The following is a 144,179-nucleotide window of genomic DNA, read 5'->3' as shown; positions in this document are numbered from 1 at the left end:
CTACGTGCGCCTACAGACAGGGAGGTGGACTACAAAGATCAACGAAGCTATATAGTACAGGCTATATAGAACTTATGTCACTCACGTGATCTACCACCTTCCCGAATGCAGGGTGCGTCCACGATTAACCTAAGTCTAAGCACCATGCTTACACTTACGATTAATACTTTACTCCCCCTATGTAGAGAATAAAGCACTCAAAAGAGTCGTGAACCTGATGAACAATATAAACAAGATGCTTACTTGAATCAAAAGTTGATTACTTGAGAAATCTCAGAGACAAGCTTAGATAGAACTTGGATCCACCAAGGTACAAGCCGTAGAGAGAGCACCGACATGCCGACACCTCCTCCATACTCTTCCCTCACTCTCCATCTCACTATTTCTATTTATAAGACTAGATCCTATGAGGGACTAATCTTCTCTTGATAGCTGGTTCTGATCCTGACGAGGAGAATATGAATTAGGGTTTTAGGATGGCTCCAGAGAGTAGGGGCTGCTATATATAGGCAAAGGTGGAGTAGGGAGCAAGGAATTAAGGTGGAGTAGGGGCAAGGAATCAGCCACATCATCAATCCGCGTGAATTCCTCTCGATCATCCATTGGATGCACCGACTATAAACCATCTTAAATTAATGGTGTAGATCTTGGAAACAGCATACGAGGCAGCGAAGGGCAAATGGACTCCGTAGCAGGCTGGCCAGGCTGGCCCACTTTCATGGCCGTTTGGTCCCAAGCTTCGGCGTGGTGTCTTCTAGAACCTTCTAGAGTTGTCTTTCGCAGTTTTCGCAGGGTTGAATCACTTGTTATCGTCGGTTTGCTTGTTTGGAGTGTATGGTAAGTGGTCCCTGTGAGCTATTTTCTAGATAAATCTCCTTGCATACAAATATTTACCAAAGCTCGTGGAATTCATTAGTTTAAACCCCTATACCTATGTTTGGTGATAGAATTAAGTATAAATATAGGTTATGTTGATAGTTTATAATTGATGTTAGTGACCATCAACGGTGCCCTTACCCTCTCCCCTATATAAAGAGAGGTACAGTGCACCCCCTTATAACCCTAACAATCATACCATTCAATCCAACGCAAAAGGCTACACGCCGACTGGACGTAAAGGCTATTACTCGACAAGAGGGCCCAAATCAGTATAAATTGTTCGTCTCTTTGCGTTTACTGTCGAGTTCTGCGTACGTCGAAGCCCTTCGAACATCGTCTCGGGTAACCCCGTGATGAGTTGCCGGTCGTCAAACACCGACACCAACTTCATTCCATGTCCTCTTTCTCTTCATGTGATTTGATGTGGGTCACCATGGCCTCACTCATAGTTACTTGATCCATTGAGACTAAGGTTCCTTTCTCTCTATGCACCACCCCTTAGGCATTATCATCAACAATGATAATATGATTAGCATCAAGTAAGGTTCGAATGTATCAAGCCTAAGCGTCGGGCTAGAGATGGATATGACAATGTTATATGTTGCCTAGGCACCTGCATCACCCACCCCATTCCTCACCACAAGGGATGGTCGTCAACATGTCCAAGCAATGAATTATAGGTCAATATTGCTTATTGGGTGGCTCTGATTGTAGGAGATCATTAGATTACGTGTAGCTAACGATGGTGGTTGCTTATAAATGGGTCGGTATGGCGATGGCGCATTGTTGGACTAAGGTGGTCCTAGAACACTAGGGGTGGTGATGGTAGATCTGATAGTGGAGAGCCACTAGAGATGGAGGAAAGGGCGAGCGGGGGTGAGAGGGTGTATGTCACGATTTCCTAAGTAACATATAATGTGCCCCGAAGGACAATGGATTTCAAAGAGGATGACATATGGGCCCTTAGCTAATGGTTGAATGTGATGAAATGGTCAACTGATATTGCAATGGTTAGATGTAGAGTATAGTGGAGACGATGTAGTTTGAGTTGGCAAGTCTTCTCTAGTGCCACTAGGAGCATCTTTGAGTGGGAGGAAATTGGCATTGAGATAGTGTAGATAAGACATGTATCTATTAGGAAAACAGAGTTGCAATTGAGGTTGGTAGGTAATTGGAGAAGCCCCTATTTGTTGCTCGTGATTGGTCCTAATTCACTTTTTTTGGAAAGGTGGGGTGAAAAACATATTTTGCTTATTCTACTTATTTAGTTTATTATACGATTTAACATTGATATTTTTTCAGCGGTAAGCGACATTGCCCATTGATTATGAGACAGATGTGGTGACTTTCGAAATCTGCCGACTCAGTGTTTCGGAGGTTCTCATAGATCAGGTGTGTGTGTGTGTGTGCACGCCTAACTTTCATACAATTGAGTGTGTATGCATGTATGTGAGCATTTGCATATATGATTCCAAAAAAAAATCATTCCTTGAATTTGCTTATTGACAAGAGATTGCAAAATCCTACCATTTGGCACAACGTTTGCTTCATACTATATGAACAAGTTGAGGAAGAATATTCAGACCTTCATCTAATGGTGCATAACAAAGTAAACAACAAGATGGAGCTGTGTTTCTCAGGTGCTAAATTATAAGTGTGCTAATGACGTGCAACATGCACATTTCATTATCGAGTACTAGTGCAACCGCTTCTGTTGCTACACTTGAATGTGGGCCATCAATAGAACAGACTAGAAGTACATTGAATGTGGACGCAATACATTCTGCATTAGCATCCATCGGACCATCCCCATGACCATAACAAGGCAAATCATAAGCTACCGCACCTAATAAAGCCAGGATAACGTCATCGCCACGGGCATCCATCTGAACGACAGATCAAAAAACGGGCGCAGCATATTACTTGAGCCCCCTTTATTTACGTGTCTGTTGTTTACTCGATCGATCGATCGTGTCTTCTCTTTCTCTTATCATGACGCTCCAACTTCATCAGCTAATTAAGTTAATTTACAGAATACAGAGAGGTCGCTCCATCAGCGCCTCAGCCACTACATGCAATCGAATACCCCTATTTTCTTCATTTGGCTTGTGCTGCCCATGGCGTCGCTGCGTAGACAATTAACTGACGCACACACACAGACGCACGCCTCGATCAGCCACCGAGACGTCGAAGGCGACAACAGCTGGTTTACTCAGCGCGCGTCTTTCTTTTGCTTTTTTCCTCATAGCCATGATAAAGACGCACTAGCGTGACCTCTCTGCGGAGCTCCTCCAAGAAAAGAATACATATGTGCTTGTCGAGTATGACAGATGATGGAGCCAGGTTTGGCCATTTGGCACTAGTATATTATAGATCTGCGTGATGGCGTGTGTATGTTTACTAGGGTTCTTCGTCACTGATTGGCGCGCTTGTTGTTGGCAGGATGATTATTGATCGGTGCTGACGACGGGCAGGAGGGAGGTTTGGTATGTGTGGTGCACTCGTAGATGGAGTAGTGCTCTTCGCTTTCTTTGGCGCTGATAGATGAAGTGATGATGAGTAGGTGAAGGAAGGAGACATATTATGGACTCATAAGGTTAGGCCAGGATGGGATCACTAAACAAATGGAATTGAAGCACCGCGTAGGGGCTCCTGATGAGGATTTCCACATATGTACTAAATACTAATGAAACGCTAATTGGATGAGGCATCGTGCAAACTGAAATAATTTCGATCCAAATGTTTGCCTTTGTTAATTTTGCAATATCAACTTTTCGGAGACGCAGCGCGCCAGCGCCACCCGGATGGTCTGTTGTGCAGGCTGCAGAATACAAGTAAGTTGACCGTAGTTCACGTCTTTTATAGATTATATGGAACTTATAAGGAAAACCGCATCTGGTGTAGTGGTATCATAGTACCCTCCCACTGTACTGATTCCCTGGATGCGCATATCCATTGCCAGTTTTTTTTTATAAAAGTTTTCCATTATTTTTTCCTTTTTTTTCACTTCAGCATTGACGTCTTTTTTTTCAATTCTGTTTTCCTTTTTTTCCCTTCCTCTTCATTTTCTATTCAGCATTGACGTATTTTTCAATAATTATTCTTATGAACTGTTGTGGGAACTCGAGAAAAATGAAGCTACCCATAAGCAGCCCAAAACGTCTCCTGGCATGCATGCTCAACGTTTTAAGGCTTCGTATATATCTAACTCAATCTATATATACAAGAACCTAATTTACTCTAATATATATGAATTGAGGTGGATATAAATGTACCTAAACAAGTTCATAGATGTGATTCTTTCTCTTGATCCCAACCTTACTATGTACAGTACTGTAATTTTTCTTTGACAAAATGTACTGTAATATTTAAATGTGTAACATGTAGACCTAACAATTATATATGAGTTGCATTATACATGCGTAACAATTTGTGATGACACGTGATAGGTCTAATTTGTTTATGCCACTAATAATAATTAGTGTGCATATGTTAATGGCCAAACTGAAGCAGTATTTTTTTGGTGATAGTACATTTACAATTGAATGTGTCACGTACTCACGTGCACGCGCTCTTTGGTAGCCTAGTCACCAAAGTACACCACACAACGACCAGGCTCACAACAGGAAAACAACATTCAACCTCACCCTCCGATCCAACTGTTTCTTCCAACCACACGAAGGCTTGAGGGCTACTGTTGGTATATTGTTGCCATGTGTACCCTCGTCGCATGGAAAAATAGTCCAACTAGGATGGCGCAAGCCAAGTATGCAGAATGAGACCCAAATCGAAAATGCCACGTCATCTACTTAGTGGACAAGACATATGCATAGCAAGATGTACTTAGAAACAAACTCTATCCAACTATATTCCTTGTAACAAACTAGTAAACCAATGTGTAAACCTTTTTTTGAGCAAACTACCGTGTAAACCTATGAGGACTTTATTTTGCAACCCTACTCTCAGACTATATAAGGAGGGGTAGGGAGCCCATATCCAGGCCCGTACATTGACGGGAACAAGTGGGGCAACTGTTCAAGCCCCCCCCCCCCCCCCACCCCCCCCCCCCCCCAAATTACTGGGCCTCCAAATTTAAACTAAGTAGGAGTAATTAGCAATAGTTAATCGTGTGTCAAACGAAATGATAGAAGGACAACCTACCTGGGCCAACAGAACTGAAGGCGCAGGCCCAATTGTTATAAAAAAACACGAATCTCAATAAAGATCCGAACCACACAAAAGTGAAAGAGAACAAGACAAGAAATCTGGATTTTTTTTTAAAATTTAACACTTTTTAAAAACTAATTTTAAATCTAACACTGCCGGTTTTTTTTTAAAAAACTAACACTTTTGGCCGCGCCTATTGCCCTAGCGCGGCCAAATGTCTGTGTCGCGCCATGCATGGTGGCGCGGCAGCGCGCTGACGTAGCGACCGGATTCGCTGACGGTTGACGTGGCGGGGCTTGCCACACCACCGATCTTGACGCGGCAGTGCCGCGCCCTGATCCATGGCACGGCAGAGCCGAATATAATCCCCGCGGCCAGTCCCGCCTGCACGAGCAGCAAACCCCGCGCCTGGCCGCCGCGCCCGCGTTCGCCCGCGCCAGCCCGCCGCCCAGCACGCCGGCCGCCCGGTGCTGCCGCCGCGCCCACACTTCGACGTGCGACCCCCTCTAGCCACGCACGGCGGCTGCCCGTCGAGGCCTGCGTCTGCTCCCCCCGGCCCGATCTAGCGCGCCACCACCGCGAGGACGAGCGCCGCTGCCGCGAGGTACTTCCCTAATGTAGTTAGTATAGTTAATAAAGTTAGTAAAATTAGTAAAGTATAGTTAGTATAGTTACTAAAGTTAGTTAGTTTAGTTAGTAAAGTTAGTTTAGTAAGTTAGTATAGATAGTAAAGTTAGGTAGTTTAGTTAGTACAGTTATTGACTCTAGTTATACATTGGATTTAGTCTAATTAGTTGTTGTAGTTAGCCTTGTATAGATGTTAATATTAGATTATTTAGTATAGTTATAATTAGAACAGGTATTAATATTACTATGGACATTACGTATGATGATTTCGACGATTTGATGAAGTTTTTTAAAATGCTTTTGCAGATGGATTGTTGTGTTAGAGTTTTATACGGAGGAAGTGTTAGGAAAGAAGATGATATGTTTGAGGATATGGAAGAAGAATCAGAATGGTTTGATGAACCTCCTAGCTTCAACGACCTTTGTGTCCGTTTGAATGCAAAGTTTGGCACTGATTTCACACTGAAGGGGAGGTTTGATACTGGAAAGACAAGGACATACTATGTCCTCATGCTCTTGCGCGACCCTGCTCACTAGTCCCGCTACACTAGGGTTCTCCAAGGTTCTAATGTGCCCATGGCTAAGGTAGTGGTGGAGAATGGGTACAAGATGTAGGGTGTTCAGGAAGGCCCGTCCATTGATGGTTTTGGAGGCAATGAACAAGAAATAGGGGTCGAAGGGGAAGCAACTCAGGATAACATGGATTTGGATGGTCAGTTGATGCAGGAGCAGTTTCATTCAACTACAGTAGGCTGTATAAGCAATGACTTTGATGTGAATGAGTTCAAACGGGAAGAGGAGGAGTAGGAGGAGGAGGACAGGATCGGTGATGTAGTTAGCAGTGATTCAGACGATTCTGATGATAACCAAGGAGGTACAGATACTATGCCAACACCGGCTGATGCCATGCCAGTACCGGTTGATACTATACCATTACCAGTACCAACTGAGGTTTTGCATGGTGTCCATGCTCAGGGTAGACTAGTCACAGATTTGGCTGCAGATGATACCCCCTATGATTCATGGGCCAGAATTAGCGAAGTGCAGCAGTATGTTCCACCACCACCTTACACAGCGACTGAGCTTGAGCAACTAAGGTCCAAGAACGTACCTTTCAGGGGCGTTCCAAACTATAGGGATGCCAGCATGACAGATATGGTAGCTTGTGACATCGGTCTCCAGATGTGTAGGAATTCATTGTATGATCATGAGAAAGAAACCCTTAGGAAGGGGATGATATTCAAAGCAATGTCAGAGATAAAACTCTTCCTTCAGGACTATGCTGTGTACCACCATAGGCCATACACCATCACTCATTCGGACCAGGAGTTGAGGTACCATGTGATATGCAAAAACGGTTGTATGTGGAGGTTAAATGCACGAAAGAGACAGAGTGATGGCAAGTGGAGGATAACTAAAGTTGTCGAACCCCACACTTTCCTAGACAATAGGGGGAAGGAAAATCATCAGCAGCTCACTGCACGTTACCTTGCTCATCGTATATTGGGGCTCGTTGATGACAATAATGACATTTCGGTGTCTTCTTTACAATAGTCCATATCTAGATTCGTCAAGTATGATGTGACGTACGAAAAGGCTTGGCGTGCTAAGCAAATTGCTCTGGTGATTTGATGGGGTAGTTGGGAGGAAGCGTACAACAGGGTGCCCCGCATCTTATGTGCAATGCATTACTACAACCCTGACTTGAAATGGTTTGTGGACACCGGAGGTATGTGTTTTTGGGACCCATTGAGGCATGTCCTCTATCGTGTGTTCTGGTTGTTCGTGCAAACGGAACATGCATTCCAGTTTTGTTAGCCAGTCGTACTTGTTGATGGCACTTTCCTGATAGGAAAGTATAGGGGCACCTTGATGATGGATGCTGCTGTTGATCCTGAGGACTAGATAGTACCCATGGCTTTTGCTTTGGTAGAGGGAGAGAATAATGAATCATGGTCATGGTTCATGCGGCTTCTACGTGTACAAGTGCTTGGCCCAACTCGCACTATATGTTTGATCTCAGACCATCACGCAGGGCTTCTTAATGCTGCAGCTGAGCATATAGATGGGTTCCCACCTCTAGTACATAGATGGCGCATGAGACACTTTGCCGCTAATTTCTGGCAGCGTCAGCGGAAGCAGGAGGTATGTGACAAGGTAAAGGCTCTATGTTGTGTACGTACAGAGCACCAGTTCAAGGAGACAAAGAGAGAACTAGACAAGATGATAAATGCAGCGGGAAAGGCCTGGTTAGAGGTGCAGATGGAATAGAAGGCTCATTGGGCTTTAGCATATGACGAGGGGGGTTTCAAGTATGTCATCATGACCACTATCTCCTTGGAGTCCTTCAACCATGTATTCATCGGAGTTCGATCATTGCCTATGTCTGGAATTGTTGAGTTCGCCTTTCATAAGTGCAACGAATATTTTGTGAACAGGTGAAAACTTGCGTAGAGGAATATAGCTGTCGACAGAATATCGTCGGCAGTCCACCGAGGGGTATCCCACAATGGTAGATTTGTTGGTGGGGTTGTCGATGTTTCACCACCGATAGCCTACCACGAGGGTACCCGGGGCAGTTTGTTCGGGCTTCAACGTATGTAGAACTCGATGGTAAACACAAGAGACACTCGATTTATCCTGATTCAGGCCCTCGACCATGATCGAGTAATAGCCCTATGTCCAGTCGGCATTAGCCTTTGTGTTGGATTGATTGTAAAGTGTTGTGTTATCCGTTGTCTCCTCTCCAGGAACTCCGCCCTCCTTTATATAGTTAGAAGGCCAGAGTCTTAGTTGGTTTACAATGTAGAGTCCAAGTAGGATTACAGGGTAATATTACTACTAGGAATACATGGGAGGAATCTTAATCAAACTAGATCTTCTCTCTTCCTTGCGGTTTATCCCGTGGGTCCCGCATCGACAAGCCCTCGAGCACTTCATGGTTGAACTCCGGAAGCCTTGTCTTGTTCCTCTAGGTCTTGCCGAGCAGGAATAAGCGTCGCCCGAGTGCTTTCTTGAGTGAAACCATGTAGCATTTCTTGGGATCTTCGAGTGTTGTGTGCCTTTTTGAAGAAAAAAATACTCCCATCTTGGTGTAGCCCCCGAGCCTCTTGCTATTTGGAACAAGGAGCTGGAGGGTCTTGTCTTGAAATTGCTCTGATTCTTCATCGAAGGGCTCCCGAGCATATACCCGGGTTCTTTATCAAAAAGAACTCAGATATAGCTCGGTCCGGGTTCTTTTTATCGTGAGGCCTTGAAGTGGTCTATTTTGAAGAAGTCTTCTTGGTGACGTGCGCTTTTTCGAAGAAAAAAGTGCACTCACTGAGTGTAGTCCCCGAGCCTCTTGCTATTTGGAACAAAAAGTTGGAGGGTCTTGAATCTTATGTTGTTTGAAAACTCCTGTCTTGAAGAAGTCTTCTGAGTGATGTGCACTTTTTGGAAGAAAAAGTGCACTCACTGAGTGTAGCCCCCGAGCCTCTTGCTATTTGGAACAAAAAAGTTGGAGGGTCTTGAATCTTATGGTGTTTGAAAACTCCTGTCTTGAAGAAGTCTTCTGAGTGATGTGCGTTTTTTGGAAGAAAAAGTGCACTCACTGAGTGTAGCCCCCGAGCCTCTTGCTATTTCGAACAAAAAGTTGGAGGGTCTTGAATCTGAGTTGTTCAAAGAACTGAAAACCTCTTCTGATGATATGTAGGATCTTGTAGACATTCTCAAGGGTGTATCCAAGTAACCCGCGAACTACAGTAGGCTATCCATATACCATTGCAAGTCAACACAGTTGTGCCACCGAGTACTTTCCATAATTAGCTTGCATGCTTGATGTCTTCTTGCATGCTGCTGTATGTCATGCCTCTTCCTTTGTTTCGCTTGAGTAATGAAAGTATATATAAATATGCACGTGCATCCTCATATTCGTGCTCATCTTGCTGACGCAAAATCTTCTCGTTCGATCATGATCCAATCCAAGTAAGACAACCTAGATAATCCATCAAAAGGCTTCAGGTGGGCAGTCCCCTCACTGGAGACCCCGTATCACCCCCACCTTAGAATTTCCAAATCACCGCAACAAGGTTGACCTTAGCTATCGAGTAGTTGATCACCCCAACTGAGTAGTCGATCATCACGGCCGAGTAGTCGGACGTCCTGGCGACTTGTAGAGCAGCAACTGAGTAAGACAGCACGGGGCATGTGTCTCACCCAATGAAGTAGTGGCCAAGTAAGGCAGCCAGCGGTGGGCGAGCTCCTTATTTGATGACGTGGTCCAGAAAATGGTTTCCTTTCCGGTGAGTAGGCTTCACGGATTAAGGCCTCAGCAACCTAGGTAAATCAACTATAGTAGAGCCACGGAGGCATATGGATAATATCCAGAGATATATGATGATTAAGGAATATTTGAAAACATATTAAACCATGACTTAGCTTGATTGACGGCCGCGTGGTAGAATCAGCGCGCGATCCTAGCATTTTGCGCTCAGGAGACCCTAGTGGTTGTAGCCCCCGAGCATAAGCTTGCGAGTACTTGGACATGAGCTGTCGAGTAGTTGGTCACTGCAGCCAAAGTAGTCAGAAACTGTGACGAGTAGTCAGACAACTGGCTTGTTTCAGCCATTTTGCTTTTTGGTTCGGGTGTTAGCTTATTAGCTACCCTCATCGGCGGGCTCAAGCATCTTTTCAGCTCTTTTGCTCTCGGCCGGTATGCTCAGGCATAATTTCAGCCATTTTGCTTTTTGGTTCGGGTGTTAGCTTATTAGCTACCCTCATCGACGGGCTCAAGCATCTTTTCAGCTCTTTTGCTCTCGGCCGGTATGCTCAGGCATAATTTCAGCCATTTTGCTTTTTGGTTTGGGTGTTAGCTTATTAGCTACCCTCATCAGTGGGCTCAAGCATCTTTTTAGCTCTTTTGCTCTCAGCCGGTATGCTCAGGCATGATTTCAGCCATTTTGCTTTTTGGATTGGGTGTTAGCTTATTAGCTACCCTCATCGGTGGGCTCAAGCATCTTTTCAGCTCTTTTGCTCTCAGTCGGTATGCTCAGGCATGATTTCAGCCATTTTGCTTTTTGGATCGGGTGTCAGCTTATTAGCTACCCTCATTAGCGGGCTCAAGCATCTTTTCAGCTCTTTTGCTCTCAGCCGGTATTCTTAGTGAAAACAACTCGGGAAGATTCATAATAAGACATCTGTTGTCGAGGAGAACCATCTTTATTGATCATGATTGTTTACATGGTTATTGAGAACAACTGGGGGAAATCCATAATAATACACGTATTATCGCAGAACACCATCTTTATTGATGTTGATCTCTTGTGGCTTGTACGTGTATTCTTCCTTGATTTGTTTTTCACGCGTAGAATCTTCTTAGTTGGCTGATGTGCCATGTATTGTTGACTTCTTTTCCATCTTCAATTTTTAACTTGTACGTGCCTGGTCCGGTGACTTCTGTGACAATGAAAGGACCTTCCCATGGACTGAGTAGTTTATGGCGTCCGTTAGTTTTTTGTATTCTTCTTAGTACCAGATCTCTGATTTGGAGTGATCGAGGCTGGGTATTCTTGTTGTAGTGGCGTCTTAAACCTTGGAGGTATCTTGCTGATTGAAGGGTAGTATTTACTCTAACTTCTTCTGTACTGTTGAGTTCTAATCTTCGGGTGTGTTCTGCTTCTCCTTCGTCGTATTGTTCTATCCTTGGTGATGTCCAGATTAAGTCGGACGGTAGTACTGCTTCTGATCCATAAACTAGGAAGAAAGGTGAGTATCCGGTGGCTCTGCTTATTTGAGTCCGTAGCCCCCATACTACTTTGGGCAATTCTTCAATCCATTTGGATCCATAGTCCACTAATTCTTTATATAATCTTGGTTTTAATCTGGCAAGTATAAGTCCATTAGCCCTTTCCACCTGTCCGTTGGCTTCTGGATGTGCGACCGATGTGTAATCTATGCCAAAACCGCAATCATGTGCCCAACTTTGGAATTCTATAGCTGTAAAGGGAGAACCCAAATCTATTATGATTCGATTGGGCATGCCGAAGTGGTGCATAATGTCTTGGATGAACTCGACTACTTTGGATGCGCTGTATTTGGCGAGTGGTTTGTATTCAATCCACTTGGTGAACTTATCGATTGCTACGAAGATGTACTCGAAACTGCCTTTTGCTTTCTTGAGAGGTCCTACTTGATCTAGTCCCCAGCAGGAGAAAGACCAAGCAGGAGGGATGCAGATGAGATTGTGAGCTGGTACATGAGTTTGTCTTGTGAACATTTGACAACCTTTGCATTTTCTGACTAGTTCTTCTGCGTCTTTCAAAGCAGATGGCCAGTAGAATCTGGTGCGGAACGCTTTGCCGACTAGTGTTCTTGAAGCAGCATGATTCCCACAACACCCTGAGTGTATTTTGACTAAGATCTCTTTGCCTTCTTCAAATGAGACACGTTTTAGGAGTACTCCTGATGATGCGGCTCTTCTGTATAGCTTGTCCCCTACTAGGACATAGTTCTTGCTTCTATAAACAACTCGGGTAGCTTCTGCTTTATCTACTGGCAACTTATTCTCTTTGATATAATCGATGAAAACCTAGGTCCATGAGGTGGTGATTACCAAAATCTAGGTGCCTTTTGCTGGGAGATCAGGGGTTATCTCATCAGGTTGTTTGATAGAGGGAGCTGATAACTCCTCTATGAATACGCCAGGTGGGACCTTTGCCCTGTCCGATCCAAGCTTGGCGAGGACATCTGTCGCAATATTAGAATGGTGTAGGACATGTAGAATTTCCAATCCTTGAAAATGTTATTCGAGTTTTCGTATCTCAGCGCAGTAAGCGCTCATATTTTCTTTAGCGTAGTCCCAATCTTTGTTGACTTCATTGATGACTACTGTCGAATTGTCATATACGAGTAATCGCTTGATTCCAAGGGTAATTGCTATTCATAGTCTGTGGATGAGGGCTTCGTATTCTGCTTCATTGTTTGTAGCTTGCCATAGTATCTGAAGGACATACTTGAGTTGTTTTCCGTCTGGAGAAATGAAGAGAACGCCTGCACCGGCTCCACCTAGCTTGAGCGATCCATCAAAGTACATCTTCCAATGGTCAAGGATGGTATTTGGCATGGGTTGTTGAATCTCTGTCCACTCGGCCACAAAATCGGTAAGGGCTTGAGATTTAATTACCTTCCATGGGGTGAAATTGATATTGAGAGCACCAAGTTCAACTACCCACTTAGATATGCGCCCTGCTGTGTCTTTATTGTGTAGGATATCTCCGAGTGGGAAATCTGTCACCACGGTAATCTTGTTGCTTTCAAAATAGTGGCGAAGCTTGCGTGAAGTGATCAGGAGGGCGTAGAGTAGTTTTTGCACATGCGGGTATCGGATTTTTGATTCTGACAGTACCTCGCTAATGTAGTATACGGGTCATTGTACTTTATATATGCGCCCTTCTTCTTCTCTTTCTACGGCTATCGCTGTGCTGATCACAGTAGAAGTTGCCGCAATGTACAGCATCATGTCCTCGTATTTCTTTGGAGGTGTGAGAACGGGTGAGGTTGTGAGGTACATCTTGAGTCTTTTGAAAGCTTCGTTGGCTTCATCTGTCCACTCGAACTTATCTGTCTTCTTTAGTAGTTTAAAGAAAGGTAACCCTTTTTTGCCAAGTCTTGATATGAAGTGATTGAGGGCTGCCATGCAGCCTATTAGTTTCTGCACATCCTTGACACTTCGAGGAGGGCCCATCTCTGTTATGGCTCAAATTTGCTTGGCGCTGGCTTCGATTCCACGATGGCTGACCAAGAATCCTAGTAGTTGTCCTAAAGGAACTCCGAATACACACTTGCTTGGGTTCAATTTCCACCTCCACCTCTTCAGGTTTTCAAAGGTTTGCCTTAAGTCTTCAATTAGTGTGTCCGGGTTCTTTGTTTTTACTACTACGTCATCCACATATGCTTCTACGTTTTTGCCAATCTGATCACCAAGGCACATTTGGATAGCTCTTTGGTATGTAGCACCAGCATTCTTGAGTCCAAACGACATGGTCTTGTAGCAGTAGGCGCCGAACGGAGTGATGAAAGATGTCTTGCTCTGGTCTTGTTCTTTTAATGCAATCTGGTGATATCTTGAATAGCAATCAAGAAAGGATAATAGGGCAGATTCTGCTGTCGAATCAACTATCTGGTCAATGCGTGGTAGCCCGAATGGATCTTTCGGGCAGTGTTTGTTGAGATCCGTGTAGTCGACGCACATGCGCCACTCATCCGTGTTCTTCTTTTGTACTAGAACTGGGTTTGCTAGCCAATCTGGATGAAGGATTTCTTTGATGAATCTGGCTACCATTAGCTTTGTGATTTCCCTTTTAATTGCTGCCTTCTTGTCGGGTGAGAATCATCGTAGCCGTTGCTTTATAGGCTTTGATCCTTCATTGATATCGATTCTATGCTCAGCCAACTCTCTTGGGACACCTGGCATGTCGGTCGGCTTCCAAGCGAAGATATCATTGTTGGCCCAAAGAAACTTGGTGAGTGCGAGTTTCTATTTTGCCGAGAGGTGGGCGCTGATGGTTGCCATTTTGGAGGGATCACCAGTGCCCAGGTCGATTTGCTTGACGTCGGCTTCTTTTGGTGGTGCAATGATGCTGGGTTTTTTAGCCGATATCTCTAGTTCTTCTGAGCTCATTTCTGCGGCAATAGTGGCTATTTCTTTTCTACCATCGGCGGCTTGTGCCTTGGCTGCAATTTGAATTGCCTGAACATCATAGTAAAAAGTGCGCTTCAAATCACTTTGAAGGGAAAGGACACTGTTAGGCCCTGGCATCTTAAGCAATAGGTACGGTAATACGGTATTGCCATGAATTTTGCTAGTACTGGGCGCCCGAGGATTGCATGATGTGATGAATCGAAGTCTGCAACTTCAAACTTGATGAACTCTGTTTGGTAGTTTGAGGGAGTGCCAAAAGTAACCGGTGGAGTGACTTGTCCAAGTGGCATAGCTGCCTTGCTGGGTACTATTTCATAAAAAGGGGTGCTTGTTGGTGTAATCATCCCGTTGAGTTGTAGTCCCATCTTCCTTAGCGTCTTTGAAAAGATAATGTTAAGTCCGGCTCCCCCATCGATTAGTACTTTAGTGACAGTCATGCCAGCGATAGTTGGATCTAGAATCAGTGGATAATGGCCCGCGTTCCCTACGCTAGTCCATTGGTCTTCTCTTGAAAATTGGATTAGATACTGTGACCAATTGAGATATCTTGGAGTAGCCAGTTCTGCTACCATGATGGTTCGTAGAGCTAGCTTTTCTTGATGTTTACTTCTGGAATCTAGAGCTCCAGCGAAGATTACTGCTACTGTCCCCCTGGATTTTTGGAATCCCTTTCCTTCGTGGTTGTCTTCATCTTTTTTTTGATCGTCTTCCTTAGTGTTTACCTTATTATCCTTTCTCGTGTATCGCTCGTTGAATGTGTAGCAGTTTCCAGTGGTGTGATTTCCTTTAGGATGCAAAATGCAACGCATATTTTCAATGTCGTCATATCCTCTGGGTTTGGAATACTTTCTTGATTTATAAGCCATCGCCACGGTGTTGTCTGGTCCACGTTTTCTTTCCTGATGTCTGATGTTTCGATGATTTCGCTTGTCTGAGTTATCTTGATTGTTTTTATCCAGGAAACTTTCTCGTGCCTTCTCCTCTGCAGTAATCATCTTTTGTACTGTGCGTCTGAATTCTTCATTGCTTCTCAAGTTTTCTTTGTAGAAGTCTTGAAATTGCCATTTAGCCATAATTCCATGAGAGAAGGCTTCGATTACTTCTCGTTCGGTGATGTCATGTACTTGGGCACGTAGTTCACCAAATCATCGATAGTAATTTCTAAGAGTTTTGCCTCCTTTCTGCTTGAGTCCTTTTAATTCTGCGTGGGTGATGGGGTGCGTGATGATACCCATGAAATTTCCATAGAAAACTCTTTGCAAGTCTTCCCAATTTCTGATTGACCCTAGATTTAATTTGTCGAACCATTGGAGGGGCATGGTTTCCAGTGCCATGGGGAAAATAAGGTCTTGATATCGTCGTCTCCTCCGGCTAGTTCAATTGACTGTGAGTAAATTCTGAGCCACTACCTTGGTTTGGTCTTGCCATCATATTTAGAGTGGTTGGATGGCTTGAACTTGTGAGGCAGTCGTATTGAAGCAAGTCTGTTTGCAAAACAGGGGAATCTATCATGCGTTCCGCCTTCTTTGTATTTTGATTTGGCACCTCCTTCCTGCCAACTGTCATCTTAGCGAGAGTAGTCCTGCGGGGAAGTCTGAATAGGTGCTTCGCTTCTGATCTTCCTTGGTTGTTTGATTCGGTAATTTTGACTATGGTCCCTTCTACTTTCTCTGTTGTGACTTCTGCCTGGCCCAAGCCTCTTGAAAGCAAACTTCTTTTGGTTTTGATCTTCCTTCCTATGAGATGTTAACCTGGCAGGTAGTCTTGAGCGGGTTCTTCCGTCGTGCGTCCTTAGGGCTGCTGACTGGAGGAGGTCTCGGAGCTGTTCTTATTTTTCACTAGGAAGTGAGGTCGCCCCAAGTTCTTCTAGTGCTTCTCGGATTCTACTGTAGGGTGTATTCACCGTGCGTCTTTCTTCGACTTCTTGTTCTGATTTTCTTCTGTCATACTCAGTCAGGTCTGACTCATATTTAATCCAAGCTTCCTCGCATTGCCTAGCACGGCGTTGGCGTCCTTGTTTCAATTTGTTTCTTCTTTCTCTGGCTTGCTTCTGACTCTCGGTCTCACCATCGTGCCCCTACATAAAGGGTGATATGTTGGACTCAGATTCATCCGATGATCTGATGTCGGGTGCTTCTAGGGGGACCAATGGTGATCGAGGACAGCGAACCATGAATACTTCTCGTGCATGAATTGTTCTGTTATCGGTGTTGGTTTCCATACTGTCGGAGTTGTTGATGACTTTAGTAGAGGCTTTAGGGTCGCAGATCGAGTCTCCTTCTTGGTAGGGTAGAATTGTTGTCATTGTCGTGCTAACTAGTTGGGTACCGCTGTCCTTAGGAACAGAACCTAGCTAGTGGATGATGCAGTCTTGAGATGTTATAGTCAGTATGAGACCTTCTTGAGCTCCTCTTAGTGGTATTCTAAGCACCGAATCGAGGGATCCTTCGGGCCATGCTTGATAAGATTTTGCCATGTTGTGGAGTCCGAATGAAAAAGGACCTGACTTCTTCAAAAGACTCTGAGTGTATTTGTTTTCTTGATAGGCTGAGGCCACGTTCTGGAGCCCTATTAGAAAAGAACTCAGTTTCTCGAAAGAACTTGGTAGAGATTCCATCTCAGATGCAGCGCTTGAGTTTGAGTCAGATGTGGAAATCCGTGAAATCTGAGTTGGATCGGATATCACGAGCTGCGTGAATCTTTCGGCGAGTTGATATGTCATAGTCGCTGAAATAGAAAGGTTTTCATGGTGATCCGAATCTTTGAGGAGATGGCTTTGGAGCTTGCCATCATCGCCTACCTCGCAGATCCATGAACCGAAGATGAAGGTTGATTCCGTCGAGAAGATCATGTTATCGAGGTCCGTCAAGCTCTCGGATGCAAATTCGCTGAAAGCCTCTACCTGGCGCACCAGCTGTCGATGTTTCACCACTAATAGCCTGCCACAGGGGTACCCGAGGCAGTTTGTTCGGGCTTCAACGTATGCAGAACTCGATGGTAAACGCAAGAGATAATTGATTTATCCTAGTTCGGGCCCTCGACCGTGATCGAGTAATAGCCCTATGTCTAGTCAGCGTTAGCCTTTGCATTGGATTGATTGTAAAGTGTTGTGTTATCCGTTGTCTCCTCTCTAGGAACTCTGCCCTCCTTTATATAGTCAGGAGGCTAGAGTCCTAGTCGGTTTACAATATATAGTCCTAGTAGGATTATAGGGTAATATTACTACTAGGATTACATGGGAGAAATCCTAATCAAACTATTACTACTAGGATTACATGGGAGGAATCCTAATCAAACTAGATCTTCTCTCTTCCTTGCGGTGTATCCCGTGGGTCCCGCATCAACAGGGGTGCGCATAATCAGGAATCGGATGGTGACATAAGGCGCAGAGACAACGATTTAGACAGGTTTGAGCCATCTGATCGATGTAATACCCTACGTCCTATATCTTTGGTGTATTGTATTGATCTAGATGACCAAGTAGCTTGTCCGCTAAGGGACCCTTGCCTCTCCTTATATAGTCTAGAGGGATAGGGTTACAAGTAAAGTAGCCTATTTGGTACTATACAATGTCTTGCGGCGCACGCCGAGCAGCGCCATGCATGCCTTGATCTTATGGGCCAGGCCACCTCTGATGGTGTGGCTCTTGTCTTATCATGAGGATACAGGGGGCATACCCCATAGCTAGTCCCTGAGCCTGATAGTAGGTGACATAGTCACATGGTGCCAGGGTCAGAAAGTAGAAGACCAGCCGAGCAGGCAGCTAGTCCCCGGGCGTAGCCTTGAGATGAGAACAAGCACATTCACCGCAAGGTGAAGTGTGCCCACTTAGTCCCCAAGACTGTTGGAAGATGAAGAATGAATCTTGTAGCAGGGTCAAAGGAAAAGAAGTCTGAAAGCTTGCTGACGTCGTCTGACATGCGCGTATCAAGTCCCCAGACATGTAGCCCAAGATCAGCACCATGATCCGAACAACATGGAGTAGCTTGATAGCACACTGACGAGACATAGCAAGATCCGACCACCAAGGGAGCACCAAGGAGTCCCCAATGTCGCTAGCGATGACCGAGCACCGAGGAGCGAGGAGTCCCCAGCGTTGCTAATGATGTTTGAGCACCAAGGAGCGATGAGTCCCCGACATCGCTGGCGATGTCCGAGCACCAAGGAGCGAGGAGTCCCTGGCATCACTGGCGATAACTGAGCACCGAGGAGCGAGGAGTCCCTAGCATCGCTGGCGATGACCGAGCACCGAGGAGTGAGGAGTCCCTAGTGTCGTTGGTGATGATCGGGCACCGAGGAGCAAAGAGTCTTGGGCGTCACTGGCAATGACCAAGTACCGAGGAGCGAGGAGTCCCTGGCATCACTGGCGATGTCCGAGCACCGAGGAGTGAGGAGTCCCCGGTGTCGTTGGCAATGACCGAGCACCGAGGAGCGAGGAGTCCCTGGTGTCGCTGGCGATGTTCGAGCACCGAGGAGAGAGGAGTCCCGGGCGATGACCGAGCACCGAGGAGCAAGGAGTCCCCGGCATCGTTGGCGATGATCGAGCACCGAGGAGCGAGGAGTCCCCGGCGTCGCTGGCGATGACCAAGCACCGAGGAGCAAAGAGTCCTCGACATCACTGGCGATGACCGAGCACCGAGGAGCAAGGAGTCCCTGGCATCGCTGGCGATGTCTAAGCACCGAGGAGCGAGGAGTCCCTAGCGTCGCTGGCGATGACCGAACACCGAGGAGCAAGGAGTCCCCTGTGTCGCTGGTGATGTCCGAGCACAGAGGAGCGAGGAGTCCCCGGTGTCGCTGGCGATGACCGAGCACCGAGGAGCGAGGAGTCCCTGACATCACTGGCGATGTCTGAGCACCAAGGAGCAAGGAGTCCCCAGCATCGCTGGTGATGACCGAGCACCGAGGAGCAAGGAGTCCCCAGCATCGCTGGCGATGTCCAAGCACCAAGGGGCAAGGAGTCCTTGACGTCGCTGGCGATGACCGAGCACCGAGGAGCGAGGAGTCCCTGATGTTGCTGGTGATGACCGAGCACCAAGGAGCGAGGAGTCCCCAGTGTTGCTAGCGATGTCCGAGCACTGAGGAGCGAGGAGTCCCCGGTGTCGCTGGTGATGACCAAGCACCGAGGAGCGAGGAGTCCCCAGCATCGCTGGCGATGCCGAGCATTGAGGAGCGAGGAGTCCCTAGCGTCGCTGGCGATGACCGAGCACCAATGAGCGAGGAGTCCCCGGCATCGCTGGCAATGACCGAGCACCGAGGAGCGAGGAGTCCCCGGTGTCATTGGTGATTCCAAGCATCGAGGAGCAAGGAGTCCCCGGCATCGCTGGTGATGACCGAGCACCGAGGAGCGAGGAGTCCCCGGCGTAGGCGGCGATGTTCGAGCACCTTCTGAGCACCGAGGAGCAAGGAGTCCATGGTGTCACTGGCGATGACCGAGCACCGAGGAGTCCCCGGCATAGGCGGTGATGTTTGAGCACCGAGGAGTCCCCGGCGTAGCTGGCGACGTCCGTGCGATGAAGTGTGCCCACTTAGTCCTCAAGCATGAAGAATCCGAGCGCTGAGGAGTAACCGGCGTAGCTGGTGATGAAGCATGAGCGGCGAACAATCCGATCAACTAGTCAGCGATGGAGTCCATGAACCTAGCAGTCCGACCAGTTGATCGGTGGGGAAGCCCGAGCACTAGGTGATTCGATCACCTGGACGATGATCCTGCAATACAAACATGTAGAACAGGTAGTACATGACGCACAAATAAATAAACTTCGAAGAAAAATCAGCAATGGTGATAAAACGACGTATGCAGTTCGGCGATCAGTTGGCATGAAAATATATTTATGTTTAATATAAACTGCCTGAACAGTCAGTGTGTAGCTGAGTCTCCAGCCCTAGCTAGCCCATAGTCCATAACATCGAGCGCGGAGCCTGTGCACGTGTAGGAGGAACAGGCGTGACCAAGGAGCCGCTGCCAACCACCCATAACGCAGAGCGTGGAGCCCGTAGCACGTGTAGGGAGGAGCCAGAGATAGGGCCGTCTCAGGAGGCGTCCGAGCATCAACGTAACTGTTCGGGGGTTCAGAAAATCGTTTGGAGAGCAAACATGGAGAAAACAGTTCGGAGAAACATTATGGCGATATACGGATAGTAGAGAATATTTAGAAGAATATTAAAGCATGACTTAGCTTTGGATGGAGCGTCTGGTCGGCGACGTATGGTGTTATCTGGTCAGCATTGACAGCGAGCACCTGGCGGGCGGTGGGTTGTTGGTGAAGGCGACCTCGGAGGTGGATTCCAAGATCAGATCTACTATCGCGAGGGCTAGTGTAGCCAACGATGAATCATCGTCATGGTCTGGCATGGATCTCCATGAGATTGATGATGAGAACGCATTGTTGATTTGAGGTCCATCTGGCTCGCCTTGGGATCAAGCGCACACCCCTACCTAGCGCGCCAACTGTGTAACACCCCGGGTGTTTAAATATTAAAAATAGGACATGTCATCATATGCATTGCAAGGCATTTGATCATATTGCAAACTTTGATATGCATTCACTAAAACAAGTTTACATTTATGTTATGAGTGTTGAATTGAATTGTTTGAATCAAGTTCAAAATTTGGTTTGGATTTGGAATTTTCGAGAAAACCCTGATTTTCTGCATTTAAATTCCACCCTGAAAACTCATTTCAAAATCTAAGCATATTTTGGGGTTGAGCCCAAAAGCAAAGGTGTAGAGTTTGTCAAGTTATACAAAGTTTGTTTTTGGAGTTTTCAAAGTTGTTATGAAAAATTTGAAGTAATTCGAAAAGGCGTAATTCGTTAAATATCCCCTATTTGAATTCAAAAGTTCATTTCAAAATGTAGGCTGAATTAGGGGTTGGTTATAAAAGCAAAGTTGTAGAACTTTGAATTTTGAACAACTTTTATTTTTGGAGATTTTTGAGTTGTTATACAAATTTGGGAGTAATTTGGAATTTAAAATGAATGGCAAATTTGTAATTAAGGTGAACAGTGGCCGCCGCTCTGGCTACACTGCCGGCGACCTTCGGCTTGCTTCCAGTCACACACGTGGCCATCTAGGCATTGCACTGGCGAGGGAAATGGAGTTGTCGTGGCTTCCTTGAGCTTCCTGGCCATCCTTTATAACCTGAGCCGTCGTCGTCCTTGCCGTTTCCTCCTCCTCTATTTTCCCGTCGCCTTGCTCATCTCCGGCGAGCTCCCACCATCGAACCAGCGCCTGTGCTATCGTAGCGTAGCACTCAATAGTTCTGCCTGCTCCTTGCGCACCTAACCGACCCGCTTTTGTTGCTTGACTTCACCGGAAAACTGCTCTGCGCGCTCTTCTTCCTCATGGCCGGCAACGTCCCCGTCGCATGCACTTTGCTATGGCCAGAGCTCCACGGTGCGCCTCTGCCCTTGCTGAGTCTTGCTTTAGCTTCACCACGATACCATGGTACTTTATGACCCATTGATTTCTCATTTTGACCACCACAGCTATCAGAGCATCGCCACCGACGACGGTCTGCTCCACCGTGCCTGCTCAGAACGTCGACCAGCATCTTTGTTGCTCCTCTAACCCTGCTCGTTGCTCAGTCGTGTTTGGGGTGAGGTGCTCAACCCTTCTGTGCTAAGTGTTTAACCTCTACCGCACTTGTGTCGCTGGTGTAGCGCGGCTGTGCCATCATGCCCGCCATGGTCATTGCTGTGCTCGGTCCAGTCAGTGTTTGGTCTTGTTTTTGCCACCAGTCGAAGCGTAGTAGTGTAGGGGACGTGTTGGTGCTTTCACCGTCGTCGTTGGTCTCACCGGCGGTGAGAATTCGCTGGTCAGCGCGCGTGCCGCCGCGGTCAAGCCGGAGGTTGGGGATGACAAGTGGGGTCCGTTTGTCAGTGACTCAGCGTTCAAATGGAATTTTTCTATTTTCAGATTTGAAGGAATAGTGATGTAATATGTTATTTTTGTGTAGATTTATTTAGAGCTCCAAAAATTATGAAATTTTTTTTGTGACCTCTCTATGATGTATATTATTTAAGAAAAATATGAAATGTTATTTTTCAGCAATTTTGAATGTGATGAAAATTGCTCAATTTATTAATAAATGGATTTTCATAATTTTTCTAGGCTTATTTAATTGTCCAAAAATTATGAAAATTGTTTTGCCACTTAGTTATCATGTGATGAACATTTACAAAAATTTTGAGGTCAATTGGAATAAGTTGATTTATTTCATAATTCTTAATTAATTAATTAATTCATAGAAGTAAATAGTAACCTTTAGTGATTTAGGTTTTGTTTGAATTTTTGATTGAGTGATGTCCTTGGGTCGTTAGTTGGTAATGATCTTTGGCAATTGATGTTAGTATTCTGGAAAGGTTTAGTTAGTTTGAATTGTAACTGTACCGCGAAGGAAAGTTGTATTCCAGTTGTTAATTTTTGCATCCATCATCAAGCATCATGTTTCGTATTCCGCATCATGTTAAACATAGCATTGTTACTACGTGTAGTGAACGAAGGTGAACATGTGATAGTTAATCAAGTTGCTGAGGAGGTTAGTCCGTCTATTGAGGTCGGATCGAATACTTGTGGAACGTCGCAGGAATCGGACTTTTCCGTCAACGAAGGCAAGCTCCGGATGCATACAACCCTACCTTGTGTTTTACAAATTAATTTCGCTTTTGCTTTTCTATATTGCATTAAGTGATTAAGAGTTAAGTAAAAGCCTAATTGGTGCATTACCAACATTGTTTTTCCATATCTACCTTGATTACCTGTTTTATTCGTAAATGTCTAGATATGCTAAGTCATGCTTAGTCGGGTGATTACCTGTCATCTAAGAATTTTAAATGGATCTTTGGTTACTTATGTGATCATAAAATATGAGCATGTGGAGTAATAAATCTAGACCAGGTGGACTAGGTGTGTGTGAGCCACAAGACATGGAGGTCTTATGAGCGGGTCCTTTTCGCCTGTGTCGGTTAAGGTCCGTCCATTGTTGAACTGTGTGCGGTGAGACTTTGTAGTACTAACCACATACTCCGGTAAGCCTTAACTTAGCGATTCTATTACGAGAATGGCTACTCGCGCACTGGGAGTGGAGAGATGGCGAGAATAGCATGTACCCATGTGGTAATGGGCTGGATTAGTGGAGTACTGTATTCTCGGGTGGCGTGGACCCATTCTTATTTTAGAGGATCCGAGAGTAGGTTGATATATGTAGGTCGGGGACCTGCATATGTCGTGTGGTCTAGAATCCCTAGCTGGGTTTATAATCAGTTCGAATCGTCGTTGCTCCTCGGTTATGGAGACTCACTTCTCTATTCATCATCGTAGTTTAATAACTGGAACTTAAGGATGGTTTGAGAAGATGTTGGATATGAAGTTCATGATCTCATTACAGATTATGGCAGATTCATATGTGGTTCTTATAAAGTTTTATATGTTGAAATAAAGAATTTTGTTAAAGAGCTTTTACACAAAAGAAATAACTTTGATTATTGCTAAAGCTATACCTTGAATCCCTGAGCCTGCATTCCTGAGTTTATCAGTTCTTATTTCGGTTAAGTCTTGTTGAGTACTATTGTACTCAGGGTTCGTTGACCCTTGTTGCAGGTGAGCCTCATGAGCAGATCTGTTTTAGATTGTGCTACATGACTATTGTTTGATCTGATAATGAGAAGTAAATGTGTGGCCCTTGGGCAGGGCAGTTCTATTGTGTGTTTTGTATTATGTATAATGTCACTCCACTACTACGTTTTGTATTAATTACCGAACTTAGTTGTATGGTTTGAAACAAATGGTTTGTAAACTATGTTATTATAAGACTTCCACTGTTTTACTCTGGTGTATATGTTTGAATAAATGTTGTTTTACTGCAATGACTCTGTAATGTGATCCTGCTTGGAAATCGTAGATGATTCGGGGTTCCCCGAGGACACCCGATAGACTTCTTAAGTTACTAGGAACATATGCATAGTTGTTAAAGGTCGTCGAACAGTGACAAGTGCATGTGGGTCCTATAATTTAGGAGGTTCTGCCATAAACTGTCGATAGAATATCATCGGTAGTCCACCAAGGGGTATCCCGCGATGGTAGATTTGTCAGTGGGGATGCGTGTAATCAGGAACCAAATGGTGACACAAGGCGCAGAGACAACAATTTAGATAGGTTCGGGCCGTCTGATCGACGTAATACCCTACATCCTGTGTCTTTGGTGTATTGTATTGATCTAGACGACCAAGTAGCTTGTCCGCTAAGGGACCCTTGCCTCTCCTTATATAGTCTGGAGGGACAGGGTTACAAGTAAAGTAGCCTATTTGGTACTATATAATGTCTTGCGGTGCATGCCGAGCAACGCCGTGCACGCCTTGATCTTGTGGGCCGGGCCACCTTCGATGGTGCGGCCCATGTCTTGTCATAAGGATACCGGGGGGCATACCCCCACAATAGCTAAGCAAGGGCGTTTTGGAAAGGTCAGAGCTGAACATTTGAAGGAGGCCAAGGAATTAGCCAAGCAGCACACCGCCGAGCCATATGGACCCTACCACCATATCTTTAGTGTACGGGGCAAGGGTGGCACAAGCTTGGGCGGCGAACGTTATGGTGGATGAAACTATCGAGTTGATCTTGAAAAGGTAGAGTGTAGTTGCAACGTCCCTCAGATCATGCATGCCCCTTGCTCTCATATGATCATGGCCTACAGGGTTCATAGGTACAACTATGAGGATCTGCCATATATGTCACCCTTGTATCTCTGTTCATACACCGTTAGTATTTGGGAGATGAGCTTCAAGCCATACCTTAACTCAACACAGTGGCCATCTTATAATGGTTATGACTACATGCCACATCCGGATCTAATGAAGGTAGGGAAGGGTAGGAGAAAGAAGAAGTGACTCAAGGGGGACATGGACGCTATGAGAGGGTATGACGAAGACATGTATGGTGGGGGAGACTTCAATGAGACCCATGGCAGGAATCTTTGCTCCATTTGCAAACAATCTGGTCAGAAGGCTAGCAGGCATAGAAGACGAGGGCAGCGGGTGATTTCATATTGTGTTCGTATTGCATAATAAGTAGTTCAAATTTTGCAATGCTACATAATATTAATATGAATATTGTTAATTTGAATACTCTAACCCTTTGCTTATCAATTTATAACAGGATGGCCCCTCCCATGCCACACTAGCTGTACCCTCTTCTTGAGGTGGAGTACGACGACCCCCTTCTTCCACCAGATGATGAGGTTTCCAAGAGGCGTTCGAGGGATTCTTACATTCCTAGGACTTAGTTCATTACGTCGAACATATGTCGAACGAATATTGTCCTTGAAAACTTGCAGACTCATAAACCAATGAAAATGTTATGTGACAACTTGTCGTCTATTTATTTGCTTCATATTCGTTTCAACTTGCGCACGGTCGCAGCAGCACTTGTAGTTTTTTACAGCACCGTCAACAACTCAATTGAGGCTGGCCGTTGTCTATCCACGTCACTGCCACACCATGGTCTATGGCATGTCACTAACGCGCCATGGACTATGGCGTGGCAGAACCTGGGCTATGGCGCGGCAGAACCTGTATTCGAGATAATTTCACTCGATTACGTTCGTTTTAGAAATTCTCAACGCATGATACAAACAGATGTGATCACTTAAGATCGACCATGGATAATCCGAGTACATGATATATGGGTACAATACATCAGTAGCTCAAATGGAATATAAGACAACACAATGGAATTTCTACTACATAGCTACATTGATTATTAATAAAGCATGGAACTAACAGACGGCGCAATCAAAAACCCTAAGTCAGAAACATACTGAGTAAGCAACTCATCATCCGAGTACCAATCCTCAACCACAACCCTATAGCTGTGTCTAGCCTCACTTGTATTGCCCTGATCTACCTTTCACCTATAGTAAGCGGCCTCCGCTTCATCTGTGGCATCTACGGCCTGAGTGAAGAACGCATCGTCATCCTCCTCCACCTGCAAGCCTGCCTCTGCTATAGCGACGAGCTCGCTCAGTCTATCAGTGTCGTCTTTAGCCTCCTCTGCCTGCAAGCCCACCTCTGCTAGAGCGATGAGCTCACTGAGTTTGGCAGTGTTGTCCTTATCCTCGTCCACCTCATCAGACAACACAATCGGTGATTCAATGGTGACACAAGCTCGCTTTCTGTGTTTCATCAAACTTCTTTTCCTCGTACCTTGCACGAGCCACCTCTACAGCATGGTCCTTGCTGCATCTAATCCCTTCATGTATAAAATGCAATCAGTTAGCAACGTGATTATATTACATTTAAAATCATGCAACGAAAAAGGCTTTCAAGCACTCACTGGCACATAATGCAACAATATGCTCGTTCAAAACCTGCATTTGTACTCTTGTCTCCTCCCTTGCCTCCTTCCTTGCCCTCTCCTCCTCTAATGTCATCCATCTCTTCAATCCCCATTTCTCAAGCCCAACGTCGATCGGGTTACAAATACCGCATTGTCTAGTAAACTCACGCATCTTGTCTTTGTGATGTTTAACAAAAAGGTTGACGTAGTTAGGTTCATATCCCCTCTTCCATGCAATTACTTGCCTCCCCTTCAGTTCATCCAAGAACTTAGCTTGACCATCATAATATTCCCACCTGCATTTCCTAGTGCTCTGTTCAAATGAAAAATTATATCATATATGTCTTAGCAAAAGAAACAAAATACGATTTTATGGTTACCACAAAAATAACCAACCTCATCATAGTCAATTATATGGCCGCAATAATGGTCTATTCCAAGCTCCGAAGGGACTAGACCGTAGTTGGATTTAACACCACATTCGCACTTGACTGGCGGCGCTTTGTAAATTAACCTTTCTTTCTTCTTTTACTTTGCCTTTGGATGTTCTTCGGGCCATTTGTTCTTAGAACCATACAACCACTCCTTGAAACGACACTTCGCCATTGAATACACCTAAATAACGTGATATTAGTACATGAACACATATAGCTGAATATTTCAACACATACACTTTGCACTTACTTCATGCTTGTTTAGACACACAAACTCCAACGTATTGTCAGGGTTTATCACAGCTCAGTCTCTGCAATCGTACAGAGGAGGTTCCTCGAGTCGTCTAACTACGGCTAAGTGCTTCTCCTTAGCCGTCATTAGAGGGGGGTTAGGGGGAGGTGGAACCCACCTCTCGAAGTGCTCTTGTGGATGTCGTCCTCTCAACCAATCGTCGAAAAGGAGGTACTTGGGGTCAAACTTGTCTGCACCGTCGATCTACTGAAAGAAAAAGCACCTCTCATGGGCCTACACAACAAAAATTCAATAAAATATTATTAACCTAATAATACAAATGAAGAAGAAAAACATACAGACACAATTACTTACATTAAAACGACTGCACGTGTAGAAGCAACGAGCCGCTGTGTCCGGATGTCTTGATTGAAACACGTCGGCCGGGCGTCCATAGTCACAGTTAGGGACAGGGAGTTTAGGAGGGACGGGGGCATCTTTGCTAAACTCGTCGGGGTACAATTCTTTAGGACAACCCTGTTTTCACCATAACTGCTCCCGAAACATGTCTTCAATCTAATAAAATGGCTCAAATTAAATATTAATCAAAACAACGCAAATTAATGTAAAATATAATTATTTGCATTGCAACTAAAATAATGTAACCAACACTTATAGCAACAAAAATATACATGGTAAATATACTTCTAACTAAATACTTAACCTTAATATTGATAAAATCAAACTAATATCTTCCTTCAAACCGTAGCCCATAGTTCCCAAACATAATTTTCCTCCTAACCTTAACTCCCATTCATAAAATCCTATCCACCATTCAAACGAAAATAAAATGTGTGTCATTACCTTGAATGAGGACGAGAAGGGAGGGAGGCGGCCGGGGAATGGAAGGGAATGGAGGGAGGTGGCAACAGAGGGCCGGGCGGGGGGCGGGCGCGGCGGCCAGGTGTGGGCAGGCGGGGTTTGCTGCTCGGGCAGGCGGGACTAGCCGTGGAGGTTATATTCGGCTCTGTCGCACCACGGATCAGGGCGCGGCACTGCCACACCAAGATCGGTGGCGCGGCATGCCCCGCCACGTCAGCAGTCAGCAAATCCGGTCGTCGCCACGTCAGCCCGCTGTCACGCCACCATGCATGGCGCGGCATAGGCATTTGGCCACGCTAGGACAATAGGCGCGGCCAAAAGTGTTAGTTTAAAAAAAATCCGACAGTTTTAGATTTAAAATTAGTTGTCAAAAAGTGTTAAAATTAAAAAAAATCAAAATATGCTAGAAGATATTTAGAAATACTGAAAAAAATAAGATGCTGCTAGGCCTGCAATAAGTTTTTTTTTGGAACAGGCATGCAATAAGTGGTTTGTGAAGTATCAGTCCAAAGGTAAGGGCCATGGCCATCACCCACGCTGACTCCTCGACTTCGCATGGATATACTGTTCGGTTGGCTGGTTACGGTTAGCTAATTTGTTTGAGAGAAAAATACTGTTCTCGCTAGAAATTTACGATAGTTTACGACAAGTCATAGCCAAACAAATAGGCTTATATGTGATAAAATATACACAAATGTATGTCTCAATAATTTTTTAAAATATTTTTATACTATTTATAATCAAAATCACAATATTTCTACTTTCGACGGGTATATAGCTAGTACGACTACGACGGCGGCGAGGGCCACGTGCACGCGCGTATACGTACACAAGATGCGTTGGCAAAGATACTGTTCGAGAGCGAGGCTTGTTTATCAGGTAGCTAGCAGGGCCTACCTAGCTAGACACCTTATATATATATATATATATATATATATATATATATATAGAGAGAGAGAGAGAGAGAGAGTATTTAGTAGCCAGCTAAAAAATAAGTTATTCTGTAGTCACCTCATTTACGATAATTTTATATACTAATTTACGATAATGCTAATACATATTTATAATAGTTGGGTTACTATAATACATGGGGTATTTACCATAACGTTATAGTAAACCACTTAGTAAGGAGTTACTATAATCTCGTAAATTAACATAGTAATTATCGTAACTCAAAGTGGCTATAGAATAAGTTATTTTGTAGCCAGCTACAGGATAGTAGTTATATATATATATATATATATATATATATATATATAACACATCAATTACTCAAGGAGACAAGGACGTACTACGACGGCCTCGTTTTTGTATTTTGTATGTATACGTACGTATGTACGTCCACCTACGTAGTATATATATATATATATATATATATATATATATATATATATATATATATATATATATATATATATATATATATATATATATATACACACACACACACGTGTACGTCGCGCATTTGTTTCCATCTCGACTGGTACATGCATGTACATGTATCTCATTTCCTGGATTTAATTTTCTTGATACATACCATATACTAGTCACTTCATTCTAAATTATAAAACGTTTTTCAGACAACTTTTCAGATACAATGTTTTTGTTATATATCTGGACATAGTGTATCTAATTAAGTGCATAGCAAAAACTATGCATCAAGAAAGCCAAAACGTTAAAGTTTGAAATGGAGGGAGTAGAATGTATTCTAGTTTCCAGGTTTCGCCTAGCTAAGCCAAAATGTGTTACGTTGACTAAGTTTATAGAAAATATTATTAGTATTATCATATTATGACTCCAAATAGACATATTATATAAAAATATTACATGATGAATCTAATAATACTATTTAGTACGTTCAACATAAATACTTTTTATATAAATTTAGTTAAACTTAAGGTGCTTTTGACTTAGCACCATGCTAGAAATTCACACTTTCTGGACTGAGGGAGGGAGTATATCAATATCATCAGTTGCTTTTACAGGGAATAGGGAGAGAGAATCCCCCACCTGATTAGGGCAAGCCAAAAACATTGCTTAGTGATGCATTGCATATATGAAAAAGCTAGGCACCTAGTGATTGATTTTTTTGGTTCGTTAGCTAATTATGGTGAAATGTCACTCTAATTACAAGAAGTGCTACTCTAGTTCATTAGAGATTTAGAACAAGTTTCTAGATCGATCCGATACCCAAAGTAATTAGAACTTGCATCCCTATGTGCAAGCCATCAGGAGACGCCGCAGCAGGGATGGTACATTCTAAGTTAAACACCAGATCATTCCTATATGCTTCGGGCAGATCTAGCACCAGGTCAGCTAGGGCTCGAGCCCCGCTACCGCTGCCGGATATAGGGAGCGCCTCCTAACCCCCCACCCCCCCACCCGCTACAAGTTTATAGTCACTGAATTTTAGAAAGAGAGACTAAATGTAGAAAATAAGGAAGAGCAGACCCTCCTATTATATGTTTCTAGATCCACCATCCACAAACGTTGGAGGTGCAGGACTTTAGCTGGCCGTCTCATGCATAGAATTGCGCTGAGAGTGACCATTTTCGAACATGATGAGATGGTTGGCAGTTTATTTCTCGGTGGCATGGCAAAGATCGCAAGTTGCATCATCCACAATGTTCTTGAGGACCAACAGTGTACTCCATCCCTTTCAAAATACAGTTCATTCTGAATTTATAGAAGTTAAATCTCTCTTAACAAGTTTTTTAGAAAAATATATTAGCATATACAATTTACCAAAACATATTTTGTGAAGAATTTAATAAAACTAGTTTGATGGTGTGTAAATGTACATGTCGGTGTATTTTCCTATATATTTAGTTAAAATTAAAGAAGTTTGACTCTGACAAAGCCAAAGTAAATGATGGACTAGTCAACAAACTTCATGTAGCGTTTGCGCCAGGCCACAATAACCCCCTTGTTCTGATCCATCTATGCATAAAAAAGGTGTCACATGTGTGCGATCATGAAAATTTAAAACTAGAGCCAAGTCGTCATGAACAACCATTCTAGCTAAAAGTTTCATGGGTTGCTAGGTGCCACAGTGGATGTGTTCATTAAAATTAAAATTAGTAGCCCTCTTGAAGAACAATTATTCTACTTCATGCCACATAAAAATAGAGAAACTAATTACATAATTAAAAACTAGAGCCATCGAGAATAACCATCCTATAGCTAAAAAATTTAATGGGTTTCTAGGTGTCACATGGATATGTTCATCAAAATTAAAATTGGTAGCCGTCTTGAAGAACAATTCTACTTCATGTCCATAAAAATAGGGAGAATAATTATAGAATTAAAAACTAGAACCGTCGAGAACAATCATCCTAGCTAAAAATTTAATGGGTTCCTAGGTGTCACATGGATGTATTCATCAAAATTAAAATTGATAGCCCTCTTGAAGAACAATTCTACTTCATGCCACAAAAATGAGAAGACTAATTATAGAAAAATAAAAATTAGAGCCTTCATGAACAATAATTGTAGGTAAAAACAATGGATTTCTAGGTGTCACATGGATCCATGTGTTCATCAAAAATAAAATTGGTAGCCGTATTGAAAAAATTCTACTCTATGCAAGAACTAAAGCATCACATACTAACAATCATCAAAACCACCACATCTTGCTAGAAATTAAATCGGTTCATAGACACCAACCTTTTGTAAGATGAATTCATCATAATCTGAATGCATTCCTCAAGATCTAATTAAAAAGTGCTCTCTAAAATGGAGAATAACTAGCATAAGAATCAAGCAATCTAGCCATCAAAATAATTGAACAAGCTACAAATTCAAAGGAGTGGATTCTTGTTCCTTAAAACAAGAACATTATGCCCCATCTTTCAAAATCCAAGACCTTCCATGGTCATTATGGTGAAAAATGGCCGCAACAATGGAGGGAGAGATAAGGAAATAAAGGATGCCTCCTTGGATGAGTGTGCTCGGGATGGAAGGGAGGAGGAAGGAGGGAGGATGGAGGTTGTGTACTTAACAAATATCACTGTCGGCTCAAACCAACAACCGATAGTGATAGGCTCCATATCTCACTGTCAGCCCAAGCCACTAGCCGGTAGAGACATATCACTGCCGGCTTGTGGCTTGAGCTGGTAGTGACATGGACCTTCACTGTCGCATCATTAGAACCTCAATCTTTTTTCAAATTTTTAGCTAATGACCCGGTAGCGAAGAGTTATCACTGTCGGCTTGTTAGAAATCGACAGTGATGGAATGTCAGCTCTGTGATCATTTGCTCGAGATAATTAATTAATAAACATCGGTCCAAGCTCCGTCCGGTGAATCATATCAAGTATGTGTGAAAGGTAAACTGCAAAATTTATTTTGTCCAGAAAAGGAAGATTTATAAAATTTAATGAAAGTATATACTATTGAACGTGATATATATGTCGTTCTATATTCAGAGTTGTTCAGAGACTCAATGCAAGACATGCAATAGCTGGGCAATATTAATTTGTTGACAACTGAAGCAGTAACACGCATTCGGACAGAGCACACAATTCAATTGTTTTCCTGCAAGTTGCATTTTGTCATTATCTCTGTACATGCGTTGTTTATGTATGGTGTTTTGAATTATTGCTGTCCTGCGGTTATTTACTGCACTAGTACAGAACCGAGCTTTACTCCCGGTGGGGAACCCCCTCTAGTCCCGGTTCCCCACCCGGGAGCAAGCATCCGGGACTAAAGGGGGGGTCCTTTAGTCCCGGGTCAGGAACCGGGACTAAAGGAGGACCTTTAGTCCCGGTGGGTAACACCAACCGGGACTAAAGGTGCCTCCTGACATGCCACGATGGCCGGCACCTTTAGTCCCGGTTGGTAATACGAACCGGGACTAAAGGTTTTTTTCTTTTTTCTTTTCTTTCATTTTTTTGTTTTCTTTTCAAAATAGGTTTTCGAAGTCGTATTGTACGCTGCTAATTATACATTTATACGCGCATATAGTATGTTTCGGTTCAAGCACAATGAACGTATTAAATCACACAATTCAATCATAGAAATATATATATATATATATATATATGCATGCATGCATCATATATATATTTACATGCATGCATGCATATGTGTATTTTACATTATATTATTTCATGTGCATATATTACAAAAGATTGCATTATAGTTGTTGTGACATAACAAGTTTCTTCTCATCCTCTAGCTTGGCTTCAATGGCAGTGTTGGGTCGAAGTAGAACTCGCCCTTGGAATCGATGACCTGCTCATTAAAAAATCCGGCTATAGACTCTTGAATTGCTTTGATTTGGTCTTGCCGTATGACCTTTTCCTCCAACCATCGAGTCTACAGGTTTGAATTAAAGGAAAATAAATTAATATATGTACATATATATATATAAAGACATAGTAACACAATCAATAATAATAATTAAATGAATATATAGTGTATTTTTAACGTACTTTGAGTCTCTCTGTAGGAGTTCTTTGGGAGACCACCTTGATAAACTTGCAAACATAGTAACCACAGTAGTTGTTCCCCTGTTTCTGCCTCAGACACCACTTTACGAGAAAAAGATTTGTCATCCAATCTGGTGATCCGGTGAAAGCTATATGTTTAATTAATAAAGATGATGCGATTCAGGGGACTTACTTTCAATGGGATTACATTCAGTGGCGCTTTGCATTTTTCCATGTGTTGCTTCTCAATAAAGGTTTTCCAAACACTGCCCAATAAAAAATTTGCCACGTCATCAGATATAGTTAATCATCATGTTTGTGTGTATATATAGTTGCTAGAGATCTCGAAATTACCTCTGGATAATATCTATCATATCTTGGTAGTCTTGTTGTGGTTTTCTCATCGAGTCATAGATTATCAAGTGACTTTTCACCAGATCGATGTCCATCAATATCCAGTGATTGCTGCATGTGTTTATAGGATATAACGCATAACACTCATTAATTAACTAGAATCAACATATGAGCCATTAAGGCTATGATCGACATGATTAACACTCACTTGAAGTTATAGGGAAAGAGTATATCCTTCTTGTGGCGTTGGTTCACTAAGAAGTTCATGAGGTTACTCTCTGACTCAGACTTCCAATTAGTCATTGGAGTAATTGGGTCTTTGAATACTATATGGGGATCAACAAAACCAATTTCATTGCAGCCTTCCTTTCTGAGCTCTGTCATTGTAAATCTGCATATATATAGTACTTGTTAGGATAATTTATATGCATATACACACATATGATGAGTTTAATAATAGATCGAAAGAATTATTACTTACAGGCAATAGCAGCTAATGATAACTTTGTCCAGAGAGGTCAGGTGGCATAGTTGATGAAATTCTGCAAAGTCAACATACATAACATCATCGCCACGGAACCAATGTTCGTCTCTAATTCTGACACCAACGCAGAAGTCTCCACTAGTAGACGCCTGCATGTACCACTTGTTTAGCAGGTACATTTGCGTCCCCAGATCAGATAAGGCTTGAGGGTTGTATAGACTCTGGCCTAGTACAAATTTTTTCTTCCAAATATCAACCTCCGCCGCACTCTCAATGTTTCCATCACCAAACATCTGGTAAAGGTCGAGACCAGTCTCATCAAGAAATTCACCAAGGTGATCCAAATCGACATCCGGAGGTATGTTTGCCTGATGCATTAATCCTAAATTCGAACCATATTCATTACCAACAACTAGCGGGGGGATTGATTGGTGCGCTTGTTGTCCGAGTTGGGCAACTCCTTTCCCTGCCCGCTTCTTTTTCTGTGCCGCCTCAATTGACTTGGTGAGAGTGCGGTCATAGTCTGATAACGTTGATTTGGACGGCTTACGAGATTCCCGCTGTTGATGCTGGTAAGAAATCACCTTTTTTCTTAAAATATCCGGAGCTACGAAGAAGTACGGTTTCTCTGGGTTTCTCCTTGCTTCTTGATTCATTTTAAGTTTGTCATAGAATCTAGACATGTCTTTTTTATATGCATCAGTTCCTTCTTCCTTCTCTTCAGATATTATTTTGGGAATAACCCTTGGTTTCACGGTGGCTTTCTTTGCAGGCGGGGACTGGTTCTTCGTTTGAGGGGCTGGCCTCTTGCTAGGCTTCTTGGTAGGCGGGGGCGGGGGAGGCGTTGGAGACCTCCTTGGAGGTGTTGGCAGCGGCGTTGGAGACCTCCTTGGAGGTGTTGGCAGCGGCGTTGGAGACCTCCTTGGAGGTGGCGGCTGCGGCGTTGGAGACCTCCTTGGAGAGGGTGTGGATGCAGCCTCGTCTTCCAACACAATGTCATCGTACAGAGCACTATGATGATCTGGCGATTGAACAATTGGATTTAGATTGGGGAGGATCTGCTACAAAAAAGGAATGACATATTATTATGAGCAGATTGTTAATTATTTAAGCCAATACAAATTAATGATGTAGTGTTTTCATCCGCACATACCTATGGTGAGGTAGTTCAGGAGGAGGTGGAGCCGACATCCCTGGAATGATGATGTAGCGCTTGCGCCATAGAATGAATGTCTTCTCCGCTTCTCCTAGAGTCTTCTCGCCATCACCTCCAGGAATGTCAAGAGGCAAATCACTAAAACCTTTTTCAGCTTTATCTACCGAGATGGTGGCATATCCTTCTTGGATTATATTCCCATGAATCCTTGGTGTCTTGGTTCGGTCGATAGGATTAACAAGACCGATAGCCACCTTGATTGTGGAATTCTCCTTCGGAATGTGTAGCTCACACGTTGTACAAGGTTCAGTGACGTCATCCACAGGGAAGCGCAGTCCTGTGTCCCCTTGATTTGGTATCTCCGTGGAAGCGCAGCTGCTTTTCAACTGAACAGATTGGCTAATGTTGATTCCTGGCTCTGATGCCTGCTTGCTTGCACTCACTGCTATTTGCACTTGCCTTTTGATTTCCTCCTGCATTCTCGCTTCAAGGTTTTTTTTCCCGCTCCTGTGCTTCACGCACCGCTTCCTCCAACCTCTGGAGCCGGTGTGCCTCTTCTTCCTTCTTTCTCTGGCGACTTCTGTAGGAAGGTCTGTCCTGAGGGAATCCATGCTCCCACGAGACACTTCCTTTGCCTCTAGTTCGGCCACCATGTTCAATAGTCCCGATGGCGTATGTCAGCTCATCCTTCTCTCTGTTGGGCCTGAACGCACCACTAGCAGTAGCTCTCTGAGCATAAAACAATCTTTCTGCTGCTTCTTGCAGTCTTGCGCCATAAACGCACTTCCCTGTCTCCTGGTCTAGTGTTCCCCCATGAGCGAAAAACCAATTCTTTGCACGTTCTCCCCACTCGAGTGATTCTGGTCTGATACCCTTGGCAAGAAGGTCTGCTTCCATTTTGTTCCACTTCTTAATGGCAGTCGGGTAGCCACCTGATCCCAAGGTATGGTGGTATGTCTTCTGTTGGGCATTACGTTGGTTCTTATATATATATATATATATATATAGAGAGAGAGAGAGAGAGAGAGAGTATTTAGTAGCCAGCTAAAAAATAAGTTATTCTGTAGTCACCTCATTTACGATAATTTTATATACTAATTTACGATAATGCTAATACATATTTATAATAGTTGGGTTACTATAATACATGGGGTATTTACCATAACGTTATAGTAAACCACTTAGTAAGGAGTTACTATAATCTCGTAAATTAACATAGTAATTATCGTAACTCAAAGTGGCTATAGAATAAGTTATTTTGTAGCCAGCTACAGGATAGTAGTTATATATATATATATATATATATATATATATATATATAACACATCAATTACTCAAGGAGACAAGGACGTACTACGACGGCCTCGTTTTTGTATTTTGTATGTATACGTACGTATGTACGTCCACCTACGTAGTATATATATATATATATATATATATATATATATATATATATATATATATATATATATATATATATATATATATATATATATATACACACACACACACGTGTACGTCGCGCATTTGTTTCCATCTCGACTGGTACATGCATGTACATGTATCTCATTTCCTGGATTTAATTTTCTTGATACATACCATATACTAGTCACTTCATTCTAAATTATAAAACGTTTTTCAGACAACTTTTCAGATACAATGTTTTTGTTATATATCTGGACATAGTGTATCTAATTAAGTGCATAGCAAAAACTATGCATCAAGAAAGCCAAAACGTTAAAGTTTGAAATGGAGGGAGTAGAATGTATTCTAGTTTCCAGGTTTCGCCTAGCTAAGCCAAAATGTGTTACGTTGACTAAGTTTATAGAAAATATTATTAGTATTATCATATTATGACTCCAAATAGACATATTATATAAAAATATTACATGATGAATCTAATAATACTATTTAGTACGTTCAACATAAATACTTTTTATATAAATTTAGTTAAACTTAAGGTGCTTTTGACTTAGCACCATGCTAGAAATTCACACTTTCTGGACTGAGGGAGGGAGTATATCAATATCATCAGTTGCTTTTACAGGGAATAGGGAGAGAGAATCCCCCACCTGATTAGGGCAAGCCAAAAACATTGCTTAGTGATGCATTGCATATATGAAAAAGCTAGGCACCTAGTGATTGATTTTTTTGGTTCGTTAGCTAATTATGGTGAAATGTCACTCTAATTACAAGAAGTGCTACTCTAGTTCATTAGAGATTTAGAACAAGTTTCTAGATCGATCCGATACCCAAAGTAATTAGAACTTGCATCCCTATGTGCAAGCCATCAGGAGACGCAGCAGGGATGGTACATTCTAAGTTAAACACCAGATCATTCCTATATGCTTCGGGCAGATCTAGCACCAGGTCAGCTAGGGCTCGAGCCCCGCTACCGCTGCCGGATATAGGGAGCGCCTCCTAACCCCCGCTACAAGTTTATAGTCACTGAATTTTAGAAAGAGAGACTAAATGTAGAAAATAAGGAAGAGCAGACCCTCTTATTATATGTTTCTAGATCCACCATCCACAAACGTTGGAGGTGCAGGACTTTAGCTGGCCGTCTCATGCATAGAATTGCGCTGAGAGTGACCATTTTCGAACATGATGAGATGGTTGGCAGTTTATTTCTCGGTGGCATGGCAAAGATCGCAAGTTGCATCATCCACAATGTTCTTGAGGACCAACTGTGTACTCCATCCCTTTCAAAATACAGTTCATTCTGAATTTATAGAAGTTAAATTTCTCTTAACAAGTTTTTTAGAAAAATATATTAGCATATACAATTTACCAAAACATATTTTGTGAAGAATTTAATAAAACTAGTTTGATGGTGTGTAAATGTACATGTCGGTGTATTTTCCTATATATTTAGTTAAAATTAAAGAAGTTTAACTCTGACAAAGCCAAAGTAAATGATGGACTAGTCAACAAACTTCATGTAGCGTTTGCGCCAGGCCACAATAACCCCCTTGTTCTGATCCATCTATGCATAAAAAAGGTGTCACATGTGTGCGATCATGAAAATTTAAAACTAGAGCCAAGTCGTCATGAACAACCATTCTAGCTAAAAGTTTCATGGGTTGCTAGGTGCCACATGGATGTGTTCATTAAAATTAAAATTAGTAGCCCTCTTGAAGAACAATTATTCTACTTCATGCCACGTAAAAATAGAGAAACTAATTACATAATTAAAAACTAGAGCCATCGAGAATAACCATCCTATAGCTAAAAATTTAATGGGTTTCTAGGTGTCACATGGATATGTTCATCAAAATTAAAATTGGTAGCCGTCTTGAAGAACAATTCTACTTCATGTCCATAAAAATAGGGAGAATAATTATAGAATTAAAAACTAGAACCGTCGAGAACAATCATCCTAGCTAAAAATTTAATGGGTTCCTAGGTGTCACATGGATGTATTCATCAAAATTAAAATTGATAGCCCTCTTGAAGAACAATTCTACTTCATGCCACAAAAATGAGAAGACTAATTATAGAAAAATAAAAATTAGAGCCTTCATGAACAATAATTGTAGGTAAAAATAATGGATTTCTAGGTGTCACATGGATCCATGTGTTCATCAAAAATAAAATTGGTAGCCGTATTGAAAAAATTCTACTCTATGCAAGAACTAAAGCATCACATACTAACAATCATCAAAACCACCACATCTTGCTAGAAATTAAATCGGTTCATAGACACCAACCTTTTGTAAGATGAATTCACCATAATCTGAATGCATTCCTCAAGATCTAATTAAAAAGTGCTCTCTAAAATGGAGAATAACTAGCATAAGAATCAAGCAATCTAGCCATCAAAACATTGAACAAGCTACAAATTCAAAGGAGTGGATTCTTGTTCCTTAAAACAAGAACATTATGCCCCATGTTTCAAAATCCAAGACCTTCCATGGTCATTATGGTGAAAAATGGCCGCAACAATGGAGGGAGAGATAGGGAAATAAAGATGCCTCCTTGGATGAGTGTGCTCGGGATGGAAGGGAGGAGGAAGGAGGGAGGATGGAGGTTGTGTACTTAACAAATATCACTGTCGGCTCAAACCAACAACCGATAGTGATAGGCTCCATATCTCACTGTCAGCCCAAGCCACTAGCCGGTAGAGACATATCACTGCCGGCTTGTGGCTTGAGCTGGTAGTGACATGGACCTTCACTGTCGCATCATTAGAACCTCAATCTTTTTTCAAATTTTTAGCTAATGACCCGGTAGCGAAGAGTTATCACTGTCGGCTTGTTAGAAATCGACAGTGATGGAATGTCAGCTCTGTGATCATTTGCTCGAGATAATTAATTAATAAACATCGGTCCAAGCTCCGTCCGGTGAATCATATCAAGTATGTGTGAAAGGTAAAACTGCAAAATTTATTTTGTCCAGAAAAGGAAGATTTATAAAATTTAATGAAAGTATATACTATTGAACGTGATATATATGTCGTTCTATATTCAGAGTTGTTCAGAGACTCAATGCAAGACATGCAAGCTGGGCAATATTAATTTGTTGACAACTGAAGCAGTAACACGCATTCGGACAGAGCACACAATTCAATTGTTTTCCTGCAAGTTGCATTTTGTCATTATCTCTGTACATGCGTTGTTTATGTATGGTGTTTTGAATTATTGCTGTCCTGCGGTTATTTACTGCACTAGTACAGAACCGAGCTTTACTCCCGGTGGGGAACCCCCTCTAGTCCCGGTTCCCCACCCGGGAGCAAGCATCCGGGACTAAAGGGGGGGTCCTTTAGTCCCGGGTCAGGAACCGGGACTAAAGGAGGACCTTTAGTCCCGGTGGGTAACACCAACCGGGACTAAAGGTGCCTCCTGACATGCCACGATGGCCGGCACCTTTAGTCCCGGTTGGTAATACGAACCGGGACTAAAGGTTTTTTTCTTTTTTCTTTTCTTTTCATTTTTTTGTTTTCTTTTCAAAATAGGTTTTCGAAGTCGTATTGTACGCTGCTAATTATACATTTATACGCGCATATAGTATGTTTCGGTTCAAGCACAATGAACGTATTAAATCACACAATTCAATCATAGAAATATATATATATATATATATATATATGCATGCATGCATCATATATATATTTACATGCATGCATGCATATGTGTATTTTACATTATATTATTTCATGTGCATATATTACAAAAGATTGCATTATAGTTGTTGTGACATAACAAGTTTCTTCTCATCCTCTAGCTTGGCTTCAATGGCAGTGTTGGGTCGAAGTAGAACTCGCCCTTGGAATCGATGACCTGCTCATTAAAAAATCCGGCTATAGACTCTTGAATTGCTTTGATTTGGTCTTGCCGTATGACCTTTTCCTCCAACCATCGAGTCTACAGGTTTGAATTAAAGGAAAATAAATTAATATATGTACATATATATATATAAAGACATAGTAACACAATCAATAATAATAATTAAATGAATATATAGTGTATTTTTAACGTACTTTGAGTCTCTCTGTAGGAGTTCTTTGGGAGACCACCTTGATAAACTTGCAAACATAGTAACCACAGTAGTTGTTCCCCTGTTTCCTGCCTCAGACACCACTTTACGAGAAAAAGATTTGTCATCCAATCTGGTGATCCGGTGAAAGCTATATGTTTAATTAATAAAGATGATGCGATTCAGGGGACTTACTTTCAATGGGATTACATTCAGTGGCGCTTTGCATTTTTCCATGTGTTGCTTCTCAATAAAGGTTTTCCAAACACTGCCCAATAAAAAATTTGCCACGTCATCAGATATAGTTAATCATCATGTTTGTGTGTATATATAGTTGCTAGAGATCTCGAAATTACCTCTGGATAATATCTATCATATCTTGGTAGTCTTGTTGTGGTTTTCTCATCGAGTCATAGATTATCAAGTGACTTTTCACCAGATCGATGTCCATCAATATCCAGTGATTGCTGCATGTGTTTATAGGATATAACGCATAACACTCATTAATTAACTAGAATCAACATATGAGCCATTAAGGCTATGATCGACATGATTAACACTCACTTGAAGTTATAGGGAAAGAGTATATCCTTCTTGTGGCGTTGGTTCACTAAGAAGTTCATGAGGTTACTCTCTGACTCAGACTTCCAATTAGTCATTGGAGTAATTGGGTCTTTGAATACTATATGGGGATCAACAAAACCAATTTCATTGCAGCCTTCCTTTCTGAGCTCTGTCATTGTAAATCTGCATATATATAGTACTTGTTAGGATAATTTATATGCATATACACACATATGATGAGTTTAATAATAGATCGAAAGAATTATTACTTACAGGCAATAGCAGCTAATGATAACTTTGTCCAGAGAGGTCAGGTGGCATAGTTGATGAAATTCTGCAAAGTCAACATACATAACATCATCGCCACGGAACCAATGTTCGTCTCTAATTCTGACACCAACGCAGAAGTCTCCACTAGTAGACGCCTGCATGTACCACTTGTTTAGCAGGTACATTTGCGTCCCCAGATCAGATAAGGCTTGAGGGTTGTATAGACTCTGGCCTAGTACAAATTTTTTCTTCCAAATATCAACCTCCGCCGCACTCTCAATGTTTCCATCACCAAACATCTGGTAAAGGTCGAGACCAGTCTCATCAAGAAATTCACCAAGGTGATCCAAATCGACATCCGGAGGTATGTTTGCCTGATGCATTAATCCTAAATTCGAACCATATTCATTACCAACAACTAGCGGGGGGATTGATTGGTGCGCTTGTTGTCCGAGTTGGGCAACTCCTTTCCCTGCCCGCTTCTTTTTCTGTGCCGCCTCAATTGACTTGGTGAGAGTGCGGTCATAGTCTGATAACGTTGATTTGGACGGCTTACGAGATTCCCGCTGTTGATGCTGGTAAGAAATCACCTTTTTTCTTAAAATATCCGGAGCTACGAAGAAGTACGGTTTCTCTGGGTTTCTCCTTGCTTCTTGATTCATTTTAAGTTTGTCATAGAATCTAGACATGTCTTTTTTATATGCATCAGTTCCTTCTTCCTTCTCTTCAGATATTATTTTGGGAATAACCCTTGGTTTCACGGTGGCTTTCTTTGCAGGCGGGGACTGGTTCTTCGTTTGAGGGGCTGGCCTCTTGCTAGGCTTCTTGGTAGGCTGGGGGCGGGGGAGGCGTTGGAGACCTCCTTGGAGGTGTTGGCAGCGGCGTTGGAGACCTCCTTGGAGGTGTTGGCAGCGGCGTTGGAGACCTCCTTGGAGGTGGCGGCTGCGGCGTTGGAGACCTCCTTGGAGAGGGTGTGGATGCAGCCTCGTCTTCCAACACAATGTCATCGTACAGAGCACTATGATGATCTGGCGATTGAACAATTGGATTTAGATTGGGGGAGGATCTGCTACAAAAAAAGGAATGACATATTATTATGAGCAGATTGTTAATTATTTAAGCCAATACAAATTAATGATGTAGTGTTTTCATCCGCACATACCTATGGTGAGGTAGTTCAGGAGGAGGTGGAGCCGACATCCCTGGAATGATGATGTAGCGCTTGCGCCATAGAATGAATGTCTTCTCCGCTTCTCCTAGAGTCTTCTCGCCATCACCTCCAGGAATGTCAAGAGGCAAATCACTAAAACCTTTTTCAGCTTTATCTACCGAGATGGTGGCATATCCTTCTTGGATTATATTCCCATGAATCCTTGGTGTCTTGGTTCGGTCGATAGGATTAACAAGACCGATAGCCACCTTGATTGTGGAATTCTCCTTCGGAATGTGTAGCTCACACGTTGTACAAGGTTCAGTGACGTCATCCACAGGGAAGCGCAGTCCTGTGTCCCCTTGATTTGGTATCTCCGTGGAAGCGCAGCTGCTTTTCAACTGAACAGATTGGCTAATGTTGATTCCTGGCTCTGATGCCTGCTTGCTTGCACTCACTGCTATTTGCACTTGCCTTTTGATTTCCTCCTGCATTCTCGCTTCAAGGTTTTTTTCCCGCTCCTGTGCTTCACGCACCGCTTCCTCCAACCTCTGGAGCCGGTGTGCCTCTTCTTCCTTCTTTCTCTGGCGACTTCTGTAGGAAGGTCTGTCCTGAGGGAATCCATGCTCCCACGAGACACTTCCTTTGCCTCTAGTTCGGCCACCATGTTCAATAGTCCCGATGGCGTATGTCAGCTCATCCTTCTCTCTGTTGGGCCTGAACGCACCACTAGCAGTAGCTCTCTGAGCATAAAACAATCTTTCTGCTGCTTCTTGCAGTCTTGCGCCATAAACGCACTTCCCTGTCTCCTGGTCTAGTGTTCCCCCATGAGCGAAAAACCAATTCTTTGCACGTTCTCCCCACTCGAGTGATTCTGGTCTGATACCCTTGGCAAGAAGGTCTGCTTCCATTTTGTTCCACTTCTTAATGGCAGTCGGGTAGCCACCTGATCCCAAGGTATGGTGGTATGTCTTCTGTTGGGCATTATGTTGGTTCTTTATCACCCGACTCACACCCTCTTCCGAAGTCTTGTACTGTACAAACTCATCCCAATAGGGCCTCTGCTTTGAGATCGGGCCTGGGACAGTAAAATCTGGTGCTATGTTCTTCTTGACATACGTCGTGTATAGGTGTTTCTTCCAAGTCTGAAACTGGGTGGCCATCTTCTTCATTGCCCAATCCCTAACTCGCTCCTTCAATTCATCACCATCTATTATATCATCATAATCATCTGTTTGGAGCGTGAAATGTACCAAGACATCATTCCAAATTAACGCCTTGTCACGATCGGAGACAAAACTGATATGAGGAGCATTGGTCTTCTTCTTCCATTCACGGGTACTAATCGGGAGTCGGTCCCGTACAAGGTAACCACAGTGGTGCACAAATTTCATTTTATTCGGCCCCCCCGGTTCTCCTGTATCCACATTGAACTCTGAGATGATGAAGCGACCCTCCAATGGCTTTTTGGGACCTCGAACATTTTTACTCTTCGTTGTAGTTGTTGATGTCGATCCAGAGGGCTACAAAACATAAACATTATTTTTAATGTCATGAGCACACATAGGACATATGATAATATATATATATAGCTAATAATAAAAAATATATACTTGGCCAATATGTTGTTGCTCATTTTGTTCAAGAGCTAAGTACTGACTCCCGTCATCTACATCCTCTTGCATGTTATTTTTAGCACCATCATCGCCGGCAACTTGAGTGCCAGTGTTGATCAAATTCATCATCAACTCCTCCTCATCCATATTTCTCGGGTCGGCCATCTAGCTTCAAAAAACAAAACCAATATATAGTACGTCAAATCTTTGCTTATTACATGCGTAAAATCTACAAACAATATGCATTATTAAATCTTGCCCCTCGATCACGGACGCAATTCGCCACACTAGGACGAACTACGTCGGTACTAGGGCGAATTAGGGCACGAGAAAGGGCGGTGTGACAAGAGTGGCGGTGCTCCACTCCGCCGTATATATGTCTGTACACATGGGTGAACGAGGGCGGCGGTGCTCCGCCGTATACATAGAAACGCATGGACGAAATGCATATGAATACAAATGACGTATATATACGTGTCGGCGCGGTGGCCGGTGTGCTGACGACGATGACGTGAGGCGGGCCGGCGTGCTGACGACGACGACGACGACGTGAGGCGGGCCGGGGCGGTGTCGGTGCGTGATGTTGTGATCCTATGTACCATGTGATCAACCATGTAGTCATTCATCATATGAGAAAATTCTATGTTAATAATATAAGTATAAGTCATTATGAAATGTAAGTATATGTGTCTTATTGCTCATATAACCATTACTATTTCCGAAATGATAAGAATTTATTTTCTTCTTTTACAGGCGATCTCTGATGCTATGATATAAAGTTTGAAGATAGTCTTCCCGGAAAAAATATGTAATGCTCATATTACTTTAGCAACATTAATATATTATATCTGTATATTCAAAGTTCACAAATGAAGAAACATGTGATATTTTTGATAAACTAAAAAACGCTTAGTTTACAAACTGGGTATCAAAATTGAGTTCCTATTTGACCATTATATATCCTACAACAAATCCTTCAAAAAAAAAGACCCTACATGAATATATTTGGATAAAATTTCGTTAACAAACATTGATCTATGAAGATAGAAAAAATTCTTCTATTAATGTAGCGTTGTTTCCGAATAATATATAGCGTGTTTATTAACAAACATATCTTAACAGCAAGCGGATGGTTCGTAGCGTTGTTTCCGAATAATATATAGCGTGTTTATTATACAAGCCATGGATTTATATCGATCCAATTAATTTCTAAAGTAATTTTATTGGTGATCCTTAATTATACTTGTCATTTAGAGTTCCAAATATTCAAAACTTGCCTTAAGATATGTTTTTATTTAAAATCATTTAGAGTTCCAAATATCGGCAGTGTACCTACTGGAGGGCCTCGGGCCGGCGCGGTGGGGCAACGCGCGGTGGAGGGCGTGTCGGGCGCGGAGGAGGGCGCGGTGGAGGGCCACGGGCAAGCGCGGAGGAGGGGCACGGGCGCGCGCGGTGGAGGCCGCACGAGGAAGAAGACGGCGACGCCGGTGTCACGGAAGGCGAACAGACGCGGCGCGAGGAAGAAGAGGGCGGCGGTGTTCGACGAGGAAGAAGACGAGCGGATCGATCTGCCAGGCGCTGGAGGTTATATAGCAGAGGAGAATTACTCCCGGTGCCATCCACCAACCGGGAGTAAAAACCCTTTACTCCCGGTGCGTGTTACCAACCGGGAGTAAAGGTACCTTTACTCCCGGTGCGTGTTACCAACCGGGAGTAAAGGTATACCTTTACTCCCGGTTGGTAACACGCACCGGGAGTAAAGGATTTTTTTTGGCGGGCCGCGAAACTGCAGCCCACCTTTACTCCCGGGTGGGCTTCCCACCCGGGAGTAAAGGTGGCCTGCAGTTTCGTTTCCCGCCTGTTTTAAGCAATAGTCTTGTTACATACAATAGAAATGCAATAGTTTTTATTAAATACATAGTAAATTAAATAAAAGGCATAAAATTATTTTGTTAAAAATATGAATTTTATTTTTGTTTATTGCACATAGGAAAAATCGATAACCTAACTTTTTTTATTTTTTGTTAGAATTATAAAACATAATGTAACTAATATTTATTATTTCGTTAATGCAAAAATGTAGTGTTTAATTAAAATTATTAAAATTATTGGTTTTGGACAGGAAATTTGTTTTCATATCATTTTAACGTTAATATTTTAATTTTTCATCACTCAGTATCCTAATAATTTACCTTTTTGAGAGAGAAATCCCACCAAATCAAACATTGATTTAATTTAAAACATGACATAATAAACATCTGAATTCACAATTATTACATAATATCTCAAACACACACTATATTAAATCACTATATCATCAAGTGGGCACAGCAGTGAACTTCTTCTTTATGTATGTCCCTTGGTTATGATCGCTTCGTAACCATGGAGTGTCCTCATCATTTACCAAGATGCTAGGGTCTTTGTTCACTTTGAAGGGCGGAATTCGGTCATCCTTTTCATATTCTTCTGACATGTCCGACTTGTCCTCAATTCCCACGATGACTCTTTTCCCTGAAAGAACTATGTGGCGCTTTGGCTCTTTGGTTGAGTCATTATCATTTTTCCCTCTTTTTGGTTTGGTAGACATATCATTGACATAGAACACCTGATTCACATCCTTGGCAAGGACGAATGGTTCGTCTTTGTACCCAATATTACTAAGGTCTACTGTTGTCATTCCATACTCGTTGTCTACTGTTACTCCGCCTCCGGTCACCTTGACCCATTGGCACTTGAACAATGGGATCTTCAAAGTAGGTGCATATTCTAGTTCCCATATTTCATCTATGCGTCCATAATATGTCTGCTTATTCCCATTCGGGTCTGTGGCATCTATGCGGACACCACTGTTTTGGTTGGTACTCCTTTTATCTTGGGCTACTGTGTAGAATATGTTCCCATTTATCTCGTACCCTTTGTATGTGACGATATGCCATGATGGTTGCATAGCCAATAAATACAGTTGCTCATGGATGCTCTCATCACCTTGACATTTTTTTCGCAACCAACCGCCGAAAGTTTCCATGTGCTTATGCGTAATCCAAGCTTCAGTCTTCCCAGGAAACTCGGATCGTAAGAGATCCTTGTGTGTCTCAATATACGGATCTACCAAAGAGGAGTTCTGTAGAACTGTGTAGTGCGCTTTATTGAAATAATCATCATCCGTACCAATATATGTTTTCCTCCCTAGTGTCCCCTTTCCGCTTAGTCTCCCCTCATGTCTCGATTCAGGAACACCAATCGAGTCAAGGTCGGGAATAAAGTCAACACAGAACTCAATGACCTCTTCTGTTCCATAGCCCTTGGCGATGCTTCCTTCTGGGCGAGCACGGTTGTGAACATATTTCTTTAGGACTCCCATGAATCTCTCTAAGGGGAACATGTTGTGTAGGAACACAGGACCGAGAGTGAAAATCTCCTTGACTAGGTGAACTAGGAGGTGTGTCATAATATCAAAGAAGGAAGGAGGGAACACTAACTCAAAGCTGACGAGACATTGAACCACATCATTCTGTAGTTTAGCTAGATCAGTTGGATCAATTGCCTTCTGAGAAATTGCATTGAGGAATGCACATAGCTTTACGGTGGCTAGACGTACATTTGGAGGTAGAATTCCTCTTAATGCAACTGGAAGTAATTGCGTCATGAGAACGTGACAGTCATGGGACTTTAAGTTACAGAATTTCTTCTCTGGCACATTTATAATACCCTTTATATTCGAGGAGAATCCAGATGGTACCTTGATGTTGTTTAAGCATTCAAACATGATTTCCTTCTCCTCTTTGCTTAGAGTGTAGCTAGCAGGACGTAAGTAATGGCGTCCATCATCTGTCTTCTCTGGATGTAGGTTGTCTCTTTCTCTCAAACAACGCAGGTCCTGTCGTGCTTCAAATGTGTCCTTAGGCTTTCCATACACACCCATAAAGCCTAGCAGGTTCACACAAAGATTCTTCGTCAGGTGCATCACGTCGATCGAGCTACGGACCTCCAGGACTTGCCAATAGGGTAGGTCCCAAAATATGGACTTTTTCTTCCACATGGGTGCGTGACCGGTAGCGTCTTTCGGAATAGGTTGGCTTCCATGTCCTTTTCCAAAGACGACTTTCACATCATTGACCATATCGAGTACATCCTCACCGGTTCGGTTGCGAGGCTTGGTCAGGTGGTCTGATTTCCCTTTAAAATGCTTACCTTTCTTTCTTACGGGGTGATTTGCAGGAAGAAATCGACGATGGCCAAGGTACACGACCTTTCGACATTTTTTCAAGAATACACCTCTAATATCACCGAAGCAGTGTGTGCATGCATTATATCCCTTGTTTGACTGTCCTGAAAGATTACTTAGAGCAGGCCAATCATTGATTGTTACGAACAACAATGCTCGCAGATCAAAGTGTTCCTGTTTGTACTCATCCCACACACGTACACCTTCTTTATTCCACAAAATGAGAAGTTCATCAATAAGTGGTCTCAGGTACACATCGATGTCATTGCCAGGTTGCTTCGGGCCTTGGATGAGCACAGGCATCATAATGAACTTCCGCTTCATGCATAACCAAGGAGGAATGTTGTAGATACTTAGAGTAACAGGCCAAGTGCTATGACTACTGTTCTGCTCTCCAAAAGGATTGATACCATCTGTACTTAAAGCAAACCTTAAGTTTCTTGCGTCATTTGCAAACTCCGGGAATTCTCTGTCGATTGCTCTCCACTGGGACCCATCAGCAGGGTGTCTCAACATATTGTCTACCTTACGGTCTTCTTTGTGCCATCGTAACAATTTTGCATGTTCTTTGTTTCTGAACAGACGTTTCAAGCGTGGTATTATAGGAGCATACCACATAACCTTGGCAGGGATTTTCTTACGTGGACGTTCGCCCTCAACATCACCAGGGTCATCTCGCCTGATCTTATACCGCGACGCATGGCATACCGGGCATGCATCCAATTTCTCGTACTCTTTGCCACGGTATAGGATGCAGTCATTAGGACATGCATGTATCTTCTCTATTTCTAGCCCCATAGGACAGACAACTTGTTTTGCTTCGTAGGTAGTGGCGGGCAATTCATTGTACTTCGGAAGCATCTTCTTTTGGATTTTTAGTAACTCTCCAAATCCCTTGTCAGATACACCATTCTTTGCCTTCCATTGCAGCAATTCTAGTGTGGTTCCCAACTTTTTCTGCCCTGCATCACAAGTTGGGTACAACAATTTCTTGTGATCTTCTAGCATCCGCTCGAACTTGATCTTCTCCTTTTCACTTTCACATTCTCTTTGTGCATCACGAATGACCTGACAAAGATCATCAGCCAGCTCATCTTCTGCGACTACCTCTTCTTCAGCTTCTCCCATTGCAGTATCATTGAAGCACGCACCATCAGGAATAATATCATTGTCGTCCCATTGTTCTTCTTCATCTTCTTCCATTACAACACCGGTTTCTCCGTGCTTTGTCCAACAAATATAGTTTGGCATGAAACCCGACTTGAACAAGTGTGAATGAAGAGTCCTTGAGCAAGGATATTCCACCGTATTCTTACATATGGCACATGGGCAGCACATGAAACCGTCGCGTTTGTTTGTCTCGGCTGCACGTAATAAAGAATGCACGCCGTCAATGAACTCTTGTGAGCGGCGATCAGCATTATACATCCAATGACGGCTCATCTGCATTACATGACATAAATATCATATTAAAACCTAGATCATAATTAATTATTTATACAACATGCGTGCCACCACAAAAGATACAAATTTATGAAAGCATCGCTACAATGTAGACAATCCCAACTACCACTAAAAGAACTAAAGCTAAAATACATTTCAGGAGCACAAGGATTTCGCGACCAATCTCAACTAAAACAGACAGATCCCCCGATTGTGCAACATCTTTGGGCTTCTTCGGCTGGATCACTGCCTCATTAGCCGCCGTATCTGCCTGTTGTGCAAGATATTTTTGCACGAGTTCAACATACTCTTCCTCCCAGTAGAAGCCTGAACATCGTCCACTGCCATCCCACTGAAATTAAAACAAAAAATTAGAACTTTAATCACAACCATCATGAAAATAGGTATAAACTAACCATAATCATTAAATACGATAAAATAACTCACATTGCGATCCGGACACTTGTAGAAGATACGATCCTTGTTGGGACCCTCCTTCTTCACTCGGTACTCCATCACAATCTTCATCTCATCACGACACTTGCCGCATGGAATGAGAGGAAGGCCCGGCCTAAGTCGCTTTGGAAACCCATGAGAGGCCGAGGACCCGGAAGCAGTTGCCATCTACTCTCTATACTCATTTTTTAATACACTATAAATTTCTTCTTTTATAAACAAATAAAATTAACAAACTATAAAATTATCTAGATCTCTAAACAATGATATTTTTAATGGTCATTGTGTTCTCGTCTTTTACTGCGGCAGGTAAGTAATTCATATGATATTTCCGCAAATTAACAGAAGAATGGGAATGTACACACATAACAGACTACTACGACGATATCGGGACGTGTGAATAAATAACCATCCGTACTAGTTGACCTTGCTTACGTGATCATCTCGGCGAGCATTTCTCCACCGGACAGCACCGTACTTGGTCAAGGAAGAGCTCCGATTCTATGAGGAAGGGAACACGGTCTCCCACGACCGTTGTCGCTCTCCCTCGTAGAATCAAAGCTCCTCCTTGATGTCCGTTACCGCTCGACAGAGAACATGCTTGCCGAGCTGAACACGGTCCGCAAGTTCAACTAATACGGATTTTCTATAATTTTCTAACTATTTTCTAAGTTTTTATTTATATATACTACGTTTAGGTACGGTGATTGACAGACTACTACGACGATATCGGGACATGTGAATAAATAACCATCCGTACTAGTTGACCTTGCTTACGTGATCAGCTTGGCGAGGATTTCTCCACCGGACGGCACCGTACTTGGTCAAGGAAGAGCTCCGATTCTACGAGGAAGGGAACACGGTCTTCCACGACCGTTATCGCTCTCCCTCGTAGAATCAAAGCTCCTCCTTGACGTCCGTTACCGCTCGGCAGAGAACATCCTCGCCGACCTGAACACGGTCCGCAAGTTCAACTAGTAAGGATTTGCTATAATTTTCTAACTATTTTCTAACTTTATATTTATATATACTTTAACCTTCTTTCATGTAAATATGCAAGCTTAAAGTGATTTTGAGCTCAAATTGCTTACAAATGAAAAAAAACCATAATAAAGAACCATAAATATATATAGTGAATAAAATGGCATAAGAAAATGGTAAAAAATGAGAGTATGAGATTGGTAACCTTTACAACTGAAGAATCGACGGAGGAATCGAAGAATGGATGGAGGAACAATGGAGGGAGGGAGGAAGCAAGAACACTACTGCAGTGAGCTTCAAAATGTGCTGAGCTCGGGCTCGGGGAGGAAGGAGGAGACGGCCGATTTATAAAGGGAGAACATTTAGTCCCGGTTGATAGATCCAACCGGGACTAAAGGTAACTTTCCAACCCCGGGCGCAGCCACGGCCCGGGAGTAGACCTTTACTCCCGGTTGGAGCCACCAACCGGGAGTAGAAGTCTACCTTTAGTCCCGGTTGGTGGCTCCAACCGGGACTAAAGGTCCCTGCCACCTCTGTCTGGCGCAGTAGCCGTTGGGCAGGGGCCTTTAGTCCCGGTTGGATCCACCAACCGGGACTAAAGGTATTTCTAGTCCCGGGGGCAAAAAATTCCGGGACTAGAGCCCATTTTGACCGAGGATCAAAGGTCTGTTCTCTACTAGTGCTGGTGAGGATAAGCATCAGAAAGAACTTCTGCTAGCTTTTGTGCCTCAATAACGGCATGCAGCAATGATGGAGCATAACTGTACATGTGGTAATTAATAACGAAGAAAAAATAATCATGCATGTCAATTAGTAGTAACTTTTGTCGAATAGGAAAAAAAATATCAACTTATCAATAGTTCCACACAGCTGCCTCACAAGAAAATAAAGAATATACACATATAAGAACAAGACAAGTCCATTTCATGCAAGGCAGTGCAAGACAAAGGGTCAGGCTTGCAAGGATATGGGCCAAATGCGAGTACTTGCCGCCAATCTGTGCATACACAACAAAACCTCAACAACAGTCCGAGTTCACGAGATGTTTGTCAAAATTCCATGCAGCCAAACATCGCCTCAGAACCCTGCTTCTGTGCCACAGCCTGACCCTGCCGCAACTGTCCACACACAGGGTATTGTATTGCCACAGTTTGAACACTGTAACCGAATGAATTGGATATATCGCCAATGGATTTTCATGGTATAGGCTATATATGCAACACATGGCTACCAGTTGATGTTTGATCCAAACTCTTGCTCAAGCATCTGAAAAGGAAACTTTGAAACAGAGAGTGTTCCAATATGATGAAAAGGCCATGCATCCATTCTAAATTGTTGGCCACTTTATCTTCAATTTATCCTAAGTCAGACTTCTTCAGCTTTAACCAACCTTATAGAAAAATATGCACCAATATCTATAATATAATAGTATCAAATTAGTTTCATTAATTTCTCTAGAAAATATGTATTATTGATAGTGCATTCATTTAAGCTTACTTAAATTAATTTTTTGAGAAATTTAACTTATTAGGACAAATCTAAAGTTTGAGAAATTTAGAACAATATAGTAGCTTTTACTATTGATGCTTATCTAGATGCACGTTCAAGACCTTACTACTTATAATTGTGCACATAAAATTTATTAGAAAATGATCAATAATAAATAATGGAGGTTCATCTCATATGAGTGTGTTAATAAACTTCGGTTGATTCAGAGCCGATCGAAGATGCTCAAGATAACAAAATCAAGTTGGAAACTCACGACACTGCGGATGGTTCCAACCTTGACATCTGTCATGGTCCATATCTGAACACATATATATCGTTGGTATTGAAACTTGTATATTCGTAAGAGATATGGTTTATTAATCAAGAATGTTATTTTGTGCTTGATTATATAACTACTACCTGCAATGACCACAGCTCCAATTTGAAGTACGTGATGAGACTAGGAGGCTTATAATCGAGCTAGCCTAGCTAATAGGGCTTGTCCAGCTCACAGCAACGTACATATTCCCTGCAGTAGCAAGAGGGAATGACGTCTGTCCAATAAACTAAGGCAATGTGTGGAATGTTGCTAACACCACAGACAGAGATCGACCGATGTGAAAATTGCAATGCTGTGTGGAGGAGAGACACGGAAGGAGCTATATCACATTCTCCCTTCTTTCTCCCCTCTACGCTACTCTCCAGCGAGTAGGACACCTCTCCTCATTGTCCACTTATGCGACGAGGGCAGCAGTCAAATCAGGAATGGAATCTTCTTCTTTAAGCCCACATTATGGATAAGCTAAGGCTAGTTATTAGACCAGACTAAAAATAGCTCAAATTAGTTAAGTTTAGCTAGGTAGTTGGCTAATAACTAGTTAAAGGCTTTGGCCAATAAATGAGCCCCTGTTTGGCACTACTACACAAAACTTAACTGAGGCGGACGTTTTTGGTTTACCGAGGCAGGCATCACAACCGCCTCGGCCCAAAGGTCACGGTAAATCAATCTTTACTGAGGCGGTTGAAATGTCCAAGTCGGTAAATCAAATAAAAAACAAAAAAGGAAAAACCCATGAACAAATCCCAACAAGCCCACCCACGGGCCCGCTGAGCCCATCCACGTGCCGCCGCTCCGCTCGCCGGATCAAGGCGCCGTCTACATCGTCGTCGGATCCACCGCCAGGAGGCACTTCTGCTGGAGGGGCCGCACCGGATCCGCGCAAAGCCGCTACCGCTCGGGGTCGCGCCGCCACTCGCGAAGTCGCCGCCTTGCGCGGAAAAGGTTGAATCGGGAGGAGGGGGCCGGATTTGGGCCCCGGCCATCGGATCTGCCCACCACCGTCGTGGATCTTAGCACCAGTGAGGGAGAGAGGCCGCGAGCACCGGCCGCTCCCATAGCAGGCGCCGGCGATGTCGGTGTACCCCGACGTCCCCGATTCGGCGAAGGAGTGGCCCGAGCGCATTGATCGTCGAAGCCGACGACGAGCTGGTTGAGGCCGTCGGCACACACGCCTGCCGCGTCCAGCACCCGCACCATTGGCATGCACCCGACCAGCCCCACATCCAGCATCCGCACCGCACCGCCGTCCCGTGCCCAGCCCGCGAAGCTACGCCGCGCCCGCAAGGCAGGGCAACCGCCCCGCCGCGCCTGTGCGGGAGAGGTGAGGGAGAGGAAAGAGGGGAGGGAGGGAGTCATGGCCGCGCGCCTAGGAGACGTGACGGCGTGAGTGCGCGACGGGGAGAGAAGTGAGGGATTGCGCGAGGGGGAGAGAAGTGAGGGACGAAACCCTAAGTGCTGGTTTTATATGTGACTAAGGTACAAAAAATAACCGCATCCGTAAATCGATTTACGGGAGCAGGCATCTTAAAACAACCGCCTCCGTTAATATAGATTAACCGAGGCGCTTGCTTTTATCCAACCGCCTCGGTTAATTACCATGAACCGAGGCGAACGTGTTAGGTTACCTGCCTCGGTTAAGGATTAACCAAGGCGGTTGCTGGGCCGATTGCCCTGCCACGAATAACTGAGGCGGGCAACCGGCCCAACCGCCTCGGAGCCCAAAATACAAACGTCTCGGTTAAGTTTTTGTGTAGTAGCGTGGATATAATCAACATTTGTGGAGAGTCATTTGCATAAAAATCACTTTCTATATCTTTTCAATCTCCGATAATTTTTCTATATCTCATGTACACTCTAGAGAGCCATTTTCATTTTTTTTTGGCTAGCAAAAAATCCAGAATAGAAGATATATAGCTATATTTGGATAACCATTTATAGAGAAATTGTTGGAGCATAGTTTTTCAGCAAAATCTCTATTTCTAGCATTTAGAAATGATATAAAGTGTCTCTTAGAGATGCTTTACTATCCAAAATAGGCCCAAAGGTCCTCAATACTTCTAACTAACTTACTAACTAACTATATATATATATATATATATATATATATATATATATATATATATATATATATATATATATATATATATATATATATATATATATATATATATATATACACACACACACACACACACACACACACACACACACATACATAGTTATTTGGGTGTGATTCTAGTGAATAATTTCACTCAAACACAATTAACACATGATTAAATAGAAGAATATGTCTACTTCATTATACCCTATCCTTTTTTGCGTTATTAGTAGTAGCAACAATATACTATACATTTAGCTAGCTTTGCGTGTGTATGGGTGCACGTATTAGTCAGTGAGCATACGGCATATATGAATCAAACATACTGCACTTACCTGCGGTACGTGGATACCTATTGATCGATCGTTCTGATTGGGTGCTTGCCAGAATTCGACCAATCGGGAGGGTCATGCACGTACATACACTTGAACACCCATGCATGACTAGTAGACTGAAGCGCGCGCATGTGAATACATGCATGGGCTGTACTACGAAAGGTCGTCCAGCTAGCGGTACGTGACGCTAGCTCCCGTGGCATGGGGGTGACGACAAGGCCCCGGCACGCTGATCAGTCATCGCACGTACGCCATGCCGTGCCACGCCGGGACGTCCACGGACAGCGCGGGACGGATCAGGAGGCCGGCCAGTCGCTACTTGAGAACATCTTAGTGTCCTGTAGATTCGTTCAAAGAATAATTTTGGTCCTTGTAAAGAGAGAGCATGTGTGGAAGATATATATGTTAGATGAGTTACATCTCTATCAATATCATGTCTTTATTTCTTATCTCTACTGTTACTAAATCTAGGAGTGTTTCTTTTTCCTTCTGTTGTCTCTGCTATGTATCCCTCGACATCATATCTCACCATGCCTCGTTATGTAGTAGCATCCTATAACCTAGATACATGGACACCCCTGTAAGGATCATGGGCCCTTGGCCACGTCCTATTGTGGTATTAATGATAATGATGATAACCCAATCAATAAAACCAACATGTATCTTAAGATGTGTTCATAACTTTTATAGGGTTCTATAGGGATGTAAGAAACTAAAAGAAAAGAAGATATTAGAGCCAGGACAAATAGAGGATTGAGTTGTACTTGTCTCATTACTTTATAGTCCAAATTGGTATGACATTAAGTTCAAGTTATAAATATTTTCACAAGCTTTCCAATAAGTCAAAGATCATCAAAATCAGAGTTTTTGGAGCAAAAAGATATGGCCAAAATACTGAAGCATTAGTATATATGTAGCTTAATGATGTTCACTAGGTGATCTTCTAGGGTTTCAACTGATGTAGTGCAGTATATTAGCAGAATCTTGTATATCATTTTACAAGCTTTTCAACAAGTATAAGATCATCAAAGTTTGAGTTCGAAGCTAGGAGAAATGTTGAAAATACCGAAGTATCAACACATGCAATATGTTAATGATGTTCACCAAATGATCCACTGGGGATTTCTCAATTGATCTAGTGTAGTATTTATGCAGAATCTTGTAGATCATTTTGAGCATTTCACAAGTTTTCCAACAAGTATATATAAGGGTGTGTGTTCTGTGGCTTCTAAAAAAAATTGTTGTGAGATGTGGGTTGTGGGCTATGAGAAAGTTGAATATCGATTGATTGAATAGTTGTGGCTTCTAGAAAAACTGCTATCAGCAGGTCCCACATGTCAACCACCCAATACATATTTAATTTCTCTATTTTTTGGTCGACAAAGCAGAGGAGGCCATGGAGGACGACAAGGACGCGCTCACTGTTGGGGCTGAGGCCGTGCCCGTCGCTGGAGCCGGTGTTGCGCCCACCACTGGGGCAGGGGTCGCACGGGAGGCAGGGTCGCGTGCGGAGGTAGGGGCTGCACGCGAAAGCAGTGCTGCACCCATCACCTGAGCTGGTGCCGCGCTCGCCACCAGTACCGTCGGCTTGGAGCGTAGGCCATGGGGGCGCGGGATCTAGGATCGCCAGGCTCTGTTCTTAATGAACTATCGACGCGATGGGGAAAGGAAGAGAAAGAACAAAGTGGTATGTTCATAACCAGTGGCAGGTGGGTAAATTTCACGGAAGTTATGATCCTATGGGCTATAGCTGGTAGAAGCAGGTCTGGAGGTGTTTTTAAAAATGAATTAGGAAGAAATTGCTTTCATTCAAGAACTTAGGTGGAAGCTAACCCCTTTGGTTGGATTTTGGCTTTTTTGGAAGCCAAAGCAGGTTGGGAAGTCCAACTAAAGGCACCCAAGATAATCAAAATCATAGTTCAAAATTATAAGTCATTCCAACTTTTTTTAGAGTCAAAACATCTCAAGTTTGACGAAAATTATAAAGACAATTACAAAGATTTATGACATTAAATAGGTATACTATGAAAATATAATTAATGAAGAATTTAATGATATTTATTTGATATCATAAATATTATTATTTTATTATATAAATTTGGTCAAATTTAAAATGCTTTGACTCTCCAAAAAAGTTAGAATGACTTATAATTTGGAATGGAGGGAGTACTTAATTATTCCATTGCAATCACATAAATTGACCCTAAGACCAATTGAAGCCTCTAATTAGTAACAGTAGTAAGATATATACATGGTTACAGTACATGTTAATAGTTTCGGTGACAATGCAAGTAGCATCGTCTACAAACTAAGCAAAGTAGCATCTACAAACTAAGCAAAGAATTAACCATGTAATATTGCTGCTGATATAAAAAAAAGTAATACCACCGCCGATAAGCTCTTATAGCTAGTAATAATACTATATCGATCCATTGCCACACAGAGACATTCTTTTTGAAAGAAAATCAGTGTCCACAGACATACAATCCGATTAGACTGCCAGTTCAATTAATCGGCTGTCCCCGCATCATCGCAACACAACAAACGAGCGCTAACTCATGATGAACACTACAATTTTTTGTTTTTGTTTTTTTGGTTGTGCCAGCCATTTGTAGCGATCGGCACGTGTGGGCCGGCGCCAACACGAGGGGAAGCAGACAAGGCGCGGCGGCAAAATCTCCTCCCGTGAAAGCATTTCCTTTGGAGCCTTGTGTGCTAGCTGCGGCATGCACATCTCATCGCTTATTAACTTCCAAAAACAAACAAAGTTCCCGTGTAGTATTAACATATATCGTGCTATATATATATATATATATATATATATATATATATATATATATATATATATATATATATAATATTTGTGTGTGTGTGTGTGTTGAACTCCCATGCTGTTCTATGAGAACGACAAAAAATCCAGCTAGCCAAAAGCAAGAGTGAAATTCTCTAGAAATGGACCATGATGACTATCCACGGAAATAAAGTACGCGCGCGCGTGTGTGTATAATGCACTAAGATTCTATGAAAGAAGAACACTTGAAGCATCAAACAGTATAATTTGAACAATCATGTTAATTTGATATTGTACACTTGTAATAATGTTCCGCTAACATAATAGCCGTTGGAACTGCAAAATCTCATTAGTCATATGAAGAAGTGACTAGCAATAATGTTTTCTTTACTAGGGAAAAATATTTTGCACTGTGAACTTAGGGGCAGCATCGAGATTGAAATACTTTGGGTCAAGACCATCATTTGATAGTATTTCTAGTGCTGAAACAGTTTTTTACACTGCTTTTGTATGAGAACGGGAGGTACACAAGTAGAGGTACATGCAAGAGTTCTATGCAATAATGCAACAAGCTATAGGGACGATCAGTACTGAAAATCACTATTTCTTCACTTCCAAACTTTAAGTGGTTTTATAGTTTTATCCTAAATCACTATTAACACACGGGCATTTATATGGTGTTGCTGATATTAATATACTTTTATACAAACTTGGTCAAAATCAGATAGATTCGAAATATAATAAAATTAAAACAATGTACAACTTCAAACAGACGAAGTAGTATTTGAAATTCCAACAGCTAGTGCGCACGGCCGAGGTACAATTAGCAATGAGGGGCTCATTTCACTTGAAGCCTTGTTTGTTTGATCCTAAAATCAAAGGGATTGGCTAGCTCCAAACCCCTTGGTTTTGGTATCAAACGAACAAGCCCTCAAAGAGAGTGGTGTCATTGGTCCGTATAGGCTGAGGTGGCCTGTGTAGCAGATCCCTGATAGGCCTCGGGGAATGCTTTGGTGGAGCGATGGCCTGGCACCGTGATCGATATATAGGTTAAATTATATTAGTTATATATAAGTTGCACCTTGCACGTAATAATAATATAATGTTAGTGGAACACAGATAAAATAGACGCATGCTCATAATACGTACTAATCATGCATGACTATATATGAGTTAGCCGGTTGAGTTGAAAGTCATCTCTCAGCAGTGCATGCACATTGCAGGACGGCTCTGCTATATATATCCCGGTCCCGGCCCACCACTGTTGGTCTCGTTGCCTGCTTACATGGCGTGCGCGAATTGTCTGGTTCGCTCGCCCGCCAGCCGCGCGGCCCCCGGTCATCTCGATCTGCCTTTGTCGCGCTCGCTGCTCCTCCTCGCTCTCCATGCATTATTCCAACACCTGCCGCTGCCACTCCGCAGCAAGGCGCGTCGTCGTCGTCCCTGCGCGCAGGTGCGTGACCGTGAGGTGCTGCATGCGCGTCCCCCCCGTGTTCACGAGCAGATTCCCGCCGGCCGGCCCGGCCCCTAGCTTCCACGTTGCCCCCGGCCCGGCCACCCTCTCTCTCTCTCTCGTCTCGTGCGCGCGCGGCGACGTCACAACTACTCATGCGCGGAATCAAAAGCGCTCTCGGGCACCGGCGGCCGGGAAAACGTCTCGACGCAGATGATGAAAAATAATTCTATAAGGTTATCTCCTCGCCTCCTGCCCGTCGCTCTGCCACTGCAAGCGCAGTGCAGGGGGCAGGCTCCAAGTTGCAAGGGCGCGCGGCGGGCTCGATGCAGTGCATCATCATCTGCATGCAAACGTGCAGAAGGGAGGACGGGTCTGTTCGGCTGATATTAAAGTCGACTGAAACTGATTTATTGTAAGAAAAAAAATACGGTAGATTATAGCTGATAAGTTGATGAGCCGCCGCGCCAAGAGGGGGACGTAAACTATATAAAGTAATGGTACGTACGTACACTCGATCGCCAACCTAGCTGGCTAGCAAGCTAGCTACACAGTATAGTATCTAGTGATAAATGCCGTGGGGCTTCCATTCCTTTTTTGTTCGATCGCTACTAGCTGCGGCCTGCGGGGAATGTTTGGTGAATGGTATGCGCTGCGTCCGTGCAAGCATATATGCGGCATGCGTGCTTGCTGGTGGTGAATATACAACACCGATCGAGAGCTACCTATAGGAAAATAATAAGTTTGGGCTTATTTGCATTGTAGCAAGCTACGCTTGGACCACCCATGATACTAGTCCGAGGTATATATGTTTGTGCGCTGGGCTTGAAAGCTACACTCCCTTTCGGTTCTAGATCGTAGGTCGTTTTAGTTTTGCACTAAATTAAACTAGTCCAAATTTGATTCGGTTGCGCCTCATCTTCACCGGCTTGGCCCAACCTTGACGGTGGTAATAGGCTCTTATTCGAAGAGTGAGGTACTCTGGGTCTATATTACAGATATGTTTTCTAGTCGATTATAAGGAAATCTAAATAGAATAACTACCGTGTTTTGTAGAAGTTGGCATCTAAGCTTTATACAATAGGTTACTTGTCCAACACATCTAATAATGTACACTTACCAGACAGAGTATCTTTGCCGAGGGACCTGAGGATTTGCCAAGGAAAAATGCTCGGGCACTCGGCAAAGAGTCTTTGCCGAGGGCCTGGCTCTCGGCAAAGAATAGCCCTCGGCAAAGACTCTTTGTCGAGGGTCAGACTCTCGGCAAAGACAAGCACACGGACAACAATAATTCTTTGCCGAGGGGTAAGCCCTCGGCAAAGGGCCGGCCCTCGGCAAAGGGCCGGCCTCGGCAACACCGCCTGACACGACGTCCATCCCCTGCCGTCAATCTTTGCCGAGGGCATCACCGTTAGGTCCCTCGGCAAAGACTTTTTAACCGTTTTTGAAAATTTTCTTTTAAAAAATTCTTTGCCGAGTATCCCTGGCCCAGCACTCGGCAAAGACAGTCTTTGTCGAGTGCCAAGCTTGACACTCGGCAAATTTTCAAATTTTTTTGTTTTTTTTACCCCAAATTTTTTGTTGGGCCCGCCTACATTGTTTACAACTTCATGTTCAAATTTGGTGCTTTTTCTAGTTTTTTTGTTATATTTGGTTGATTAATTTGATTATATTGAATTTTTATATATAATTCAAATTTGAACTGTAAGTGCATGGAATATTGTAATCTAGTGCTTCGAAAAATGTTATTCATGGTATTTGGTGTATGCTGAGTCTCTATCCACGAACTCGCATCAAATTTCACGCATCTTCTTCACGTAACATGACTGAGCCACTTGCCGGAAAAGTGTTTTAAAATTATATAAAGTCCATACGAAGTCCGAAAATCACGAAACTTTGTCGAGGTGTCATGTTATCGCATGTGTAGGCTGTGGTAAAAAATTGAGAATATTTCGAGCAAGTTGCGACGTCAGATGCATAAAACCCAGACATCTCCACACGTTAGGGTGCAGTCATTTACCGGTGATGACGTGAACGGATATCGCTTTCCACACAATAAGATATGAGCAGACTCAGCCCAAACAGAAAACCACAAATAGTGAAGTTTGTACGCCCGGCACTGATGGCCTCGACTATTATGGTAGAGTTGAGGAAATCTATGAACTCTCATTTCATGGTCACAAACTTAAACTTGTCGTGTTCAAATGCCACTGGTTTAATCCTTGAGAAACGAGACGGGCCCCTCATCTTGGGCTAGTCGAGATTCGAGAAGATTCCGTCTATCCAGGAAAAGATGTCTACATTGTGGCTCAACAGACCGTGCAGGTGTGCTATACGCGATATGTCCAACCAAGACAAAGCGGATCTTAAGGGTTGGGCTATTGTGCACCAGGTGTCTTGTAGCACCCGGTTTTAAAGACAAAACCAGATACACACTATATGTGAGCCCAGAAAGTCAAATCTCACATATAGGCACAAATCAGGGTAATATCAAGAGACAATACTTATTACAAAACGTAATAGTAAAAGAAAAGTACCCTTAGAGTAAAGACAACAGAAAGTTGACTCCAATCTTCTAGGCGAAGACTCCAAATTCCATAGGGACGACTGACTGGTTGACCACAAGCCTAACTTCACCAAACCAGCAATCTGGTACCCATCCGGGATTTTTATCCAAGTATAGAAAAATAAAGGCAAGCGTAAGTACATGTCGTACTTAACAATTATATCATAGGGTTCATGAGGCTCAAAAGGGCTGACATTGGTTTAACTGCGATTAGCTTTAATAGATCATCTTTTTAAGCAGTTGGGTGGCAAAGAATTTATCATTCCCATAAACACATGATTAGGTAAACATGATAATGTATAGCATAAACAATCAATTATTAGCATCATCATTATCCATTAGTGATCATCTCTATTCTGTAAGGGTCCAAGGCCGCTTGTGTCTGTGAGCACGGCTGTTATAACAGTTTTACACTCTGCAGAGGTTGTACACGTTCACTGTGAGTCGTGATTTACCCTTTCGTCCGAGGTGATCAGCCTCTTGACCCACTACCAAGGAAGGTCGGCAGGGATTCACTATGAAACCTTTCAAAGGTTCATCTAACAAGTTGGGGCCGCTAAGGTTTACCATCAATAAGCATGAACCCCCCTCCAAGTAGTGACTAGCAAGTGCACCTACTTGGCAGACCGAGATCATACCCGTTGGAGCCCCTCTTGCGCCGTAAAGGTAACCACTAACGAGCTAGAAAAGGTCCTCATACTGAGCTAAAGCCAGAGCCATATAGCCCTCACAGCTATACTGTAAGTCCCGGATAATCACTTACAGATAAGTCCTTAGGGAGAGGAATCTGAAGCATTTAGAAAAGTAGCTAAACACTCCAGCCCCCTGTTTCATGTTGCTAAAAAGTCATGTTTTAATGTTTATTGCATATACCATTAATCAAGTTACAAGATCATGGTTTTGATTAAGCACTAGCAAAAACTACCAATGCAATATCCTAAAGGTTTCAAGGAATCCAGGATATCAATTAGCTAGGGAATTTACTATAGTTGCCAAGGTAGACACATGCATCATGAATGAAATGATTAATGGTGAATAGGTATCAAGGATGGTCCCATGCTATACTTGCCTTAACTTGCTTTTCCCCCAAAGCAATACGTTCAAAAGCCTTTAGTATTCCACTTCCAATCTTCTGCTTTCAACTCTCAGCTTCTAGTCTTCAGAGAACTGCTTCTTAATCACCACGTAAACCTCACCGATTGACTGAACCATATATCACCACACAAACATCCATACATGACATACAAATAAAAATATATGAGAACAGTACATCAATAAGTAAAAGAGATTGAAATACGATTCTACGCATCGCTACGAACACGCAGTCACGAGAGGCACGCTAATCGGAGATACAGTTGAAAAGTTACAACTACCGAGAGATTTGCCTAATACGTGGAAAAGAAAACTATAGGCTTCATTTATGTTATCCATATGAATTCATATATATATATAATATATTTTATAAATAATGTAGATTAAATTAAGTCAATTCTTAGATTTGATTTATAAAGCAAAAGTAAAACAATTCATATTTCATTCATAAAATCCAGTTGCATAATCATTAATCAATATATGATTTAAACTATGATATTTCAGAAATAACTATATAGTAAACACTATTACTAATGCATAGATCTTGTCACCACGAATCTAACGCAACTTGAACGGACTATTTCGAAGTTAAAATAAATAAGTTATGATTTAAACAAGTTTTACTTAAGTTAAATAATAGATTAAATCTACTCATGAATTTCAAGTGTTGAAAACATATCTAACAGTTGTATAAACATGTAGATAACGTAAATATGGTCCTAACGCAATTCGAACGGGTCAAATCGGACTTAAAATGCAAAAGTTACGCATGAAATAAGGTGCAGTGGCATTCCTGTAAATAACTCGAACTCATTTTTGAATTAAAAAAATTAAAATCTGAGTTTAAACGGATTTTGGACTGCGCTCACTAATTCTGTAAACTACAGGGTCCTAAATGAATAACAACTAGGGTTGAATTGTAATTGATTTGAACTAGAACGGACTGCGGGTTGATTCTCGAAAACCATAAGGGCTTGTCTGCAAAAATGGTGTGGCTTGACTTGGGGTTTGACCGCGTCGGCTGACCGTGCGCCACGCGGCAGCACGCGATTGGTGCGGTGCACCACGCGGGTGTGGACTAGTGCTGACGCAGGCACGGTGCACCGGTTCCATGGGTCCTGGTGGACCGGTTATGATCCCCGAAGGGGTACCTAATCCTGACCCTTCATCGCGAAACCGACGGCGTAGGTGTGTGCGCGGGTGATTCTGGCGGCTGCATAGTCTCGCCGGTGACCCTGCCATTGTCGGTGGCAAACCGAGCTCGGTGGCGGGCATCGGGGCGGTGTTCTAGACCTCCTAGATCGAGACAACATGCACGGGGATGATCTACACGAGCACGCGAACACGTTGGGGGCGCTACCGAGGCGAGGAAGATGCCGGGGCGCTGGTTCTGCGGCGGTGCCATTGTTGCCGACGGTCCGAGTTCGTCGGATGCGGCGTTCTAGAGTGCCAAACGTCACATGAAGGGGTCGATCAGGTACAGGAGCTCACCGTGATTTGATTGTAACGGAGTGCGGCGTCCGGGGAGGTCTCCGAGGCACGGTTCGTCGGCGGCGGCGGCTAGAGAGAGAAAGAGAGGGCGGGTGAGGAGAAATCCGGGAAAATCAAGGCCAAAATGATGAGCCGATAGTACCTATGGTCATGGGGGAGTACGGCGGAGCTGCAGGTGGTGTTGGAGGCGGCGATTGAGCTCGGGACCGGTGGATTGTCGTGCGGCGGTGGCGACTGGAGCGGCGAACAGAGAAAGGAGAAAGGGAGGCGCTCGGTTGGGGGCTTTATAGGCCTGGGGTGCTGCGTGGATGGAAGGGGAGCGGGGGGCGCGTCGATTACCTACCATATGGGCGCTTTCCATGTGGCACGGTGGACCGGCGACTTGCCATTCAGGGGCGCCATCGGCGGTGAGGAAGGAAGGAATGCGTCAGGAAAGAAAGGAAAGGAAGAGGATGCGCTGACACGCGGGGCCAAGTTGCCAGAGAAAGGGAGGGAGCAGACGCATACGGCCGTGGGCGCTGAAGGCCGAGCGCGTGCGGGTGAAGGCCAAGCGGGCCGCAGCCTTACGCGTGCGAGCGGTGCATAGGAAGGGCGCCGAGCAGGCTGAGCAGAGTGGGCCACCAAGTGGTGGGCCGGTGACTTGCGCGCGAGGGAGGAAGTGGGAAAGAAAACAGCGGGCTGGAGCCAGCAGCGCAGTGAGAGGGAAAGACGGCTTGTGGGCGGATGGCTGGTGTGGGTGCGCGAGGCAGGCCGAGTGGTTGCAGCACCGAGCTGAGCGGGCCAGCGCGGGACGCAACAGGCGTGCATGGAGCAGTGGGCCGCCGAGCAGGCCAGATTGGGCCGCGCACAGGAAACGGGAAAGAGGGGAAGGGAGGAGCGGCTGGGCTGCCGAGCAACGGGCTGAGGCCGGGAAAGGAAGTGAAGGGCCGGGCTTGTGCTGGGCTGAAAGGAGGAAAGGGATATTTTTTCCAATTCAAATTCTTTTTCCTATTTAGTTTCCAATTCCAAGCCAATTTCAAAACAAATTCAAGTATGTTTTCAATATACTTTTCATCTCAAATATAAATGAGAAATTTTGGTAAGTTTCCAAAAATAAATTTTACAACTTTTGAAATACTTTTATTTTCTAATTTTCTTTTCTTTCTTTTCTTTTATTTCAAAGCCATTTTCAAACTCTTTTCAAAAGCATTTTAACCATTTTGACTTTTAAACTAAAACCACTCAACCAATAAAATGAAATGCAATAGCATGTATGCATCAAACATATTGCTACCTTATAATGTATTTTAATTTAATGAAAATTTTTATTTTGCTATATTTCATGTGCACAAAAAATTCATAAATAAATCATTTTAGCTCTATTTTAAAAGAGGTAAATTTTATGGTGTTACAATTCTACCCCCTTAAGATGAATCTCGTCTCAAGATTTGAGAAAACTAGGGACAAGGAAAGGAGACAGAACTAGGAATAGAACTCAGAGAAACATTCCAACATTTCAACTTGCATTGTAAACCAGCTTAACAAGTTACATCTGTCTCATCTGCAAAGCTTAAGAACAAAAGATTTGGCTGCACGGACTACCCCTATAAGTCAAGGGATACAACTGTCTTGAATACAGAAATCTTAAACTCAAGGGCATAACTAACTTCATATGACACCCCCATCTTGACTTCTAATGTAGTTGTGTTACACCTCAAAGAGATGAGGAAAATCCATCTTCAATTGATTCTCATTTTCCCAAGTTGCATCTTCCTCTGATTGGTTATTCCATTGAACTTTACACACATTAAGCACTTCTCCCTTAAGAGTTCCCTAGGCTCTTTCTAAGATTCTAACTGGATAATCACCATCTATCGGATGGAGCTCCTCCAAGGGTGTTTTTTCCTCTACACCATCATCTGGAAACTCATAGTCCACTTTACTATCCTCAGTGTTCACACCTTCTATTAGATCATTTCCATTGTCATATTCCTCAGGTGCAGGTTGAAAACCCTCATACTCAATTCTTTCTCCTGACGGTGTGGTTAGAAGCACCGAACGCTGGGCATACTTGATAACTCCTTTACATGCAGACATCCATCCCATTCCAAGAATAACATCAATGTCCACTAACTTTAATACAATAAGGTTTGCTTCAAATTTTATCCCCTTTATGTCAAGACTAACTCTTGGGCATATGCGGTTTGCCTTCATTTCTCCTCCTAGGGACTTAACTATCACTGGTTTCCTCATTGGTAGCATAGTTATCTTATGTTCTTTTATGTATGCACTAGAGATAAACGAATGTGACGCACTAGGGTCAAACATCACCATAGCATTGGCTGAACCTACTACAATCCATCCATAAACGACCTCCTTAGCTCCATGAATGGTAGTCATATTCACATTATTCAATCTTCCAAGGATGTAATTCCGTTTTAACTTATTTCCATGCACCTGCTTCCCATGGACATTCTGTTCTGGCTCTTGAGAGCTCACCTGTTGCACTTCACCATCGGGTTGCTGATACTAATTCTGATCTGTACTCACAAGTAGATTCATAGGATGTGACTGGTATTCTGGTTGCGTAGCAAATCGAGGTTGAGTGTTCTTTAGCTGGCATTGAAGATCATGTTTTCTCTTTTTCTCTTCCATCAGCTGAGTCTATGTCATCAAAGCTTGCTCTTTAGTTGGGGGACTTGTCGGCGATGGGTTAGAAGTGGGAACATTCCTTCCAACATCTTATGAAGCACTTCTCCTAGTAGAGGCCATCTGTTTCCAACATATATGCATTAGGATTCAGTCATTCATAGCATTCTTTATTGTAGTTTTAAGAGATGACAAGAAAGGATTGATAATATAAAAGACTAGAGAAAACCCCAACCATCGAGATATCCAATTCTTCCACATGAAACACTAGAATGCAAGAAAACTTCATCTTGCAAACCCTTCAACTTGGCTACCCCCCTTAAGAAAAGATAAACTAAGGGACACTAAAGTATAGCTTGCATCTTCTTGTGATTGAAGTCTACTATTGTCTAAAATTTTTCTCATGACTTCTTTTTATCGTCCAAAATCAGAGAAATGAACCGATAAAGACAGGCTGCTCCAAAGACAGGATAGGAAAAACAAAAGAAAACCATAACCCAACTATTTATTTCATTAATCCTTATACCTTAGGCCTATAAACTAAATGAAATTGTGAGAACATCCAACAAGATCATTGCAATCATTACAAAGATGCAAAACAAGCATAATCATAATGACAATTCAACAAGCAATAAAGATGCATAGTTCAATCATTGACTCAACTTGCGATACTATCGTTTTTATTACATAAGGGGCACAAACTCCTATTCCCTAACTAAGGATCTTGAGTAGTCCAACATAACTTCTTCATTCGTCAATTTCACCAAATGCTTCTTTTGGGTTGGGTACCACTGACACTTTTTGGTAATAGTCTAGTAGTGATCTGACTCTGGCTACTTCCTTGGTGTAATTGTTGATTCTTCTATGGGCAAGATTTAACATAATGTTCTTCCTGCTGGCAATGATAACACTTTCTCTTAGCTGGATCTTTAGTGATGTCATACTCCACAGAATTGTTGCTTAGAGTATTATTAGCTTGCTGACTCTGTAAGTTCATCTTTGTTTGACTAGACCGCTTTCTAGATTGCTTGGTCTTTCGAGGTTGAAACTCCTTATAGGTGATAGTCCACCCATCTATGCATACCTCATGTGAAGTAGTTTTAGCTTGAGAAGCTTCTAACTCTTTACAGTTTAGATTCATTTGACTAGGGATTAGAGCTAGATGTGACGAATCCAAATGTTGATTGCTTCCCAATACTTTCTCTGTTGAGACCAGCCTTTCTCTTCTTATCCATATTAGCTTCACAACTCGGGTTCACCTTAACTTCCTTCTTATTAGACTTGTCCTAAAAATAGGGAAAACCAAAATGTTTACAACACTGACTTGGATCCTAACCTCTAAGAGACTTGCTATGAACACCCTCATTATTTAATACTTTGAGTTCTCTCTTACATCCCTGAGTACCGCCACGCTTCCGCTGCGCAAACTAGAATGTAGGACACTTCATCTTTTTCCAAGCTTCTGCGACTTGTCTCTTCACTGGTCTCTTTGGTATGTTGGTTTGACCTTGTAACAAGCACTGTTGAAACTCCTATGTTGAGTTATTCCTTCTAGCACTTGTTGTTGCATAGCTACAGGCTTCTCCTTGTCGAATGCAGTCACGGCTAATGTAGCTTGATCCTCCTGATCTCTAATGTTGGCAGTTAACTCGTTACGTTCCATCTAATAGACCAAGAGAGAAGATTCAGAATAAAGACAAAATTTTCATAACAGACACAGGCTGAAGTAAGCATAACTTTTTGCAAATAATAAGGTTAGAGAGAGAGCAAGAAGTAAGCAGAGATGAAGGCATGCTAATGCGTCCAGTTCTAACTAGGCTTGCGTCCTACAGTCAGCATTACTCTGATACCACTTTGTAGCACCCCGTTTTAAAGACAAAACTAGATACACACTATATATGAGCTCAGGAAGTCAAATCTCACATATAGGCACAAATCAGGGTAATATCAAGAGACAATACTTATTACATAATGTATTAGTAAAAGAAAAGTACCCTCAGAGTAAAGACAGTAGAAAGTTGACTCCAATCTCCTGGCGAAGACTCCAAATCCATAGGGATGACTGACTGGTTGACCATAAGTCTAACTCCACCAAACCAGCAATCTGGTACCCATCCGGGATTTTTATCCAAGTATAAAAAAATAAAGCAAGCGTAAGTACATGTCATACTTAACAATTATATCATGGGGTTCATGAGGCTCAAAAGGGTTGACACTGGTTTAACTGCGATTAGCTTTAATAGATCATCTTTTTAAGCAGTTGGGTGGCAAAGAATTTATCATTCCCATAAACACACGATCAGGTAAACATGATAATGTATAGCATAAACAATCAATTATTAGCATCATCATTATCCATTAGTGATCATCTCTATTCCATAAGGGTCCAAGGCCGCTCGTGTTCGTGAGCACGGCTGTTATAACAGTTTTACACTCTGCAGAGGTTGTACACGTTCACTGTGAGTCATGATTTACCCTTTTGCCTGAGGTGATCAGCCTCTTGACCCACTACCAACGAAGATCGGTAGGGTTCACTATGAAGCCTTTCAAAGGTTCGTCTAACAAGTTGGAGCCGCTAAGGTTTACCCATCAATAAGCATGAACCCCCCTCCAAGTAGTGACTAGCAAGTGCACCTACTTGGCAGACCGAGATCATACCCATTGGAGCCCCTCTTGCACCGTAAAGGTAACCACTAATAAGCTAGAAAAGGTCCTCATACTGAGCTAAAGCCAGAGCCATATAGCCCTCATAGCTGTACTGTAAGTCCCAGATGATCACTTATAGATAAGTCCTTAGGGAGAGGAATCTGAAGCATTTAGAAAAGTAGCTAAACACTCCAGCCCCCTGTTTCCATGTTGCTAAAAAATCATGTTTTAATGTTTATTGCATATACCATTAATCAAGTTACAAGATCATGGTTTTGATTAAGCACTAGCAAAAACTACCAATGCAATATCCCAAAGGTTTCAAGGAATCCAGGATATCAATTAGCTAGGGAATTTACTATAGTTGCCAAGGTAGACACATGCATCATGAATGAAATGATTAATGGTGAATAGGTATCAAGGATGGTCCCATGCTATACTTGCCTTAACTTGCTTTTCCCCCAAAGCAATACGCTCAAAAGCCTTTAGTATTCCACTTCCAATCTTCTGCTTTCAACTCTCAGCTTCTAGTATTCAGAGAACTGCTTCTTAATCACCACGTAAACCTCACCGATTGACTGAACCATATATCACCACACAAACATCCATACATGACATACAAATAAAAATATATGAGAACAGTACATCAATAAGTAAAAGAGATTGAAATACGATTCTATGCATCGCTACGAACACGCAGTCACGAGAGGCATGCTAATCGGAGATACAGTTGAAAAGTTACAACTACCGAGAGATTTGTCTAATACGTGGAAAAGAAAACTATAGGCTTCATTTATGTTACCCATATGAATTCATATATATATAATATATTTTATAAATAATGTAGATTAAATTAAGTCAATTCTTAGATTTGATTTATAAAGCAAAAGTAAAACAATTCATATTTCATTCATAAAATCCAGTTGCATAATCATTAATCAATATATGATTTAAACTATGATATTTCAGAAATAACTATATAGTAAACACTACTACTAATGCATAGATCTCGTCGCCACGAATCTAACGCAACTTGAACGGACTATTTCGGAGTTAAAATAAATAAGTTATGATTTAAACAAGTTTTACTTAAGTTAAATATTAGATTAAATCTACTCATGAATTTCAAGTGTTGAAAACATGTCTAACAGTTGTATAAACATGTAGATAACGTAAATACGGTCCTAACGCAATTCGAACGGGTCAAATCGAACTTAAAACGCAAAAGTTACGCATGAAATAAGGTGCAGTGGCATTCCTGTAAATAACTCGAACTCATTTTTGAATTAAAACAATTAAAATCTGAGTTTAAACGGATTTTGGACTGCGCTCACTAATTTTGTAAACTACAGGGTCCTAAACGAATAAAAACAGGGCTGAATTGTAATTGATTTGAACTAGAACGGACTGCGGGTTGATTCTCGAAAACCATAAGGGCTTGTCTGCAAAAATGGTGCGGCTTGACTCGGGGTTTGACCACGTCGGCTGACCGTGGGCCACGCGGCAGCACGCGATTAGTGCGGTGCACCACGCGGGTGTGGACTAGTGCTGACGCAGGCACGGTGCACCGGTTCCATGGGTCCTGGTGGACCGGTTATGATCCCCGAAGGGGTACCTAATCATGACCCTTCATCACGAAACCGACGGCGCAGGTGTGTGCGCGGGCGATTCTGGCGGCTGCACAGTCTCGCCGGTGACCCTGCCATTGTCGGCGGCAAACCGAGCTCGGTGGCGGGTGTCGGGGGGGCGTTCTGGACCTCCTAGATCGAGACAACATGCACGGGGATGATCTACACGAGCGCGCCATTGTTGCTACCGAGGCGAGGAAGACGCCGGGGCGCTGGTTCCACGGCTGCGCCATTGTTGCTGATGGTCCGAGTTCGTCGGATGCGGCGTTCTAGAGCGCCAAACGTGACATGAAGGGGTCGAGCAGGTACAGGAGCTCACCGTGATTCGATTGTAACGGAGCGCGGCATCCAGGGAGGTCTCCGAGGCACGGTTCGTCATCGTCGGCGGCTAGAGAGAGAAAGAGAGGGCGGGTGAGGAGAAATCTAGGAAAATCGAGGCCAAAACGATGAACCGATAGTACCTACGGTCGCGGGGGAGTACGGCAGAGCTGCAGGTGGCATCGGAGACGGTGATTGAGCTCGGGACCGGTGGATTGTCGTGCGGCGGTGGCGACTGGAGCGGCAAATGGAGAAAGGAGAAAGGGAGGTGCTCGGTTGGGGGCTTTATTGGCCTGGGGTGCTGCGTGGATGGAAGGGGAGCTGGGGGAGCGGCGATTACCTGCCATACGGACGCTTTCCATGTGGCGCGGTGGACCGGTGACTTGCCATTCGGGGGGCGCCATCGGCGGTGAGGAAGGAAGGAATGCGTCGGTGAAGAAAGGAAAGGAAGAGGAGGCGCTAACACGCGGGGCCAGGTTGCCAGAGAAAGGGAGGGAGCAGACGCATGCGGCCGTGGGCGTTGAAGGCCGAGCGCGTGCGGGTGAAGGCCAAGCGGGCCGCAGCCTTGCGCGTGCGAGCGGTGCGGAGGAAGGGCACCGAGCAGGCTGAGCAAAGCGAGCCGCCAAGCGGTGGGCCGGTGACTTGCGCGTGAGGGAGGAAGCGGGAAAGAAAACAGCGGGCCGGAGCCAGCAGCGCAGTGAGAGGGAAAGACGGCTTGTGGGCGGATGGCTGGCATGGGCGCGCGGGGCAGGCCTAGTGGTTGCAGCGCCGAGCTAAGCGGGCCAGCGCGGGACGCAACAGGCACGCGTGGAGCAGTGGGCCACCGAGCAGGCCGGAATGGGCCGCGCGCAGGAAACGGGAAAGAGGGGAAGGGAGGAGCGGCTGGGCTGCCGAGCAGCGGGCTGAGGCCGGGAAAGGAAGTGAAGGGCCGGGCTTGTGCTGGGCTGAAAGGAGGAAAGAAGGGATATTTTTTCCAATTCAAATTCTTTTTCCTATTTAGTTTCCAATTCCAAGCCAATTTCAAAATAAATTCAAGTATGTTTTCAATATACTTTTCATCTCAAATATAAATGAGAAATTTTGGTAAGTTTCCAAAAATAAATTTTACAACTTTTGAAATACTTTTATTTTCTAATTTTCTTTTCTTTCTTTTCTTTTATTTCAAAGCCATTTTCAAACTCTTTTCAAAAGCATTTTAACCATTTTGACTTTTAAACTAAAACCACTCAACCAATAAAATTAAATGCAATAGCATGTATGCATCAAACATATTGGTACCTTATAATGTATTTTAATTTAATGAAAATTTTTATTTTGCTATATTTCATGTGCACAAAAAATTCATAAATAAATCATTTTAGCTCTATTTTAAAAGAGGTAAATTTTATGGTGTTACATGTCTCCACACGGTAAACTACCTGCCCCAAACGATGACGATTACAACTTCAACGCGAGCACATATGATGGACAGTTCTATCAAGAAGATGGGCTACCAGGCACGTTTGAGATAGTCTTACCCGAAGCGATCGAAATGGAAGTAGACAATGAAACAGAGGATGACGAGGTTGATGGAGATGTGGTGCAAAATGCCAAAGACATAGAAATGCTTGACCGATTAAGGCTAGGCAATGACGACGAAGACAACATAGAACCTTTAGATAGTGTTGCCCATTTGGACAATTTTGACAGTGATGACGACACCTATGATCCTAATCATGAAGATTATTCCTAATACATGTAATACTATGTTTGTTTTAGTTTGTGTTTTCTTTATTTATTTTGAATCTATTTCTAATATATATACTAATAAGTCTTGTTCATTCTTTATGATTGCAGGTGATGGCGAGTAGCCATCCACGACATGAGACGGCCTCCCTTTACGGGAGACCATGCCCTCCTGTTTCAGACGAGGGGTCGGGGTCAGGGGTAGCGTCCATAGGAGGTCAGAGGAGGAGGACCAGGGTTAGCAGGAGGAAGCAGACTCCTTCCCCGCCATTTTTAGACGAGGTGATGGAGGAGGAGCACGTGACAGGCCACTGCCCAAGGATGAGGTCGAGGACGAGGATGTCCGATAGACCGAGGACGAGGCAGCCGAGGATGAAGCGGCCGAGGACGAGGCCACCGAGGGCGACAGTTCCGCTACCCCGACTTTCTACCAGCGAGGTCTCGCGAGCCTCCCTCAGCCTCCGCTTCCTCGCAACCGGGCACTAATTTGCCCTATGACAAAGAGGTAAGTAACTATAGATGTTATCATAACTACTTCATATGATAATGTTGGAAATCAAAAGAGGAACTGATAAATTTTCTTAATCACTTGTGTAGGGCTTGGTTGGTTTTATCGGGTACTCCTGCACGCTCCGCCATAAGCATCCTTGGTGTTTTGTGCAGGAAATAGGTACCCCGACCTTGTGAACGTGTCCGAGGACGTGCGGGAGCCGGCCTACACGTGGGACAGGTACCAGTTGGCCCCTGATGACAGGTACCGCAACAAGCAGGAGCGGATACTGGCGAAGTTTTGGGTAAGTCTCTCTCGCACAACATTTTCATTGGACAAGTCTTTTATTGAAATAATGAATGGATATATTGGTTTTGTATGCAGAGGTATTTCAAGCCGGAAGAAGGACTTGAGGCCAGGGTGGATCAGGCGGCTGCCGCCGCCTGTAGGAAGCACGTCACCGACATGCACCATGAGGCGCGCGTGCAGGCCCACAGAGACTACTACGCCGTGGTGTTGAAGCAGTCCATCAGCAAGCCTGATGCAAGACAGGTGGAGCTGTCCTAGGGCCCAGTACCTTGAGGTAGACGAAAAACATTAATAATGATTCATTTTGAGATTAAGTCGATTTAATTTTATCTTTTTCTATGTCAAATAATCGATGACTTGTAGGTGATTCCCTGGTGGTGCCGATCCAACTCCGTGTGCTGGGAGATGATCGTGGACAGGTGGTTGTCCAACGACTTCGCTGAGAACCACGCGAGGCAGCGGGACCAGCGTCTGCTGAGGCGAGGTGCTACTCACCATCAAGGCAGCCGTAGCCTCCCCGCCTACAAACAAGCATATGTAAGTGATTTCTTTTATCTTATTTGACACTGAGTTCTGCCTTATTTCTCACCATCTTGCCGTCTTACTCGTAGGAGAATGCACACCCGGGCGTGGAGGTCTCGGAGTTCTCTGCGTGGGCTATGTCCCACATGGGCAGAGCGTCTTCCTCTGTCTCCTTCGACCCGTCTGCCCCGCGCGAGGTGTACTCCGACCTGACCGTGCACACTAAGGTCCAAGAGTACACCTCAAAGGTGAGGGAGGTCCATGGGGAAGATTACGATGTGCGCACTGAGCCCATTGATACAGAGACCATCATGAGGCTAGGAGGAGGCAAGAAGCATGGGTGGCTGTGGATTGCAGACGGCGCCATCGACTCCACCACTGTTCCCTCTCTCGACGTGCTCCGAGCACGGAGCACGAGCTCCAGCCAGCCCATACGCCCACGGCCTACTCCGTCACTGCAGCGGGTCGACGCTCTCGAGATACGTCCTGTTTTACTCATCGTATGTTCATCTTTGCACACCTAAGTTATATTTGCATTACTAAAACATTGAAGTTTGTATTGCAGGCCGAGCTGCAGGCCCAGAAGCTCATGGTCGAGGCTCAGAGCGCGCAGCTGTAGGCCCAGAGGGAAGCGTTCGCGGCCCAAGAGAGGAGGATGCAAGAAATGGAGGCCTTCATGCGGAGTGTCCAGCAAGGGGGTGTACCTTTGCCGTTGGCAGCTCCTCCACCGCCTACTCCTACAGCCACTCCTATAAGTATGAAAGTTCAGTCTTACTAGATGCTTCCTTGACATACAACCATGGTTGACATACAAACTTACTAGATGCTTGACATAGAAACTTACTAGATGCTTGACATAGAAACTTACTAGATGCTTGACATAGAAACTTACTACATGCTTGCACTAGCTATGACATACAACCATGCTTGACATTCTCAATTTACTAGATGCTTGACATAGAAACTTACTAGATGCTTGCACTAGCTATGACATACACCAATGCTTCACATAGAAACTTACTAGATGAATCTCATACATGCAACCTCTTATCCTTTTTGCAGCTTTCGTCGGTGGGTTCGAATAACTCCGCTCATGCGTCACCGAATGATGGAGCCTTTGCTTCACCATCGTGTCATAGGCCGCCTTTTTGAGGAGTTGTGCTTCGTCATGTGCTTGAACTTGAGCTTCACTTGTGGTTGTGACTTGTGCTTGGACTTGATGGACTGTGGTTGTGAATTTGTGACTTGTGGTTGCGATATGTTGTTATTTGAGTTTGTGGTTGTGATATAATGTGTGAAAATGGTTTCGTTGTGATATATATGTGATTATTGTGATGTTTGTGATATATATGTGACATGTGATATATATATTTGAACTGTTTGTGTCAGTGGAATGCAAAAAAACAAAAAAAATTGCAATTTCGGTTGATTTGCCGAGTGCAATGGTCATGGCACTCGGCAAAGTTGGGAAACTTTGCCGAGTGCTAGGACATTGCACTCGGCAAAGATTTTTTTTTAAAGCAAAAAAATCTTTGCCGAGTGCCAAGCTGGGGAGGCACTCAGCAAAGAGCTTTTTAAAAAAATTAAAAAATAGCTTTGCCGAGTGCGCGCCGCCGTGGCACTCGGGAAAGAGTTTATTTTTAAAAAATAATAAAAAATGTTTTTGCCGAGTGCCTTGCCGCCGCGGCACTCGGCAAAGAGTTTTTGAAAAAAAATAAAAAATGTCTTTGCCGAGTGCCCTAACTGTCGGCACTCGGCAAAGGCGCCGTCAACGGAGCAGCTCCGTTGACTGGCTGCTTTTCTTTGCCGAGTGCCGCCGTTGGCACTTGAAAAGGCTTTGCCGAGTGCCCGACAAATGGCTCTCGGCAAAGAGCCTCTTTGCCGTTAAATTTTTTTCCGGTGGCTCTTTGCCGAGGGCTGTACTCGGCAAAGCCTTTGCCAAGGGCTTTTGGGCCTTTGCCGAGTGTCCTGGGCCCTCGACAAAAAGGGCGCCTCCGGTAGTGGTACCCCATTTTGGTTGGGCCTCATCTTCACCAGCTTCGGCCCACCTAGTGGTAATGAGCTCTTATTGGGACGGTGAGGTGCCCTGGGTCCATATCACCGACATTAACATATTTGTTTACTACCGAGAGCATATTATACATTTTATAGATGCCCTGTTTCTGTTTGAAAAGCGTTGTTTTGATTTGAACCTCGGTTCTTTTCAATGGTTGTTGTGAGTACCCTACGTGTGTGTTTGTGTCAATCTATGTATACCATCACCTCAAGTTGTTCATATAGCGGCCAGAGGATAATGATATCGCTTCTTTTATATGCACTGCGGAACGTACGTAATCTTGTCGTGCATGCAGGTTCCTTTAACCCAGGCAAACTCGACATATGACGCAGACGGAATGCACTGGCCGAATTATATCCATGTCTGTCTTCTAGCTAGCTACACGATAACACGAATGACCTTATTAGCTTGTCTCGCCAAACTCTTCTTGCCTTATCTCTCTAGTAATGCGTTTGAGCACTGCAGAGCCCACAACTTGCCTTGCCGATCACGAGCTGTGCAGTATAAAATTGTACTTATTGCACGTACACGAACACATAAACCTTTTACTGATTATTAAGCCATTGGCTCTCCCGCGGCCGTAAAATAATCATGGGGAGAATATACATACGTCCATACAAGAAATATATATATGCACTGTCATCTTTAATTTAGAGTAAATTGGATAGCCGATCCTTAAAGTGTTATGCGATTCTTATCTAGATCCCCAAACTATTGAATCATCTATTTGACTCCCTAATGTATCTAAGTGATCTCATCCAGGTCCAAAATACTTTAGGGGCCATTCCATGCATGTCATCTACTTATCTGTAGCTACGTTTTAGTAGAAAACAGAGAAAAAACTTAACAGTTAACACACGAAAAAAATATGAAGATCTTTCATGGAAAGCCGTATTTTGTTGCACTAGGCTCCAACATTTCATAGGTATTTACTGAGTTGCAAGTACCGACTAGTCCAACCTGAAAGCCTAAGCTAATTTAATAGGGAATTCACTTCTTAGGGCAGTTCCAATCTAAAAACTATGAAATGCTTTCTTTACTTGCGAAGTCGTGTGGACACTACACATAGAAATTATACTTTTAATGGATGGTTTCTTCAAAAAAAAAAATTATCCAATCACATCTCTTCTCTCTCCTATCATCTACTTATCGCATCTATTTATATCTTGGTTCTCATGTATACATAGTTTCTTTTCTTTGTTAATTTCATTGTCACATCGCCATTTTACTTAGTTAGCACCTTATTAATTAATGAATAATGAATATAGAAAGCATCATAGTTTCTGGGTTGGGACTACCTTTAACTTTACCACTTGCTCATGAGGAGGCTACTTTTCATGCCTTGAACGTGAAAGTAGGAGTCAACAAGAATTAATTATTTTTATTTAATTCTGTTTGCTTGGATTTGAAGTTCAGACTTGTGGCCCGACCTAAATACTGAGTAGTTGCATGCACCGGCTTGCTAGTTCAACCCAAAAGCCGCCCTCGGTATATGAAGAGATTTGACGTGTCCTGTGTTAAGTTTCAAATGTTTTTCTTCCCGGTTCCTTTTTCACTATTGTGTTTTTCTAAAGAAAAAGAAATAATATATGCATATTCTACCCATGAAGCAGCAGGATAGCAACAGAAGAACAATAAGGTCACGTGAGTGCCCACTGCCCACAGGGCCACGGGGACCGGGAGACCACGACTATATAGATATGGGGATCGAGTCCTTCGTTCTTGGTCCTCCATTCAAGCTCCACACCTATACTTCTCTCTCTCTCTCTCTCTCTCTCTCTCTCTCTCTCTCTCTCTCTTGCTTCCATATTGGGCAAGCTGTGCAGGCGGCCGTCGTGTGACTTTGTAGAGTGAGAGACTAGCTCGGAGAGAGAGATGATGTCAAGGGAGCGCAAGAAGCAGGCGGCTGCTCTTCAGGAGAAACTGAAGATCCTCCGCTCCATCACCCATTCCCACGCTGTATAACACAATCTCCTTACTCAACCTTTATTTGCTTCCTCTTCTTCCTTCTTGATATTTTCCCCAATTCTTTTCACTGCTCTTTAGAATTCAACAACGTTTGAATGATATATGCATGAGAAATGCATCCATCGTCACTTGTGCAACCTTCTCGTTAGTTGTTGCATTAGCTACAATTAATACCTCTCCTGCTCTCTGAATCGATCCATATATACGCAGTTGAGCAACACATCAATAATCATGGACGCGTCAGCCTACATCAAGGAGTTGAAGCAGAAGGTGGTGAGGCTGAACCAGGAGATTGCCTGCGCGCAAGACGCGCTGAGACACAAGTCGTCCTATCCGACGGTATATATTATCTCAATCACATCGCATATATTTATCATGTAGACGTACGGTACTAGCTAGATATACATGGAAAGAAATCACCATGCACATATAAGAGGTATACACAATAGATATATGGTGATATATCCCATCTTATTAACAGTAATACTACATATAGAACCAGTAAAAGAAGCAGCAGTGTATATATAGTAGTACTGCTGCATACTGCATGCCCCAGCAGTTCACATGCTAACCAATCGATGAAGTTTGGGTTCAGCCACCAGTAGGATCAGCATAGGAGTCGTAGGAGTAGTTCACATGCGTCGACGGCGAGGGCGTCTGCTTCATTCCATGCATGTCGTCTGCATTATTCAGTCAGTTGATCAGCAGCTAGCTAGCGTTGATTGCTCAATGATGATCGAAACGGGCCGGCCGGGTGGACCGCCGGATCGGATGCAAATCATGCAATGCAGGTGACCGTGGAAACCCTAGGAGTGCAGGGGTCGTTCCTCGTCAACGTGTTCTCCGACAAGAGCTGCCCGGGGCTGCTCGTCTCCGTCCTGGAAGCCTTCGACGAGCTGGGGCTCAGCGTCCTCCAGGCCACCGCCTCCTGCGCCGACTCCTTCCGCCTCGAGGCTGTGGGCGGAGAGGTACGAAATTAAGCACAAATCGTCGTCGTCGGATGTTGATATGGTTAATTATCGTCGTGTCATGTTGGCCTGAGGATTCTCTCTCTCTCACTGGTGGCCTGCCTGTGTGCACGCAGAACGTGGCGGACAACAGTGGACGAGCACGTCGTGAAGCAGGCCGTCCTGAAGGCCGTCAGGAACTGCTCCGAGAGCGGCAGCGAGCAGGACGAGGAGTAGCAGGCAGGCTGATGAGCGCGTAAGCACACACAAGCCTCTACTTGCATTGGTCGTCCTCATGTCCTGGCTGTGGCTGGACCGCATGTGTAGTGTGGTCTCAAGGATACATGAAGCCGAGACCCCTTGTATGCTAGTAGCTCCGTTTCTCAGCTCCCTAGCTCGCTTTAATTTGATTTTTTATTTTTTATTTATGCTTCTATTTCCTCGATCTATCTATCTATCGGTGGCAAGATGAAATAGCTGGTCCTCCCTAGCGAGTGTTGTCTGTCGTGCTGATGATCCGGTGATTGAATTCGTTCGTAGCAGCACCATTTCCTGTGTAATAGTATTATTAGGGGGGAACTCCGTAATTTACATATATATAATATATGTCTATGATGACAATAAGATCGATCAAGCATGCATGATTAATATATATATATATATATGATGACAATAAGATCGATCAAGCATGCATGATGTAAGAATGTTCATATATACCCTCGATCTGCTAACAGATCAATCCATCATGAGATGAAATCAAGATGAAATATGAACTTCTGGAAAAGACTGAACATGAACAAAAGTAGATAGCAGTTAGTTGTAACACATGCCGATACGCATTTTGGTTCCCTTCCCTAACTAATAATTGTTCCTGTGTTTATGGAATCTCATGAACGTACGCGGTGGTTAATTGCTCCTGGTAAGTCGGCAGCTCGATCGACCTATCTAGCTGCTAGTCCCTGAAATATATACAGTGGCTGAAGAAGAGCATCGACTGAGATATACTCCGTGCTACTAGTAGTACAGTACTACGTCGGATTAGATATTTTATTAATTATACAAAGTTGATTGATCTGCCCAAACAAAAAATTGTACAGGGTGCACACCGTGGCGGAGCTTATTTAAAAAAGGCAGTAGTCACGGGTTCCAAAAACACAGGAAGGCAGCCAATGGGACGACGATGGCCTGGAGGCCCCAGCAGATGGATCGGAGGCTTGGTAGTCATTCGGGTCTCTCAGCTCCCTCCCAACAAACAAACACCTGCGCGACGAGATGGACATGGAGGTAGCAGCGCTAGCGTCGCTCTCGCCGTGACCGTGAGATCTATCGACGATATGATGCCCAAAGCAAGGGAAGCAGTTATTTTAAAAGCTGCGGTTGCGGTGCCATTTCTGTTAAGGCGTAAATGTAAATGAACAAGATTTTAGGAGAACTATTATTTTCATTGATCTCTGAAATATATTTATACAAGTGAAGGGGTGTCACGAAGAGTCACGACTGTTTCCAAAAGACATGCCCTTTGGGACTACAACTAACTGTCTAATCCTCTGTTTGATGGATGAGATCACTCGTGAAGAGACGTCTGTTCGTCTGTAGATGTCCGTTCACGTATAGGTGTCGTTTCACAACACTCCCCCTTGATCGAATCTTCCTTGAGATCAATGCAGCTGTAAGCTGAAATTTCTCGAAAAACCCTATGGGAAAAATCTGAGGAATATATGATATGCCATAAAAACTCCTTTAAACCTTATTGGAATATAAGGAGAAAATAGCATATTTATTTGTGATTTAAATAAACCACTATGTCATTGGTATCCCATTAAAAACCCCAATGGGGAAAAATATTGGAGATACGACATAAAGATAATCTCCCCTAAAAACCTTTCAGAAAAAATATGAGGAGCAATATAAAATGATATGTCGCTAAAACTCCTGTAAAAACCCAGTGGAAAAATTAGGAGAAAATATGACGACATATTATTGGTATTGCCTCTTGGATAACTCACATGAAAAACCTATTTCAGGGAAAAACCATGGATGAGTTGTGAGGGCAATATGTGTCTTTGATATTTTCCACAAAAACCCCGGTGGGGAAAATAGGAAATATGACACATGCTTATGTTAATATTACCTCATTAAAAACTTTAACAAGAAACCTTGTAAGTAAAACTTGTGAAAGAAAAGAGTATAATATGATGCTGGTACAGGTCAACATTTAGGAGATGTCTCCCCTGATTCTGGAACAATATGCTTAGTGATATTGCTCTTTATGTAACTATGTTTACATCTGTGTAACACAAGCGGAATTATCTTCATAGATAATTATAGGTGATTCAATTGAACCAATACCACATGACTGTTGTATGTGGTTAATCATTCTGCGAAGCCATACACATTCTCGTGATGCCTCGTATAGAGCAATAATTTCAGAATGATTAGTAGAGGTCGCCGTCAGAGTCTATTTAGAAGACTTCATGAAATAGCTGTACCTCCATGTAAGAATACAAATCCAGTTTGGGATGGAGGACCAGATAAGTAACCAGCATCCGTGTATCCAATCATATTGGGATCATGATTTCTCTTAAAGAATAAACCAAGATCCTTTGTGTCACTAAGATATCTGAGGATATGCTTCGCTCCCATCTAATGACGGTGAGTTAGATTTGCACTATGTCTAACTAGTATGTTCACTGCAAATGCGATATCAGGCCTGGTGCAATTTGCAAGATACATAAGTGCTCCAATGACACTAAGATATGGAACCTTGGTCCCAATATCTTTTCTCCAATATCTCGTGGTATAAATGGATCTTTCTCTATTTCTAAAGAACGAACAACCATCGATGTTTTGTTATGATATGATTTGTCTATATTGAATTTCTCCAATATTTTCTGGATATAGGCTGATTGATGCACTAAAATCCTTGAAGGACGGTGCTCAAGTTGTAAGCCTAGGCAATATTTGATCTTACCCAAATCCTCCATCTCGAATCCACATGATGAAATTGTATCTCAAATGATTGCATAATTATTTCTATATCATGATGATATCAAAATAACCAATATACGCAATCATGCTTAATTATACACAATGTATGTTGCGATTTGTATTTGGATTCAGAATATGAAGTCCATTGGGACTTATATGTCCGAATCTATCAAATTCATTTGATATGCCAATTATTGAATTTGGAAAACTTCATTTTCACACATACCATGGGGTATGTTATGCTGGGTCTCTGCGTGAAACCATATGCTACAAGCTCTCATTGTTCACCACCTTGCTTCTGAAAAGAAACTCTATGAGGGAAGATATTACTGTGGTAATACTTCTCATCATTGAACAAGAGCAATCTCCTTAATTGCCACCTTTTAGTTTGACCAAATTTGAGTGTGAAGACACTCTGCCTAGGACTTCTGGTCTGGATCCAGTAAGGTAAAAAAGCAATCTTTGAGGAGTATATGCCGCGACAATTTGTAGTCTTTAAATGATTGATTTGGTTCTTGAAATCAATATAGCATGTGAAAATATTAACCCTTTTGGACTCCGAGTCATTTCCCATATGGAGTCAGGGTGTTCCAATGTCCTAGGATCAGAATTTGGGTGCACCATTGATCCGGTGGATTTTGATCCGGGTTTTGAATGCTCATCCATTTTGGGTGTCTACCAACTTGACGTTGGCTTGGATTTACTGATTTGGAGGATATTGTCCTCGGTATCCTCGGACGCTTACTTGGAGCATTATCCTTAGGAGCGGCCGTACTTCTCCCCCTCTTCTTTGGAAGTGGGAGTTGAATGGTTTTAATTGGTACCTCTATTCTTTCGGACGCATTATAAGTAGGATAAGAGGATTTTGTGACACCCTTATTATCAGTAAATGTTTCTGGCAGATTCTTTGCAATATGATGCAAATATAAGATATTCTAAACGATTAGGTTTAGAATTTTTGGTACGTGGATGTGAGGATTGCTCTTTTGATTCCTGGCATTCTTAATGTGGTATAAATCTCCCCCTAATGCCTAGAATTATCCTCAAATATGATCAACATACGGGCAATTTATAAATCCCCTATAGAGTTACCTCTTGGGATCCCTAATACCCATTGGTATGTTGGGGTGGTGATATGGGTATGTGAAAACATACTCGATGCGCAGATGGGAAATATTTGGCTGCGGCCAAAGTTTCACGTACATACTGCAACGGAGGGAGTTTTATAAGTGCAGCTTGATGAATTTGAATTAACGATACGGTGTGTAAGGCCGCATGAAAACAACTTAGTTCTGGTAAATTACAATTCTATTTTAATATGTCATGCAATTTGATTCTCAATAAGAAACTCAATAAAAACCATTATTGGTATGGACATAAGGTACTTGATATATAGTACCCAAAAACCAAACTGTTCCATATAAAATGGATTTGATCCCACATCTAGGATAATTTGCTCTAAATTGAAGATTTCGAGCAATGAGTTTGGTATAGTGATGGTTCTCATGACTAAGAGACACACCTGGGACTATATGATGGATGCATAAATGTGCATTACATAGTATCTTTATGGTCCATAAAATGGTAAATAGAGTCACATGTATGTTCTTGAATTTCTTCAAGAAATGTAGTGGCTCATATTGATGCTATGACCAATAGAATTGACAATAATTCTCAAGTTATCTCTATAGTTGAATAACTAAGGCAAATGTGCCAAGTCATGTTGACATCAAGAGAGAGAATTATTTGTACGCAACATTGGATACAGGTTATGTATATGTAGTCAAATCCAACTGAGGATGTTTTGTTTAAGTATTGCCATATCCTGTTGTTAAGAGAAAAATACTCCTCTTAGTTGTCATCTTGGGGTTTCCATATGAAAACCACATTGACGGATATCTCTATAATTTTAATTGGGTACATTTTGGAATCAGAATACAAGAATGAATTCATGATTATTATTTGAGTACCAATAGGGAGTATGATAGTAGCACGATCAAAGCCCACTATCATGACATCACGTCAAGCGATTAACAAAATATTTCCTTGTCTCTATGTAAGAGTTTAGGAATATTTTGCTTCCCTATATATAGAGTTTGTGGTTGAACTATCCACTAGGCAAAATTCCTCTTTGCATTTGGATTGACTCCTCGTATAAGTCTATATATAGCATGAAGAATATAATGACATTCTTTGCAGATATATAGATTACATACAAGTTAATTAATGGAATATCAAATGTGATGGCACATTATTGTGATATTCAATTGAAATTGATGACAACATTTTATATTACAACACCAAAATGGGACGTAGATACTAGGTATCTTTGTAAATGGAAGATAAATTTGGTCTCCAAAATGGATCAAGCGAAGTAAATTCGATGATCGTGCTCTCCATGCTCATAAGACCCACTTACTAATTAAAGTGTTTGGTTGCTACTTGGTTTTTTCATAAAACTTGTTGTGAACAACTGGCCTTCCTGGTGGTGTCAGGTTGAAGATAGAAGTGTGCTTCATATCTTTATTACTGAGCCGGATATTTATGTCCAATGGATTTGTAATACCGATCAATTAAATGTTTCAAGGCATGACATTTCCAAGTTGTGTGGCTGTAACATACATAATTGGGACAAAATATGGTTCTATCATATTTGGGAAATGCCTTGACCCTAAAGAATGCACGGGGCTGCTACTTCTTTTTGCGTTAAATCTTACCATTAAAGTTCTATGGATGGCATTATTACATGGCATCGAACTTGTTATGATTCTGAAAATTCAATGTACTTCAGATGATAGAGCATCACTATAATGCTAATGATGATTCCTCGATAAGAGTTTATCATACACTTAGACCTGAAGTAATGTAGAATTAATCTAGAATACATATGGTAAGTCGCGGGAATCGCAAAACGCAATATAGAGGATATTTGGGAACAACATAATTCTATTCTCAAGTGGACTTAAGATCCTAGAGATAAAGTTGTGGCCAAACTTAGTCGGCATTGGGCTAGAATGACTGCCTTGTGTTGTTCATATCACCCATTAAGAGCTAGCCATATAGTGCTTTGATTTGCACCCATTGAGATACACATACGTGTGATCTGGATGTATATGGTGCTTTATTTCAATAAAACTCCATATTTAAATTGATCATAAGTGGTGATGCTCTCTTATGAGGAGCATCAAATATTGATATGAATCCATAGAACATCAGGTTTAACATTACGTCCATTTAGCCATGCTAGATAATAGTGACCATCAAGAGCAAGAGATCAAACTCTTTGCTGGCTATTATTCTAACAAGGTTTAAACCATAGATTTTCTGAATTTACGCTAAGGATAAATTTAAAATTGCTATGGTGATGCTTGTATTAATTAATGCAAAATAAATAGGAGACAAGATCTATCTCACTAATAGTGTAAACCTCATTTATGCTAACACATTAGAGGCTAGTCATCATAAAGATGTAGACCTCTAATAATATGGACATAGTCTGTTGAACAGTAGATGCCAAGTGGTGTATGCAATTTGTATAAACACATTTTAAGGTAATCATCAAAAGATTGATGTAGACCTTAGTTAATCCGCAAACGAATTGGGTACGCACGTTGAGGATAGTCACTAAGTTGTGGACTTAGTATAGATCCCGCAGTAGCAACTATGGTGCTACCTTGTGTATGGCCAATAGGAATGCTGATTAATGGTAGTCATCTTGTGAAAAGATGTAGACCATATGTTCTAATTTGTGATGTTGGGTATGCAAGTTGAGGAAAGTCACTAAGAACTTAGTGTAGATCCCACAGTAGCAACTATGACGCTACCTTGTGTATGGCCAACATATAATGTGAAACATTTGTGTTATATACAAATAATGAGGTAATACACTTAATGGATTTTGCATTAAAAATGTAAGCACTATAAGCTTTAAATAATAAAGCATAAAAGGGCTTAACATGAAATGAAAATTGCAAATAACAAAGTAATTGCAATATTAAGGTCATGATAGTAATACTACATGTTTATTGGGTTTGCCATTTTGGACAAACACTTTGAACAATGTAATAATTATACTACATGTTTATTAGGTTTGCCAATTTGGACAAACACTTTGAACATGCAATGTTAATAGCACATGTTTATTGGGTTTGCTAATTTGGACAAACTGCTTTGAACAGTACTAACAACAATTTTATTTGCTTATAAATTTAAAAATTTACGTTGAACCGATGGCTCAGAAGCAAACAAAACTTATCACTTATGCAATTTTTTTGAAGATCTGAGGATCCAGAATATATATTTGCATGCGGCAAATAAAGCATAGTGAAATATATTGTAGCCGAAAGACTACATTGTAAAGTACAGATAATAAGATCTGCGATTAACGTTTTAACCTGTGGGCTAAAACATTAAAAATGTATAGTACATAATTATCTAGAAGGATAATTATTTATATTACAGAAAATGCAAGATCTTTTCTGCAAAAGTGCATAACCATATCTCCTCCTCACGCACGGACGGTTTCATCGGAAACCATCGCTCGGCCTCCGGATGGATGGTTCCGTCGTTAGGATTGGAGAGTCCCACGGACGGTTGGCTCGCTCGGACCTCACAGTCGGACGGGCGGCGCCGTCGCCGATGCTATTTCTGGTCTGGAGGCCTGGCACGCGGATGTCGTGCACGGGGCTGTAGGCTAGGCACGCAGAACCGCCGTCATTGTGCACGACCGCGTGCCGCGCAAGAGCAACAGCCGAGCCAAGGCCGCTGGCCGCCAGCGCGAGGCCGCGCGGGGCCGCGGTCGCGGAGACCGTCGACCGCAAGGGCTGGGCGCGGGGTCTCCAGCCGCCGCCAGATGCAGGCTACAACCGCCTTGAAGCAGCCTGCCGCGAGTCCGGTCGTGTGGGCGCGCGAGCACGGCTGCCTGTGCTATCGAGCGCCGCTGCCGGCGGCCTTCGTGCCGATAGGAGCGCAAGGCCTGGTGCCGACCACCGCCGACACCGCACAGCCTGCAGTGGGCCATGCGTACATCCATGGGGTCGTGCTCGCCGACCTGTGGCCGCTCAATCGAAATCATCACATCTTCTGTCTTCACCATGAACTTGAGAGAACGGGATGCCACGACAGTAAACCGCCGCTCGCCGGTGAGGCCATGGTGCCTCCTGTTCTTCTCAGGAAAGAATATGAGTTGCAAAAAGCAACAGCCAGTCGACGGAGATCACAGCCTCCATCTTGGATACTTCTCCGTTCTCGACGTAGGCCTCTTCTATTATCCCGATCTTCTTTATCGACTTCTACCTCTCCCTTTCAGCGAGTGCAGAGAGAGCAAAACAGTGCTGATAACGTGTTAAGGCATAAATATAAATGAACAAGATTTTGAGAGAACTATCCCTTTCATTGATCTCTGAAATATATTTATACAAGTGAAGGGGTGTCACGAAGAGTCACGACTGTTCCCAAAAGACATGCCCTTTGGGACTACAACTAACTGTCTAATCATGTGTTTTGATGGATGAGATCACTTGTGAAAGAGACGCATGTTTGTCTGTAGACGTCCGTTCACGTATAGGTGTCGTTTCACAACAATTTCTTTTTCTTTAGGGAACACACACGGCTGGGCAGGCTACTACCCGGGTCGGCGGCGGAGCGAGATATGAGCAGAGCAGAGCAGGCATCCATCCATCAACCACCCTGAATGATCTGATCCTGGGGCGCCGCAAGGTGGCAGCCGCATCGATCGCTACAACGCTCTCGTGACAGACGGCTCCGCGTCGCCTGTGACCCGTGCTGCATGCGCCCGCCCGGGGACGAGGGCGATACATACGGATGCCATCAGCATCAGCTCGCTCTCGCACAGAACAAGCCAGCTAGGGACGACACAGCAAGCTGACGAAGCCACGGACAGACGGATGGATGGATCCCCGGCGCGGCAGACGTCGCGGCGCGCGGAGGCGGCAGGCAGGGCGTACGTCGTGCCATCACCCATGCATATGCATGCATGCTCCGCGCGCGGCCTAGCTAGCTAGCTAGTTCATTCACGCCCTTCACGGTTGCATTGCATGCCCCCAGCCCCGCGCGTCCGGCCAGGCGTGTCGTACGACCGTGGCAGGGCCAGCGCTTGTCGCCTCCCCGCACGGGAGCGCGGGTGCCTTGTTTTTCACCTGGCACCGTCGAGCCATCGGACGAACCCGGGAGGCCGGGAGCATGCACGGCGCTAGGCCAGCCGGTTCGTTTGGTCGTATTCGGTTTATAAGCCATAGCTTATCAACCAACAAACAATATTTTCTCACACCAAACTAATCAACAGTACTTTCAGTCATGACTTATAAGCCAACCAGCCCAAACGAATAAGACTATAGGGGGAGGACCCCTGACAGGTCGCCGCTTCCCCCCTGCCATGCGCCTCACGAGAGGGATTTGCGCGCGGCGCGAGGCTTGCTCACGTCCGTCGTCGTCGTCGGGGTCCGTCCTCGTCCTCGATCTCCCCCTGGCGTCGCGTCCGGCGTCCGGTCCTCGATCAGATCAGACGTGTAGTGCGGCCTCCAGACGCCAGCCGGCGGGCTTGGCCGCACGCAGGCAGCTGCTGCTCGTGAGGCGACAATTAGGGAGGCACTGCCGTGCCGGGGCTAGTCATTGCCCCCGCATGCATGCTGACCGACGAGACGTTCGGTTGAAACAGCTAGCTAGGCAGCAGCAGCAGCAGTGACAGCGCGCATCATCGTCCACGTGAAACCAACACGGGGTGCATCCGTGCATGTGCCTTGCAATCCAACGGCTCCATGTGGATACAGAACATATACTCCTATAGTAGCATCAATTGAGCAACAATGCACGCACGCACGCTGCTTGCTTGACGGACTGCATATTCAATTGTTCATTCGAAAACAAAACGGAGCGAATTACAACGGTGCCATACGAGTGTATATATTAGAGGAGGCTTTTTTTGCCTGATTGACTTTAATCATCAAATCTGTAATGCAATGAATGAAAGCAAAATCTGCTACCTGCGAATTGTCCTGCAGTGGTCGGCCAACACCTTTTGTGGCTCCAACATTGTACCCCTTGGCAGAGCAGAAACCATTGCAACACCCGGGGCCTCAACACAGATCCAAATCTTAGGAATCATTTCAGGTTTGAAACTAAATCCCCTAATCCAGAAACACCACACAGGTGGCAACATGGCAACCCTACAGGTCCACTACAAGGAAGCGGCTGAAAGTGAAAAAAACGCTCTCTTCAGTGAACAGTTCAGTTCAGTTGCCCATCCACCTTGCGAGACTGCTGAGTAGCGTTGTGATGAAATTAGACATGCTAGCACTCTTTCTGTTGGAGGTAACGGAGAAATAATCAGCCAGGGCAACTCTCCCAGGCGACTGCATTGCAATATATAGAGGATAAGTACTGCATTGATTACATACAGCTCACTAGAGCTTTAACTAGACAGAATAGCTGCCTGGGTACCCGCACAACTCTTGGGCTACCCAAGGACTTAATGACATAGATTTGCTACCTGAGGCGAGGAAGACGCCGGGGCGCTGGTTCCACGGCTGCGCCATTGTTGATGAGGTCCGAGTTCGTCGGATGCGGCGTTCTAGAGCGCCAAACGTGACATGAAGGGGTCGAGCAGGTACAGGAGCTCACCGTGATTCGATTGTAACGGAGCACGGCATCCAGGGAGGTCTCCGAGGCACGGTTCGTTCGTCGGCGGCTAGAGAGAGAAAGAGAGGGCGGGTGAGGAGAAATCTGGGAAAATCAAGGCCAAAACGATGAACCGATAGTACCTACGGTCGCGGGGGAGTACGATAGAGCTGCAGGTGGCATCGGAGACGGCGATTGAGCTCGGGACCGGGGATTGTCGTGCGGCGGTGGCGACTGGAGCGGCAAAGGAGAAAGGAGAAAGGGAGGTGCTCGGTTGGGGGCTTTATTAGGCCTAGGGTGCTGCGTGGATGGAAGGGGAGCTGGGGGAGCGGCGATTACCTGCCATACGGACGCTTTCCATGTGGCGCGGTGGACCGGTGACTTGCCATTCGGGGGGCGCCATCGGCGGTGAGGAAGGAAGGAATGCGTTGGTGAAGAAAGGAAAGGAAGAGGAGGCGCTAACACGCGGGGCCAGGTTGCCAGAGAAAGGGAGGGAGCAGACGCATGGCCGTGGGCGTTGAAGGCCGAGCGTCGTGCGGGTGAAGGCCAAGCGGGCCGTAGCCTTGTGCGTGCGAGCGGTGCGGAGGAAGGGCACCGAGCAGGCTGAGCAGAGCGAGCCGCCAAGCGGTGGGCCGGTGACTTGCGCGGAGGGAGGAAGCGGGAAAGAAAACAGCGGGCCGGAGCTAGCAGCGCAGTGAGAGGGAAAGACGGCTTGTGGGCGGATGGCTGGCGTGGGCGCGCGGGGCAGGCCTAGTGGTTGCAGCGCCGAGCTAAGGGGCCAGCGGGGACGCAACAGGCACGCGTGGAGAGTGGGCCACCGAGCAGGCCGGAATGGGCCGCGCGCAGGAACGGGAAAGAGGGGAAGGGAGGAGCGGCTGGGCTGCCGAGCAGCGGGCTGAGGCCGGGAAAGGAAGTGAAGGGCCGGGCTTGTGCTGGGCTGAAAGGAGGAAAGAAGGATATTTTTTCCAATTCAAATTCTTTTTCCTATTTAGTTTCCAATTCCAAGCCAATTTCAAAATAAATTCAAGTATGTTTTCAATATACTTTTCATCTCAAATATAAATGAGAAATTTTGGTAAGTTTCCAAAAATAAATTTTACAACTTTTGAAATACTTTTATTTTCTAATTTTCTTTTCTTTCTTTTCTTTTATTTCAAAGCCATTTTCAAACTCTTTTCAAAAGCATTTTAACCATTTTGACTTTTAAACTAAAACCACTCAACCAATAAAATTAAATGCAATAGCATGTATGCATCAAACATATTGGTACCTTATAATGTATTTTAATTTAATGAAAATTTTTATTTTGCCTATATTTCATGTGCACAAAAAATTCATAAATAAATCATTTTAGCTCTATTTTAAAAGAGGTAAATTTTATGGTGTTACATGTCTCCACACGGGTAACTACCTGCCCCAAACGATGACGATTACAACTTCAACGCGAGCACATATGATGGACAGTTCTATCAAGAAGATGGGCTACCAGGCACGTTTGAGATAGTCTTACCCGAAGCGATCGAAATGGAAGTAGACAATGAAACAGAGGATGACGAGGTTGATGGAGATGTGGTGCAAAATGCCAAAGACATAGAAATGCTTGACCGATTAAGGCTAGGCAATGACGACGAAGACAACATAGAACCTTTAGATAGTGTTGCCCATTTGGACAATTTTGACAGTGATGACGACACCTATGATCCTAATCATGAAGATTATTCCTAATACATGTAATACTATGTTTGTTTTAGTTTGTGTTTTCTTTATTTATTTGAATCTATTTCTAATATATATACTAATAAGTCTTGTTCATTCTTTATGATTGCAGGTGATGGCGAGTAGCCATCCACGACATGAGACGGCCTCCCTTTACGGGAGACCATGCCCTCCTGTTTCAGACGAGGGGTCGGGGTCAGGGGTAGCGTCCATAGGAGGTCAGAGGAGGAGGACCAGGGTTAGCAGGAGGAAGCAGACTCCTTCCCCGCCATTTTTAGACGAGGTGATGGAGGAGGAGCACGTGACAGCCACGCCCAAGGATGAGGTCGAGGACGAGGATGTCCGATAGACCGAGGACGAGGCAGCCGAGGGATGAAGCGGCCGAGGACGAGGCCACCGAGGGCGACAGTTCCGCTACCCCGACTTTCTACCAGCGAGGTCTCGCGAGCCTCCCTCAGCCTCCGCTTCCTCGCAAACCGGGCACTAATTTGCCCTATGACAAGAGGTAAGTAACATAGATGTTATCATAACTACTTCATATGATAATGTTGGAAATCAAAGAGGAACTGATAAATTTTCTTAATCACTTGTGTAGGGCTTGGTTGGTTTTATTGGGTACTCCTGCACGCTCCGCCATGAGCATCCTTGGTGTTTTGTGCAGGGAAATGGTACCCCGACCTTGTGAACGGTGTCCGAGGACGTGCGGGAGCGGCCTACACGTGGGACAGGTACCCAGTTGGCCCCTGATGACAGGTACCGCAACAAGCAGGAGCGGATACTGGCGAAGTTTTGGGTAAGTCTCTCTCGCACAACATTTTCATTGGACAAGTCTTTTATTGAAATAATGAATGGATATATTGGTTTTGTATGCAGAGGTATTTCAAGCCGGAAGAAGGACTTGAGGCCCAGGTTGGATCAGGCGGCTGCCGCCGCCTGTAGGAAGCACGTCACCGACATGCACCATGAGGCGCGCGTGCAGGCCCACAGAGACTACTACGCCGTGGTGTTGAAGCAGTCCATCAGCAAGCCTGATGCAAGACAGGTGGAGCTGTCCTAGGCCCAGTACCTTGAGGTAGACGAAAAACATTAATAATGATTCATTTTGAGATTAAGTCGATTTAATTTTATCTTTTTCTATGTCAAATAATCGATGACTTGTAGGTGATTCCCTGGTGGTGCCGATCCAACTCCGTGTGCTGGGAGATGATCGTGGACAGGTGGTTGTCCAACGACTTCGCTGAGAACCACGCGAGGCAGCGGGACCAGCGTCTGCTGAGGCGAGGTGCTACTCACCATCAAGGCAGCCGTAGCCTCCCCGCCTACAAAACAAGCATATGTAAGTGATTTCTTTTATCTTATTTGACACTGAGTTCTGCCTTATTTCTCACCATCTTGCCGTCTTACTCGTAGGAGAATGCACACCCGGGCGTGGAGGTCTCGGAGTTCTCTGCGTGGGCTATGTCCCACATGGGCAGAGCGTCTTCCTCTGTCTCCTTCGACCCGTCTGCCCCGCGCGAGGTGTACTCCGACCTGACCGTGCACACTAAGGTCCAAGAGTACACCTCAAAGGTGAGGGAGGTCCATGGGGAAGATTACGATGTGCGCCACTGAGCCCATTGATACAGAGACCATCATGAGGCTAGGAGGAGGCAAGAAGCATGGGGTGGCTGTGGATTGCCGACGGCGCCATCGACTCCACCACTGTTCCCTCTCTCGACGTGCTCCGAGCACGGAGCACGAGCTCCAGCCAGCCCATACGCCCACGGCCTACTCCGTCACTGCAGCGGGTCGACGCTCTCGAGATACGTCCTGTTTTACTCATCGTATGTTCATCTTTGCACACCTAAGTTATATTTGCATTACTAAACATTGAAGTTTGTATTGCAGGCCGAGCTGCAGGCCCAGAAGCTCATGGTCGAGGCTCAGAGCGCGCAGCTGTAGGCCCAGAGGGAAGCGTTCGCGGCCCAAGAGAGGAGGATGCAAGAAATGGAGGCCTTCATGCGGAGTGTCCAGCAAGGGGGTGTACCTTTGCCGTTGGCAGCTCCTCCACCGCCTACTCCTACAGCCACTCCTGTAAGTATGAAAGTTCAGTCTTACTAGATGCTTCCTTGACATACAACCATGGTTGACATACAACTTACTAGATGCTTGACATAGAAACTTACTAGATGCTTGACATAGAAACTTACTAGATGCTTGACATAGAAACTTACTACATGCTTGCACTAGCTATGACATACAACCATGCTTGACATTCTCAATTTACTAGATGCTTGACATAGAAACTTACTAGATGCTTGCACTAGCTATGACATACACCAATGCTTCACATAGAAACTTACTAGATGAATCTCATACATGCAACCTCTTATCCTTTTTGCAGCTTTCGTCGGTGGGTTCGAATAACTCCGCTCATGCGTCACCGAATGATGGAGCCTTTGCTTCACCATCGTGTCATAGGCCGCCTTTTTGAGGAGTTGTGCTTCGTCATGTGCTTGAACTTGAGCTTCACTTGTGGTTGTGACTTGTGCTTGGACTTGATGGACTGTGGTTGTGAATTTGTGACTTGTGGTTGCGATATGTTGTTATTTGAGTTTGTGGTTGTGATATAATGTGTGAAAATGGTTTCGTTGTGATATATATGTGATTATTGTGATGTTTGTGATATATATGTGACATGTGATATATATATTTGAACTGTTTGTGTCAGTGGAATGCAAAAAACAAAAAAAATTGCAATTTCGGTTGATTTGCCGAGTGCAATGGTCATGGCACTCGGCAAAGTTGGGAAACTTTGCCGAGTGCTAGGACATTGCACTCGGCAAAGATTTTTTTTTAAAGCAAAAAAATCTTTGCCGAGTGCCAAGCTGGGGAGGCACTCAGCAAAGAGCTTTTTAAAAAAATTAAAAAATAGCTTTGCCGAGTGCGCGCCGCCGTGGCACTCGGGAAAGAGTTTTTTTTAAAAAATAATAAAAAATGTTTTTGCCGAGTGCCTTGCCGCCGCGGCACTCGGCAAAGAGTTTTTGAAAAAAAATAAAAAATGTCTTTGCCGAGTGCCCTAACTGTCGGCACTCGGCAAAGGCGCCGTCAACGGAGCAGCTCCGTTGATGGCTGCTTTTCTTTGCCGAGTGCCGCCGTTGGCACTTGAAAAAGGCTTTGCCGAGTGCCCAACAAATGGCTCTCGGCAAAGAGCCTCTTTGCCGTTAAATTTTTTTCCGGTGGCTCTTTGCCGAGGGCTGTACTCGGCAAAGCCTTTGCCAAGGGCTTTTGGGCCTTTGCCGAGTGTCCTGGGCCCTCGACAAAAAGGGCGCCTCCGGTAGTGGTACCCCATTTTGGTTGGGCCTCATCTTCACCAGCTTCGGCCCACCTAGTGGTAATGAGCTCTTATTGGGACGGTGAGGTGCCCTGGGTCCATATCACCGACATTAACATATTTGTTTACTACCGAGAGCATATTATACATTTTATAGATGCCCTGTTTCTGTTTGAAAAGCGTTGTTTTGATTTGAACCTCGGTTCTTTTCAATGGTTGTTGTGAGTACCCTACGTGTGTGTTTGTGTCAATCTATGTATACCATCACCTCAAGTTGTTCATATAGCGGCCAGAGGATAATGATATCGCTTCTTTTATATGCACTGCGGAACGTACGTAATCTTGTCGTGCATGCAGGTTCCTTTAACCCAGGCAAACTCGACATATGACGCAGACGGAATGCACTGGCCGAATTATATCCATGTCTGTCTTCTAGCTAGCTACACGATAACACGAATGACCTTATTAGCTTGTCTCGCCAAACTCTTCTTGCCTTATCTCTCTAGTAATGCGTTTGAGCACTGCAGAGCCCACAACTTGCCTTGCCGATCACGAGCTGTGCAGTATAAAATTGTACTTATTGCACGTACACGAACACATAAACCTTTTACTGATTATTAAGCCATTGGCTCTCCCGCGGCCGTAAAATAATCATGGGGAGAATATACATACGTCCATACAAGAAATATATATATGCACTGTCATCTTTAATTTAGAGTAAATTGGATAGCCGATCCTTAAAGTGTTATGCGATTCTTATCTAGATCCCCAAACTATTGAATCATCTATTTGACTCCCTAATGTATCTAAGTGATCTCATCCAGGTCCAAAATACTTTAGGGGCCATTCCATGCATGTCATCTACTTATCTGTAGCTACGTTTTAGTAGAAAACAAGAAAAAACTTAACAGTTAACACACGAAAAAATATGAAGATCTTTCATGGAAAGCCGTATTTTGTTGCACTAGGCTCCAACATTTCATAGGTATTTACTGAGTTGCAAGTACCGACTAGTCCAACCTGAAAGCCTAAGCTAATTTAATAGGGAATTCACTTCTTAGGGCAGTTCCAATCTAAAAACTATGAAATGTTTTCTTTACTTGCGAAGTCGTGTGGACACTACACATAGAAATTATACTTTTAATGGATGGTTTCTTCAAAAAAAAAATTTATCCAATCACATCTCTTCTCTCTCCTATCATCTACTTATCGCATCTATTTATATCTTGGTTCTCATGTATACATAGTTTCTTTTCTTTGTTAATTTCATTGTCACATCGCCATTTTACTTAGTTAGCACCTTATTAATTAATGAATAATGAATATAGAAAGCATCATAGTTTCTGGGTTGGGACTACCTTTAACTTTACCACTTGCTCATGATCGAGGAGGCTACTTTTCATGCCTTGAACGTGAAAGTAGGAGTCAACAAGAATTAATTATTTTTATTTAATTCTGTTTGCTTGGATTTGAAGTTCAGACTTGTGGCCCGACCTAAATACTGAGTAGTTGCATGCACCGGCTTGCTAGTTCAACCCAAAAGCCGCCCTCGGTATATGAAGAGATTTGACGTGTCCTGTGTTAAGTTTCAAATGTTTTTCTTCCCGGTTCCTTTTTCACTATTGTGTTTTTCTAAAGAAAAAGAAAGAATATATGCATATCTACCCATGAAGCAGCAGGATAGCAACAGAAGAACAATAAGGTCACGTGAGTGCCCACTGCCCACGGGCCACGGGGACCGGGAGACCACGACTATATAGATATGGGGATCGAGTCCGTCGTTCTTGGTCCTCCATTCAAGCTCCACACACCTATACTTCTCTCTCTCTCTCTCTCTCTCTCTCTCTCTCTCTCTCTCTCCTCTCTCTCTCTCTCTCTCTCTCTTGCTTCCATATATTGGGCAAGCTGTGAGGCGGCCGTCGTGTGACTTTGTAGAGTGAGAGACTAGCTCGGAGAGAGAGATGATGTCAAGGGAGCGCAAGAAGCAGGCGGCTGCTCTTCAGGAGAAACTGAAGATCCTCCGCTCCATCACCCATTCCCACGCTGTATAACACAATCTCCTTACTCAACCTTTATTTGCTTCCTCTTCTTCCTTCTTGATATTTTCCCCAATTCTTTTCACTGCTCTTTAGAATTCAACAACGTTTGAATGATATATGCATGAGAAATGCATCCATCGTCACTTGTGCAACCTTCTCGTTAGTTGTTGCATTAGCTACAATTAATACCTCTCCTGCTCTCTGAATCGATCCATATATACGCAGTTGAGCAACACATCAATAATCATGGACGCGTCAGCCTACATCAAGGAGTTGAAGCAGAAGGTGGTGAGGCTGAACCAGGAGATTGCCTGCGCGCAAGACGCGCTGAGACACAAGTCGTCCTATCCGACGGTATATATTATCTCAATCACATCGCATATATTTATCATGTAGACGTACGGTACTAGCTAGATATACATGGAAAGAAATCACCATGCACATATAAGAGGTATACACAATAGATATATGGTGATATATCCCATCTTATTAACAGTAATACTACATATAGAACCAGTAAAAGAAGCAGCAGTGTATATATATAGTAGTACTGCTGCATACTGCATGCCCCAGCAGTTCACATGCTAACCAATCGATGAAGTTTGGGTTCAGCCACCAGTAGGATCAGCATAGGAGTAGGAGTAATTCACATGCGTCGACGGCGAGGGCGTCTGCTTCATTCCATGCATGTCGTCTGCATTATTCAGTCAGTTGATCAGCAGCTAGCTAGCGTTGATTGCTCAATGATGATCGAAACGGGCCGGCCGGGTGGACCGCCGGATCGGATGCAAATCATGCAATGCAGGTGACCGTGGAAACCCTAGGAGTGCAGGGGTCGTTCCTCGTCAACGTGTTCTCCGACAAGAGCTGCCCGGGGCTGCTCGTCTCCGTCCTGGAAGCCTTCGACGAGCTGGGGCTCAGCGTCCTCCAGGCCACCGCCTCCTGCGCCGACTCCTTCCGCCTCGAGGCTGTGGGCGGAGAGGTACGAAATTAAGCACAAATCGTCGTCGTCGGATGTTGATATGGTTAATTATCGTCGTGTCATGTTGGCCTGAGGATTCTCTCTCTCACTGGTGGCCTGCCTGTGTGCACGCAGAACGTGGCGGACAACGTGGACGAGCACGTCGTGAAGCAGGCCGTCCTGAAGGCCGTCAGGAACTGCTCCGAGAGCGGCAGCGAGCAGGACGAGGAGTAGCAGGCAGGCTGATGAGCGCGTAAGCACACACAAGCCTCTACTTGCATTGGTCGTCCTCATGTCCTGGCTGTGGCTGGACCGCATGTGTAGTGTGGTCTCAAGGATACATGAAGCCGAGACCCCTTGTATGCTAGTAGCTCCGTTTCTCAGCTCCCTAGCTCGCTTTAATTTGATTTTTTATTTTTTATTTATGCTTCTATTTCCTCGATCTATCTATCTATCGGTGGCAAGATGAAATAGCTGGTCCTCCCTAGCGAGTGTTGTCTGTCGTGCTGATGATCCGGTGATCGAATTCGTTCGTAGCAGCACCATTTCCTGTGTAATAGTATTATTAGGGGGGAACTCCGTAATTTACATATATATAATATATGTCTATGATGACAATAAGATCGATCAAGCATGCATGATTAATATATATCTATGATGACAATAAGATCGATCAAGCATGCATGATGTAAGAATGTTCATATATACCCTCGATCTGCTAACAGATCAATCCATCATGAGATGAAATCAAGATGAAATATGAACTTCTGGAAAAGACTGAACATGAACAAAAGTAGATAGCAGTTAGTTGTAACACATGCCGATACGCATTTTGGTTCCCTTCCCTAACTAATAATTGTTCCTGTGTTTATGGAATCTCATGAACGTACGCGGTGGTTAATTGCTCCTGGTAAGTCGGCAGCTCGATCGACCTATCTAGCTGCTAGTCCCTGAAACATATACAGTGCTGAAGAAGAGCATCGATGAGATATACTCCGTGCTACTAGTAGTACAGTACTACGTCGGATTAGATATTTTATTAATTATACAAAGTTGATTGATCTGCCCAAACAAAAAATTGTACAGGGTGCACACCGTGGCGGAGCTTATTTAAAAAAGGCAGTAGTCACGGGTTCCAAAAACACAGGAAGGCAGCCAATGGGACGACGATGGCCTGGAGGCCCCAGCAGATGGATCGGAGGCTTGGTAGTCATTCGGGTCTCTCAGCTCCCTCCCAACAAACAAACACCTGCGCGACGAGATGGACATGGAGGTAGCAGCGCTAGCGTCGCTCTCGCCGTGACCGTGAGATCTATCGACGATATGATGCCCAAAGCAAGGGAAGCAGTTATTTTAAAAGCTGCGGTGGCGGTGCCATTTCTGTTAAGGCGTAAATGTAAATGAACAAGATTTTAGGAGAACTATTATTTTCATTTATCTTTGAAATATATTTATACAAGTGAAGGGGTATCACAAAGAGTCACGACTGTTCCCAAAAGACATGCCTTTGGAACTACAACTAACTGTCTAATCCTGTGTTTGATGGATGAGATCGCTCGTGAAGAGACGTCTGTTCGTCTGTAGATGTCCGTTCACGTATAGGTGTCGTTTCACAACACTCCCCCTTGATCGAATCTTCCTTGAGATCAATGCAGCTGTAAGCTGAAATTTCTCGAAAAACCCTATGGGAAAAATCTGAGGAATATATGATATGCCATAAAAACTCCTTTAAACCTTATTGGAATATAAGGAGAAAATAACATATTTATTTGTGATTTAAATAAACCACTGTGTCATTGGTATCCCATTAAAAACCCCAATGGGGAAAAATATTGGAGATACGACATAAAGATAACTCCCCTAAAAACCTTTCAGAAAAAATATGAGGAGCAATATAAAATGATATGTCGCTAAAACTCCTGTAAAAACTCAGTGGGAAAATTAGGAGAAAATATGACGACATATTATTGGTATTGCCTCTTGGATAACTCACATAAAAAACCATTTCAGGGAAAAACCATGGATGAGTTGTGAGGGCAATATGTGTCTTTGATATTTTCCACAAAAACCCCGGTGGGGAAAATAGAAAATATGACACATGCTTATGTTAATGTTACCTCATTAAAAACTTTAACAAGAAACCTTGTAAGTAAAACTTGTGAAAGAAAAGAGTATAATATGATGCTGGTACAGGTCAACATTTAGGAGATGTCTCCCCCTGATTCTGGAACAATATGCTTAGTGATATTGCTTTTTATGTAACATGTTTACATCTGTGTAACACAAGCGGATTTATCTTCATAGATAATTGTAGGTGATTCAATTGAACCAATACCACATGACTGTTGTATGTGGTTAATCATTCTGCGAAGCCATACACATTCTCGTGATGCCTCGTATAGAGCAATAATTTCAGAATGATTAGTAGAGGTCACCGTCAGAGTCTATTTAGAAGACTTCATGAAATAGCTGTACCTTCATGTAAGAATACAAATCCAGTTTGGAATGGGGACCAGATAAGTAACCAGCATCCGTGTATCCAATCATATTGGGATCATGATTTCTCTTAAAGAATAAACCAAAATCATTTATGTCACTAAGATATCTGAGGATATGCTTCGCTCCCATCTAATGACGGTGAGTTGGATTTGCACTATGTCTAACTAGTATGTTCACTGCAAATGCGATATCAGGCCTGGTGCAATTTGCAAGATACATAAGTGCTCCAATGATACTAAGATATGGAACCTTGGTCCTAATATCTTTTCTCCAATATCTCGTGGTATAAATGAATCTTTCTCTATTTCTAAAGAACAAACAACCATCGATGTTTTGTTATGATATGATTTGTCTATATTGAATTTCTCCAATATTTTCTGGATATAGGCTGATTGATGCACTAAAATCCCTGAAGGACGGTGCTCAAGTTGTAAGCCTAGGCAATTTTGGTCTTACCTAAATCCTCCATCTCGAATCCACATGATGAAAATTGTATCTCAAATGATTGCATAATTATTTCTATATCATGATGATATCAAAATAACCAATATACGCAATCATGCTTAATTATACACAATGTATGTTGCGATTTGTATTTGGATTCAGAATATGAAGTCCATTGGGACTTATACGTCCGAATCTATCAAATTCATTTGATATGTCAATTATTGAATTTGGAAAACTTCATTTTCACACACACCATGGGGTATGTTATGCTGGGTCTCTATGTGAAACCATATGCTACAAGCTCTCATTGTTCACCACCTTCCTTCTGAAAAGAAACTCTATGAGGGAAGATATTACTGTGGTAATACTTCTCATCATTGAACAAGAGCAATCTTCTTAATTGACACCTTTTAGTTTGACCAAATTTGAGTGTGAAGACACTCTGCCTGTGACTTCTGGTCTAGATCTAGTAAGGTAAAAAAGCAATCTTTGAGGAGTATATGCCGCGACAATTTGTAGTCTTTAAATGATTGATTTGGTTCTTGAAATCAATATAGCATGTGAAAATGTTAACCCTTTTGAACTCCGAGTCATTTTCCATATGGAGTCAGGGTGTTCCAATGTCCCAAGATCAGAATTTGGGTGCACCATTGATCCGGGTGGATTTTGATCCGGGTTTTGAATGCTCACCCATTTTGGGTGTCTACCAACTTGACGTTGGCTTGAATTTACTGATTTGGAGGATATTGTCCTCGATATCCTCAGACGCTTACTTAGAGCATTATCCTTAGGAGCGGCCGTACTTCTCCCCCTCTTCTTTGGAAGCGGGAGTTGAATGGTTTTAATTGGTACCTCCATTCTTTCGGACGCATTATAAGTAGGATAAGAGGATTTTGTGACACCCTTATTATCAGTAAATGTTTCTGGCAGATTCTTTGCAATATGATGCAAATATAAGATATTCTAAACGATTAGGTTTAGAATTTTTGGTACGTGGATGTGATGATTGCTCTTTTGATTCCTGGCATTCTTAATGTGGTATAAATCTCCCCCTAATGCCTGAAATTATCCTCAAATATGATCAACATACGGGCAATTTATAAATTCCCTATAGAGTTACCTCTTGGGATCCCTAATACCCATTGGTATGTTGGGGTGGTGATATGGGTATGTTAAAACATACTCGATGCGCAGATGGGAAATATTTGGTTGCAGCCAAAGTTTCACGTACATACTGCAATGGAGGGAGTTTTATAAGTGCAGCTTGATGAATTTGAATTAACGATACGGTGTGTAAGGCCACATGAAAACAACTTAGTTCTGGTAAATTACAATTCTATTTTAATATGTCATGCAATTTGATTCTCAATAAGAAACTCAATAAAAACCATTATTGGTATGGACATAAGGTACTTGATATATAGTACCCAAAAATCAAAATGTTCCATATAAAATGAATTTGATCCCACATCTAGGATAATTTGCTCTAAATTGAAGATTTCGAGCAATGAGTTTGGTATAGTGATGGTTCTCATGACTAAGAGACACACCTGGGACTATATGATGGATGCATAAATATGCATTATATAGTATCTTTATGGTCCGTAAAATGGTAAATAGAGTCACATGTATGTTCTTGAATTTCTTCAAGAAATGTAGTGGCTCATATTGATGCTATGACCAATAGAATTGATAATAATTCTCAAGTTATCCCTATAATTGAATAACTAAGGCAAATGTGCCAAGTCATGTTGACATCAAGAGAGAATTATTTATACGCAACATTGGATACAGGTTATGTATATATAGTCAAATCCAACTGAGGATGTTTTGTTTAAGTATTGCCATATCCGTTGTTAAGAGAAAAAATACTCCTCTTAGTTGTCATCTTGGGGTTTTCATATGAAAACCACATTGACGGATATCTCTATAATTTTAATTGGGTACATTTTGGAATCAGAATATAAGAATGAATTCATGATTATTATTTGAGTACTAATAGGGAGTATGATAGTAGCACGATCAAAGCCCACTATCATGACATCACGTCAAGCGATTAACAAAATATTTCCTTGTCTCTATATAAGAGTTTAGGAATATTTTGCTTCCCTATATATAGAGTTTGTGGTTGAACTATCCACTAAGTAAAATTCCTCTTTGCATTTGGATTGACTCCCGTATAAGTCTATATATAGCATGAAGAATATAATGACATTCTTTGCAGATATATAGATTACATACAAGTTAATTAATGGAATATCAAATGTGATGGCACATTATTGTGATATTCAATTGAAATTGATGACAACATTTTATATTACAACACCAAAATGGGACGTACATACTAGGTATCTTTGTAAATGGAAGATAAATTTGGTCTCCAAAATGGATCAAGCGAAGTAAATTCGATGATCGTGCTCTCCATGCTCATAAGACTCACTAATTAAAGTGTTTGGTTGCTACTTGGTTTTTTCATAAAACTTGTTGTGAACAACTGGCCTTCCTGGTGGAGTCAGGTTGAAGATAGAAGTGTGCTTCATATCTTTATTATTGAGCCGGATATTTATGTCCAATGGATTTGTAATACCGATCAATTAAATGTTTCAAGGCATGATATTTTTAAGTTGTGTTGCTGTAACAGACATAATTAGGACAAAATATGGTTCTGTCATATTTGGGAAATGCCTTGACCCTAAAGAATGCACGGGGCTGCTACTTCTTTTTGCGTTAAATCTTACCATTAAAGTTCTATGGATGGCATTATTACATGGCATCGAACTTGTTATGATTCTGAAAATTCAATGTACTTCAGATGACAGAGCATCACTATAATGCTAATGATGATTCCTCGATAAGAGTTTATCATACACTTAGACCTGAAGTAATGTAGGAATTAATCTAGAATACATATGGTAAGTCACGGGAATCGCAAAACGTAATATAGAGGATATTTGGGAACAACATAATTCTATTATCAAGTGGACTTAAGATCCTAGATATAAAGTTATGGCCAAACTTAGTCGGCATTGGGCAGAATGACTGCCTTGTGTTGTTCATATCACCCATTAAGAGCTAGCCATATAGTGCTTCGATTTGCACCCATTGAGATACACATACATGTGATCTGGATGTATATGGTGCTTTATTTTAATAAAACTCCATATTTAAATTGATCATAAGTGGTGATGCTCTCTTATGAGGAGCATCAAATATTGATATGAATCCATAGAACATCAGGTTTAACATTACGTCCATTGACCATGCTAGATAATAGTGACCATCAAGAGCAAGAGATCAAACTCTTTGCTGGCTATTATTCTAACAAGGTTTAAACCATAGATTTTCTGAATTTACGCTAAGGGTAAATTTAAAATTGCTATGGTGATGCTGTATTAATTAATGCAAAATAAATAGGAGACAAAATATATCTCACTAATAGTGTAAGCCTCATTTATGCTAACACATTAGAGGTAGTCATCATAAAGATATAGACCTCTAATAATATGGATATAGTCTGATGAACAGTAGATGCCAAGTGGTGTATGCAATTTGTATAAACACATTTTAAGGTAATCATCAAAAGATTGATGTAGACCTTAGTTAATCCGCAAATGAATTGGGTACGCACGTTGAGGATAGTTACTAAGTTGTGGACTTAGTGTAGATCCCGCAGTAGCAACTATGGTACTACCTTGTATATGGCCAATAGGAATGCTGATTAATGGTAATCATCTTATGAAAAGATGTAGACCATATGTTCCAATTTGTGATGTTAGGTACGCACATTGAGGATAGTCACTAAGAATTTAGTGTAGATCCCACAGTAGCAACTATGACACTACCTTTGTGTATGGCCAACATACAATGTGGAACACTTGTGTTATACAAATAATGAGGTAATACACTTAATTGATTTTGCATTAAAAAATGTAAGTGCTATAAGCTTTAAATAAAGCATAAATGGGCTTAACATAAAATAAAAATTGCAAATAACAAAGTAATTACAATAAAAAGGTCGTGATAGTAATACTATATGTTTATTGGGTTTGCCATTTTGGACAAACACTTTGAACAATGTAAAGATTATACTACATGTTTATTAGGTTTGCCAATTTGGAAAAACACTTTGAACATGCAATGTTAATAGCACGTGTTATTGGGTTTGCTAATTTGGACAAACGCTTTGAACGGTACTAAAAATTCCAGAAAACATAGGATCTGGAAAGCGAATTTATAGTAGTAAATTCATCTGCAGCGATACATGTCACGATGCAGTTCTTGATGACACATGGGTCTCAAAAATACTTATTTACAGGAGGTAAATATTATGCATTATAATGCATTTTAAATCTAAGGTGTAAAATGAGCATTTACGTGGGGTAAATATAGTACACCGCAGTATGTTAAAACCTGAGGCTTAAACATAAAGCTGGAATACATCAATAATCTATTAGGATTATCATGTAATTCATAGGAGAAAGAAGGATTTTTATGCAAAAACGCACATCCTTATCTCCTCCCTCACGCACGGACGGTTTCATCGGAAACCATCGCTCGGCCTCCGGATGGATGGTTCCGTCGTTAGGATTGGAGAGTCCCACGGACGGTTGGCTCGCTCGGACCTCACAGTCGGACGGGCGGCGCCGTCGCCGATGCTATTTCTGGTCTGGAGGCCTGGCACGCGGATGTCGTGCACTGGGGCTGTAGGCTAGGCACGCAGAACCGCCGTCATTGTGCACGACCGCGTGCCGCGCAAGAGCAACAGCCGAGCCAAGGCCGCTGGCCGCCAGCGCGAGGCCGCGCGGGGCCGCGGTCGCGGAGACCGTCGACCGCAAGGGCTGGGCGCGGGGTCTCCAGCCGCCGCCAGATGCAGGCTACAACCGCCTTGAAGCAGCCTGCCGCGAGTCCGGTCGTGTGGGCGCGCGAGCACGGCTGCCTGTGCTATCGAGCGCCGCTGCCGGCGGCCTTCGTGCCGATAGGAGCGCAAGGCCTGGTGCCGACCACCGCCGACACCGCACAGCCTGCAGTGGGCCATGCGTACATCCATGGGGTCGTGCTCGCCGACCTGTGGCCGCTCAATCGAAATCATCACATCTTCTGTCTTCACCATGAACTTGCCAGAGAACGGGATGCCACGACAGTAAACCGCCGCTCGCCGGTGAGGCCATGGTGCCTCCTGTTCTTCTCAGGAAAGAATATGAGTTGCAAAAAGCAACAGCCAGTCGACGGAGATCACAGCCTCCATCTTGGATACTTCTCCGTTCTCGACGTAGGCCTCTTCTATTATCCCGATCTTCTTTATCGACTTCTACCTCTCCCTTTCAGCGAGTGCAGAGAGAGCAAAACAGTGCTGATAACGTGTTAAGGCATAAATATAAATGAACAAGATTTTGAGAGAACTATCCCTTTCATTGATCTCTGAAATATATTTATACAAGTGAAGGGGTGTCACGAAGAGTCACGACTGTTCCCAAAAGACATGCCCTTTGGGACTACAACTAACTGTCTAATCATGTGTTTGATGGATGAGATCACTTGTGAAGAGACGCATGTTTGTCTGTAGACGTCCGTTCACGTATAGGTGTCGTTTCACAACAATTTCTTTTTCTTTAGGGAACACACACGGCTGGGCAGGCTACTACCCGGGTCCGGCGGAGCGAGATATGAGCAGAGCAGAGCAGGCATCCATCCATCAACCACCCTGAATGATCTGATCCTGGGGCGCCGCAAGGTGGCAGCCGCATCGATCGCTACAACGCTCTCGTGACAGACGGCTCCGCGTCGCCTGTGACCCGTGCTGCATGCGCCCGCCCGGGGACGAGGGCGATACATACGGATGCCATCAGCATCAGCTCGCTCTCGCACAGAACAAGCCAGCTAGGGACGACACAGCAAGCTGACGAAGCCACGGACAGACGGATGGATGGATCCCCGGGCGCGGCAGACGTCGCGGCGCGCGGAGGCGGCAGGCAGGGCGTACGTCGTGCCATCACCCATGCATATGCATGCATGCTCCGCGCGCGGCCTAGCTAGCTAGCTAGTTCATTCACGCCCTTCACGGTTGCATTGCATGCCCCCAGCCCCGCGCGTCCGGCCAGGCGTGTCGTACGACCGTGGCAGGGCCAGCGCTTGTCGCCTCCCCGCACGGGAGCGCGGGTGCCTTGTTTTTCACCTGGCACCGTCGAGCCATCGGACGAACCCGGGAGGCCGGGAGCATGCACGGCGCTAGGGCCAGCCGGTTCGTTTGGTCGTATTCGGTTTATAAGCCATAGCTTATCAACCAACAAACAATATTTTTCTCACACCAAACTAATCAACAGTACTTTCAGTCATGACTTATAAGCCAAACCAGCCCAAACGAATAAGACTATAGGGGGAGGGACCCCTGACAGGTCGCCGCTTCCCCCCTGCCATGCGCCTCACGAGAGGGATTTGCGCGCGGCGCGAGGCTTGCTTCACGTCCGTCGTCGTCGTCGGGGTCCGTCCTCGTCCTCGATCTCCCCCTGGCGTCGCGTCCGGCGTCCGGTCCTCGATCAGATCAGACGTGTAGTGCGGCCTCCAGACGCCAGACGGGCGGGGCTTGGCCGCACGCAGGCAGCTGCTGCTCGTGAGGCGACAATTAGGGAGGGCACTGCCGTGCCGGGGCTAGTCATTGCCCCCGCATGCATGCTGACCGACGAGACGTTCGGTTGAAACAAGCTAGCTAGGCAGCAGCAGCAGCAGTGACAGCGAGCATCATCGTCCACGTGAAACCAACACGAGGGTGCATCCGTGCATGTGCCTTGCAATCCAAATGGCTCCATGTGGATACAGAACATATACTCCTATAGTAGCATCAATTGAGCAACAATGCACGCACGCACGCTGCTTGCTTGACGGACTGCATATTCAATTGTTCATTCGAAACAAAACGGAGCGAATTACAACGGTGCCATACGAGTGTATATATTAGAGGAGGCTTTTTTTGCCTGATTGACTTTAATCATCAAATCTGTAATGCAATGAAAGCAAAATCTGCATACCTGCGAATTGTCCTGCAGTGGTCGGCCAACACCTTTTGTGGCTCCCAACATTGTACCCCTTGGCAGAGCAGAAACCATTGCAACACCCGGGGCCTCAACACAGATCCAAATCTCTAGGAATCATTTCAGGTTTGAACTAAATCCCCTAATCCAGAACACCACACAGGTGGCAACATTGGCAACCCTACAGGTCCACTACAAGGAAGCGGCTGAAAGTGAAAAAAACGCTCTCTTCAGTGAACAGTTCAGTTCAGTTGCCCATCCACCTTGCGAGACTGCTGAGTAGCGTTGTGATGAAATTAGACACTGCTAGCACTCTTTCTGTTGGAGGTAACGGAGAAATAATCAGCCAGGGCTTCTCTCCCAGGCGACTGCATTGCAATATATAGAGGATAAGTACTGCATTGATTACATACAGCTCACTAGAGCTTTAACTAGACAGAATAGCTGCCTGGGTACCCGCACAACTCTTGAGCTACCCAAGGACTTAATGACATAGATTAACTAAAAACTTAAATACACTAAATGTGCCTGGAAAGCAGGGCTTACAGCTACAGTTCTCCCCCTAAGACCTGCTTCAACCCTTCTTGATTTGCTTGATGCCAATTCTGCTTCTCATATCTTCAAGCTTGGCCTTGCCCAAAGCCTTAGTGAGAATGTCTGCCAATTGATCAGCTGTAGGGATGTACTCAGTCCTGATGCTGCCTTCTTCAATACAATCCCTGATAAAATGTTGCTTAACCCTGATATGTTTGCTCCTGTCATGGAAGACAGGGTTCTTAACAAGTGCAATTGCAGACTTGTTGTCAACCCTCAGTTCCACAGTCTCCACCTTTCTTCCCAACAAATCAGCCAACAATCTTGACAGCCACAGGGCTTGTGTTGCTGCTGAAGTCATAGCCACATATTCAGCCTCACAACTAGACAAAGCCACCACCCTCTGCTTGATAGATTGCCAGCTGACCAAGCTGTTGCCAAAGAAGAACAGACAACCTGTTGTGCTTTTGCTGGAGTCAATATCACCGGCTAGGTCTGAATCACAGTAGCCCACAAACCTAGCAGAATTTGGGGCTCTTTTGAACTGCAGACCATAGTCCAATGTTCCAGCCAAGTACCTCAGCACCCTTTTGACTGCTTGCTGGTGCTCAGTGGTCGGTTTCTCCAAGAATCTGCTCACATAGCCCACTGAGAAAGCCAAATCAGGCCTGGTATGAACCAGGTATCTCAAGCTTCCAACCAGCCTCCTATACTGAGTTGGATTCACCTCCTTGGCAGTGCTATGCTTGCTGAGCTTCAGGCGCTCTTCCATTGGTGTAGCTGCTGGATTGCAATCAGACATGCTTCCCAGTTCTAGGATTTTCTTGGCATAGTGAGTCTGCCTCATGGTGGTCCCATTCTTGCCTTGCTGCACTTCAATGCCAAGGTAGAAGCTGAGCAAACCCAAGTCACTCATCTCAAAGGTGGATTTCATCCTTTCCTTGAAAGCCTTTACTTCATCTTTGACTGCTCCAGTGATGATCAGATCATCAACATAGACCCCAACCAGCAACACTGAGCCCTCTGAACCTTTCCTGTAAATTGCTGCTTCATGTTTGCTCTGTTTGAACCCCATTTCCTTCAGAGTAGAGTCCAACTTAGCGTTCCACGCCCTGGGTGCCTGCTTCAGCCCATACAAAGCTTTGTGCAGGCGATATACCTTGCTTTCTTCCCCAGGAATAGCAAACCCAGGTGGCTGCTGGACATATACTTCTTCCTTGAGCTCTCCATTTAGAAAAGCTGACTTGACATCCATATGATGAACAGTCCATCCTTCCTGGGCAGCTAGAGCAAGCAGCAGTCTCACTGATTCTATGCGCGCAACAGGAGCGAACACATCCTCATAATCAACACCCTCTTGCTCCACAAACCCACGAGCAACAAGCCGAGCCTTGTGCTTGATCACATCTCCTTTCTCATCTTTCTTCAGCTTGTAGACCCATTTTAGAGAAATTGGCCGATGGCCAGCTCGGGGAGACACAAGCTCCCAGGTGCCATTTCGCTCAACAGCGCGCAGCTCCTCTTTCATTGCTGCCTGCCATGCAGGATCATCTTTTGCCTCTGCATAAGAAATGGGTTCCCCAGAGTGGGTGAGGTGGAGCTCTGCGAACAAGCGCTGCGCCGGCAGCGGAACTTCCTGTTCCCCGCCCAATATGCCATCTATGGTACGATAGCGCAGCTGCTCGTCGTTGTGATAAGTATCCAGCCGTTCCTCGTCATCTTCCAAGGGAGTCACGTGCTCCACTTGTGGGCTGGCTGGAGCTGGTGATGGTGAAGGCGTTCTGGATGTCTCAGACACCTCTTCTCCTGCATCAAGCACCGATTCTGCTGCTGGGAAAGCTTCAGGTGAGGCAGAATGGGGCTGAGGAGATGAGTGTGACTGCACTGAACCTCCAGCTCCAGGGACTTCTTCCTCCCAAGGAAATTCCACCACAAAATCACTACCAGCTGCCCCAGACGTACCTGCTGCTGGTGATGTCCAATCCCAACCTCTTCCTTCATCAAAAACCACATCTCGGCTGACACGTACACGCTGAGATGCTGGATCAAAAACTCGATAGGCTTTTGCTCCTTCAGCATAGCCAATAAATACTCCAGCTTCACCACGATCATCAAGTTTCCTGAGCTGAGACAAACGGCGAGTATATGCCACACAACCAAACACCTTCAGATGGCCAACAGTGGGTGCTCGGCCATGCCATGCTTCATAGGGAGTGACATCACCTAGAGCCTTGGTTGGTGACCGATTCAAAATATGCACAGCAGTCATCACTGCCTCCCCCCAAAACTTGGCTGGCATCTGGCGCTGCTTGAGTAAGGCACGTGCCATGGCCACCACGGTTTGATTTCTACGCTCCACCACGCCATTCTGCTGTGGTGAATGAGGAGCACTGTAATGCCTTTTGACTCCTTCATTGGCACAATAAGTAGCAAATTCTGCAACAGTAAACTCTCCTCCATTATCTGTGCGCAGAACTTTCAGTTTACGCCCACTCTCCACCTCTGCAGCAGCCTTCACCTTCTTGATAGCATCTGCTGCAGCATCCTTAGATGACAGCAGCACTGCCCACATGAATCGTGTGGCATCATCTACAAGCAGCAGAATATAGCGATTACCTGCCGAAGTTGCTGGTGTAACTGGCCCACAGAGATCACCATGCACCAATTCAAGGTGATCCTGAGCACGATATGTTGCTGCAGCAGGAAATGATCGCCTCCTCTGTTTGGTGGTGACACAAGTGTCACACACTTGCTCAACATGATCGATCTTTGGCATCCCTCTTGCCATTTCCTCCTTGCCAAGCCTCCGCAGGGCCTCAAAATTCAGATGCCCAAAACGCTCATGCCATTGCCACGCCTCCTCATCCCTGCGCGCAGCAAGACACACTGGCTGTGCTGTCTTCATATGCAGTACATACAGCCGGTTCGCGCCACGCCTCACCTTGGCCAGTAGGCGACCGCTGCTGCGTTCCCAAATCCGCGGTACTCCATCATCAATCACCACCTTTGAGCCATTCTCATCAAGTTGACCGAGGCTCATGATCGAGTTCTTAAACGCCGGAATGAAATAAACTCCATGAAGAACACGATGCTCACCAGTCTTTGCTTCAAAAACAATTGAGCCAACGCCCTTGATTTCCACCTTGGACGCGTCCCCGAACCGAATCGTGCCTCGAACGTCCGTGTTCAGGTCTGAAAGCAGGTCACGCCGCCCAGTCATGTGGTGTGTTGCGCCTGAATCAAGGTACCAGCCGCCAGCCATCTCTTCATCATCTGCTCCTAGATAAGCACGCGCACGTGGCTCAAAGAACTCAACGCGCTGCGCTGTATAGTTGAGCTCCGGCGTGCTCTGTTCCATCTCAATGAAGCCGTGAGACAGGAACAGAGCTGCATCTTCCTCACACTCAGCAAACTGGGCACGCCCTTCATGTCCTCCTTGCTGCCCAGCTTGGTTACCGCCGCCACGGCCTCCTCCACGGTTTCCGCCGCCGCGTCCACCACGATTTCCTCCCCCGCCGCCGCGCTCTGTTCCATCACGGCGCGGCTGGGGACATTCACGCGCCCAATGCCCTTCCTGATGGCAGTTGAGACACGTGTTGGGGCCAACACGGCCGGCGCCATTGCCTTCTCCACGTCCGCCGCCACGGCCAGCACCTCTGCCCCATCCGCGTCCACCTCCGCGGCTGCGTCCTCCGCCACCACCGCGCTGGTTCTTGAAACCAGAACCGCCAGCTTCTTCTGCGCCTTTCTTCTCCTTCCTCAAACGCGCACGCCACTGCTCCTCAGTGTACAGCAGCTTGCCGTTGATGGACACCGGCTCTGTCACAGCTTGCGCTTCACGGTCATCCACCGCCTTGAGCCTTCCTGTCACCTCTTCAAGCGTGAGCGCCTCGAAGTCGAGGAACTGCTCAATGGCGACGACGATCTGCGCGTACTTGGTCGGCACCGTGCGCAGAAACTTTTCCACAACACGCGCCTCATCGATGTCCCTGTCTCCATGAAGCACCAGCTGCTGGTGCAGAGTTGACAGCCACAGGGCAAAATCCTCCACCGGCTCGCCAGGCTTGACGTCAATGTTCTCCCACTCCCGACGCAGTCGCTGCAACGTCGCTCGGCGAACCCTGTCCACACCGATACGAGTCGCAGCGATGGCATCCCATGCCTCTTTTGCCGTCGCCTTGTCGAGGAGCGGGAGCCCCAACTCCTTGGGCATAGCAGCGACGATCACCTCCAGAGCTCGCCTGTCGTCGCGAAACTGCACTGGGCCTCCTTCAACAGCTTCCCAGAGGTCGCGCGCCTGCATCCTGAGCTTCATCGTCTGGCTCCACTCATAATAATTGGTCTTGTCCAGCATTGGCCATGATGTGCCGCTGCCGGAATCGCGGTAGACCACCCTGCCTTGCGGCGACTCATAGCGACCGCCGCCACGACGCCTTCGGTCACGCAGTGGTGACTGCGAACGGCGCCTGTCCCACGGCGGAGTCCGCGGCCGCCGGTTCCTCCGGTCCTCCTCTTCTTCTTCCTCCTCCTCCTCCTCATCTCCCTTCTCTGCTGCTATCTCCGCGCGCAGCTCCTGCGCTGTCCTCGCCGCCGCCTCCGCGGCTGCTGCAGCCTGCTGTGCCGCCTCGACAGCCAGCGCCGCCGCCTCCTCTGCTGCCTTCAGGCGCGCAGCCCTGCCAGAGGGGTCGCCCAGCTCGCCCTCAGTGGCTCCCTTGGTCTTCCTAGCCCGGCGCTCAGAGGAGGTTGACGTCATGGAGAAGATGAGAAGGTGAGAAGGTGTCTAACCTACTCTCTGATACCAATTGTTGGAGGTAACGGAGAAATAATCAGCCAGGGCTTCTCTCCCAGGCGACTGCATTGCAATATATAGAGGATAAGTACTGCATTGATTACATACAGCTCACTAGAGCTTTAACTAGACAGAATAGCTGCCTGGGTACCCGCACAACTCTTGAGCTACCCAAGGACTTAATGACATAGATTAACTAAAAACTTAAAGACACTAAATGTGCCTGGGAAGCAGGGCTTACAGCTACACTTTCTAGCCATCTTCACGCGGTCATAATCAGCCCTCCATGCTCTGTAGGCCTCCCTAACTTCGTCCAGCTGTGAATCTGGTATGCCAGCGAACCTGTCCAAGTTCTCCAGCCATTCTTTCCACGGTGGCATAGAGGGATCCAAGAACTTCGCTACTTCTGGCAGAAGAGCCGCCTTGTAGAATTCCTCAACCCCTTTCCTGATTGCTGCTGACTTGTTCATTGACTGGATCCCCGGGCGAACAATTCTCCCTTCCTTGCTCTTCGTGCAGAAACTATTATCCTTAAGGATCAGAACTTCTGAAGGGGCTATCGGTAGAACGATTCTAGAAAACTTTGCAAGAGACAGTTCTATGATATCTTTTGGTAGTAATCCACGCTTCACTGCCACGGCAGTTCCAACCATTTTCCGGATATGAGGTCAAGAAAAAGAATAGCATGACTACAAAATCATAACTCCATCTCTGCATGATATTTTCAGTAATTAGTATCAGCAATTAATTGTCTCCTATGAACAACCCCAACAGACTGTTTTAACAATCATGTTACTTCTCAGATGTGACTAGATTGTTGGCAGTGAATATCACTATTCAATGAACTGGTTAGCAAAGAAGAAACTGTTTTAAAAGGCATGTGAGCTTCTCAAGTTCTCAGAGGGATTAGTTTCTTGACAGTGATATCAAGTAACACAATTCAGAATCATAAATACTACTATACTGAGCAGGTTTCTCAGAGGGGCGAACTTCAAAAATCAAGTATGTATCTATAGGTTAGCTTGACAAAACACCCAAAACAAAAACACAAAGTCTAGCAATGAAGTATTCAACCTTAAAAGTAATCTTGTGAAATCTGGCTGCCCCTGATCAGTTGTAAGGGAGTATTACATTAATAATGACTTCACAGTGGATTATACATACCTGGTGTAGCATGAAAGATACCCCCGCATATGGTCAATTCCACAAATTGAATTCCTGATGAAGTTTGCAACTCTCCACAGGAACAGGTAATGATATCTCTAAAATGTGAAGCATTTAATCTATCACTTTCATCAGGTTCATGCAGCCACCTAGCTTGAATCTGCACCCGATTCTCAGAAAGTTTCAGAATATCATTCACACAATTGTCTTCTGATGCACCAGTGTCAATGATTGATGAAATATTCAAGTCCTCATCATGATCTGAAGAAGTGCTTTCTTCAGAAGAGCTTTCTGCCATACCCATTTCGGAGGACATGGACTTCAACGTCGAGCTTGCTCCTTTCACCCTTCGGTGTCTTCCCGCGAGGACCTTCCTATACTTGGCACGTGCTGTGTAATTATGAAATGGATGGTTTCCCTACAAGTTGAGAAGATATAGCGAAATTTGTGTGCATGCAAAGTAATTCAACGAGAAAAATTATTCTGACAAGGTCTTCCCCTAATATTCATATTGGGGCGAAAGAGGGTGTGCTTGAAAAGTTAAATATCCTAAGGATTTAATTTGTCCAGGCTTCTACAAATTTGTGTTATGTCTAAGCAGTAATCGTCTAGCAACTGTCACACAAAGAGTAAACTGAACTAGGCTCCACTTCTTCAGTTGTGTCAGTACTTGAACCTTCAAGTTTAGTCCAAAAGGAGCTTGAAGTTGTTTAACTGCCCATTGAAGCATCCAGCAGTGAAGCAATTGGAAAAATACCAACAAATGAACATGCTTAATTATGACACATGGCTTGCTTTGCATGCTTAAATGTTCATAAGCATTTGAAGATTTTTTTTTTCTATCGTCTAATTGAGAAATCAGAAGGGCGGGCCTGGTGCAAGCGGTAGAGTCTTACCGCCTGTGACCGGAAGGTCCCGGGTTCGAGTCGCAGTCTCCTCGCATTGCACAGGCGAGGGTATGGCTTGCCACTGAGACCCTTCCCTAGACCCCGCACAGAGCGGGAGCTCTCTGCACTGGGTACGCCCCCGCTGTCTACTTGAGAAATCACAGACAGACCTAAGCATTTCAGGTACATATACCAGGGCAGAATCTCTACTCCTAAAAAGATTGAACTGGACCCGTTCACTTCCCGTGGTGAAGCCGGCCGTCACTGCACGCCCCACCTGCGATCTTCTCAGCGCCAACAGGTGGCCCCTCCTACGCTCCCCTCGCGGCCGCGCCCGGCGCCCCTCTTCTCCGCAGTCCGCATGACCGCGCGCCGTCTCTGCACCTTCGCACCCCGTCGGCCGTCGCTGCACTGCCTTGCCCTCCGCACTCAAGGCCGCCCCTCAGATCCACTCCTCCCCATCCCGTCGCAAGGCCGCCCCTCAGATCCACTCCTCCCCATCCCGTCCTGCGCCACCTCCACCCCGTGCGCCGTCGCCCAGCCCCGTCCGACCGCCTCGCCCCGCCCTGCTCCGTTGCAGAAGAAGAGGGCAGCAGTCTGCATGGCAACCCCTACGGACTCCGCATCCCCGCCGAGCACAGCCCTTCGCCCCCCGGCCCCTGCTCCGCTCCCTGCCGCCCCTGGCCATGGTGTATGCACAGAGGACACCAGCCTGGTCAAGGACAAGCTCTCCCGCGTCGCCGGCCGGGAAGGAGACAAGGTCACCGTCAACAAGGACTATACTACCGGGTTCGGTATAAGCACTCCCTCCTTACATCAAAACTCCTATAGTTCAATGCACACCATGCCATGATAAAAATTAAGATAATCGAATGAATCCTCTATTCTCTCCTATTTTTGTACAATAAACGACCCATTTACCTTTGTGCAGGCAAGATACTAAAAACCCTCACATTGTTTGGCAAATTTGAGTTGATGAAACTGGCAAGAGCAATACCATCAGGATCATCCTCCCATGCTCTATCAGGGATTTCCATTTTAAGGGAAATCATTGTAGCCAATGAGTGTACCTGAAATTAGTCCATTCTAAGCATGCATACAAGCCTTTGTTAGCTGGAAAAAATTAAATGCACTCTTCATAAAATTCAAGCAGTTAAATGGTTAAAGCCTACCCCTTTCCCACCCAACCTTTTGCAGTTTTCCATACAACAACAACAACAACAAAGCCTTTAAGTCCCAAACAAGTTGGGGTAGGCTAGAGTTGAAACCCAATAGAAGCAATCAAGGTTCAGGCACGTTAATAGCTGTCTTCCAAGCACTCCTATCTAAGGCTAAGTCTTTGGGTATATTCCATCCTTTCAAGTCTCCTTTTATTGCCTCTACCCAAGTCAACTTCGGTCTTCCTCTGCCTCTCTTCACGTTACTATCCTGACTTAGGATTCCACTACGCACCGGTGCATCTGGAGGTCTCCGTTGCACATGTCCAAACCATCTCAACCGGTGTTGGACAAGCTTTTCTTCAATTGGCGCTACCCCTAATCTCTCACGTATATCATCGTTCCGAACAAAGCCTTTGCAGTTTTCCATAATTACTCTAAAAAATTCCCCCTGACATGAAGATGGCAGATTCCAAGATGACTCAATGGCTGCAGAATGATCTCAGAGCAATCAATCTGCATCTTATACTGTCAATGCATCATTCTGAATTGCTGATAATTAACAAAAGAACCAGGAGCAACTATAGTCTATAGAGCATCCATGATTTAGGGCCTGTTTGGATCCCATGGCTAATTGTTAGCTAGCTAAAAATTAGCCCAAATTAGCTCTAATGTATTCAAATAGGAGGGCTAATAGGTGGGCTATTTTTTTAAACAAGTCTTTAACTAGTTGTTAGCAAACTAGCTACTTAACCATTGCTAATTTGGGCTAATTTTTAGCCCAACTAGTAACTAGCCATGTGTATACAAACATGCCCTTAGTATCCATAACATAATGGCATTGGTGTCATGTGTGTGACCTTTCACAATCATTCTATAGGATTACAAAACATAGCGGTGAAAGTTTGAATCGTTCAACAAGTGAGCAAGCATTAGAGCTCCAATGCACAGAACCACTAGCAGCAACGCAATGCAACTAGCACGAAAAGAGTCATCTAGTTCTACCAGGCAGCAACGGTGCAATAAATTAAGCTACACTGAGCACTCAAAATTAAATAGCTTTAAGAAAGCCCAAACAAGTTAATAATCCAGAGCTTACTCGAATCCACGCCAAGCTCTTGCTGCTTTTGAAGCCCTGCCAAGCACATAGCAATAACATTCCATCAAAGCTCCATGCCACCAGTAAAAAAAAAAAAAAAAAAAAAAAACCTCCATGCCACCCATTTCCCGGGGGAAATTAAATAGTCGACGAGCAAAACCTCGGTAATCGGTGCCTACGTAGCCGATGCGGAGCACCACCCTCTTCTTGCGCGCAGACTCCCACCTCATCCCGCCGCCGCCATCATTGGCGGATGTGTCAGGCGGAGACAGGGACGGGGCCGCCATCATTGGCGGATGTGTCAGGCGGAGACAGGGACGGCGTTGGTTTGGGGCAGGCGGATGCGGAGGAGGAATAGCAGAGGGTTGTACGCAGGATGCTAGGGCCCGCGCGCCTCGCAAGGAGTGCGGAGGATATAAGACCTCTGGAGAAGCCACGACGCCGACGCCGTGGCGGTGGCGGCGGCGGCGGCGGCCATCGTCGAGGGAGGCGATGCGAGGAGTGGCCCACGTGGAAGGTTCGTTAATTGCAGTGGCAGATAAGACCGAACATCGTGACGGGCTTTATCTTATGGGCTTTCTAGAGTTGGGCTTGTAAGACTAAGACCCACGAAATGCTCTATTCGCTAAAGATCCCCGATGGGTCGGGCTCAACTCGAATCATGCGACCTTGAGTTTTGGAAGAGTTTTGCAAATTTTGGATGGAGGGTACCTCTATTTCGACTTTATGGCCTGTTGCGGGCATGCGGCTCGCTAGTGGCAAAGACTCCAATGCCTTCATAAGTGTGCATGTCGTGTGATTAGGTTTACCCAACTCAATATAAATCAATTTGAATCACCGTCTCCTATCGAATATGAGTACCCCTTGATCCATGCCTTGCATCGCGGTAATGTTTGCTGCCAAATCTTCACCGTGGACTGACGACGTGGATGGTGTGAACTCTTCAAAGTTTGCCTCCAAGTCTTCTGATGCAGACGATAAAGCCATGACACCCCTCCCCTCCTTGAGTGGCAGCTTGTCTCCAAACTGGTGCAGCTAGAAACTGATCCTTTAATATAGCTTCATGTTCCTAGGTAGCCAAGGGATTCAGGCCATGAAGACCATTTTATTAGCAAATGAGGAACTAGCTTGCCATCCAAAGACTTGAGTTTCTTGTGAAGAATGCGCTTTGGAACCTGAAACTAATCATCAAGAAGGTCAACAACAAGCATAGCGCGATAAACTTGTTACTTATGCTATACGGTCCCAATAGTGTGAAAATTTGGAGGTTATAGTGCCCTCTACTTGTGCCTAATAGTCGGTGGTCAAACAAATGAAGATGTTCACCTTGTACATGCCCTGTGTACATCACCGTTGGATGTGTATGGGTACGTGTCCACAACTGGAGGGACAGTGTGATATGCATAGTATTTTTGTCTCCTGTTGTGCACACATACCCATACACACATTCAAGGTTAATATGTATATGAGCCACATGCCCTTAAGCATAGTTGTTAAACTCGCGATGCTATGGTGCTATTTTGTGAGTTTACGATTTTAGTTTATGATCTTACGATTTTGGTACGGTTTCAGATTGATTCTACGATTCTAATAAATAGAGTATACGATTCTATAGTCCTATTAGTTATGATTCTACAATTTGTGATCCTACCGTACCACTGGGGTTCCTATCTAATTCAAGATCACGATTTTAATAACCTGATCTTAAGAACAAATTTTACTTTAACCATCAGTTAGCTCCTCTCGAGGAAAGAAACATGGAGTCTTGTGCCGAAGACTCGAAGTTACAAGGTGAGGACACGGGAAGGAATTCTTTGGATTGCTTGTTGTAGTCGTACGTGTCATGCAGACAATAACGCAATCAAGTGATAATAAATCGATACAGGTTTGGAGTACTGAGTATGAGTATGAGTATGAGTATGAGTATGAGTATGAGAGCTTTGGCTATGTACGGTGCCGACGACGGCGACGCATACCTCCCGCTCCCATGCAACTATGCAAGCATGTGCAACGAAGAGTGCGGTCAGGTGTACAAGGTCCCTACCGCATATGGAATTTTCACTACGCCAGATTTGGATATCACTGTTGGCATCATCATTGCTGGATTTGTGAGAACCGGCAATGATGTACCTTCACTGTCGGTTATGAGCTTTAAAATGAGAAAATGATTGGGGCTGGGCTAAAACCGATAGTGAAGCACCACATCACTGTCGGTTTGTGGCTTGAACCGGCAGTGTTTTTGCGGCCACTTATCACTGCCGGTTCAAGCCACAAACCGGCAGTGATTTGGCTTTATCACTGTCGGTTCTAGCCAAGAACCGACGATGATAAGCCTACAGCACAAAAAGGCTGCAGCCGTCCTCTTCTTTCTCCTCTCTTCCATCCCGAGAACAGAGGCGCGCGTTTGGCCCCTTCCCTCTATTGTTGCGGCTGCTCTTCACTATGAAACTAGCGCTCGGATTTTGAAGAATGACTTGATCTTTTTACTTTAAGGTTAGTAACAAGCATCTACTCCTTTGATTTTGTTGCTTAATTCGTTTTGTTTTGATGGCTATATTGCTTGATTCTCATTCTAGTTCTTTCTCCATTCTAGAGAGCACTTTTCCAATTGGATATTTGTGCAAGGCTCAAATTATGATGAATCCATCATCTAAACGGTTGGTGTCTATAAACACATTTAAATTCCTAGCTAATTCTTCCATGATGGTCAAGATCATCATTGTTAGTATGTGATGCTATAATTAGTTCTTAGAAGTAGAGTAGAATAGTTGTTCTTCAATATTTGTGCAATAATTGTTTTTTTACTACTATTTTCAATTTACAGGGCCAGAGCTACCAATTTCAATTTTCCAATAATTAGTGTACAATAATGTTTTTTAAAAATAGTACTTTCGAGCTACAATTGTTGTTCATGAAGCTCGATTTCTTATTAATTTTTCTAATTACTGTCTCAATATTTTTTTGTGCAGAGATGGATTGAGAGTGGATGCATCTATCCTGAACGGACAAGCGGTACATACATGGCGTCAGCCAGTTTATCATCGATACCAAAGCTCATGCTGAAAATAGAAACCATGTCTTCTGCTCATGCAAAGATTGCAAGAATCAAAGGAACTTTCGTCAAATTGAGTCTATACGATCGCACTTGATTACCAGGGTGTTCATGCCAAACTATACGATACGGACTATGTATGGTGAGGTCGGTGTGAATGTTCTGTAGGAAAACGATGATGATGTAGACATGCCTGACGTAGCCATCCATAATGCTAACAAGGAACCTGGTGTCAACACGAAACCTATGGCCACAGTTAATAATGTGTTTAGGAACACGCTAGCTGACGACACCGAGGATAACGATGGCATTTCTCAGCTGCTACGTAATATAGAGACCGGATGTCTTAGTGAAAGACAGCTGAGAGACCGGAGGTCGTTTGGTATTTCTCTATAGCTCACCGGGTGCATAAGCTGTTTACATGTGCAAAGTCAGCCAAGCTGTTGCGTTAGCATGGCGAAGAGCGTAAGAAAGAAACAATGATGAGGCACCCCGCCGATGGACGTGACTAGAGGACTATCAATACTATGTTCTATAAGAACATCGGTGGAGAGGTAAGGCATATTTGGTTTGCTTTGAGCACAGATAGGATGAATCCTTTCGACCAGGTTAGAAGCAATCATAGCACCTGGCCAGTGACGCTCTGTATATACAACCTTCCACCTTAGGTCTATATGAAGCGGTCGTACATCCAGATGCCACTACTGATCCAAGGGCCAAGACAACCTAGGAATGACATCGATGTGTTTCTGAAACCAGTGATCGATGAACTAGTGGAGATGTTTGAAAAGGGTGTGCCGAATGTTTGGGACGAGTATAAAAAGGAACATGTCACGATCAAGGGAGTACTTATCACTACAATCACCGACCTGCCAGGTCGAGGTTCATATCCGGAGAGAAGACAAAAGGCAATACTAGATGTGTCGAGTGCTTGGACGACACCGATGCAGTAAATCTACCAAATAACTCAAAGATAATTTATATGGGACACCATAGGTTCCTACCTAAGGATCACTCTTACCGTAGGAACAGAAAAGATTTCAACGGTACTATTGAGAAATGCTTAGCTCTAAAATATTGAGACGGGCCTACGATACTTCAAGAACTCAACAAACTGGAGGTTGTCCTTGGGAAGGGGGACAATACAGTAGCAGCGCCTGATGGGAGAGTTTGGAAGAAAAAATCGATTTTCTGGAAACTACCTTACTGGCCATTTTTGAGTGTACGCCATTGTCTTGATCCCATGCACATCACTAAAAACGTGTGCGCTAACATTCTTAACACCTTGATAGACACCGGGGGGCATCGAAGAATTCACTAGCCACACGTCTGGACATGCAATACTTGGGAATCAGGAAGGAGCTGCATCCCGTGGAGCAAGAGAATGTCCAGTTCGAACTTTTGGTTGCGTCGTGGACATTGAAGAAGGAAGAAAAGCGTGCACTTATTTCTTTCTTTAATGAACTCAAAGTCTCGATGGGCTACTGTGCGAACTCGAAGAGGCTAGTGACCATGAGAGAACTCAAGTTCAACTATGGCTCTATGAAGGCCCATTACTGTCATGTCATTATGACTCAGCTGCTTTCTGTTGCCCCACGTGGTATCCTCCCCCCAAAGGTCCGCGCCCCAATCATAAAGCTTTGCTCGTTCTTCAATGCGATCTCAAAAAAGGTCATTGATGTGTCCATGCTAGAGTAGCTGCAGCGGGACATAGCCAAAACTCTTGTTAGGCTTGAGATGCATTTTCCACCGACTTACTTTGATATCTCATTGCATCTGCTCATTCATCTTGTTAACCAAATTAGAGCCCTTGGCCCAATGTACCTGCATCAGATGTTCCCTTTCGAAACATTGATAAAAGTTTTCAGGAGGTATGTTAGGAACAGATTTAGCCTAGAAGGGGGCATGGTTGAAGGATGGTCAACGGAGGAGGCCATTGAGTTCTACATATATTATCTGGACATCAAAAAGGTCGGATTTCTAGAATCTCGTCACGAGGGAAGACTACGTGGAAAAGGAACAATTGGGGAGAAATCTGTTACAGTAGACGACCCTGTTTCTTTCAGACGGGCACAGTTCGCTATTCTCTAGCAAGCCGAGGGTGTGATGCCATACATTGACGAGCACAGGCAGTCGCTGCAAACTCTGTATGTGAGCAGGTCACAGGCTTGTCTGGATAAAAAACATAAGGAGGAATTTGTCAACTGGTTGTGACGTCGCTTACTTGGAATAAAGTTGGGTAATCAACTGGATGCCTTAGCCAAGGGACCTTCGAGTATATATCTTAAGTACCAAGGGTATGAGATCAATGGATTCACATTTTACACAAAAAACAAGATGGAAAGAGCACATACCAAAATTGTGGTGTTCATTTTGATGCTCACAACGAAACGGCAACGTGCAGGCGACATACTATGGTTTGATAGAGGAGATATGGGAGCTAGCCTATGATCTATTGAAGGCAACTCTTTTTCTCTACCAGTGGGTCCGGCTTGAGGAAATCAACACTAACAGCGAAGGGTTCACTACCGTTGATCTCACTAAGACCGCATACAGAGACGACCCCTTCGTCCTTGCAAGAGATGTTATGCAAGTCTTCTATGCAAGGGACAACAAGACAAAAGGAAGGCTAAAAGTAGTCCTAGAAGGGAAAAGGAAGATTGTCAGTGTCGATGGAGTAATGGACGAAGAAGACTATAGGGGTATTAGGAAATGCCTCCATTCAGGACGAACGTACCCCTACCTATCCTTTAAGAGGGTGACGAACCTGCTTACGTACGGCTTGATCACAATGAGGCCCTCATTGTTGATGCACGTAAACATAGTTAGATTATTGTTAACTATGTAATCATTATGCACATAACCGTGAAGGATGTTTGATCCTGATGAAACTCTCATCTCCTCTCTCCTCCTTGTTAATACTCTGCCAACTCAGCAAATATGCCGACGTATCATAGCAATTAATGAGAATGAAAGTTATTTAAAACTACCATTGAGACTGACCTTATTACTATTCAAACACTCGATTAGACACCGGACGTAACATTTCTAAACTTCACTCTCTGAATTTAAACACCAGCTAAATATAAATATAAATATATATGTCTAGACTTTTGATAAAAGGACATTAGGGCGACCATTCTCTTTTGAGCTACTACTAGTAGTAAGGGATCCATAGCTCCTCGGTGCCACTGGTCCCCAACCAGTTTGTAGTCCCTGCTCGCAATACTCGAAGGAGCCTAGCCCACAGTCGACATTGACCAAAGGTATAGTAGCTCCATTCCTCCTCCAACCTTCATTGACCATTGGTGTATGTGCTCCTGGAGATGTGAATGGGAATGCCTGTGGCTTGTGTGTTGACTGTTGAGTGATCCATTTACTTGATGCGTGTACTATTCTAGTCTCCAGATCAGGCCGAGATGAAGAGGAACGCTAAGAAGGCCACGGAGAAAGAAGGTGCATAGAGAAAATTCATTTAATAAATTATAAAATAGAACAAAAAATTTTGGGTCGCCTGGGACTCGAACACGGGTCTCGGGGGCTAAGTTGAGGGGTCTTAACCGTTGCGCCAGTAGGAGGAGTTCAAAAGAAATCTAAAAATTATCCTACTTAACACCTAACTGCTACACCACATCACTGCCGGTTTGGAGAATGGCCTGGCAGTGATGTACCCCATCACTGTCGGTTTACAATCAAAACCGGCAGTGATGAGCTATTTCCAAGGTAAATTAATAATTTATTAAATAGAACAAAAAAAATTTGCCGCCTGGGACTTGAACATGGGTCTTGGGGGCTAAGTTGAGGGGTCTTAACCGTTACGCCAGTAGAAGGAGTTCGAAACAAAACGAAAAGTTATCCTACTTAACACCTAACTTAACACCTAACTGCTACACCACATCACTGTCAGTTTGGGGAATGAACCGACAGTGATGTACACCATTACTGTCGGTTTACAAGCAAAACCGGCAGTGATGTACCCCATTCACTGTCAGTTTTTAAACTAAAACCGATAGTGATGTGTAGATGCTCCTCACATGCCAACAGTGCTCCCACTGACCACAACAGTTGGAACACTGCTCCCACCTACCCTGACAACTTTAGTTTAGAAATAAAAATGTACCACGACTGCTAGCCCCTATAAAATGGTCCTCGGCCAAGAGCTAGCCTCTCCATGCATGTTGGTTTCAGGCAGGCCTTATCAGCTATGATACAATATTTTCCTCTCACAACAAACCACAGATATCGTTATGCATGGTAGTCCACCAAAATAGTGCACACAAGAGGTACTAGAAGAATGCTACTGAAGATAGAGCAACACCGAAGATTGGAGATGCCACGAGGTTCATAGAGCCATCCACTGCGGTGCGCATCTAGAAAAAGGCCATGTAAAAATAAGGTGGATTCATCAATGCCACCTTGTCATATCCAACCGGTATAGCTCGTAGACCACCTCGGTGCTGCTGTTTGCCTCTAGTTGGTGCTAGAAGAATGATACTGAGGTGGTTACATTATAATGTGTTGATACACATTGATTGTAACATTGACCTGTACGCAAATAGGTCTTTGTTATCATATATGTAATTTATTTCTAATATTTTTGTTATTTTTTGATGTATTTCATTACTATCTAAATAAATATATTGTTGTTGTTAAAACTTTCCCACTATACTATCTAAATGAATATATCATTTACATATATGCACCTTCACTATCGGTTCTACTTACAATCCGGCAGTGATGTCCATGTCCCCCTTTATAAAACAAACCACCTAGCACATACATCGATCCCACCCACCCATGAACTCTCATAGTCTCATTTCTCATGTTTCACTCTCACTTCTCAAGAAATCCACTCTCTCTACGTGATTTGGTCATGGCTCCTGCATTTTTCAATGGTATTGATATGTTGTCTTCTCCAATATTCTATCTATATTTATATTCATGTTTCTTTGCATTCTACATTTATATATATTCTTATTCCTTGCATTCGATCTATATTTAATTATGTTGCCATATTTTACTTGGAAGAATTTTTTGTGCATATATTTTATGTTCATATTTTTTGTATTTTATCGATCAGGTGGTATAAACAACGGACCTCCCCCACCACAAGAACTAGGTTTCCACCCTGGCAATGAGCCATTCGCTCCTAATGTGGCCATTCTACGGTTCCCTGTTCCAGCTATTGTATGAAATATTTTCCAACATCTTTTGTTTTTTGATGCTAACAAACAAGTGTAATTAGTTTAATATCGTTGTTGCATACATATATGTCGCAGACTATATCCCCAATAGATTGGCTATGAACAACACTTAGCTAGTTCTTTATCTCAGACATCATCGAGAATACGACATCTAATGCAAGTGGTCAGCTATGGGCGTGTGTGAACTCAGTTTTTCCATCCCTTTGAGGGGTGCAAATCATCGGAACCATATCCACAAGACGGGAAGACAGAGCCCGGATGTGATAAGCACTCAATTCAGTATCGTGCACATCTGTTTAGAGGCACTTCGACGTGTTTGCTATGATGTGCCTGATTTCTCGTACTTTAAGGCACTTGCTTTGAATGTTGGTGGTATCCCCGTCCTGCAAGCAAGCGAATGGTTTGCGAGCTACAACCATACGGATGTGGTAAAATGGTCACTTATATTTGAGTCATGGTTATTTGTTGTTTATTATTGTAATAACATTCTCTATTTTTTCTTTTTCTTCTCATGCAGATTGCGCTCCAGGACCTTACCTATGCTGCATGTGGCTTGTGGGCCGTTCTAGACCAAGCTACAGAGCAACTCGGGTATGATTGAGACTTCTGCAATGGTAACCTCGGCCAGCTCACTGTAGAAGGACACTAGTACTGCATAAGGATTACTAACAAGGGTAGTGGTCGTTCAGTAGGTTACATCTATGGCCGACCATTCTTTCGGTATTGTGAGGCACGAGAGAGTGCACTCATACGGGCATTGGACTACATCGATACAAGCGGATACATAATCCGTGACATCAATTATCATATATGGCTACAGAGGCATGTTAGTGTGCGTGGCCTGATCGAACCCGGCAGTGATTCCGATAGTAATTAATGTTTATTAGGTTATTTTCAAGGTCGTAGTTTAATTGGGTTCTAATTTTAATTTGTACGGCTTTGTGTGTTTAATTATTCTTATACATGTAATTCGTGTAACATTTGTTGGGCAACTAGAAATATACATTCTAGTGTCATATTCATCTCAAACTTTTTCTTAGGCTTCCATGTGCCACGTGTGAAGGAAACACCTAGTTTGGGATTTTTCGGAGATGGTTTGCTACTTTCTGAGGTTTAATTGAATTTCCATGCGATGACACCGTTTAATTATAGGTTGAACTGAGTCTATCCACGAAAAAGAACCGAAATGGTGCGAAACTTTTACACAGGCTCTAATGTTCCCTAGGGATAAGAATTTTGTGGAGGTGGATGACAAAATCTATGGGTCCAAGATGAAATTCACCCTCTTTTGTCTCATTGGCACAGAGAAAATATAAAAAAACTGATTAGAAAAACCCACAGATCCTATGTGGGGTCTTAATTTGGATGTACATGCTTACCAAAAAAATTCAAGCCATTTCAACATAGGCGGAGTATACATGCTTCATAGAGGTACATGTATCGTTTCATCGAACCATGACTATACACATAGGTTATCAATGTTTCTGTGGTTCATAGGTATTCCGGTGTCGTATTGGTCTCAGCCTTTTTTTTAGACTTGCACATGTCACGTGTGAAGAAAACATCAAGTTTGAGATTTTCTCGAGATGGTTTGCTACTTTCTAAGGTTTAATTGAATTTTCGCGCAACAAGACCATTTAATTATAGGTTGAACTGAATCTACCCACGAAAAGATCTGGAATAGTGCCAAACTTTTACACAGGCTTTAATGTGCCATAGGGATAAGAATTTTGTGGAGGTGAATGACAAAATCTATTGGGTCCAAGATGAAATTCACCTTGTCTCAATCGGCATAGAGAAAAATATAATAAATAAAAAAACTTATCAAAAAAACCTTAGATCCTGTATGAGGTCTTAATTTAGGTGTACATGTTTGCCAAAAAAAATTTAAGTCATTTCGACATAGGCGAAGTCTACATGCTTCACAACGGTACATGTGCCCTTCCATGGAACCATAACTATACACATAGGTTATCAAAGTTTATTTGGTTCATACGCATTCCAGTGTTGTATTAGTCTCAAACTTTTTCTTAGGCTTGCACGTACCATGTGTGAAGAAAACACCAAGTTTGGGATTTTTAGGAGATGGTTTGCTACTTTTTGATGTTTAATTGAATTTCCGCGTGACTAGACCGTTTAATTATAGGTTGAACTGAGTCTACCTACGAAAAGATCTGGAATGGTGCTAAACTTTTACACAGGCTCTAATGTGCCCTAGGGATAAGAATTTTATGGAGATGGATGACAAAATCTATTGGGTCCAAGATGAAATTCACCCTCTTTTCTCTCATTCAGCACACAGAAAAATATAATAAAAAAAAACTAATCAGAAAAAACTAAGATCCTGTGTGGGGTCTTAATTTAGGTGTACAAGCTTGCCAAAAAAATTTCAAGCCATTTCGACATAGGAATACATATGCTTCTATTTATTCAGTATATAAAAGAATTTTTTTAATATATATAAACATCACTGTCGGTTTCAAAAAATAGACATTGATGAGAATAAACCGACAGTGATACTGGTTATCCCTATCGGTTTATTTTAAAAATCGACAGTGATATTTAAAAAATTAAAAAAAATTGTGCCAGCCCTTGGGTTCGACCTCGAGTCTCGGGCTGTAGAGTTCAGAGACTTAACCGCTGCGCTAGTATAGGATGCGTGCTTAGGGTTATTTACATTTTCGTTTTGACCTTGATGCCGCTTAATAAATTATAAAATAGAACAAAAAAATTTGGACCGCCTAGGACTCGAACACAGGTCTCGGGGGCTAAGTTGAGGGGTGTTAACCACTGCGCCAGTAGGAGTTCAAAACAAAATAAAAAGTTATCCTACTTAACACCTAACTGCTACACCATATCACTGTCGGTTTGGGGAATAACGCGGCAGTGATATACTATATCACTGTTGGTTTACAATAAAAACCGACAGTGATGAGCTATTTCCCTAAGTAAATTAATAATTTATAAAAAACAAAAAAAAATTAGGCCGCCTGGGACTCGAACACGGGCCTCGGGGGCTTGGTTGAAGGGTCTTAACCGTTGAGACAGTCGGAGGAGTTCGAAATAAAATGAAAAGTTGTAATACTTAAGACCTAACTGCTAAACCACGTCACTACCGGTTTGGAGAATGACTCGACAGTGATGTACACCCATCACTGTCAGTTTGGGGAGTTACCCGATAGTGATGTACCTCCATCACTATCGATTTTGACTGATAACCGGCAGTGATGAGATACTAGTATAAAAGAGGCGCAGATTGAAATTATCTAGATTCATTTCAACCCCACGCCAACCCCTCCCCCCACGCCGCCGGAGCACCACCCTGCGCCGGAGCACCGCCCCACGCCATCTATCGCCCCACGCCGGAGCACCGCCCTAGGAGCACCGCCCCACGCCGTCCACCACCCCAAGCCAGAGCACCGCACCATCCGTGCCCTCGTTCATCGTCCACGACACCGGCCGTGCCTCTCCTCCTTCCCAGTGAGTGCGTTCAGGTGCACTCCCACCGCCGAGACCTTCAGGAGCACGTGGATAGCTGCTTTTCCTCCCCCACGGTGAGTGCGTGGCTCACTGCCTGCTGTGTGTTTGATGAAACCCACGGTGTTAGAGCCTCATAGTAGCGTTTCTCCCTCCTAGTTCCTACCTTCCGCCACCTATGGCTAGTAACATTGCTGATTTTTTGTATCACCCACATCACACGTATAATCATGGTCATCTCAACACCATCTTTCGTGAGTATTAGTGGTCTCCTTAGACCATGTAGGCTCAGATGCCTGGTAGCGGAAAAAAGCAAGGACCTCGGTGGCTTCGTGGATTGCTAGATAGAGCACGGGATGAGTAAAGTGACCGAGTCACAAGATGGAATAACATGGAGTGGTTGGGACAAGAAGAAAGTGACAAATATACATTGTGTTAGGAAAAATTAGTTATAATACATCCACTCCTATGTGTATTATAGTTTTTAAGATAGTTGATAGTGTATGCCCACATTGATGATGTTGTTAGGGTATGTTTGTTTGTTCAGGCAAGAATCCTAGGCATCCAATTTTTAAATGTCTAGAACAAAAAATAAAGAGCTGCCTTGTGACTTCGGAGAGCATTTGCTGGTTTTTTATGAGCTTTCTAGCATCCTTACTAAGATAGTCTTTTCTAGCAGATTTTAGATGCTTATCGATGATGATGTATTGTGTGATCTTGATACAAACACTGTAGCTACATATTTGATGTTCAAGTACAAATTTGTGTTCTCTCACCTCTCTGTCAGTTAGGAGAAGAAATGATACATTTCAATGGCACAGACATGCACCAGCATCCCAAAAATGCATCTAGTTGATTTTTTAATTTCCTAGAAGATGTGGTTTTCTATTATTTGTTCACCAACCCTTTTACAGCAAAAGCCCCATTGACATACCTACAAATATTGTTCATTAGAGCAGTGGTATCCATAGCCTCATGTTTCATGTAGATTTTGATATAATAGTGTGTGGATTACCAATGCATCAATGAGAGGTTTTTTTAGATACTAATGGCAATGTAAAACATGACATAGATAGGTGACACCAAAATAAGTGGATTTTATTAAAATATGACTATATAAGTCAATTTTAGCTTCCTCCAAAATTTATAAACCAATCGGTATAATATGACTATTGGGAGCAATGAAGAATTTGGTTATTCATCTTGCACATGAGCAATACTGACAATGTATTGCCGAACAATGTTCTTACTCTTAAGCTTCTCTAGTTCAGTGAGTTACTATTACCACTTACCACATGCCTAATTTACTTAAATGTATAGGCAACCATGGCATCGTATGTAGTGCATGTTGGTCACATGCCTGGGATTTATCGAACCTGGGAAGATTGCTATGCTCAAGTTAATCGCTACCCTAGTAATTTGCACAAAAAATACAACACAAAAGCTGAAGCTTTAAGGGCCTACTATAGTCATCCGGCCTACCTTGCAAACCATGGGCAACCGGCCTACTATGGTCCAATGAATGCAAACCATGGCTATCCACTGGCACTGGAGATTGAAGAGAAGCCACCTACCGGAGATGTGAAGATTAGGAGAATTGCTCCTTGGTCTTGGAAAGATGTCATGCTTTTATTTATGGCTATGGTCATTATTTTTCTTATTTGGAAGTTGATGTAGACTTAGTTTCGTAGAACAGTAGGTGGACTTTGTTGTATGTGGTCAATCAAACAATGAATTTGTTCTAGGTAAATATATGCTATTATTTGACTTTGTTGGATGTGGACTTATTATTAGACTTTGCATTAAACATATTATATATATATATGAACATATGCTATTAGTAGTTGTCCGCATCCAAAACTAACCACGATCATGTCACAGCCATAACTCATCGTCGTCTGTTACCCCGTCACCGAAGAACAGATCGACAACAAGAAGTGGCTGATATCGCTGGGACGGGAGAGCCGCATGATCCGATAAACGGTGATGGTGTCAATCAGGACGGTGAGAATGAGCAGCCATGGACCCCGTCCGGCCTGCTCGATCTAGGTCAAAATGACCAAGATGGCTAGGTAACTTTGGTATCATATGACTATGTAGACACACACGCTAATCAATTAAGAGGGTCATAGCTTACTTGGTGTCTCTAGCAGGAGCCTCCGTCGGCCGAGGAACTAGAGGGTTCAAGTAGCAGGAAGGCCAGATCCAAGCAAGGTGTGCCAAAGATTCATGTTGGTAGGAATGCACACTAGCACATTACTGAGTTCGATGAATTCGGAGATCCACTCTCACCGCCTATAGCTTTGACCACATACAAGACTATCCTCGGGTTACTTGTTACTTGTTAGGGACTTCATCTTGATTAGGTACAGGAAGTGGATTGGGAAAAATGATGACCCGTGGAGGGTTCCCAAAAGTGAGAAGGATTACATATGGGATGTTAAGATCTCAGAGTATTTCACTTTCCCAATGAAGTATGATAGGGAGTTAGTCAAGAAAAAAGCAAAAGAAATCATGGGGACATGCTTCAATAATTTCAAGGGGACATTGTACAAGAATTTTGTCCTCCAAAATAAAGAGCCAGATTTCGATGGTGGACAGTTTAGCAAGCAGAAGGACTTCTGGCAGGATAAGGAATCTAGGTTATCCGAGGAGTACTTAGAACTGAGTAGGAAGAATAAGGAGAACTCGTAGAAAGGGACAAATCCTTGTCATCTTGGCTCTCGTGGCTATGCCAAAAAGATGCCAAAATTTGAAGCAGAACCTCAAAAGATGGATCGCCTTGCTGAGGAAGGCGTTCAGGTTGAGACCACCGATTGGGAGCCTAGATCGGTAATATACTGTATGGGGAGGAATGTACGGCACGCCGAGGACGGGAGCTTTAGCTCCACAAATGAATCCACGAGCGAACTCATCTAGAGGATCTCCCAGGTAACTAAGGAGGTGAGGCAAGGGACTCGCACTTCTAATAGGGAGAAAGACGTGCTCACCCAAGCACTCGGAACCAAGGAGTACCCTGGTCACACTAGAGAAACCGGTGCTATTCCTTAAAAACTAGCATTCCCCCAAGAATCTAACACTTACCGAAGCCGCTCGATGGGTAGAGTGGAACAGGAAGTAGATATTTGAGGTGACTAAAAGAGATGGAAGACAGAATGGAAGCACGGATTGAGGCGTCTGTTAAAGCACAAGTCGAGCAAATTTTGTTGTCCAAGGGCTCAGGAGTACCACAAAACCCTACTCCTACTGCCTTTAGCCCACGGTTTAGGGGTCGCAGCAGCTGTGAATCGACCCCACTCGACGAAGAAGAGACGAATGTGCCTCATCCGGTGGACAGCATCACTGAACCCGTCAATGTCAAGTTGTACATCCATTAGGAATGAATAAAGGACAAGGTGACACTTGGCCAGGCCTGGACTGTGGGAGACAGGACAATTAATGGCCGCCCAATTCCATAGGAGTACGCTCGTGTCACCATTGATAGAATACTTGATAAGAAGTATAACAAGATACCCATTAAGTACCCTGTAGCGGAAGACATGCCGAAACTTGGTCAAAACAAGGGCTCTCAAGTGGTCTGGCGCAAGAGCTTCATTAAGCTTGACCATCAATTATCCTCTGATGATGAGGACGACTGTGAGTCTTTACCCACCCGCGATGATCACTCACCATCTCCCAATAGAGATCACTCCCCCCTCATCCGGAGCCATCACCCCTGAGAAGACAGAGGTCTCCTTCTATTCCTCCTCATCCGACTCCATCTTCATCAGCCCTGAGAAAAGAGACTCCTCCTCCTCCTCCTCCTCCTCCTCCATCTTCATCAGCGCCGGGAAAACAGAATTCTCGTCGTCATCCTCCTCCTCCATCTCAGCCCAAAACAAGATTAAGGACATCCTCGCAGTCACAGAAAAGGTCCTTGGATTCGATCGCTAATGCTCCCAAAGTGGACCAACAAAAAAGAAAAAGGTTGTTCAGTGACAGCGTTACTACCTTGATGAAAGAAAAATTTACAGTACACATCTCGAAGGAAGATTGTGTTAGTTTCTTCAATCTCTGTGCCTCACTGCCTTCGTATTTGTTGAAGTCTGAATTTGAAAGGGAAACACATAATAAATAAGCTACAACAAGAGACGAAGAAATACACAATAAAGATTTAAGGAATATACAGAAGTACATCGAAGACAACCCAGGATTAACCATGGAAGAGGCCGTGAACATCTATTATGATGTACAAGGGACGAGAATACCGGCAATGAAGTAAGAAAAGGGCAATCTTTTGGTTCTCGATCATGAGTATAAAAATCTGACAACATATATGCGCCAGTTACATGAATATTACATGGCTCAAACAACAGAGACGGACGACTTTGGTTTTGAGGTTATTATCCGTTCGTCATATGTTTTTCATTATCCTGAAGAAGAGAAGTTCGATATCGAGTGGGAGTGCTTGTTCCAGCTATACCAGAAACGCTCTCTCGATGTTCAAATATTGACGCGGTGGACTATGTAAGTACCATACACGCACGATATTACAATTAACTACTCTCTCGAGACATAAATTGTTAACTTTTGAGCAATTTCCATGATTTTATGTAGGTGTATAGCAAAATTTTACATTCTAAAAAGCAAATGGGATTACATAGGCTTCTTGGATCCCTTGCGAGTCAATGAGAGGACATGTCTAGGCCTCCATGGATATGACGTGGAAGACCTGAAATAGAGATTGATTGTTGTTTTCGACGAATTCACGATGAAGAACAAAACTCACATACTTCTAGCCTATAACTGCGAGTATGTGTTCTCGGCTTTTAATTTTATGCTTCTTTTTCGTTAAGATTATTCGATAATTAGGATTATGTGATTGCAGCAACCATTTCGTCTTTATTTATATCAATCTTGTTAAAAATCTGATTGAGGTGTGGGACTCGAAGAAAAAACCATTTCATCATCTGGATGCACTAGTGGTAGTGCTGAATTAGTAAGCAATCCTAATAACATATTATTTTCTAATCACACATACCGCTTTCTAATGTTTCTTCCTTTAATGTTGCTCAGTGTCCAAAGAAGACATATCGGTGGGACGCAGGTCCCATTCAAGGTTGTAGAAATGGAGAGGAAGTACCTATCACAGTCGGCAGGAAACAATGAATGCAGGTTTTATGTAATATGGGCAATGCTTCACTACATCGGCGGGAAATCAGAAGAAGCCGATAAGTTAGTGTGTATAATCCCCATTTTATTTATGTCTGTTAATAATTTAACAAAATGATTTACTGTTCCTCTTTGGATATCATCTTTTTTGTACGACAGCGCAAGAAATATAACCACGAAAGGCTGTTAGACATGGAGATCGTCGCACTGCAATCGGAGCTGACAAAATTTATCTTAGTCGAGGTATTGGAAAAAGATAGAGTATTTTCCATTGCACAATCCGTGAAGTACAAGGACCAGTATGGCCCAGAGCGGCTCGCCAGATTATTGTAAAAAGTCCGAGAAGCATTGCACAATCTGTGAAGTCCGAGAACATTTCTTTTTTATTTTGAGGGATCGAGATCTGGATAAGAACATTTGAATTGTAACCGTAATATTTATATTGTTTAATATTGATGGACATGTCGTCTACGTAGTGTATATAAAGCGAAACCCGATTCCACAAAAAAAATATAAATTAAAATAAATTATAAAACAATAAAATGCGAACGGGCCCTCACTGCCGGTTAGCAACAAACTGATAGTGTTATCGTAACCATCACTGGCGGTTAGCAACAAACCGGCATTGTTATCATAACCATCATTGCCGGTTAGCAACAAACCGACAACACTGTCGGCTTGAGCCATGAACCGACAGTGATGGTTACGACAACACTGTCGGTTTGAGCCATGAACTGACAGTGTAGGCTTGCTCAACAATGCTGGCTTAAACCAAGAACCGACATTCTTGATACAACCTTCACTGTCGGTTGGGACTACAAACCGACAGTGTTATTTAACTGGACACTATCCGGGTGGACCCAGGAACCAACACTGTTACATGTAGATCAGTGCCGGTTTTTAAGAACCGACAGTGATGTCCATATCTGGGGTAGTGTTTGCTTCTTGTTAAGCTGTCCAGCTAATTTGATGATCGTCGTCGTTGTTAATACAAGCCATCAGTACGCAGTACAGGCCTGGCATGGCTTCCTGCAGGACAGATAGAGACAGAAAATGATAGATTTGTGTCATGTTTACTTGGTTGATAAGCCATGGCTGAAAGTATTATTGGATGATTTATTGTGAGAGAAAAATATTGTTCGTACTGTTCGTTGACTGAAAAAATACGACTTATAAGCCAAGAACACTGCCAGGCATGCATTATGTACAGAAGGAATTGGTTTTGTTGTGTGTATGTGTTCGCACGTACATATCAGGCAGCAGGCAGGCCAGCCAGGCAGAGGCAGAGTTAGAGGCAGACGTGCGTGTGGTTCCTACTGATTCAGCAGGATACGTGCGTTAACCGATCAACATCATGCGCTAGTATGGAGTTTGGCCTGTACGCGCACGTTTTCTTCAGCAAACATTATCCATGCTTAGCAGTAGCAATAACAGAGATGCGTCTATTCCAGAAGATCGCTCTGTCCTTCCATAATTAGCTAGGATTTAGGAAGGCCTATCGTAACAGAGATGCGTCGCCGGCAGCCCGGCACTCCAATTTGCTGCATTGAGACCAGCTAGCAGACACGGCACCGTGACGCGGCCACTGGGATAGTTTCGGCTACTTAGGATGAAAACGGATCGGATACGGACGGATATCATCGATATTACATTTGTTTTTATATTTCTGTCCGGATTCGGATTCGAATACGGATAGTGTCAACTATGTCGGATAGGATACGATTGGATATCGACATCATAAATATGCGATCTGGGTATTCGAATACGGATACGGTATCGGATGTTGGATATCCAGACTCGAATACGGACAGATCTCAACCCCTCTAAACGAATTCGGTTTTAAATACGGTCGGAAAATATCCGTACCGTTTTCATCCCACTGCTACTCGCGAGTTTGGAGTAGCAGTGGCCAGTTCTATGTATGCGTGAAGTAGTGACTGATCGATGACCTGCGCCTCGATCAGTCAAAAGATGGATAGTTAGATACTGTCAGTGGTACCATGGCTGCTGCTTCAGTTTCCGTTCAGGCGATCGTCCTCCTGGCCGTGGCGGCCGCTGTGGCGTCGGCACAGCTGTCGGCGACGTTCTACGACTCGTCCTGCCCGAGGGCGCTGGGCACCATCAGGAGCGCCGTGACGGCGGCGGTCAACAGGGACCCCCGCATGGGGGCCTCTCCCTGCTCAGGCTTCACTTCCACGACTGCTTCGTCCAGGCAAGTCCTGGATCGTCGTCTCTGCCTGCTGCCGCTCATGCATACTGTGGCGTAACACCAACACCCCTCTAGCTAGCTCACGTACGTACTCCTGCATTCCGTGGCGTGACAGCAGGGATGCGATGCGTCGGTGCTGTGCTGGCCGACACGGCCAACTTCACAGGGGAGCAGAACTCGTTCCCCAACCGGGGCTCGCTCAGGGGCTTCGACGTCGTCGACAGCATCAAGGCGCAGGTCGAGGCCGTCTGCCCGCGGACCGTCTCCTGCGCCGACATCCTCGCCGTCGCCGCACGCGACTCCGTCGTAACCGTAAGATCGATCGATCAAATAATGAAGGAAATGTGCGCATAGATTTCGATGTCGTCGACAGACAAGACAAGCAGCACTGACCGAGGCCGGTGACCGGATGATGTTTATATATTATGCTTCCTTTCGCTGCTTGCAGTTAGGAGGGCCGTACACGGTGCTCTTGGGGAGGAGGGACTCCACCGCGGCGAGCCTCTCGCAGGCCAACAGCGACCTCCCTCCTCCGGACTCCAGCCTCGCCAGCCTCATCAGCGGCTTCGCCAGGAAGGGGCTCACCACCACGGACATGGTCGCGCTCTCAGGTGCATGCAACTCGATTGCTTGTACACACACTACTGACAATACATGATCCGCCAATGCATGACAACTACGTGGTCGTGCAGGAGCTCACACGGTCGGGCAGGCGCAGTGCACCAACTTCTGGAGCCGGCTCTACGGCGAGTCCAACATCAACCAGTCGGACGAGGCGGCGCTCCGGGCCAACTGCCCGCAGTCAGGCGGCAACGGCAACCTTGCGCCCATGGACCTGGAGACGCCCAACACGTTCGACGGCGCCTTCTTCCGCGGCCTGCTATCGCAGCGCGGGGTGCTGCACTCCGACCAGCAGCTCTTCAGCGGCGGCTCCACCGACGCGCTGGTCCAGAGCTACGCGTCCAAGTTCCAACGCGGCGCAGTTCAGAAATGACTTCGCCGCGGCCATGGTGCGCATGGGCAGCATCGGCGTGCTCACCGGCTCGCAGGGCCAGATCAGGCTCAGTTGCTCCAGCGTGAACTGAGAGGCCGGCCTGCCTGGCCAGTGGCCACCTGCTGCACCCGCGGTTGCGAAAGCATTGGGCCAACGGCCCAGTGTGTTGTGTGATCGTGTCGTACGTGCTGTGGACCTGTGGTCGAATAAGATTGTTGGGTCATTTGTGTATTTTTTTAGAGGAAAATAAAATCATAATGTGAAAATGTGAAGGCAACCAACATGCACATCTCGAGTGCCAAAAGCAAAATAGGGCCTACATTTTGGAAATACAAATAGCAAAGGCCAAACATGTTGGCTCCAACTCAAGAACATATATCATGGTTGATCTAACCGGGACAACAATATATAAGAGGGACAGACCGGTGAGAGGAACATAGAAGTTGCAATTTATTAATTGGAAGGATGATTGTTAGGAGTCGTGTGGCAGCAATCCTTAGAGCAGCTTAATCACTCCTCGTCACCCAGATTTTGGTGGGGATCAAACAAAAATCACTTCTCTATTTACATTACGATGACCACGACAAGTTCACCATTGTGAGAGTAAGTTTCATCACCAGGAGGTCAGTTTATGGCTACCTATATGCAAGGAAAAAGGTGCTTATCATGGGCACTCACCGCGGAGAAATTAACTCCAAGTCGTCGACCTTATTACTGATGGGCGTGGAGAGGAAATCAAACATTCAACTTGATGCGTCAAGGTTTGGAGTTGCTGAATTTGCAGGTTGTATTATATATACCCAACGATTCAATCGTTGATGATTTTTATTGATTCAGATGTGTTTCAATCTAGTTTCAGAACGTTGGATCTTATAGCATGTCTAAGGTTTTGAGGTTGGTTAGTAGATATGCCATGAGGACTGTACTTTGGCTTTGATGTTTGACTATGCTGTGTTCATCTATAGCATCGAATGTATCAATCAAAACCACTAGAAGAAGACAACATTGGAAGATCTTAGATAGAATATTGTTTCTTTTTTATTTTAGTATTTATATAATTTGGGGATTTATTGTGTCCAATTTTAATATCATTCCTCTTCTCCTCAAAAAGATGAGACGACCACCTGCAGCAGAAAATAGATTAATACTCCCTCCATCCTGAAATACAAGGAATCATGATTTTCAGACAAAACAAGGAGCATGGTAGAATGCCGCATTATCCCTCACTAATTAGGAGGAAGTGATTTGGTTATTGCTTTTCTAGTTTATAAAAGGGATCTTTACATGTTCTTATTTCCTAGTATCATGAATTAGAGAGGAAATGTATGGCGTACATAGAAGGAAAGGGGTGTTCGGTTAATAAAGACAGAGGAGAGAGAGAGAAGATGAGATTTTAGAATACTTTATATTTTGAAATAAATTTTGAATCCTCGATTGCTTGAGTAGGCGTTAGAACTGGACTAGTTGGGCTTTCTTTTGCTGGGCTTAATAGCAGTATGATCGTTGATTGTGGGGCCCCTAACTTCTGGAGGCCTGTTCGGTCGCTGCAATGCACTGTCCATTGAACGAAGCTGGAGTACTTAGCAAATACATTAGTTTCTAAAAAAAAACTTAGCGAATACTGCATTTAGTATTTATTTACTCTCTCCCCTGTCACAGATACTAGTAACATGGTTTTCAAATTTTAAATATTGAGTAGGCCACTATTTTTCATTCGAATACTTCCATAACTATAGGTATAATACAAAGTTACGAAAGTGCGTTCGAGGATGAATCAACCCATTATAATTTCTCTTTTTTTTCAAATCTACACATATACTTTTAACATATAAGTAGTCTTCCGAGCTTCAAAAGTTTGACAAAAGAAAAACTTGTCATTTTGCATGCTCCCTTTATTTTTATATAATTGATATAGTACCACTGATTTTGTTCATCCGTTTGACTACTAGTCTTCTCTATTAATGTTTGTGTAAATAGAAAATATGTTAGGCAAGTTTTCTTATGTGTATATCTAGTGGTAATCATTCCACTTTACGTACTTAGTAACTACATAAATATTGTTTGGTCAAAATTTGAGCCAAAAGTCAAATAATATCGTACATGTTTTAAAGTGGAAGGGGTACTTGTGACCAAATAGAGTACCATACATAATCCTTGTGCCAAGTGGCGCATCCAGAGCTAGCTGCTAGGGAGGAATATCTTCTTCTTCCTCCTCCCAACTTGACCTCTTCTTGTTTTCATTCTTTGTCGTCCTCGTTTCTCTTTCTCCACATCTTCCTCCAACCCACTTGAAAGTGCATTTGCCCCCTATGTGGGTTTTGGTGTATTGATGACATCCAAATTAGGGACTAATGTGATCTTAATGAGATATATCGCAGCTATTAGTCCCATGAAAGATTCAAAGAGTTGATAAAGATGAAATGGTATCCCTCAATTCTTGAAGTTGAAAAGGCGGACGAACTCAAAACGCTCTCCAAAGGTTTTACTTTTGTTTTTGAGTTTAGAATCCGCCGCACTATAAAGAGGGATGCAAATTTAGTTGGTCTGAGGAAGATAAAGTGCTCAAGCATTGAAATAAAATCAAAAGAGAGACACTCTAGCACTCCACGAGCACGTAGATTATTTTTCTGTGACTGTCGGTGTCGGAAGTCCCAACGTAAGCCGGAACTCCCGACAGTCGGAAGTCACGACTCTTGCCGGAAGTTCTGACTCCCAGTCACTTAGCCTGCGCGGTGACTGTGGACATCGAAAGTCCCGACGTGAGTCAGAACTTTCGACAGTCGGAAGTCCCGACCCAAGCCAAGAGTCCCGACATCGGTGGTTCCACTGGGCGGCTGTCTGCACTCGTCGGAACTCCCGACGTACGTCGGAAGTTCTGACTGTCAGAACTCCCGACCCAAGATGGGAGTCCCGGCATCAGCGGTGCTAGCTGGTTGTTTAACTGCGCACATCAGAAGTCCCAACGTTTGCCAAAAGTTCTGACATTGACTTGCACGCGCAGACTTCAGACCCTATGAATAGTGTTTTCTGTTAACGTCGGAAGTCCTGAGATCTGCATCGGAACTTCCGACGTAGATCTGAACGGTTAGATTTTCACTTGGAGTATAAATACCCCTCTCTTCACTTCTAACCGTTACGGACTCATTTACAGTTGACCCACTTCGTGCTCAACAGCTCCCAAGCAACTAAAGCACCCCTCTCCTCCCCTCTTTGCTCCAATCTTCGATTCCCTTAGGGTTTTGAGTGAAAGGAGAGTGGATTTAGTGAGAGCATCACTTTGGAAAGCTTGAGCACTTGATTTCTTCGTCAAGCCGGTTGGTTTTGCGTCTATTACTCTTGGGGCCTTGCCCCTAGCCGGCTAGGCGTTGCCCAAGAGCTTCCATCTTGTGGAAAAGCCTTGGGAAGTTTGTATTGCCCTTCAATTTTTAAGTGGAAAGCTCAAGTGACCTTTGTGGTCGCTTTGAGAGAGGCAAGGAGGTGGAAGAGACTCCGACCTTGGTGGTCACCTCAACAACGAGGACGTAGGAGCTCCTTTGTGGGGTTGTCAAACCTCAGGATAAATCCTTGTATTCCGTGTGCTTATTGTTGTGATTGCCAGAGATTACTTGTATTTGTTTGTCTCTTTCTCTCCCAAACTTCATTTTAGGGTTTGGACTCGATCTACGGTTTGGAGGCATTACGGCGTCAAGGGAGTGACCCTACATCTTCACCAAACTACTAGGAAGTGGGGTTGTAAGATTATTTATCCGCAAAGTTAAATTTGGCACTGCTTTTGTAGTTCACATAGGCGTCGGGACTGCTGACGTTCGCGCCAAAACTTCTAACAACGTCGGGAGTTCTGACCCAAACATCGGGACTTCCGACAGTGACTGACAAATTTGAACTTAGCATTTGCAGTTAATTTTTAGATACGCCTATTCACCGCCCCTCTAAGCATTGTTAGATCCTTTCAATTGGTATTAAAGCAAGGTCTTCTCTTTGCGCTTCACCGTGTGAGAAGAAACAATGTCGGAGTCCGACAATATGCAAGCCATTACTGCCGAGATGGCCAAGAAAATAGCTGAAGAGTTGATGGCTGCTCAAGTCAAGCTCTTTCAAGAAGAAATGAAAAAGATGCAAGATGAGATGAGCAAGATGAAGGAAGAATTGAGTAAGAAGGTTGATGATGCAATAAGTGGCAAGAATGATACAAGTAACAAGAATAAAGCAAACAAAGATGTCGCTAGTGATATTGAAGCCGGTGAGCATACTCATGGAAAGGGAATATATTCAAACATGAGCTTTGACTATGGACAACTCAAAAAAGGCTCAACACAACATACTCCGTCCGTCAACATTGGTAAGCCATCTCACTTTGATGGAACAAGATACACTGATTGGTCTTACAAGATAAAGATGAATCTCATTGCCGCAAGACTTTGGGAAGTTGTGGATGTTGGTGTGATGATTCCTACCGATGAAGATAGAGAGATAACTCCAAAAGAAATGCACAACCTCCATCAAAATGCACAAGCTGTAGCATTGCTTGTGTCAAACCTAGCTCCAGATGAGTTTAGAAAAGTGAATGGAATGAAAAGTGCAAAACAAATTTGGGATACTTTGAAAGTGTCATTTGAAGGAGATAAAAGTGTGAGAAAAGGCAACATTGAGTTACTTCATGGTGAATTGGAAAGATTTATATTCTTGCAAAATAAAACAACACAATCCATATTTGATAGGCTCATGGCATTGGTCAACCGCATAAGAGCTCTTGGAAGCACCGAATGGGATGACAACAAGGTTGCTAGAAAGATGTTGAGAACCTATAGAGCCAAGAACAACATGCTAGCGTCCGTGATCATGGAAAGGCCTAGTTATGATGAGATGACACCGCAAGAAGTTCTTTCAAAACTCAAGCATCATGAGTGTCTAGATGAAGATGCAATCAATGCTCACAATCAAAATCCTAATGCAATGAGATTCAACAAGAGTGCAGCCCTTAAAGCAACTCAACAATATGAAGGTCAAGGTTTAAGTCAAGAAAAGAAGAAGAAAGTGAAGGATGATTCCTCAAGTGGAGAAAAAGATTTCGATGCGGAGGTTGCATTTGTGATTAGAAATCTTAGAAAGTT

General features: G+C 43.9%; 2 protein-coding genes and 3 pseudogenes across 3 annotated transcripts; 3 read left to right on the top strand and 2 right to left on the bottom strand.

Moving 5' to 3' along the window:
* Nucleotides 1-49,743: 49,743 nt before the first annotated feature.
* On the bottom strand, nt 49,744-52,516 carry LOC136539897 (uncharacterized). 2 transcript variants are annotated; one of them, XM_066531884.1, is made up of 3 exons: nt 50,848-50,963; nt 50,554-50,752; nt 49,744-50,400 (listed from the first exon to the last, which is right to left on the bottom strand). In XM_066531884.1, the coding sequence occupies exons 1-3, from the start codon at nt 50,926-50,928 to the stop codon at nt 50,378-50,380; spliced, it is 303 nt and encodes a 100-aa protein (XP_066387981.1). In that variant the 5' UTR covers nt 50,929-50,963; the 3' UTR covers nt 49,744-50,377. The 2 variants fall into 2 exon arrangements, 1 of the variants encoding a protein (XP_066387981.1); XR_010779781.1 differs by lacking the exons at nt 50,554-50,752; nt 50,848-50,963 and adding an exon at nt 52,043-52,516.
* Nucleotides 52,517-79,636: 27,120 nt separating this feature from the next.
* LOC136539896 (transcription factor bHLH61-like) lies at nt 79,637-81,334 on the top strand (annotated as a pseudogene).
* Nucleotides 81,335-98,234: 16,900 nt separating this feature from the next.
* LOC136539895 (transcription factor bHLH61-like) lies at nt 98,235-99,942 on the top strand. Its single transcript, XM_066531883.1, has 4 exons — nt 98,235-98,425; nt 98,645-98,773; nt 99,225-99,401; nt 99,516-99,942. Exons 1-4 carry the CDS (start codon nt 98,342-98,344, stop codon nt 99,612-99,614), a joined length of 489 nt encoding a protein of 162 aa, XP_066387980.1. The 5' UTR covers nt 98,235-98,341; the 3' UTR covers nt 99,615-99,942.
* Nucleotides 99,943-114,698: 14,756 nt separating this feature from the next.
* LOC136537171 (putative tRNA pseudouridine synthase) lies at nt 114,699-119,497 on the bottom strand (annotated as a pseudogene).
* Nucleotides 119,498-137,859: 18,362 nt separating this feature from the next.
* LOC136539894 (peroxidase 2-like) lies at nt 137,860-139,159 on the top strand (annotated as a pseudogene).
* The last annotated feature ends 5,020 nt before the right edge of the window (nt 139,160-144,179 follow it).

Source organism: Miscanthus floridulus, chromosome 2 (assembly GCF_019320115.1).
Source record: "Miscanthus floridulus cultivar M001 chromosome 2, ASM1932011v1, whole genome shotgun sequence".
In the NCBI taxonomy this organism is placed as follows: Eukaryota; Viridiplantae; Streptophyta; class Magnoliopsida; order Poales; family Poaceae; genus Miscanthus; species Miscanthus floridulus.
This window is presented reverse-complemented; position numbering and strand designations above follow the sequence as displayed.

Bases quoted from the DNA above. Each gene is read 5' to 3' on its own strand.
- LOC136539897 (XM_066531884.1), bottom strand. From the start codon at position 50,928: ATGAAGATTGTGATGGAGTACCGAGTGAAGAAGGAGGGTCCCAACAAG. The intron at 50,753-50,847 runs GTGAGTTATTTT...TTTTAATTTCAG, and splicing joins ACAAGTGTCCGGATCGCAAT to TGGGATGGCAGTGGACGATG. The intron at 50,401-50,553 runs GTATTTTAGCTT...CATGTAATGCAG, and splicing joins AATCCTTGTGCTCCTGAAAT to ATGAGCCGTCATTGGATGTA.
- LOC136539895 (XM_066531883.1), top strand. From the start codon at position 98,342: ATGATGTCAAGGGAGCGCAAGAAGCAGGCGGCTGCTCTTCAGGAGAAA. The intron at 98,774-99,224 runs GTATATATTATC...CATGCAATGCAG, and splicing joins ACAAGTCGTCCTATCCGACG to GTGACCGTGGAAACCCTAGG. The intron at 99,402-99,515 runs GTACGAAATTAA...GTGTGCACGCAG, and splicing joins TCGAGGCTGTGGGCGGAGAG to AACGTGGCGGACAACGTGGA.